The 124,362-nt window shown below is 37.6% G+C and overlaps 16 protein-coding genes and 4 non-coding genes across 25 annotated transcripts; 14 read left to right on the top strand and 6 right to left on the bottom strand.

Annotated features, from left to right (window-relative positions):
* Positions 1-9,431: 9,431 nt before the first annotated feature.
* On the top strand, positions 9,432-10,024 carry LOC120012581. Its single transcript, XM_038864024.1, has 2 exons — positions 9,432-9,816; positions 9,984-10,024. Exons 1-2 carry the CDS (start codon positions 9,432-9,434, stop codon positions 10,022-10,024), a joined length of 426 nt encoding a protein of 141 aa, XP_038719952.1.
* A 580-nt stretch (positions 10,025-10,604) lies between these two features.
* Positions 10,605-21,341, bottom strand: LOC120012843 (LMBR1 domain-containing protein 2 homolog A-like). Its single transcript, XM_038864379.1, has 15 exons — positions 21,195-21,341; positions 19,195-19,437; positions 18,559-18,635; positions 16,494-16,652; positions 15,919-16,132; positions 15,530-15,616; positions 15,300-15,439; positions 14,687-14,767; positions 14,525-14,589; positions 13,615-13,790; positions 13,352-13,482; positions 13,170-13,263; positions 12,055-12,268; positions 11,774-11,874; positions 10,605-11,617 (listed from the first exon to the last, which is right to left on the bottom strand). Exons 2-15 carry the CDS (start codon positions 19,360-19,362, stop codon positions 11,111-11,113), a joined length of 2,214 nt encoding a protein of 737 aa, XP_038720307.1. The 5' UTR covers positions 19,363-19,437; positions 21,195-21,341; the 3' UTR covers positions 10,605-11,110.
* A 4,616-nt stretch (positions 21,342-25,957) lies between these two features.
* LOC120013061 (protein SCAI-like) lies at positions 25,958-32,743 on the top strand. 2 transcript variants are annotated; one of them, XM_038864693.1, is made up of 9 exons: positions 25,961-26,659; positions 29,169-29,375; positions 29,498-29,740; positions 30,200-30,266; positions 30,350-30,538; positions 30,691-30,782; positions 31,664-31,846; positions 31,929-32,065; positions 32,322-32,743. In XM_038864693.1, exons 1-9 carry the CDS (start codon positions 26,171-26,173, stop codon positions 32,506-32,508), a joined length of 1,794 nt encoding a protein of 597 aa, XP_038720621.1. In that variant the 5' UTR covers positions 25,961-26,170; the 3' UTR covers positions 32,509-32,743. The 2 variants fall into 2 exon arrangements, 1 of the variants encoding a protein (XP_038720621.1); XR_005471350.1 differs by lacking the exon at positions 32,322-32,743 and having other exon boundaries at positions 25,958-26,659; positions 30,691-30,786.
* Positions 32,744-33,563: 820 nt separating this feature from the next.
* On the top strand, positions 33,564-33,758 carry LOC120013963. The gene has a single exon (XR_005471505.1). It is a non-coding gene; the product is annotated as a U2 spliceosomal RNA (small nuclear RNA).
* A 782-nt stretch (positions 33,759-34,540) lies between these two features.
* Positions 34,541-36,266, top strand: LOC120013200 (histone H3.3). Its single transcript, XM_038864936.1, has 5 exons — positions 34,541-34,662; positions 35,264-35,335; positions 35,468-35,544; positions 35,643-35,733; positions 35,834-36,266. Exons 2-5 carry the CDS (start codon positions 35,264-35,266, stop codon positions 36,002-36,004), a joined length of 411 nt encoding a protein of 136 aa, XP_038720864.1. The 5' UTR covers positions 34,541-34,662; the 3' UTR covers positions 36,005-36,266.
* A 505-nt stretch (positions 36,267-36,771) lies between these two features.
* On the bottom strand, positions 36,772-41,321 carry LOC120013196 (YTH domain-containing protein ECT2-like). Of its 2 annotated transcripts, XM_038864932.1 has the most exons (10): positions 41,095-41,321; positions 40,336-40,412; positions 40,054-40,180; positions 39,757-39,815; positions 39,122-39,649; positions 38,130-38,711; positions 37,829-38,041; positions 37,591-37,737; positions 37,281-37,373; positions 36,772-37,210 (listed from the first exon to the last, which is right to left on the bottom strand). In XM_038864932.1, the coding sequence occupies exons 1-10, from the start codon at positions 41,120-41,122 to the stop codon at positions 37,175-37,177; spliced, it is 1,890 nt and encodes a 629-aa protein (XP_038720860.1). In that variant the 5' UTR covers positions 41,123-41,321; the 3' UTR covers positions 36,772-37,174. The 2 variants fall into 2 exon arrangements, with proteins under 2 accessions (XP_038720860.1, XP_038720859.1); XM_038864931.1 differs by having other exon boundaries at positions 36,772-37,373; positions 41,095-41,320.
* A 937-nt stretch (positions 41,322-42,258) lies between these two features.
* Positions 42,259-45,361, top strand: LOC120013197 (WEB family protein At5g16730, chloroplastic-like). 2 transcript variants are annotated; one of them, XM_038864934.1, is made up of 3 exons: positions 42,259-42,981; positions 43,177-43,309; positions 43,461-45,361. In XM_038864934.1, the coding sequence occupies exon 3, from the start codon at positions 43,496-43,498 to the stop codon at positions 45,287-45,289; it is 1,794 nt and encodes a 597-aa protein (XP_038720862.1). In that variant the 5' UTR covers positions 42,259-42,981; positions 43,177-43,309; positions 43,461-43,495; the 3' UTR covers positions 45,290-45,361. The 2 variants fall into 2 exon arrangements, with proteins under 2 accessions (XP_038720862.1, XP_038720861.1); XM_038864933.1 differs by having other exon boundaries at positions 42,259-43,037.
* Positions 45,362-50,206: 4,845 nt separating this feature from the next.
* On the top strand, positions 50,207-52,704 carry LOC120013199 (serine/threonine-protein kinase SAPK1-like). Its single transcript, XM_038864935.1, has 9 exons — positions 50,207-50,487; positions 50,718-50,792; positions 51,143-51,244; positions 51,318-51,371; positions 51,459-51,551; positions 51,644-51,736; positions 51,824-51,928; positions 52,020-52,118; positions 52,211-52,704. Exons 1-9 carry the CDS (start codon positions 50,368-50,370, stop codon positions 52,496-52,498), a joined length of 1,029 nt encoding a protein of 342 aa, XP_038720863.1. The 5' UTR covers positions 50,207-50,367; the 3' UTR covers positions 52,499-52,704.
* A 2,129-nt stretch (positions 52,705-54,833) lies between these two features.
* On the top strand, positions 54,834-57,152 carry LOC120011751 (40S ribosomal protein S6-like). The gene is made up of 6 exons (XM_038862861.1): positions 54,834-54,926; positions 55,017-55,081; positions 55,811-55,868; positions 55,981-56,089; positions 56,257-56,529; positions 56,651-57,152. Exons 1-6 carry the CDS (start codon positions 54,921-54,923, stop codon positions 56,887-56,889), a joined length of 750 nt encoding a protein of 249 aa, XP_038718789.1. The 5' UTR covers positions 54,834-54,920; the 3' UTR covers positions 56,890-57,152.
* A 1,882-nt stretch (positions 57,153-59,034) lies between these two features.
* LOC120012328 (peroxidase 17-like) lies at positions 59,035-61,234 on the bottom strand. The gene is made up of 3 exons (XM_038863692.1): positions 60,975-61,234; positions 60,687-60,878; positions 59,035-59,859 (listed from the first exon to the last, which is right to left on the bottom strand). The coding sequence occupies exons 1-3, from the start codon at positions 61,170-61,172 to the stop codon at positions 59,230-59,232; spliced, it is 1,020 nt and encodes a 339-aa protein (XP_038719620.1). The 5' UTR covers positions 61,173-61,234; the 3' UTR covers positions 59,035-59,229.
* A 5,634-nt stretch (positions 61,235-66,868) lies between these two features.
* On the bottom strand, positions 66,869-66,941 carry TRNAI-AAU. The gene has a single exon. It is a non-coding gene; the product is annotated as a tRNA-Ile (tRNA).
* A 5,764-nt stretch (positions 66,942-72,705) lies between these two features.
* On the top strand, positions 72,706-76,319 carry LOC120012223 (ABC transporter G family member 1-like). The gene is made up of 7 exons (XM_038863547.1): positions 72,706-73,303; positions 73,548-74,012; positions 74,094-74,180; positions 74,456-74,581; positions 74,657-74,848; positions 74,939-75,025; positions 75,416-76,319. Exons 1-7 carry the CDS (start codon positions 72,803-72,805, stop codon positions 76,025-76,027), a joined length of 2,070 nt encoding a protein of 689 aa, XP_038719475.1. The 5' UTR covers positions 72,706-72,802; the 3' UTR covers positions 76,028-76,319.
* A 2,841-nt stretch (positions 76,320-79,160) lies between these two features.
* Positions 79,161-79,234, bottom strand: TRNAI-AAU. The gene has a single exon. It is a non-coding gene; the product is annotated as a tRNA-Ile (tRNA).
* Positions 79,235-81,752: 2,518 nt separating this feature from the next.
* LOC120012580 lies at positions 81,753-82,775 on the top strand. The gene is made up of 2 exons (XM_038864023.1): positions 81,753-82,398; positions 82,486-82,775. Exons 1-2 carry the CDS (start codon positions 81,753-81,755, stop codon positions 82,773-82,775), a joined length of 936 nt encoding a protein of 311 aa, XP_038719951.1.
* A 6,011-nt stretch (positions 82,776-88,786) lies between these two features.
* On the top strand, positions 88,787-88,893 carry LOC120013984. The gene has a single exon (XR_005471520.1). It is a non-coding gene; the product is annotated as a small nucleolar RNA R71 (small nucleolar RNA).
* A 10,998-nt stretch (positions 88,894-99,891) lies between these two features.
* LOC120012186 (ABC transporter G family member 1-like) lies at positions 99,892-103,487 on the top strand. The gene is made up of 7 exons (XM_038863492.1): positions 99,892-100,458; positions 100,692-101,156; positions 101,245-101,331; positions 101,626-101,751; positions 101,827-102,018; positions 102,109-102,195; positions 102,587-103,487. The coding sequence occupies exons 1-7, from the start codon at positions 99,943-99,945 to the stop codon at positions 103,196-103,198; spliced, it is 2,085 nt and encodes a 694-aa protein (XP_038719420.1). The 5' UTR covers positions 99,892-99,942; the 3' UTR covers positions 103,199-103,487.
* A 1,773-nt stretch (positions 103,488-105,260) lies between these two features.
* LOC120011988 lies at positions 105,261-108,681 on the top strand. The gene is made up of 3 exons (XM_038863201.1): positions 105,261-106,122; positions 107,562-107,672; positions 108,147-108,681. The coding sequence occupies exons 1-3, from the start codon at positions 105,478-105,480 to the stop codon at positions 108,339-108,341; spliced, it is 951 nt and encodes a 316-aa protein (XP_038719129.1). The 5' UTR covers positions 105,261-105,477; the 3' UTR covers positions 108,342-108,681.
* A 491-nt stretch (positions 108,682-109,172) lies between these two features.
* Positions 109,173-114,687, top strand: LOC120011927. Of its 3 annotated transcripts, none has more exons than XM_038863104.1 (15): positions 109,173-109,372; positions 109,480-109,545; positions 109,648-109,708; positions 109,801-109,949; positions 110,251-110,352; positions 110,893-110,967; positions 111,185-111,288; positions 111,386-111,467; positions 111,748-111,840; positions 112,196-112,260; positions 112,898-112,910; positions 113,000-113,080; positions 113,411-113,519; positions 113,608-113,784; positions 114,641-114,687. In XM_038863104.1, exons 1-15 carry the CDS (start codon positions 109,250-109,252, stop codon positions 114,670-114,672), a joined length of 1,332 nt encoding a protein of 443 aa, XP_038719032.1. In that variant the 5' UTR covers positions 109,173-109,249; the 3' UTR covers positions 114,673-114,687. The 3 variants fall into 3 exon arrangements, with proteins under 3 accessions (XP_038719032.1, XP_038719030.1, XP_038719029.1); XM_038863102.1 differs by lacking the exon at positions 114,641-114,687 and adding an exon at positions 113,877-114,076; XM_038863101.1 differs by lacking the exon at positions 114,641-114,687 and having other exon boundaries at positions 109,174-109,372; positions 113,608-114,076.
* A 1,488-nt stretch (positions 114,688-116,175) lies between these two features.
* LOC120013253 (EPIDERMAL PATTERNING FACTOR-like protein 1) lies at positions 116,176-117,317 on the top strand. Its single transcript, XM_038865005.1, has 2 exons — positions 116,176-116,599; positions 116,725-117,317. The coding sequence occupies exons 1-2, from the start codon at positions 116,453-116,455 to the stop codon at positions 116,965-116,967; spliced, it is 390 nt and encodes a 129-aa protein (XP_038720933.1). The 5' UTR covers positions 116,176-116,452; the 3' UTR covers positions 116,968-117,317.
* A 148-nt stretch (positions 117,318-117,465) lies between these two features.
* LOC120013254 (chaperone protein dnaJ A6, chloroplastic-like) lies at positions 117,466-123,568 on the bottom strand. The gene is made up of 7 exons (XM_038865006.1): positions 123,438-123,568; positions 122,005-122,146; positions 121,786-121,843; positions 120,138-120,180; positions 118,956-119,004; positions 118,765-118,845; positions 117,466-118,681 (listed from the first exon to the last, which is right to left on the bottom strand). The coding sequence occupies exons 1-7, from the start codon at positions 123,542-123,544 to the stop codon at positions 117,833-117,835; spliced, it is 1,329 nt and encodes a 442-aa protein (XP_038720934.1). The 5' UTR covers positions 123,545-123,568; the 3' UTR covers positions 117,466-117,832.
* Positions 123,569-124,362: the final 794 nt, after the last annotated feature.

The raw sequence follows: 124,362 nt of genomic DNA, 5'->3' as shown, positions 1-124,362 counted from the left end.
CTTGACCTCGAGAGTGATTGTCTACGCACCCAACAACCAGCCTACATATGAAAGAAAACTCAGAATTGAAGAAGTTTAAAAAATGATCAAATCAATTTGTGGGGAAACTTCATGTGGCTTCAAATAGCTTTTCAGTGCATGATCAGTGCTAGTATATATTTTGATTTTTTTTTAACATTAATAGAATTGAAGGGTGCAAGCTTCCATAAAAAAAAGTTACAAACTAGAGGTCACATACATGTTGGATTTCTAGAAACAACATCTTCATATATTATGTGGGATAAGTTTTGCGTATATTTTGTTTGTTCTCGACCCACCCAGAGTAAAAACTTTGTACACAACAATTATTTAGATATACACCTAGGAATATATTCACATACTCACAACTACCTTAGAGTCTCATAGTGCTTTTTTTTAAATAGATGTACACCTAGGAATATATTCACATACTCACAACTACCTTAGAGTCTCATAGTGCTTTATAGCTATACATATTTTTTCAGTCTTTTTTTTTTTGGATCTTTTTGAAGGACTTCCAAGAGCTGTAGTCTTGAATTTTAATGACTATATATCACAAATCATGAGTACTTTTCATGCAAATTTAGTGTGCTTTATGTAAAATGTTCCCATGTGTGATTGCGGCCTTTTATTGATTGATTTGCACCCGCAAACATGAAGTACTATTCTAAGTAAATTTGGTTGGTACTTTTGCTTAAATCGCCAGCTTTTCCAAAATTTATGTATTCGATCGAAAGCTTTGTCTCAGGTTGGAGTCTCTTTCTTTTTGCATGTTTGCTTTAGCTTCCAACTGTAACAAATATCTTGCAAAAGCTTTATGTCTTGAGAATCACAGCAGGTCATTCTTTTTTTTTATACATCGGTGGAGCCGAACCAGTGGGTAACACATCAAAATTATTTGTCAGCTTTTTGCCTTAAGCAAAAACGTGGACGCCCGTAAATTAAAATTTTGCAAGCGTCCGTATGTGAGCAAAATTACATACATACATATGTATGTATGTATGTATGTATGTATATGTTCATCAACATTTTTTATAAGTAGTACCCCTTATGCTATATATATGAACGTATGTTCATCAACATCTTTTTCTATGTATTGTCTGTTGAGAATTCACAAATAATTGAAGTCACACATCGGATAAATAAAATAAATTAAACGGTTAATACACCTGGATGGACCCATAATCTAATAGCTTAAGCTCTAGGGTTCATATGAGCTGCAAATATGTATGTTATTCTGTGCGGCTGTGCCCATACATGGGTGTTCTAAGAAGCTGTGAGCCAGTTAAATTAGCATGCCTAAGTCATCAATCCTATTTATTTTGTATTTTTACACTAATATTACACATTAACTCTTATGATCTTACCAGTAAGAAAAAAAAATCTAGAAATTAATTTTCTATGATGCAAGAAAACGTACGCAATGAACACGATCTTGAATATATATATGATATCTAATTATAATATTAATTTTATAAGCCATAAATTTAATTAATTAATCATGGAGCCTTGTCCACATCAATTGTATAGAGAATTGCTTCTTTATATTATTATATATAATATAATATTTTTTAGTGTTGGAAAGCTACATACACAATTAAACAATATAAAAAGAAAAAGAAAAAAAGTAAAGGAACCTTTGAAAAAAATAGGATTCATAAAATAATAACAAAGAAAGGAACACTTAGGTCACCATCCTAGTGCTTTCACATTCTCATCGGCTTTACGAGGCTTCTTAATTGCGGAGTTAAAGTTTTGTTTATATATTTGGTTACCGTGAGAAGGATCGTTGCCGGTTGTTAGATTCACAGTTTGGGGGCTCATATTGGTTGTCCATATTATATAACACTAATATGTGTGTGTGTGTGTTTTAACTAATAGAGATTCCCAAGAAAAGAAATTTCACAACATTTTGGTTTAAATTTTGTGGATGGAATTTAATTAACAAATTATTAGAGTTTTTCATGGGCTATCATTATCAATCGCACTTCATGAGCCCGCGGTCTACTAACAAGGTGACTCATGCTATTGCTAAGTTTGCTCTTACAAGTTCGTCTTCATGTGTATGGAGATCCCCTCGGAACCTATTTGGCTTACGGAAGCTGTACGTAATGTCAGATTTTTTGACCTTTCATTCTTAATAAAATACAGACTACCCCTTTCAAAAAAAATACATTTAAACAAAAACTATATTAAAAAAAAGTATTGACAGAGTCATATATATATATATTGATTTATATGTATATATATATATATATTTTTTGGCCACGGAATCGGTTCAGGGAAGCATAAAATCTTATGTTTAAAAAAAATACATTTAAACAAAAACTATATTAAAAAAAAAGTATTGACAGAGTCATATATATATATATATATATATATATACTGATTTATATGTATATATATATTTTTTGGCCACGGAATCGGCTCGGGGAAGCATAAAATCTTATGTTTCAAAAAAATACATTTAAACAAAAACTATATTAAAAAAAAAAAGTATTGACAGAGTCATATATATATATTGATTTATATGAATATATATATTTTTTGGCCACGGAATCGGCTCGGGGAAGCATAAAATCTTATGTTTTGTCTTAAACGAGATATACACTATCTTGTTTAATCCATTTGTTTAATCTCTGATTCTTGCTTGGAGGCCTTATTATATGTCCCTAATTCTCTGAGTAATACCTCTTCTAGTGTCTCAGCGGCCGATCCAAGGTTTATTCTTTACCAAATCTTTTTTTTTTTTGGGTAAGTTATTCTTTACAAATCCTTAACATGTACACACCATGTGTTTATCTGACACACCTAACCTGAGTTTCTAAGGTTACGTATGCAAATCAAAACTCATAAATCTCAAAATTTAGTTTTTTCTTTTCACAGAGGAACCCTAACATGCCCTTGGGACAATTGATTAGGGGTAAATCTTGAGCCGTCAGAACAATCCGCACTACGTTAACGACACGTAAGATTGGGCTAAAACACATGTGAAATAAGGATCCAAAAGTGGGATAAACCCATGAAATTAGGATTCCATAAGGAAATAACCAAACTGATTGGTTTGAACTCCCGATCTCACGCGCCGTACACCCTTAATCTGGAGAAATAACTAATTAGGCTATCACCATGTGGTTCTCTAGTCATAAACTAGCTTACAGAGAATGCATCCTTTCATTAATTAGTTGGATTGTTGGACTACCAAGATTGGATTCATCACATTGAGTCGTTGACTATATATATATAGAGAGAGTTTAGAAAATAATTAGTACTTGTTTAAAAGAATTAACTCAAGTCTTTGTCACATTATTATCGTGACGACTCATTGGTTGAGGGCGCGCAATAGGATTATTTAGATAAGTTTGATGTTTTTGCTTATAGGCCACTTTCTTGCCTTATTGACAGAGATAATTATAACCAAATGTGGAATATTATGCACTTGAAAGCAACATGTTTTTGAGTCTTGGACACTTGATAGGTACATTGAAAGGTCATTTATATATAATTATATATCAATATCAAATGCTAAATTAAAGTTAGTGAAAAACCAAGCCTCAAATGCTTGAAGGTGTCTAACTCAACTTTAATGTCTTAACTTATACCACATTCTTATCTTATATCATCGTCAACAGAACTTATAGATTGTTAACTTCAACAGTCATATCGGGCAGCCCACGGGTGAAGTGGAGACCCCGGGATTTTTCTAGATCAGTACTCGGGTAGGGGTTTTTTTTTAAAAATCCGTATAAGAGAATTCATGTATATATTTTGATAAGGTAAAGCTAATTAGTAACAGGGAGATACTGTTCAATACTGTTGGATTTATGTGCATGAAAAAAGGGTGGTGGACTGGTGGGTGGGTTTGGACTTTGGAGGATGAGGTGGACGCAAGGATTTCTCAGGCTGGGCCAGGTTTGGGCTCATCTTAAATAAGTACCTTTTGGTGGGGCCTTCATTGAAAGAGCACTCTCCGTGGGCCCAGAACTCCCTAGAATCTCGGACACAAAGGCCCCAGTGACAGTAAGTAATGACAGGCCCACTACTGATTCAGAGAACCTCCACGCGGTTGTCGTGCGCGTGAAACACAATTTAAAATTTGGGAAGAAAAAACACGATAGAAAAAAAAAGAAAAGGAAATCACTAAAAGTCGTATTAATGATTGGATTTTTTTTTCCATTTAAATCAAGCATAACGAAAACTAGATAAGCCATTTTCATTATAAATATAAATTATCATAAGCCATCCTTCCTTTGACTACATATCAAATAGTGAATCAAAAATAAGTTAGAGTAACGATTAATCAGTTCAATTATGGTTTAACTTGTTGAGTAATGTTAAAAAAACTCAAATTATTTTGTGCACCTTGTGTATCCTACCCTTAAGATACCTAACATTTGTACCCTTATTTTATAAAAAGTTATAAATTTGTCCTTGAATAAGTTTTTCTTTTTAGTTTCCTGTCATAGTTGTGATATTCCATGAATATTTTTTTGTAATTATCTATAAAAATATATATTCTCCTTCATTAGTATTTGAGCTTTTATCCTCTCTCTTTTTAGTTTCAATGAACACTTTCTCGATTGTATATAAAAAAAATGGTGATTTCGTTCTACATACCCTTTTGTATAAGGACGTGCACATATTAGAAAGTAGTGATTGATATTTGATAAGGTCCATTAGGAAAATATGAGCAAGGCGAGTTAACTTTAAGCATGGTTGTGCGCGTGTGATAAGTGAAATACAGAGAGGTAGAGAGAGCTCACAAAGTCACACATGGTTGGTGGGGAGTGGAACCCATCACCACACCCCACGTATCAGGTCACATCATAACATTTTCTAATCAAACAGGATTGGCCTTTGGATGCACCCACCAACCAATCAAGACAAACGATTTCATTTTAATAAAGATTCAAAAAAAAAAAAAAAACTATTTCCTAGCCAATTGAATTTCCAAATTTTAACCACTTTGTTGCTAATTTACTGGTGAATTTATCTGGATCAATCCGTAAGACCTTAAAATATCTTGAGTTCGATTCTCATTGAATATAATTTTCGGGTTTTGACATGATTTATTATGTCATTGTGTGAGAAATTTTTGTGTTTGCGAGCTTGAAATCTCGAGTTTCATACCATATTGAATGTTTAGAAAAGAATTTTGTATAGCGTTATTTTTGGTTTAAACAACCCGAAGTTTAAATCACTAGATGTCTAGATCCGGAATTTTACATTAGAATAGTAAAATGAGAACCGGAGAGGAGATAAAACAGGAAAATTGAAAAGGAAAGTGGGACCCATAGTTACGTATAGTCTTTCTATCTGTCAGGGAGTGGGACCCTGATAGTATACGTGCTATCTCCTTTTCTCCATATTGTTTGACTCTTTACTCCAAAACACACAAACAGACAAACAAAGGATCGGACCCCCACATTTAAAAAAAAAAAATTGAAAGAAAACGATTTTATAATTTTTAAAATGTTTTTTGGGCGAGGCGCAGATCCCTAGAAGCATCTAATGGGAGCCCCTAGATTTCTGTGAAATTGTTTGGGGTTATGGGGTTCAGCAACTTGTAGCAGCTCCATTGGGACTTGAGTCTGACTGACTTGTGGAGTTTACAAGCTGAGCCAAATAAGCCATGCCCAAAGCCTTTCTGGCTTTTCAAATTTTCTTTTCATTTCTTTCTATGTTTTGAAAATAAGTAGTATTAGGTGACAAAACCACTACTATTCCTTGATTGGCTTTCGAATAAGGAATACAAATATTTAGCGGAAATTAAAAAAAAAAAGAAAAAGAAAAAAGAAGATGGTTGATGATGTTCAAAATTTGAACGGTTGTTCCTCAATGCTCTGCACTAGAGAAGAGCAAACTACGGAATCGTTGAGATGATCTTCGGATTTTCTAATACTTTAACCATTCCATTTTTTATTTGAAAATCGAAAGGTTTGTATGCTCAAAACTTTCCCTTTTACTAGTAGTCAACAATTAAAAGGTCAAAATTTCAGAATTACTTGGTATGGGGGTTGCTTTTTATATTGATCTAGGTAATTCAATTTTCTTCCTCCTAATTCTTAGAAAAATTTTCAGGGGTTGGTCACTTTTTTTGTTTCCCTAGTAGGAGACTCGATATTTTCAAGTAATGTTTCTTTCCTTAAAACTTCCAGCTTTCTTAGAATTTGGTTACGTGAGGGTGTCCGAGATGATGCTCCTCAGGTACCGTTTGTTTGTACCGCAACACCTTCTTCGACCATGGCTGTCGTGCCGACCTAGTAAGATATGTTTTGTCGATCGTTCGTTAATTTTGTGCAACCCTGACTAGTTAAAAGGCGAAGGTCCTACACTTTCTGAAATGGACTGATATGTCACTTTCTTTTTTGCATGGACCAACCCTGGCTAGTTTTTAGTTCCATGAACTTGAATTGATTCCAAACCAAGAGTAGACAACTTGCTGACTTACACATAAGCCCATGAAAGCAATATCTATTGGATATGCTCTACTTGGAGCTGGCCCACTTTGAAATAAGCATGGGCCCACCACTTTCATTTCAGGTAGGCCCAATTGTGTTTTCTTGATCGAGTAACTTGGACGGGATGCCTACTATGTGTGTGTCAAAGCAAGAACCTCCCTCGCCACATATACATACATGCATATAAGTATATATATATATATATATATATATTTTTTTTTTTTATTAATTGAAGTCATGACAAGATTCTGGAAAAGACAAAAGAAATGGGCCAATAGAGAAGTGACATTGATAGCATCCGTACAAACAAAGAAGGAAAACTTTAGTCACACCCCACTTTTTACTAAAGACACCCCGTCAACTCAGTTTTACAAGGGATGGTCAACTCAAATTGGGATGTCTTTAGTAAAAGGTGGGGTGTGACTAAAGTTTTCCAACAAAGAAATGAGATAGCGTGGGCTGGCCCAAAAGAAAAGGTTGTATACCTGTTAAATATAAACTTACGAAGCCCAACAAGCATGATTTTCTTCAAAAATAAGCCCAATTAGTAAGTCATTATCGCGATATCGTCAAATCAAATTACAAATTTGTTCTTTAGTAGGCCATAAGAATACAAGGCCCAAATAAGCAATTGGATCCAATTTACCGTGGAATGTTGGTACATTCCCTCACTGCTCAGATGTGGGAGTGAAGTGTTAGATATAAGGGAGGTTGAACTCTCTAACTAACAACACCAACTTTCTTAAGGTTTGGGCCTCAAGGGAATCGGTTGTTGGACCAAGCCTCTTAGGCTCAGATGGGCTAGACTTCAGGGAAAATCCATGCGGGCCTTGGGCCCTAGGCGGAAAAATTGTTGTTAGTGAAGGAGGACAGTCTTTCTTATACCAAATGTCTGTAATGAAATAAACCATTTGGGTGAATGGTGATAACTTACATAACCATACTATACAAGCTTACGATTTGTGACTCCTATAAACTAGATCTAACGGCTCCAGTTTAGGCACATATCAGATATCCAAATCGAAGGGGTTTCCTGGGGTCCATGAGCCGAGGCCGATGGCACGGGCCCACTTCCTTGGAGGGGGAACTTCTATAAACTAGGTCTAACGACCAAATCGAAGGGGTTTCCTGGGGTCCATGAGCCGAGGCCGATGGCACGAGCAATAAACCATTTGGGTGAATGGTGATAACTTACATAACCATACTATTCAAGCTTACGATTTGTGACTCCTATAAACTAGATCTAACGGCTCCAGTTTAGGCACTTATCAGATATCCAAATCGAAGGGGTTTCCTGGGGTCCATGAGCCGAGGCCGATGGCACGGGCCTACTTCCTTGGAGGGGGAACTTCTATAAACTAGGTCTAACGGCCAAATCGAAGGGGTTTCCTGGGGTCCATGAGCCGAGGCCGATGGCACTGGCCTACTTTCTTGGAGGGGGAACTTCTATAAACTAGGTCTAACGGCTCCAGTCCAGTCTTACTTGCGCATTGGGATTCGACTTAAGACTAAATTGGTGGCCAACTGTGCCCATAGGGTGGCCATTCTGGCCTAGGAGTCACAAATCGTAAGTTTGTATAGTATGATTATCGGTAAAAAAAAGAGTAATGAAATAAATAAAAAAATCAATTAATAAGTAGGCATGATCAAGGAAGTTTATTAGGTTAATAAAAACAAATTTCTGGTTACATAAACTGAACCTTGATTGTGTATATTTAAAATAATTATAAAAAAAAGAAAAAAGGATTGGTTTGTTGAGATACATCTCCCATGGCGAGGAAGAAAAACCAAGGTTCATCCTCCAAAGTCCATGTCTTCGCTCATCAGACTCATCCTGGTCGTCCATTATGGCGACATTCCCACTTGCCTACTTTATTATTCTATTAATTTCATTACCCCGATACAAACTGTTTATTTAGAATACGTTCTGTTTGTTTATAGTACGACAACGTTTCCTTCCGTGCACACGTGCGCCACGTTCAACGTAAAGAAAAAATTAGCAAGACCCAAAAACCCTCGTGCGCCTACTTGTCCTTATTTTTATCAATTTTCCTTCCCCACGTGCGTTGCCGCCCTAAATGCCTAAATGTCGCTATTACTCCCTACACACGGCCACGTCCTCCACCTAATTTTTTAAATCCCGACATGGGGTGGGGGGCCCATGATTTTAATCACCACCGTCCGATTCAGTTGGCTGTTTGCATGACTAATCCCTCATAAATTTCATGAATTTGACCTTGATGGTTGTTACTTACTCCACGGCTGTGCTTCTTGTTTTAGACACGGTACGTCTTCAACACTCATATCCTCTCACATGTCGGATTGATATAATCTAATTAAATGGTATATAAATGAATTTCTTGTATTTTCTCACATTAGCATGCGTTTTATGGGTTTAATAATCATAGATGATGATTCAAGATGAATAAATTTTTGCAAATCCGTAGCTCAGAGAGACAATATCTTTGATATGTTTAGGTTTGGATTTCTAACATGATATCATAGTAAAAATTCGATCCATTTGAACGTGTTCTCGACCTATCCATTTATTGGCCTGACATAACGAGCCCACAAGTCAGATGTTCACTTTGACGACGATTCAAAAAGAATAAATCCGTGCAAATATGTAATTTAGAACGGACAATGTGATTGATGTGTTTAAATTTGGATTTCTAAGGGAAGGCACATTCGCAGAAACAAGAAGATGGGTCCCATGCTTTCACCACCACCGTGTGATATAGTTGACTGACTTGGAGAATTCGACATGAATTGCCATGATTCCCACGTGTACCTGGCTGTGATATAAGTCCCCAACCAGGCTGTCTATTTAAAACTGCTTCAAGGTCTCCTGTAGTCCTGTCTATATATATGAACACGACCAGAGAACGTAAAAGTGAAAAACAACAGGGGAAGCTCAAGAGTTCCACAAGATAACAGAAGGAAAAACCAAAAATGGGTTGGTCCGAACCAGAGGTGACATGCAAGAACCACCCAGATCTCAATCAATCACAAGGTGTATGTGCATCTTGTCTGAGAGAGAGACTGACCGATCTCTATATGCCATCACAGATCAACAACAGGGCACCATCTCCTTCTCCATCTTCACCGGGTCGTCGTCATCATCATCATCATCATCATCACAAGCGGGTCGGGTCGGATATAATAGGTTCAATACCCTATATTGTAAGTGTTGGTAATGGATTGAAGAAGAGCAAATCCATCACTTTTGTGCCGAGAAACACAGTTGGTGGTGAGGGTAAGAAGAAGGGGTTCTGGTCAAAATTGCTTCTTCATTCAAAAGGGAACAAGAAGGAGGTTCTCATGCATTCCAGGACTAGTACAAGAACAAGGATGTATTGATTGATGATCTGATCTCTTACAAGATCAATGATCCATCATTCCATTGTGGTTGTAGAAAATTTGATAGAATCCAATTTGGAAAGCTGAGATTCCAGTGTTTATGAGGGTACAATTGAATGATTGATCTGTTTTGACTTTGTGCAGCCATCTTGTTTGAACGAATCAGTGATGACAAATCTGCTTAAATTACTTCTGTACCAAAGAAATAGATACAAATTTCTTGTTCTTTTATTTTTTTAAAACCTACTAGTATCTCATGTTAATTTGTCATAAATTTCCGTCTTTTTTTAACCGACAACAACGTTGCATACGTACATTTAGATAGTCCGTTAAACTCAAATTCTCGTCGGGGCAAGGCGTGCACAAACTTTTCCGATAGGTTAGTTGTCCAAGGCTCAGCATAAACCTCTTAAAAATAGCCACGCCAGTTTAAATCGAACAAGATTCTTTACGTTCTAAGAGTAGACAAATAACTAGATTATCCCCAGTGGTTCTAAATTCTGGTCCCTTCCATTCATTTTCCATGATCCTTCTTTGTTAGTCAACTAAAATTTTGTTTTTAACTCCTCACATGCACACTACTATATTAAAATGTTCAGACCAGAATAATCAGTCCTACTTAACTAGTTGAGGGCACTGTCATGTAATGTGAAACCCTCTTGTTTGGTCAAGTTTTATTATCAATATATTCCACTATTGTCTCATGTACATGTATGTATACATTGACAAGGGACGGAAATTGAATAACAAATGTTTAGAATTATATAGTAACAAGTACAAATCCTAAATGATTGCAAACTGAACACAAGACAACAACTAATGGCAAAACAATAACACTTGAGCAGATGAGGGGCCCTGAAACATCAAAGGCCCATTAAGTTTTGAAGTACAAGAGATACTCTCCTATTGAAGTCCAATGATAACAAGTGGTAGAACAGCAAGACTTTCATTTCCTACAACAAAAAAAGTATTTGAATACAAATGTCCAGTATCCAGCCTCCGATATGGTTGATGTATAATTTTTTATTGTAAAACTGACATTATCAGATCCCCTTATACATGATTACTTTCACAGGATGCTCTGTTTTCCAATTTCTGAAGGGAGACTTCTGATAATGTAAGCAATCTCAGTATGGCAATCTTCAGGTACATTTGGCGATCCAACAGCAAGGAAAAAATTGGTATAACCTGTGTGATCTTTGTCCAAAATCTGTACATTCGGGTCCCAGTTTCTACGGCTGTAGCTAAGCAAATTCCTTGACCAAACAGCATTATCTGGCAGGGCCAGATATCCTAGTGTGTGTTGTATTCCCGTCTTCATCCCCATCACTATCGCTGCCCTGATCAGCAGATGGCCGTTTCAGTTTTTGAAATATCTCATCTAGGGACTCGGATGACGAAACACGAGAGATCAATTGACTTTCCTGAACTTTCCGCAAAGGAAGAAACTTTTTGGCCTCTACATTTGCTTTGAAATTCTGGAAACCGTTCTTCATTGATTCCCATGTTGAGGACAAACCAGAAGGTGGCCTTCCACTTGTTTTATCTGAGTTGCCTAAGTCAAGCAAGGAGACTTCAGCAGTTGCAATGTTCTTCTCCGGGGCCTTCACATCAGACGCTAGTTTACCCTGTTCTTTAAAGATAGCATACTTGTTACTGACGGCTTCTTTGCTAGTACCATATTTACGAGCCTCTTCCTTCACAGGTCTTGATGAACTTCCACTTCCTCCATTAGTGATGGAACTGGTCGCTCTCTTCATCTCTACAGCAGTTCCATCCTGACAAGTTAAAGATGAACAGATAAAATCATGCAAGACAGCACTGATACAATATTAGGTCAAGACTACATTGTTTGGTCGCAATACAGAGTTTGAAGCAAAAAATAAATCAGACATTGACAAAATCTAATTAGAACTTTTATCAGATTTACGTACTGTGAAACTGCTTCCAGACTCGACATCCATGTTGTTAAAATTTCTTGCCAGTGGAACAACATGCTCACCAACTTTCTGCCCTTGTTCAAGCCAAGATCTTTCTGGAAAAACAACGACGGTTAATAAATTACAAAGATATGCATGCAAAGATGTAAGGGTGCAACCACTTATTTCTATTGTTACATTTGTGGGTGAGCATGCCTATTATAGAAACAACACCATCTTTATCCTACTAAAGATATCACTATCTTTGCAATACAATGAGTAAAGCCAACTCTCACCTCTTTGTAGGATTATTAATCCAGATGGATCGAATCCGTCCATGTCGTCTGCCTCATTTTCGATTCTAAATCTCTTCCAAGTCCCAAATAAACCAAATATGCGGTCAAAGAAATTGCTTGCAACCAACAAGGTGTATATAACCATGATAAGTGGATAAATTTGGTTAAATCCAGCTCCAAAGAACGGGACCACTGAATCAATGTTTCCCATTCGCTGCAATAAACGTTGGATACCAGAAAGGTCAACTCAATGCTAGGAGTGAAGGAAGAAATTCATTCATAGAATAAAGGTGATCTCAACTCTAGGAACAGAATTATGTTTTTTTACAAGCAAGCTTGGGGGAGGGGGAGCTTGAACTCTTGACATTAGGGTCAAGAAGATGAGATGCCAACCACTAGAACCATGGTGGCTCTCACCAACAAGAAATACGTTAAGACCAAACATGCAAACTTCTTTAGATACATGGGAGGCCAAAGCAGAGAAATCAGTCTTATCTTTTGATAATAAGTCTATGAGTTTCACAGCAATAATTCCCTAAACTGCTCCAAAAACAATTTTCGAAAATCGCCAAGTCACTGAGCAATAAAATTTCTGTTTTAAAGAGGTGCCAAACACTTAAATGTAAAACTTCCCAGTGAAAGTACAGCTTTCATGGAGCATAAATATCATAAGAGGGAGGATCATGTAAAAAGTAAATCATTACCAAAGCAAAAACAATTTAAGTTAGAAAGCCAAATCTCAATAAGCAAGTCATGTTTCTGCACAATTAAAAGCAATTTAAAGTATCAAAGAGAATATACACTGAATAAATGGAAAGTTTAAGATCAGCTAGGATGAGCCATCAATTTTTTACTGTACTGCATTCTAGTTTCTGTTGGTGTTGACTTTACACCTTTAACAGCAGCAAATTTCTCTCGGATCTATTGTTGATAGGTGTTTTAGTTGGTTATAGTTATGGCTTTCCGTCTCCTGTGACAACTTTTCTTTGAGGGTCCCAGTTTAGCCTAGTCGTGTTCCTTGCTTGACCTTCTTGGTTCTTCAATTGCAATTTTACCATTCAAAAAAAAGTCTAAAAGAACAGAGAGCCCATTCATAAGATGAATGGAAGGAGTACCTTTTCAAATATAGTCTGCTTCTTATCATCGGCACTGAGACTAATAAGATTGAGAAAATTGTATGAAATCGGCGGAGCATATCGTGCAACCATCCTAGGAGAGAGATTGCAGTTGGATACATAGATCGATACACAGTAGATAATATTGATAAGAATGAAGACTTTGATGATGAAAGACTTACGAGCATATCATAAGCAAGCTGACAGAGTTCGTTTGTCTAGGCGTGAATGAGTAAAACATCAACATTCCAACTTTGAACAAGGAATAGTATGTGCAGACACACATATACATCAGAGGTACAAAAGCAGAGACCTGGACAGCAAAGAATCAACACGGAACTGTAGTAAGAGAAAGTAACGAGGAGCTTTCAACAACATAACTATTAGCACGATGCAATAAATAAAATAAAAATACTAAATCTTAGCACAGAAAATAAATATCTACCTGCACAAGCACCTCTTGCTTTCCTACCGCACTTATGAGGATTGAGAAGAGAGACAAGTCAACTCCAGTGAAAAGTAAAGTTGCCTCAGCTAAAAGAATTGCGGCTGACATAATACCTAGGATGATAGCCAATAACTTCTCAAGCTGCTTTCTTAGGATGCATCGCCCAATGAATTCTGTAAAGAACCACCATTTTTAATATATTAAGTAGAATAATTCAAAGCCATATGCAAATTATTTATTTACAGAACTGGACGAATCAGGCAGTCAGAAAGATCCAATGAGAGCACAGCTGAAAGAGATGAGCAGGTTTACAAGTTCAAAAAGAAGTATGCTAGTGATTCTTATAGCGTCAATACATACAAGGAGAAATGACTTAGCATTTATTTCCTACTTCTCTCAATCCCGGAATATTATACAGTATAAAATCCTGTCAAAGTTGGAACAAAATGTTAAATTGAAGAGGTTCATTTTAAAGAAATAGTTGCCCAGTCTCTCCCATCTCCCTTACATTATTCTCTAAGTCTCTACAGATAATAGCCTGTTCTGCTTTTCTAAACAACAGCATCATATGAAACCATCCATACTGCCGTATAAATCCATGATTCAATTTAAAAGAACCAAACCAATATCACAAAACCTTCTTTGCAAGAAGCCACTAAATGTATGATATATCGATATCCAAGAGTAAATTATGCATCTCTACCTAAATACAATATAAAAAAAGGTGAGCATGCATTTGCGACATATATAATTTTGGTATAGGAAAGAAAAAAGGAAGTGCAAATAGCTATCCTCCACAAAACTAAACCCATAAATGGTAGTCATTCAAACCAAACGAAATCCCAGCACTTCCTGAGCCATAGAAAATAAAGATTTCATTCAGAGGGAGTTACGATCTGATTATTACCAATTGTATCTAAGAGGGCCCCCAATTTCCCTTTTCGGCCTGGTCTGAAGCTTGAAATGTACTTCCTGATACAATATACGAAAATTGAGAGACAAAAAATGTGTTTGGTAACATAAACCAAACAAGACCATAAGAAAGAGGTGAGCATAAATAGAAGCAAACCATCCAGTTGAGCTGCGGCGTTCATAATTTTTTATTGTATCTTCCAGTTCAAGAGCCGCAATGACATAAGTCATGTACTCACTGCAAAAATAAAAAGATGCAACGGAAGAAAATACTAAAAGTCCACAGTTGATCAAACTGAGGATTCTTATGCATTCTTACAGAATAAAAGAACGTGGAAAAGCATAAAATGGTGATTCATAATGCAGGAGAAGATTAAAGAATAAGCTCCCTACGTCAACCAAGGTAATCATACGATCAGAAATTTCGTCAATTGAGAACAGAGACATGAATTTTCCAACCCAATGGAAACAATCGAGAGAATATGAAGTAACAAACATTAAAAAGAGTATTTGATGGCTTTCAAATATAAGAATATAAGTAATTAGAGAACGTAGAAACATCTATGTGAAGAGTGAGCCCCTGGCTCAATGGCAATTGGCAAAGACAGGGATGTCTATAACTACAGAATTTGCAGGGTTCAAGTCTCACCTTTCTGTAAATAAAATTAATACTTCACCATCAAATATATATATATGAGAAAAACGCATATAGGACTTCACCATAAACTAAAGGCACCTTTCAAACGTCAAATTTCTAGCAATAAGAATACCTTTTGTATCGATAATACTCCTCTCTAGCTCCCCGAAGAAGACGCCTGAGAGTTGCCATTGATTTCTCATCTGTATCGTAGTCCATATCATTCTCACCCAACCGACCGCCTTGCGGTTTGAAGGATGGATCTTCCTTAAACTGGGAAATAAAACATTTTATTCAAAATATTTAAATGATAAAAGAAATTAAACAAAACAAGAATTAAAAAAAAAAGAAGAGAAAAAGTACCATTTGAGTTAACATATTATCAATAACATTCATGTACGATCTCAAAGGATCACGCTTGGACATTTGATTGGATGTTGCTTGAGCAACCTAAAACAAAACATCAATGAAATTTGCCAAAATGAGGAAGAGTTACACCAAGGATGGGGATATATGCAAGTAATCATGCCTACAGATATCAACTAAAAACGATATGAAATGATGATAGCAAAAACATGTCAGGCTAAACAAGAACAACGTTTCATTTTAACCATGCCAGTAAATATTTAACTTACAGAAAGAATACCAATAAAAAACACTAATACCTGTAAATTTAACATAATTTTGCATGCAAATTTGTAAAAGAAGGAAAAGAATATGAACTTCTAAGCTTCCATTGAGAAAAAGCTTACAACAATAGTATTTGATAGCTCTTGATGAGCCTCGTCAAGTTTCAGAGCCATTTTAGCAATCTTGTGAGAAAGAACCTTCTGGCGGATAGTCCAATGTGAATTTCTCCACATGCTCTTGGGAATTTCACTCAAACCAAAACCAAGAAGAAATGCACCAGTCACCAGTCCAAAGGTATTCGAGCAACCCATGGCAAAGCCTAGAATATTTTCACCCCTGGCAAAAAGGGAAGAAAAAAAACAGATATACCACTTAGCAAGCAACAAAATATGAGAAGTTCTGCAAATTACAATGTACTCAAGCAATGAGAAATCCACTTATTAATACCCCATACAGTCCACTCATTTCTATTATGCAAACATAATTAGTGAGAGAAAAACGAAAGGTAAATTACCTCCGCATTCAAAAAATATATATATAAAATAGCACAGTATATTACTTGTAATTCGTTTATAGTAAATCAGAAAAGATTTGACAATGACTAACCTCTGAGATCAAATGGAAAATCTAAATAAAAGCAGAATAATTAACGATGCACAAAAAATGAATAAAAAGTAAAGGCGGCCAGGAAACAAACCAATTTTTGCTCATCATGATAAGGAGAACAAGTCCAAAAAGGCCAATTGATCCAACAATTAAATAAAAGACTAAGTTCACATGTACACTAGTCTTCAATCTTTCTTTCACAGTGAAGTCGCCAGCATCTTCAAAACCCTGAATAAGGGGCACCACAGCCCTGCTTAGAGACAACATAATTGAAAAAATGAGGATACATTCATCCATGATCCGTAATTGTAAAATCCGTGAGAACTACCTTTAAGTATAATGATATGATTACTGATTAAAAAGAAATCATAACGAACTTTTTAGAAGATTTGTTTATAAGGAAAAAGTAAAAAAGAATCATAGTGATATTATTGCATCACGCAGCAAAGATTAGAAGGTTCCAAGTTGACAAAAAAAAAACATGACAACAAAATACAAGAATAAAATCAAATACAAGAATAAAATCAGATACAGGAAGAACTTGAAAACATTGCAAAAAATTAATTTGGATTCCGTTGGACGGTGTTATAAAATGCTATTATCTTTAGCTAACCCATCTTTGCACTTTATTACGGCAATGAGTATCTCTGTAATTTCCAGTTTAAGAGTCCTTTAATAATCGAGAGTTTAATTGCTGCTCTAGTCGACGTTTTCCTTTATTTCTTAGAAAGTATTTTGCTACTAGAAAATCTTTTTCTTCTCAATATTAGTAGTGTCTTTTTCTTTTCCAATTAGAATCAGCAGTTTTTTTTTCCTTCAACCCGACAAAGAGAATAAGAATCTCAAAGAGATAAGTCTTTATAAGCCATTAGGACAATTTGGGGGTTCTCAAAACTTTGGAGTGTTCACAGGAGAAAACTCATTAAAGAATGACTCAAAGTGATACCAACTCAGTATTTTGGTACCTTCAACTCCATTAACAACTACTTATGAATCTTTTTTTGGGTTACACCCATTATCTCAAGTTTTAGATCGAACTAATCCATTGAGAGAATCAATAGATTCCTTTTCGGGAGCGATTCATCCTTCCCGAACGCAGCATACAACTCTCCGTTGTACTGCGCTCTCCAAGTGTGTTTGTTCCCCCCCTTCTTCCTTACCATGTCAAGTCTTTGTGAAATAACTCCAATGAATTTTTTTTTCCTTACATAAACAACACACTGACAATAAGTGTTCAAATGAACTTCTTTTTTGGATAAGAGTGCTCAAATTTCTGTGTCCATGTCCCACAGTTCTCTCACTTCAAACCGTAGCTAACCCTTTCATCAAACCCTGAGCGCTTCAACAAAACACCCTAGAAATCTAGCTGTTACTGCTTGCATACTCTGTTGGTAGACACATAATGGGCATATTTTAAACCCGACTTGAGGTATATTTCTCTAACTTTTGTCTAATTCTTACACGAACCAAACCCTTTTCTACCTTTCTATGAAAAATAACTAGTTTATTAGCTTCGAAACTCCTCTCTAGTGGTGGGAGTTGTTGAGCAACTCTAATCTCTAGCTAAGAGTTTTCATACATCAAAAAAAAAATTTCAAAAGTACAAGTAGATATAATTTACAAGATGATTGAAATAGATTTTGTTACACTTAATAATATAATATTCCCCTATAACTCCAAAATATGAGACTAAAGAGCTCAAAATTGCATCCAAGGGAAGACACGAACTTGTTCCATCGCAAGCATTTGCGAAGCACAAAGTCTTGAAGAGCCGAGAGCTTACATAAACTAATGGAATTGGCGAATTGCCGAATTCTATTCATCTAAATCCTGTCGAGTATATGAATGCCTACACATGTGGGAAGACTTTTTCATCTTGAAGCTGGAGGAATAGTGAGTGACTTAGTAAGTAATCCATAGAGTATGTATGAGAGGGAATGGGGCGACTCGAGTTGATTGCTAGAATAACCAGAGGTCCACTAAAAAATGATCATGTGTCAATGATTTTTATGCTATACCCTACAAAAATTCAAACGGTAACACACAGTGCAACAGAGTGACACCAATGCCACCCATCCACGATGGCATGGTGAGATACAAACTGAGAGAAGAAAAAGGTGTCAAAAAGAAAATTAATAAGTTCGTAGCAGACATACCAAGTAAGTAGAAATGTACTCCAATATGACCAGCTCCAAAAGAAAGATATTCCTGCATTTGGAAGTTGAAATTTTGTCTGTACATGTAACAGAAGAAGCAGTTGGATTAAGACAGACCAAATCATGATGCCAGAGAAGTGCTTCTATCAATCACATTCAACCAATCCATAAAAATATCCAAGCAGAGAAGATGGTTTTGCAAGCATGATAGTGTTGGATATAAATCAAGCAAAAAAGGAAATCACTTTGTTTATTTAAACTAAAATGAACCTGAAGGTAACGTTGATAAAATATCTTAAATATCTTTGTATTTACCATTTAAATGGAACCCGTAACCTTCTGAACCAAAAACCTTTATACTGTATAACTGAAAACAAGTGCAATTTTCACGATTTCAACTCTGAGAATCTGATTTGATTCTTGATTTCAAAATGTAACCCCAATAAACTATGAAACCCATGAATCTATAGGCAGAACACAACAAAACCAATCAAATGACAGATAAATCAAATCCCAAACATGGCACCAGCTGCATTACATTTAATCAAAAGCTCTAAAACTAATTGGAGCCCAAAAACACTTGTGAGGTCAAGCAAAAAAGCAACAATCGATCAACAGCAAAATTAAGGGAAGTACCGTCCAGATATCGGCAGGTACAAGGATAATGATGGAGAGAGAACAAAACCAGGTGTATCCCACGGTGAATAGAACATAGCGAGGCACTTCCCGTCCAGCGAAGTACCTCAAAGTCCATAACACCATGCCTAGGGTTAGAGGCAACGAGATCAGATAGAACACCCACATCTTTGTCTAGAATTATCTGCGAATTTCGGTTCTTCCTCTGTAAATAGACAGGGACCGATCCACGGCCAGTCCGGTGTTACGCAACCAAGTGTAAGTCGACCAAACACCACCTTGCCGGATTCGAGATCGGCGGTCTCCAAGCTGCAACAAACAACACAGTCTGAACAATTCTATTTCGATCCCCGGTGGTGTAGTTTCTACACTACTTTAGTACTTCTCTTCATGGGCCTAATAAGGCATGGCCCAAACAACCAGCCCATCTCCCAAGACCAGGCCCAAGTAAATACAATGTCATAAGGTTTGTAACAATGCCTCCCCCTCAAAAACACCTTGTCCGTAAGGTGTGGAATCCCACAAAGTGAGACTGTTGGAGCCGCCAGGATCAAATAGAAAATCATTGGCATCAATAGCAATAGACACTAGTGCAACTCCTAGTGTTTGCAAAATGCCTGAACACTCTCCTTCAGCCTCCAATTCAGTATCTTCTTTCAAACTGTCAACACTTCCCACATAATCTTTCTCCTCTTGTACTATAGTTACACCATTATAAAGTATAAATATTTTCAACATGCAGTTGTGGGACATCCAACATTTATCATCCACGTCTTTAATCACCTTGAGCGCAACTTCTAGGTCATTTGCCAATATATTCTTGTAAATACAAACATAGGTTGTCATGCCAAGCTCATTTAATTCCTTGAGTTTGTGGGTGGTCTTTTGCAGATGTAGAAGTTGGAAAAACTTGTTCTGCCAACCATCTTTCATGTCAAGAAATAAGACTATCAAGGCTTTGACTACGCAACTCCAACGTAGGTGTTTATTCAAGTGGCAAACACCCTTTAACAGAGCAGCCATTCCTCCACCACTTTGATTTCCAGCCTCCAACCATGCAACTAACCACTCCATATTCGCTACCCATCCCAGCATTTCATAGTTGGAGAACTCAAAATGAAGATCACTTCCTTGCAATTTTGCCAAGCCTAACATCTGTGCAGTTGATGGATAAAGCAATCCTAAACAAATTCCCCCATTCAACTCCACAAAAACATAGCTTACTTGGTCTTCATATAATAGCACTTGTGTATGACCGAATAACACCTTCTTTAAGGGACCAATTGTAGAGATCAGATATTGAATTTGTGGCTTCCCATGCTCACTAATTGCACTCTTTCCTACATCCTCTTTTACTGCATTGTGTTCTTGAAATTTCCCTAAATTTCCATCAATTTCTTGCAGCAAAACACATTTGCGACCTAGACTTTTCTTTTCAAGTGGAGTATATCCAGTAAAACTCTTACCCCCATTCTTGCAATCTTCATGCACATTTTGTCGAACACCTACTGGACAGTGGATACTAACCATGAGTTCTTGCGAATATTGACTACTAACCTCAAGAGCCTGGATCACCTTCAGAGGAGCTGGAGGTAGAGCTCGATTCTGTTCAAGACAATCAAGACGATCGTTCATGGATTGAAACGCAGCCTCGACACGGGCAGTGAAAGCAGCGATAGCATCCAGGAGTGGGGATTGTGAATCGTTGTCTGCCATGACTCTCGTTTTCCCCATGAGAATCGTAATCCTCTGATACCAATTGTTACGCAACCAAGTGTAAGTCGACCAAACACCACCTTGCCGGATTCGAGATCGGCGGTCTCCAAGCTGCAACAAACAACACAGTCTGAACAATTCTATTTCGATCCCCGGTGGTGTAGTTTCTACACTACTTTAGTACTTCTCTTCATGGGCCTAATAAGGCATGGCCCAAACAACCAGCCCATCTCCCAAGACCAGGCCCAAGTAAATACAATGTCATAAGGTTTGTAACATCCGGTCGCTGTGAAACTTTTTCTTTCAGCTAACGTGCGCTTCTTCTTCCGTTTCTACCTTGACCATCTATATTTCGCGCATTGCGTAGAAGCCAAGGGGCCATTTTCGTAGTGAATGCATCCGTCACTGTTTTGAAAAATGTTTCTGAAATCAATTGCCAAATAAGGCCTTAATTAGCTATTTCCGTTATATGTTAAAGGCGCAAATGAACTGAAACTTTATTGGGCTAATCCAGTTCCGGCCCATCTCTCTCTCAGGCCCAAGAAACTGGGCTCCGTGGTACGACTTAGTGGTCCAAAGATAGCACCATATATGAAAATTGGTAAGAACACATCACTCAACAGCACACATACTGTCAAACTTCAAAATCTGATAATAGGAAAAAAAAAAAAAAAAACTTTTTTTTTTTTTTTTGATACCAAGAGGGATACCCACAAGAACAAACAAACTAACTATTCAGCATTCCTGACTACACCTCTAGGCCAAGATACTCCAATAACATCTTCTCTTAACATCTCTATAATATCCACAGGAGGTTGATGAAGGAGTAAAACTCCACGATCATGCTTAAGAGCCAAATTTGCTAACAGATCTGCATATATGTTTCCCTCCCGAAGCACATGACAAATATTGACCTCCCAATCTTTCTTCAAAAGATCACAACATTTGTAAATCAAATTAGAAATAGGAATATTTGGAACACAACCATCCTATAGCCAGGAGGTCACAACAAGCGAATCTGTCTCAAGAAAAACTTTTCGAAACCCATTTTGCCATGCCAAAGAAAGACCCTAAAAACAACCTTTTATATGGGCCAAAATCAGTCTCGAGATCGCCCCCGGCCTCCTAGAAAACCCAACAGACCCACCACCTGGGCAACCGCCGACTAAACACCGCATACTAAAGACCAATCCATCACCCAAAGATACAGGATATATAGTCAAAGCAGCAGACATATTTGAAAGTCATGCCAAACATTCTCGATCACTACTACCACCTCTTATGGTAGCGATATGGACGATGGAAAGTGGGACTTTGTTCCACATTATGACAGTTCAGCCCTTAAAACCCAACAAAACCAAATTCTATGTCAGTGACTCAGGGTCCTATATGTCCCTGTGGAGTAGTCTAGTGGCCTGAGTGGCACGGCGAATCTTGGTATGTGTGGGCAAGATACATATACCCAGGTTCGATTCCGTACTCATGATTACATTCACGATTAATCCGGAACATGTATTAAAATATACCATTGTTTTCAAAGTTACAAGGATGAGCGACTCTTGGATAGGTTCTTTGGCAATATATATATATATAGAATAATTATCTTATGTGAACAAAAAATGTGCACCAACTTTGTGAACCTACTTTTCAATCACAAATGTGATGGGTCCCACAGAAAATTGATTGTCCCCACTTTTGTTTTATTTTATTACAACCATTGGATTTAAAGTTCACAAAATTAATTCACACTTTTAGTTCACTTAGGATAATTCATATATATATATATATATATATACACACGCACACACACGAATGAAGCAAAGATTAGGCCACAAAAGAAACTTCCAAGACCACATCTTGCACAAAAAGATTTCAATTCATTCACTTAATCCTTTACTTTCATCATGAGCTAATAGCCCTGGTGATGTACACTTTTCCATATTTTCTTCAGTCTTTTGATGATGCATTTCCTCTCCTGTGTCTTTTGAACTTCAAATGGGTTTTTTTTTTTGCTTTAGAAGATTCTCGCAGAACATTCTTTGCATAAATACTAAGCAACAAAGCTTTGCACACTTTGGTGGACATTGCTTTGGTCCTTTTATTCTTTCTTCTTCTTGTTTTTTTTTTTTTTCACTTTATCTCATTTTAGCTTTGGCTTCTTTTCCAAAGCTACCATAATCAAAGGCCAAACTTCGTATTGGTTGCTTTCACATCACACGTGGCTGTTGCTTTGCTACTGATTACCAAGTTGAATCATTGCATATAATGAAATAACCCACAATTAAAAAAGCAAGAGATTGAGTTTGTTGACTTTACATTATAATTAGGTTGATACCCGCCTTATGCGCGGCATTAATGAATTTAAAAAATATGTAAACGATCATTTTCATTAGGAAGACTTCTCTCGACTTGAACCTCCAATCGAATTTGGAGAATATGCAAACACCTAGTTTGGACCAAAGTCTGAAGTTTTGGTTGTCCATATATTCTTATGCGAGTGTGATTACTATTCAATCCATAATATTTCATTGTTTCGAGTTCAAAAAAGAAGAAGAAATGTCTCATTGACACCTGCCACTTTCAATATATATATAATTTGTTTGTAAGAATTTCTTCATTGGATTCGCATAACTTCATCCATAATGCATAATTTGCATAGTTGTTCTCGAGTCTTGACCAAAATTTGTGAAAATAAGGACGTGTCCAGATATGGGATGACAAAAATAAGATTGATCAAATTCGACCCATAAGTGCTTCGACTTTTTTGGGACTCAAACCAATCAGCAATTAACACAAAGCTTGGTCCAAACAAGTGTTTGTTTTACAGAAAGATTAATTCATTTATTTATATTGTAGACAGTGTGTTAATGGGGTAATTGGCAAACTGTGGAGACTAGAGAGGAAATGACCGTTGTCGTGAAAGTCCTTGACACCGATGTGTAGCCAATTAATAAACCTCTGACAATCAAATTAGTGATTTTAGATGAATCTAGAGTGAGAGTATAAATTGTAGATATCTTAGTGAAAATACTTCACAATGAATGAATCCAAAGTCGAAGGCCCCCTTCTATTCATATGATGATGCGAGATACATAAGAGGCACGTTGAACGTTGCATGTCATGTCAGGGGCAAGTTCGATGATGCGGCTTAATATCAAGAAAAAGATGGGTGAGCGGCTCAAGGGTGATTGTTGTTCTTTCAACCGGTGCATGATATGACAGCTTGAGGGGGCTGAGGCGGCATTGGGATAGGACTTTTGGGCTCGTGAGGTCCAATGAGGCCTGTAAGCATGTTTGTACTTGAGCTTGGGGAGCCAATAGGCTATTCCCGAGCCATGGTAGCTTATGTTTGTGTAGACCGTGGGCTTGTTTAAACTCTTAGATCGTGAGTCCGTTTATGCTTAGGCCGTGGGGCCCGCAAATCTTGTGTTTGACCGCTTGGATTAGTGAGTTGTGCTTGAGCCATGGGCCATCTAGGGTGGTTATCTCTGTCTAGGCCATGGGTCCTCTGAGCTGGTGATTTTGGACCTGGTACCAATTTCTTCCCCTGCATATATTCTCTAATATATCAAGGGGTTGCACTATTCATTTAAGATAGGGGGGTTTGTTTATCAATTTCCTATATCGAGACATACAGTGGGTTAAGAAAATGCGACTCAAACAGTCAAGCTTCTTGAAGAATTTGCTGCCACAATCTTTTTGTGCATTTTTTTGTATTGAACAACCTCAAGATACTCAATTATTCACCTATTATTATTTTGTACTCATAATTGCAATTATCACATATATCATTGAACTTTTAATACTAAAACACTTTACAGGCTAATCAGTACAAACTGGTTTATCATTATTCGAATAGAATATTAAAGATTGAAGGGAAGATCAAAGATGTACATGCCGGTACATCAGTACATGTCCTATATATATATCATATAGTTATGTTGTACATTAAAGGTTTTTTTTTTCTTCATTTCTTTCACGAAGTTAAATATTTTTTTTTGTGAACATGATAACATTTTTTTTAATACATGAAAAGGGGATGAGCAGACTCAAACTCGAGAACTCTATAAGATACCAGAGTCTAGACACATAAGTATCATCTGAGTTATTCGTGCTTGTCGTCAATGTGATTGTGATTATCTTGCCAATTGAGATATACTGAAAATTAATTAATTTTCCCTGACAATAACATATTATACTCCTTTCAGACAAGATTTATCTTCAATATGACAAATATGAAATATTGGACCACAAACTCAATTTTCAGCATTCATGGCCATTAATCAAGTTCTTTATAACGTAATTAGTACACCTTTAAATTCCATGATAGTAATATAAATAATATTTTTCTAGCTAATCGGGTCAAGATTGTTCCACAATAAACAGCAAGTGCCATGATTGTACCTTTTTGGACAAGACTATTCAATGTATGTTGAAATTGGTTTCAGACAAAACTTTCATAAGTGGCCCAGGTTGCACGATATTATTGACCCCATTCCATCTGATTTTCAGCACTAGAGTCATCAAATTGTTGTTGTGGACTTTTTTTTTTTTTTGGAAAAAGATATCTAATGTGTTTACTTATCAGTATGAGGGAGGAGCAAAAACTGTTTGTTCAATGTCACGTACTTGTTTATTTTTTCTACGGACTAACAAACTACGCATGTTCCCAGAGAAGATCGAACCATAGTGAGAGAGTATGAACATTTTACCACCAGACTAATATCATCATTAGTCATATGTTGATTAATTCACAACCTTTTGTTACAGCATAGGTATTATATGTTGGCGTGAAATGTAATCGAGGTATGAATCGGATCGACACCCAACATTAAGATGTTGTGTATTTATTATGGATAATCTCTTGGGAAGTCTCTCGTGAGAGAAGCATGAATAGTGTATGCAACCCTTCTTTATTGGAATTTTTTTTTTTAAAAAAATAAATAAATTATGTGAGTAGTGTATGTGAAGCATTCCGATATTATCAAGGCGTTGGATGTCAGTATGTCACGAAATTTCACATGTTCAAAGATGCATCCAACTAAACCATGGGAAGCAAACAAACGCGTACACCACCAACCACCAGCTCCCATAAAATCTCTCTCTCTGCCGCCAATGTATTTCAGTGAGGGAGACTCAACTCTTTGAAAATAACAGGAAAGGCTACTTCTTATTTTTCTCTCTCTTCCGCTCATTTCCCGATGAGCGTCAACTGCCGGTGACAACGGTACTAATATCCGACTCTTTAGCTCCGGTTTCCATGGCTAATAACGATGTCGTTTCACAGACGTTCCGGGCCTTGGTGGAGAGCGCGGACCGCAAGTTCGCTCGCGTGCGTGACCTCCCGCAGTACGGACGGGTCCAAACTCACTACTTCCAGAAGGTATTCAAGGCTTACATGAGGCTCTGGAAGTACCAGCAAGAGAACCGGTCCAAGCTGGTTGAGGCAGGCCTGAACCGTTGGGAAATTGGCGAGATCGCTAGCCGGATCGGCCAGCTCTACTTCAATCAGTACATGAGGACCAGCGAGTCTAGGTTTTTGGTCGAGGCCTATGTGTTCTACGAGGCGATTCTGAGCAGAAGGTATTTCGAGGGATCGAAAGTGAAGGATCCGGGGGTGGGGTTCAAGGAGTTGAGGTTTTATGCGAGGTTCTTACTCGTTTCGTTGATTTTGAACCGCTCGGAAATGGTGAAATTGCTTGTTGAGAAGCTTGGGGCTCTTGTTGACGACAGCAAAACAACTTTCCGGGTAATTAAACTCATGATCTTTCTCCATATTCTGCAATTTATTAAAGGCAAGCATCAGTTGTTTGTAAGACTTGTGGAGTTCAAGTTGAAATGTACCTTATTTGGCGTTCTTTATGTGGAATTCTGCCTTTTTTACTCTTTATAATACTTTATCTGGTCACACAGAAATGTAGGAAATGAATTTTGATCGAGTTACTTTCTCGTTTGATATCACGGAAAATCGAAGTTTAGTCTTAATTGGCCAAGTTGTCAAGCACTCGAGCTGGCTTTTTAAAGTTTCCAGAGCATTAGAAATTGGAAGACGGGACAATTTTTTAATCTGTTAAACAGTTGGAGTACTAAGCAATAATATTTGGGAATCAGAAAGGAAATTTCTAAGAAGAATTCGTTTTTGGCTTTTCTGAAAGCATTTGAATACCTTCTGAATCACATGGTTTAATAATGAAAGTGAATTTATATTATGTGAGTGTCCTTGATTAGATTGTTTAAATTGGTCTCACTGGATTTTTAAATTGGTCTCACAGGGCTTGCCAGTTAGACAACCCAGATTCCAGTTTTGCTTTTCACCATTCTGCATCTGAATTTAGATCATAAGTATCTCTCTTTCAATTATCATATAAAAATAGGCATTAATATTTTGAGATCTGTATAATTTTACTGAGACCTGTAATTGTCCTTTTGGAATTATCTGATCCTCAAGGAAGTAGCTATAGGTGGTTTTTGGCTGAGGTTAGAGATCACTGAAATTATTAATGCCTTCAAAATAAGTTAAAGGGAAAAGAAAGAAAGTTTGAAGCTGGCATTTGTTTAAGCAAAATACATTGTGGGCTGTTTCTTTGAATCCAGATGAGTTGCCTGGTTGGCCAAGGGACTTTTAGGATTGATTGGGGGTCGTAGATAAAGATACCGAGGGGAAGAGAAACTCCCATTACCGATGACCGATAGAGCCACAAAGGACACCAATCTATCAATCATTCCCCCACCCACCCCGCCCCCCCCCCCCCCCCCCCCCCCCCCCCCCCCCCCCCCCCCCCCCCCCCCCCCGCTTCTAAGCACATGATCTAATTTCATTCCATGGAAAAACTAACTCTTTGATGATCAATCCTTAAATTTTATGAATTTATCAAGTAAAAAGGCCGGTGTAATCTTGGCCTTGGGTACAAGATCATACCTAGCCGGGAGAGCTTGGTTGTGGGCATAAAGGCTAGTTATAATCTTGTCCCTCGGGGTGTGAATAAATTGGCCAGGAATGCATCTATCTGGAAGTCTTTTTTTCGAGTCTTGTAGCAAAATCTATTGTGATTAATCTGATGCTTTGGGTGAGGGGTTGCTTTAATAGTCCGGGTTGTACCCATGCATTAGAGTGGTACCACAATGTTGGGCTCTGCCTGCAAGGTTTGCCTCGCTACCAAAGAAAAGGCTATAGGCCGAAATTGTTGAAGAAAAAATAGCGGATAACCTATGTAGCACGGACATTCTATTTGGGCAGAGTATCTGTATCCGACACGTTTCGGACATGGATATGCTCGGACACATGCCCGATACATGTATTTGACTATTTGAGTATATCCAATTTTTTTTATTATCCGACACGCGCGGATACGTGTATTGGACACTCTCTTCGATTTCTGACTTCCGATGAAGACCAATAGAGATCGTCTCTTCATGATTTTTGACCTCCGAATCTCTGACTATCGACGAAGACCAACAGAGATCGTCAACTTTTTGAGAGTAAACTTGAAGGGGGTGTCAATCCCTGCTCGAATCGAACTTAGTACCATCAAGTAAGGTCCCAGTATAATGAACTACAATTGAAATTCAACAGTCAGGTAAGGTCCCAGTATGTGGAATCTTGTATGATACTAATATTTTGCGGCAAGTGTACTTTAAATGATACCTTCCCCATAAGTGTCAAATCTACTAACCAGGGTTCACTATTATTCATACATGTTAGTATGTGACGTCTTTTCTTTTCCTATTTAAATTTGTTAAAGACTTAAAACTGATTTTTTATTCTTTTTAACTGAATACTTGAATTCAATTCATCTTCCCAAATTTCATGAATCTTGGTGCTCTCTAAATGATTTATCAATTCTCTATAGCTCAATACCAGACTTACAACATCTCAATGATGTATGTGGCTCAAGTGTTTTTCATTGGATGCAGGACTTGTTCTGTGCATGTTATTTCTCATTTGTCAATCTCTTTGTTGTGTTCAGTATTATAATTTAAACCCTTTACATTGATTATTCATATGTAGATACCTAGATACTGTTGCAGCATAAAAACCAAAACTCTTTCTCTTGTTGTTTTGCTCTGTTATTTTTTTTAATCTCTGTCTGGTGTTGTGCTGTTGCCCTGGCTCTTTGGGGGGCTGAACTCTCTCTGTGCGTTTTAATAATATTAATATAGCTTTTGCATATAAATGAAGAGATGTCTTCAAGCAAATTGATAAATGGATTTAGAACTCCAGAAGAATGTTTTTTTTTTTACATATTGTATCTACTCAGGAAGCAAATTTCAAAGAATGGAAGCTGGTGGTGCAAGAAATTGTTCGCTTTATGAATGTTGACGCATCCTTCACTAGTTCCAGACCCTTGCGATATTGTGCTATCCTTGATTCTCATCCAGCTTCACGTCCATACGTAGCGCGTTTCCATGCAAAGAAGGTTCTCAAATTTCAAGATGCTCTCCTAACAAGCTATCATCATAACGAGGTGAATAATACATTGAGTTTGTGTCAGTGATCATATATTTAGGAGATTTTTTAATTTAGTAATCCAAAATCATCATGCAAAATGAAATTTCTATGACATGTTCAATGTGCGGTCCTTTTCAGGTAAAATTTGCTGAACTTACTCTGGACACTTTCAGAATGGTGCAATGTTTGGAATGGGAGCCAAGCGGATCTTTCTACCAAAAGCATCCGATTGAAGCAAAGGAGAATGGTGCCATGATTGATCATTCTGGAACTTCTGGAGTTATAGATATGAACTTGGCCGCTGATTTGACTGATCCCTCTTTACCCCCAAATCCTAGGAAAGCTATTCTCTATCGTCCATCTGCGACGCATTTTCTAGCAGTGAGTTCCATGTTGTCGTATTCCTATAGTGACATTGCTCCATTTGTAAAAACCAAATAGGTTGCTGCTTTGATAGAAATAATTATGGTTTAAGTTCGTGTGGCGTATCTTTATCCATATTTTCTTTTTCATTAAGTAGGCCTCATTTTTGAAATTCTTTCTGGAAGGGTTGTAATATGTTACTTTTGAGTTCAAGTGGCCTATCTTTTTGCATTTTCCCATTTTCATTGACTAGGCCCCACTTTGTGTGTAATTATTTAAGAGTTGCATGACTGCTTCCTCAACGATTATTTCCTCAACGTGTCGTATTTTCCCCATTTACATTCATGGTTGACGATTGATATTATTAGTTAATAGTTAGCTTAATATGACATATGGTCTCTTACCTTTCATGTTTTATTCTCTTTTGGGATGGACTATAAGCAAAAGTTTATTCATATCTGGATGGCCATTGGACAGGTCATGGCTACTATGTGTGAGGAGCTCCGTCCGGAGAGTGTTATGCTAATATATCTGTCAGCCCCAGGTATGTTTTATTTTTTCGCTAGGTAGACATTTACTTGTCTAGTATTTTTTCTAGATGTTGACTTCTGTACTCATCATATGCAGGGAAGGCTAGTTGTAATAATGTTTCTCGACTGGAAAACTCTGGTGTATCAGGTAGAACTTCAAAAGGCAAGGTTGTTTCTCATATCTCCCATGATAAATGCAGCATGCCTGAAGCCCACACTAATGGGAAGGGTGATACAAATGGATATTATGATAGCTATCTGTGGTTTGGACCCAAAGGAAATGGCGGTAAGTTCCTAGATGACTTGTGCTCCACTCTTGAGGTTTTATGGCAATAGTCAGTTCTCTTTTATGTTCACTATATTTTTCTTTTTATGTTCACTTATAAGTTATCTTGTATTAAGATTCTGCTCTTATTTGAGCTATTTTCAAATTTTCAGGGTCAAATAATCTCTATCCTGGTGATATAATTCCATTTACTCGGAAACCTATTTTCTTAATTATTGACAGTGACAACAGCCATGCATTCAAGGCAGGTTTGTCATAACTTGTATATATCTTATCAAGCAAAATTAGCAAGTTGGACATCTAAGAATAATAAAAAGAGCACAACAGTTCCTTTGATGGTTCGAAATTGCTCCTCTCTCTCCATAGACGAACTTTTCTCTTTTTTTTTCTAATTTTGAACAAAACTTAGTCTTTTGGCATTATTATGGTACGAAACGATCTACGGAGCCTAAACTAACAAGTTCAAATGACCTCTATCCTGGTGATATAATTCCATATTCTCGGAAACCTATTTTCTTAATTATTGACAGTGACAACAGTCATGCATTCAAGGCAGGTTTGTCATAACTTGTATATATCTTATCGGGCAAATTCATTTTGTGCAACAAAAAATGCTGTATTGTTTCAAACAGAATTTCTTTTTGTGCGACCAACATGATTTTCATTATTATTTTCAAGTACTTTTTTCTACGAACTGAGGATTTACCAGTTTCCCCTCTCCTTGGTGCCCCCCACTACCATGCTTCTTCCTTTTCTCCCTTTTTGGTGCTTAAATCATGTGATAGAGTTTCTTTCCTTCTAAATCTACTTATCTAATTTTATAAGGGTTTTAGCTTTCTTTTTAAAGCCTTCTGCATGAAATGTTGTTTTTGGAGCTTCTTGATATACTTTACTGTACAGATGCTCTTTTTTGGGTGAGCGAGAGTCTTCTCCCCGGATCTTTCGTCTGAATGATGAAATTTGCTGTTCAGAATGTGTAAATTAGAAGTGTTGAAGCCATTATGCTTTACTCCAATGTTTTTTGCTTGTCTAAATGGCATGTTGTTGCATCATTCATGTTATTGGGCTTAGGGGGGTGACCTTGCTTATGTGCCATGTTTACATGTGAAATGTGATGATTGCCAGGTCCTACATGGAGCAGAAATGGGGGAAACAGCTGCTATAATCCTTTCACCCTTGAAGCCAGCATTCAAGAACCAACACAGTTCTGGTGTAGTGCATAATGGAAGTCAGTTTACCTTCTTCTTGACTGCTCCTCTACGAGCGTTTTGCCAAATGGTTGGCCTCTCCCCTTCATATACTGATGCGGTAAGTTGAAAGCATAAGCTTTTGAAATTCTAAGGTTTTCTTTTCTCGTAGTTGTTTTATTTTAATGAGGTTTTGCTCTTAGGATGTTTACAACAATGCCCAAAGCATACTCTCGACTGCCTTCTCTGCGTGGGAAGTAATCCTTTGTACATTAACTAACCTGGATTTGGTCTGGGCACAAGTTCTGTGTGATCCATTTTTAAGGCGGCTTATTCTCAGGTACTAATCTTTCATATTAAGTTGTTTTGTCAAGTAACCTGTTTTGTTGGGACATTCTAGACATCTTTTGTGGGGCTGAGGAAGTATATGTGAATATGCATGCTAAAACATATTTTTTCTTTCCTTTTGCGAATTTAATGATAAATATATATAACAAAAATAAAAGACTTTTTTTGCTTGCATAGGTATAAAAATATGAAATCTGGATTTGGGTCTTTTGCTTTAGCTGATTCAGCAAAAATAAACTTATCTGCAGATTCATATTTTGCCGGTCTGTGCTTTATCTCTTCTGCCCTCCGGAAGAGAGGGAACAATATCTGCCGGTTTGCTTGCCCCATCTTCCCTCGTCCGTCTCTCCGTCATCAGACATTGTGCGGTCTGCTGTCATCAGTCTCTCAAATCACTTCAACGTTGCTGGCTCTTTTCGCTTTGATGACACATGATTAGGGCAGTAAATTTTGGAAGATATTTGTAATTAAGCATTGCAGCATTCTGGCAATCAGGTTCTATAGATTGAATTGGGTTTACATCAAGCCCTCTTGGTGCAAATAAGGGAAACATAACTGGTGAAAGGGTTCAAGCTGGTGATGTAAAGAGTACTGATTCAGTGCGGACGTTGCTTCTGCTTGTTTTATTGCAAATATGCAACCTCGCTGTGGTTTCAGAGTCTGCATGCTGTATCTTCTGGAGGTTTGCTCTCTGTAGATGAGTTGTTAGGGTGCTGTGTTTTGAGCATTACAGGTTAATTTTTGTAGGAGGTGCTTGTGTATAAAGGTGATTGCTCGTATGATGGTGGAACTATTTCAAAGTAGTGCCACATTTTTATCTTGTGATGAGAGAGTGGTAGGAGGTGATTGAGTAACATATTAAGGAAGCTGCGTCAGAGGCAGGAAGTTTATGATTGCTGAAAGTTTAGCTCAACACCTTCAGGAAATGGAGTTGCTTTAGTTTCATAGTTTGGCTATCTGCCTTGGCTATCTGCCTGGTTATTCTCTTCTTTCTTCTTTTTGTAATAGAGAAATCAGAACTTCATTGTGATAAAGTTAAAAGCAATTATAAGATTGTAGTTCCAAATTGTGACATTCCAAAAACATCCAACCATTTGGGGTTCTATTTTTGCTTGATGTGTTTTGAAGGGTGAACAGCAGGTGGTCTCAGGGTTGTCGTTTTAACTGGTTCTGGCTGTTACCGATGGAAATGCTACCATGAACTACTTGGCTTTCTTGGAGATGAATCCCGGCCGCTCTTCCCAATATTGCTCTTTATTTTTATCCACGGTCTTAGATTAATTGAAAGTTTAGGGGACAGGAAATCTGTGTCTGATGTAGTTTGGTATTGTTTTGCTTGGTATGGTAGACACTATAAACAGATCTTGTAAATATGTGAACCGAAGCACAACCTTACTAGACGTCCTTTGTGCATAAGTACCACATCGGTTAATAATGAAAAAGCATAAGGGAAGCATGTTACAAAAGGATGAAAAAACAGTTAATAACTCATACCTTTCTCGGCCTTTTGGCTAAGATCAAGTGTAGTATCTGTTCTTATCAGTTTAATATCTGATACGTGGGCCATTGGTCCACATGATATTAAATTAATTTTTTAAGGGGAGGGCTCAACACAGTAGCTTGCTACTGGAGCCCTCGAGTGTCGCCCATGTGTTGCACTATTACATGGGCCTGGCGCACCTCTCCAAATTTAGTCTAAATTCTTTTCTACTAATTCTTGTCGCCCTTGTGTTGTACTATTACATGGGCCTGGCGCAGCCCTCCCATATTAGTCTAAATTCTTCTCTACTAATTCATAACTGTCTGGATGAAGCCCATGCATTTTTGTCAACACATAACCTACGTCTTAGCGGTCGTAGGTTAGAGTGAACGATGACCCAGGGCTTAACCGGGTCATGGATTTGTAGATATTGCAAATGGCCTGGTGGAGTCGTTTGTAGATATTGCAAGCGGCACGTGAATTTACTATTAGGGTGAAACGAACAATAGGAAGAACCGAAGGTTCCAAACCAAAGAAAATGGAACAAGCAAAGCTCACAAGTCACAAGTAGGAGCAATGATACGGAAATAAGCGCACACACCATTTGGGTCTCAAATGGACCGTTTAGTTTGGGCCCACAATTTTATTGGACATGGATTTTCCGTTCTAATTTAGTAATTTGTCGTTACATTATTGGGAATTTGGGATATTGGCTTTCGGTTTTCCCGTGCCATTTGGGTCTCACATGGACCCTTTCTGGCCCATTACTTAATTGGAGATCTGGAGTGGGCTTTCAAGTTCTTGTAATTTTTGTTCCTTTGGCATCTTTTTTTCTCCGACCAATAAGAATCGATTATCGAAGTCTAACGATCCGTGTCATCACTGCAACTTCACATCGCACCCGTCCGTTCCAGCCAGAAAACACAACTTATCCCCGTTTAAGACGTCCGATTCGGACAGAAAAAGCACATGGATTGCCAATTTCAACCGTCCGAGATCATCCGATCTGGCCAAACACTTTTTCTATAAATATGCATTAACCGCTCTTCGATTCAAACATTTTTGCAGTTGGCTTTGAGCGAGAGACGAGAGATTCGTGAAGAAGGAAGGTATGTTCTCTCCTTTTTCTCCATCGATTAGGGTTCTAGATTCAATTTTGAATGGCTATTTAGGACTCGATTGGCGATTTTGTTTGGTTATAAGCTCGTACTTCAATTGATATTAGGTATAAGTCTTGTTGTTTTTGATTCAGCATGTATCATTTCCTAAAGTGATGATGTTTGATTATTTCTTGGGTTTAATTTACTGAATCTCTTCCTGGAATGATGCTTTTGTGCTGTATTGACTGTGGTGAATTTGTGACTTGGCATCCATGGATCTTTACCTATTATTTCTTGTGCTTCTTAGGGTATAGTAAGGGGAACGGTATACCACTACGTTCAATTCTTGGATAGAATGTATTTTCTCAGTTTTTCCATATATCAAAACAGTTTAGTCTGGAGAAATATGATGTGCATGGTGTATGTCAAACAAGAAATTGTGATTTGAAAATTGGGCAGATTCCTCGAGGAGAAGGCCGAACAATTGGGCCTTGAAAGATTGAATTGTGAACTAGGCTTTGAAAGATTGTATTGTGAACCTTTCCTTCTACCTCCCTCTTTCTTTTTCTTTTTCTTTTGTTTTGTTTTCTAAGTTGTGGTATTTGTGCAGATGGCCCGTACTAAGCAAACTGCCCGTAAGTCAACTGGTGGAAAGGCTCCTAGGAAGCAACTCGCTACCAAGGTCTGTGCTTCACTTTTCTTTTCTTTTTTTCTTTTTTCTTTTTTCTTTTCCTTTTTTGGCTTGCTTTGTAGGATTGATTACAATTGTGCTTTCTCTGAATTCTAATTTCATTTTTAATTTTACATTGATCAGGCTGCCCGTAAGTCTGCTCCAACTACTGGAGGAGTGAAGAAGCCTCATCGTTACCGCCCTGGTACCGTTGCTCTTCGGTGAGTGAGATGATCCTTCCTGTCAATTTGCTAGTACTATGGATCATTAGTGTCAAAGCTTCTCATATGATGTGTTTGCTTGCTTTGTTATTGTGCAGTGAAATTCGCAAGTACCAGAAGAGTACTGAGCTCTTGATAAGGAAACTCCCGTTCCAGAGACTTGTCCGTGAAATTGCCCAGGACTTTAAGGTAAAGATATAATTAAAGGGTGATTGTTCTTCTGCAAGTTGAGATTTATTGGCACTGTGACTGTGATCATGATGTGTGTTGTTTTCCTACCTTGATGCAGACTGATCTGCGGTTCCAGAGCCATGCAGTGCTTGCCCTGCAGGAGGCTGCTGAAGCATACCTTGTTGGTCTATTTGAGGACACCAACCTGTGCGCCATCCATGCCAAGCGTGTTACCATTATGCCCAAGGACATCCAGCTTGCTAGGAGGATCAGGGGTGAACGTGCTTAAGTATGGAAATGGGGAAAGCATAGTTGTGGTTTTTTAGTTTTGATGTGTTGGTTTGCTCAGTCAAAGTTGTTTAGGTGGTAGACGTTAGTTGTTGGGTCTGGTAGTTTTATGGCTGTGTAATGCAGGGTTACATAACTGGGTGGTGTTTCTCTGATGAGAGAGATGATTTGATGCTTTTGCTACACCTTCTACCATATTTTGTGGTACTGATACTTACCTATTGTTGCTAATCTAGTTCAATGTTTCAGTTCTCAGTTTAGTTCGTGGTTGCTGTTATAAAGGAAGTGTGGGTGAGTGGGAATGTTTGTTCGTGGAAGTGCGAACATAGCTGTGTTTTAAAGAACGTGTGTGATTGGGGATGTGTTTGTTTATGGAGGTGAGAACGTGGATGTGATTATGTCGGGTCGCCAAGAAGATCCTGATAGTTTTAGAGAATGAATAATAGCTAAACAGAGAGAGACTAGATTATGTTGGGTCGCCAAGAAGATCCTGATAGTTTTAGAGAATGAATAATAGCTAAACAGAGATAGACTAGATTCCTTTCTCAACTTCCTCTGAGAGTCCAAGACCATACCCATATGAGCATGCAAGTTTGGTTCTATTTTTCTCATGTTTAATATTAAGCTCGAGTTATGCCAAATCAACACATCAATGAAGGTAAAGGTCACATGTCGGATTTCCCATACGCTTCATGACTTAGATCAGCATTATCATATGTTCGTCCTTGTAACATATGAGAAAATTGAGTACAACGATAAACACAGAAATGGACACAAAAGCAAAAGCTAATCTCATTCCAACTTATATTATGAGCCCTCTTACTAATACAAGTAAAGCCCCCTCGCTACCAAGTATATCCAAAAAAAAATACACCAACCATGTCAGATAAACCTAAACCTAAACTCCCTGAGGAATGAATCTCACAAGGAGCCAATTGGCATGAAAAGTAAAAATTGAGTACATGGGTTCAATACTTGGATCTAGACTTCCTAGAAAAGCCATATCCGAGTCTTCAAAGCACCAAGACGGATCTTCTCTGTGGCAGCCTCGTTGAAGATAATAAAAACACCATGCAACTTCTGTATGGGAAAACTTTTGAGATCAACTCCAACCATACCATAGATGCCACTGTGTCAGCAGATGCTTAGCATCCATTTGCCATCCCATTAGCTATTTTCTCAGACACAACTGATTTGCCACCTTTGGGAGCCTCACCATCTATTGCAGCCGATCCATTATGAAGATGTTCACTATTAGGGAGCTTTGTTGAAGTGGGTTCCTCACTCAAATCTGATGCAACCTCTAATGAAACCTGCTCCGATCCATTCGCAGTTTCTTTCTTCTCTTCCATGGGCTTTCTATCCCACACCTACATCAGCAAACCGTAAATTAGAAAAAATTGATTTAATTTTCACGGTAAGCCTCTAAGAAAAACAGAAAATTGACTCCAAACAGAACAGATATGGATGAAAGCACTGACGATGAGAAAAATCTTAACAAGTGCAACACTACCAATCATCAATAGGAAAAGCAAAGGGACAAAAATAAAGGAATAATATGTATCTAGGAAGTAAACTGCGTCTTACCAGTTTCTGGAGCTGCTGCTGCTTTGCCTTCTTTTCCTGAATTATCTTTTGCCGGGCCTCATAAAACCCAAGATCATCCAAAATTGATGTTTTACTAGAATGATCCTTGAATATCTTGATCATCTTAAGACCATGCGCCAACTTGACCTGTAAGTGGATTTGCCATTTAGGATGGAAAAAACAAGCATAAAATTAAAAACAAACTTGTTGGAGAGAGACTACCAATTTCGGTACTAACCTCTTGAGTGTCCCTGCTGTTGGTGACTGGTTTATTCTCATTGTTCTCAAGGATAATATGTTTAAGTAAATTGTTTGGCACATCCTTAACAATGTGCCACTTAACCGGGAAACAACCAGTCCACTTATCTTGTTGCCAATATTCCACAGTTTTGTCAAAATCAACTGGACCAACCATTTCTGCAAGGCCGACAAACTGTCCACTAGTATTGACCTAAGCGGTTAAAAAAACAATGTTAAAAGACCATCCCTAACCTGTCAAATTGAACCACCACATTAATTAATGGCATATTCATGCTCACCGAGAAAAAAAGGAATACAGGGCAGCCGTCAGATAACTGCTGAGCCTCTTGATATGATGCATCAAGCTTCTTATTTCCATTCGGTGTGCTCGCCCAGACATTGTACTTGATACTCTTATGGACATCATCCTCACTGTATGACTTAATAATGAAGAACTTTGCATTGGCATAATCCACAGCGAAATCTGCTTTATTTAACTCTTTCGAGCCTGGGAACACACTGGTCTTGGCTTTCTCTTCTCCACTTCTTTCATCTGATGATCCATTCTGAACATTATCTGCATAAGTGTTGGGCACAAAACCCCTCTGGTTTTTAGGTCCATTTGACCGAGGTCCCCTATTCAGCTCGTTCAGACCATCAACATTCTCATTGCCATAACCACCATAGCCATAACCCCGGTCCCTAGGTCTGCACTTGCCATCAGCGGCAAGCCACCCACGTCCATTTGTTCTTGAACCATAACCAGTGGATCCATAGCCAATACCAGATCTATAGGCACCTCCATAGTGACCATAAAATTCATTTGGATACATCCCATGTGTTGAACCCATGCCAGCCAGAGGACTAGGGTTGTGAAAGCCCTGGGGAGGAAAAAAAGGGACAAACATCTAAGATAATAAACAAGAATATGCATCATGATTATATGACCTCCCTGAATGAAAAACTGTTCACAAAGGTTTCCAGAAAAAGCCATCTAAACACAGGCTAGCTCAACCTGAAGGATAAACTAAGTGTTCATTTAACATAAAATTTAATGGTTGCAGGACATTACAAGTCAGACACACTAGATGTAACCAATCACGTTACATTCAGATTATCGAAGAGACACGCAACAGCGCAATTGAAGAATTTAGTAATTTATCAATTACCTAGAAAATATCAGAATTTTGCACAGGAAAATACTAATTCATATATCTCAAAGGAACCGACCATATCTCCACTTCACAAGAAGAAAAGTTACAGATAATAGGGGATTCTGGACTTCGCATACCATGTAGTGAGAATTTGGATTGTAATTCTGTATACTCTGGAACGAACTGTTCTTTGATTTTGAGAATGAGGACGTAACTCCGGCACCAGTAAGAGGCCCATCAAATCTTGGACCGGGAAAGCCAGAAGAGGGAATACCCCCTGTCGAAGCACCCCCATTGATGTTACTTGGAGTGAACGAGTTATTGTGAGTTGGTTTAAACAGAACAGGACCATTGTTTGCCTTTGCAACCCCATTATTTGCAGTGCCATTAGAATTGCTTTTGGATGTTTCCACAGACAAAGCCTTCCGATCACCAGCAGTGGAGGTGGAGAAAGCATCCTGTGGAGGGGCCACTGAATTCGAAGTCATTTGCCCAGAGGTCGTAGTTGGATGGAAATAAGTAGGATATTGATAGTGCTGAGGTCCATATAGCTGACCATCATTCCCCATGGTAGGAATTGGGGTAGCTGCAGGAGAGTATGGGCCATACGTGGGATATGCATAGCCATTGTTATACATAACAGGCGCACTGTCACCATAAATTGCCTGTAAAAATGACAGCCGTCAGGCCATGCAAGAATGTCCAGACAAAAATGAAAAAATATCATGCAGTGAGTAGAGTGGAATTGTCGAATGGAACCACGAAAACTTACAGAGGACATATCCATCCCCTCTGAATTCGCATATCTAGAATAGTTGTCCCATTCATTACCTGTCCCAATAATTGACATATGGGTCAAAGAGCGATACAATACAAACAACCTTGTTGTGAAATTAAAATATAGATCAAAAGATATAAACCAGTGCCCTAAAAAATTTCAGCTTCAAAAGTCAAGAAAAATATAACCACCAGGCATTATGTTTGATACAAGCTTTTAAGTTTTTTGGATATAAATAGAACAAAACACAGCTATTGACCTCAATAGGGAATAGTCAAATTCACAACTTACTTCCATAGTAATAGGGAGTAGGGGCAAAGCCATTAGGAGTGTAGCACATAGTTGGATCCACACCTTGCTGGAGCTGACCATTTAGAACATTCCCCAGATTGGCTGAGCCATACCGGTAAACAGAGGTCTGAATGCAAGAAAATATTAACCTTTAAATCCAGTTCATTTGTTCAATGGAAACACAACTTACAACAATTTATCATTAATGCCAGTGCATCAAGGTGTCATCTTGAAGGTCCATTCTTCAATCAACACTCAAGGAGTAGTAGAAGTGTAAAGTACCTTCTTAGTGGCATCAGAAACTTCTAAAGTCTTTGTTTGAGAATCCAAGTTCAAATTCTGCAGCAAATCTGCAGTTTCTAGAGAAAGCAGGAGTAAAGGAAGAAAATCTCTTTATATCTTAATAAGGCATGAAAAACTTTAGTACACAAGTAGCATCTATCATATTCCAATCCGTAAGAAAACTATAAAACCTAATCTCCTGTGAATATAAGACAATCGAACTCGTTGTTTAATTGAAATTTCTTAAACTCCGGTAGCAGAAAAATGATTTAAAAAGAACAGCAGCAAGTAACATAACTCGCAATACAAAAACCAGTACTCAATTCCCAATCTGACCAATCAGTCAATGGTTTTTGCTTAGCCATATCAATCAGCCTTTAAGAAGAAAAAAATCATTATAAACAACAAAGTCAAAGATTCAAAACCAGACCCCTGCAAGAGTGATTGAATCTATAGCTTGTGAATCTCAAAACAGACAAATCCATTCAGGTTCAGCAAGTAATCCCCGTATACCAATCACAAGAATATCCAATACACCACATACAACGAAAGAAAACCCTGACTAAAAGACACAAGAACACCCACACATACAAATCTCACCCTCTCAGGTACTTTCGTAAAAAAAAAAAGAGAAAGACAACCAAATACAAAATCAACTACCACCAGCTCAATACGAGCGGGAAATGAACAACAGATCAGAAAAACGACACCAAGTAATCAAAACATAAAAAAAATACCACGAAGTTTAGTAAAGGATACGATCTGCAGAAGGAGTAACAGCAGCCATGATCAAAATAATATGGGTTGAAACAAAAACTGATCTTTCTTCAGAGTGTACGATAAAACCCTAAAATATCCCCAGAACAATTTGGGGGTTTTGAGAGAGGGAGGGGGGAAGGACCGCTCTTCGCCGCACAGCCGCCAAGGGTTTTGGAAGGTTTTGTTGGTAGACGAGCGGTGTTTCAAATACCACGTAATCTCTCCTTTTATTTTAGCCCCCCTTTAAACTAATTTAAGTCGATTATATTTCTTTCCAAAATGAGTAAGAAATGCTAAATTCAGTAATACTAAATATTAAGACTTTAATCCAGCCATTACTGGAAACTCAATTAAATATAACAAGTATCCAAAATTATTTTTTTTCTTTTTTTTCATGGGATTTTCTTTTAAGATCAGGAATCATGGGCTTTGGCACATGTAAACCTCGAATGCTTAGATTGTCTCACTCTCCGTCTCTCCCCAAGTACTAGATAAATCATAGGATGTTGATGCAAAGAGTTAAACTTTGATTTGTTTCGAGATAAACTAACTTTATTGCCTTCATACATAAACATGTGCCCCATGGTGGAGTTGTAAGGGTATAACTTGGAGGTTACAAGTTCAATTTTTAGAAACAGACTTTTCACATATTATGTAGAGTTAAGATATGCGTATATTTTGATTGTCTTTAATTCATCCACTACGCCAACCTTGTACACACTGTTGCTTATCTGTACACTTTATTGCCTTCGAGAAAATGGTCGAGAATACAAAACTAAAAGCACGCTTTGCACGTTCTGGATTGCAAAGGTTGAAATTCAACATTCCGAGAGCAAAAGTTGAAATTCCAGATTACAGTGGAATGAATCTTAATTAGAAGCGATGACGTTCAAAACTTATTCGGTCTTAATAACGTATCAGGCGGTAGGACTGACGTCAGATGGTGTCCTCAATTCCGTTGATAATGGTCTGCACAATAGAACACGTGAGTAAAAAAGGATCCAAGGATGTGCTAAGGGGAACCTTTACGACTCTCAAATCAGTAAACTATCAACTGGGAAGTCTTCGGTGCTCCAAGTTCTCTCTATAATAGCAAATGAAGTGCAGGGTCCGGATTCCTTTACCTGTAACATGAGTGGGTCTCCTTTTATATGGAGAGTTCTAACTTTAAAACTATATCTTCTTTCTTGATTCTCTTACAGATTTTGCTCCTTCAAAAAATTATATTTAACTAATAACTTATCGCCCAAAAAACTAAGCTCTAGTTAAGTTTTTATTTTTCTCCTCAAATTCTAGCCGAGTTCTTAAAACTTGTCAAAGACTCAAAGTACATAATTCTAATATTATTAACAAGAACAATTACTATTTTCCAGTAATTGTTAGAATAGAACTTCACATAAATCTTCAAAGAAAATTTCTCATACGCCACAGGTCCTGTGCTCTCTGTCTCGCTGCAAGATTTCTTTCTACACAGGAAGTATATGTTTATAGTGTCAAAATTGGAGTCATAGCTGGAGCCGGTAAGATTGAAGCTGCCTACCAACTGTTCGATAAAATGCCAACAAAGGACGTTATCGGGTGGAATGCTATCGGAACTACCTGCTGGCAAAATGGGTGTCTCCAAGAATCAAAGAGACTTTTTGAATTGATGCCTCTGAGGAATTTAGTGTCATGGAATTGACGATTGCCGGATGCGTCGAGAATGGGATGGTCGATGAGGCATTCGGCTTGTTCCGGGAGATATGCCTTAAGAGAATGGGATGGTCAATTACGTTTTGGAACGCGACGATATCTGGTTTTGTCAGATATGAGCGTGTAGAGGAGGCTAGTCGACTTTTGAAGAGATGCAAGGGGGATTGTGATAGCTTATACGGCCATGATACATGGGTACGGTATACGAAGATAGGGGAGGTTGAGAGGGCGAGGCAGTTGTTTGTTTGATTGTATGCCACTTAATTTTTCTTGTGTTTTTCTTCCATACAAGTCCATGCACTATTACCCGCTATTTTTGGTCATCTATTTTTTTTCATTTGCTCATTTTAGACATTCAACTTTGATGGGTTCTTCTCGTTTCATTGGTAGGCGAAGAAGAATCAGCCATTGTTTGTAGCTAAGGCAATCCTTGCATCAATCTATTGCAAAAAGGAGGAACAATCTTATATCTGAAATCCATCAGATTTCACGCAACTCTCCTTAAACGACAAATTTATCTGAGGTATCATAAGATCTTTGTCTCTCTGTGTGTGTGTTCTTATGGTGTTGTGGGCTGTATTGAAAATTTGAAACCATTAAATGGAGAGCTTTTAGAAACCTTTTTAATTCAAACTCTATGTGCTTATGGTTTTCTTCTGCTTGATTTGTTTTAGAATCGATTGCAAGAGTTTCGGAGATCCAACGTCATATGACGCAGATTGACGAGGAGCTGATGAAAATGAAGGAGAGACTGGGTGTGGCGGAGGAAGAAAGAGATCGAGCACTTGGCCAACTTGGAGAAATAAAGGAGGTTACAGAGGCCAATTCCCTTAAGGAATTGTTATCAAATATGGCTCAACAATTGAAGGAGAAAGATGCACTATTGGAGAAGTTGAAAGAGGAATTGAGTAATTTCAAAGCCACTGATGCTTGCCAATCTGATTTATCGTTAAGAAGCGATAACCGAATTCAAGAACTTGAGGCAGATGTAGACAAATGGAAGAATTCTGAAACAAAATTGTTGGTTTCATTTGCTGCTCAGACAAAACAGCTGGAGCAGACTAAGATTTCCCTAGAAGAATCAAAGCTTGAAATTTCTTCGCTTCAAGAGAAGGTGAAGAAATCATCAGGGCAGAAGTCCAATGATCTTCATCCTTCAATGAAGGATCTTCGACCTTCAATGAAGGAAGCATTAGAGAGTTTCAAGTCTGAGCTTCAAACGGCAAAACAGATTTTGGTTCAAGCCAAAGAGGGCGAGAAACTCGCTTTGTCGAAAGCTGCGAGCTTACTGAAGGAGATGGACTTGCTTAAACAAGAACTGAAGATAGCGACTGAAGCCGAGGAAATCAGCAAAAAGGCCATGGATGACTTAGCTATGGCATTGAAGGAAGTCGCGACCAAAGCCAAACAGGTAAATGAGAAACGTACCTCGACCCAAGAAGAGGTAGAGAATCTAAAATCAAAATTAAAGAGCACTGAAGATGAATACAAAACCCGCTTAGATGAAGTAAGGAAAGACGCTGATCGATTCAGAAACACGTCGGAGAGGCTAAGACTTGAAGCCGAGGAGACTCTTTTGGCATGGAATGAGAAAGAGACTGGCTTTGTTAATTGCATAAAGAGGGTTGAAGAGGAAAAAGCATCTTTAATAGAGGAGAACAACACGCTTCTTCAAGCACTAACTGGGGCAGAAAATCTGACCCGGAAAGCGAAGGACGAGAATCACAAGCTGCGAGACATACTTAAGCAGGCCTTGAATGAATCCAATGTTGCAAAAGAAGCTGCAGCGATTGCAAGAGCAGAAAACTCTCAACTTAAAGACGTCTTAGCTGAAAAAGATGATGCCTTGGATTTTATTATTAGAGAGAATGAAAACCTTAGAGTCAATGAAGCTTCTGCGCTAGAGAACATCAAAGATTTGAAGCGATTGCTTGCGGAATCATCACCAAAGGACTCAAAACCCGGTGAGAAAGATAAAGAGCAAGGAAGTAAAGCCAATCAACAGCAACAGAAGTCCCAGGGTAAGGGGAAAAAAGACAATAAGGAACACAAGGAACAGAAGGACAGTGAGGAACACAAAGACGATAAGGAACACAAAGATATCAAGAATACGATTTGGAAAACAATTAGTTTCAATCTGAAGGATCTAAAAATACAAACTCACAAAGAGGCCGTAGATGATGAACACCAAAAAACTCAGACCAAACACAAGGCGGAAGAACCACAAGATGAAGGTGACGATGAGGCGACACCAGAAACTGATGACATGATGAAGGGTTCGATATTTGACATGGCAGAGACTCCGGTTTCAAATACTGAGCATCATCGTAAGAAGTCTTCTTCGACGTTCACATTCACTGTAGATGGAGAGACATTATCTTCAGAGGATTTGGAGCATCTTGAGGGCACTCATTGTGATGATGAGAATGACAGAAACTCAAGAAAAAAGAGGGCATTGCTACGAAGATTTGGAGATATCCTAAGGAGAAGAAGTTTTCATTGAGAAAAAATCTTCATCCATTATCACTTTTTTTTGGGGGGCTAGTTTTTTTCAAACATAATTTTGATTTTATAATTAGCTCATCTTTTAAGCCTGACCTTTGTGTACTTGACAGATGAAATCCATTACATCCCATTTGTTAGTTTAATGGTTCGTGGCCCATTAGTTTGTAATGAATTTGATTATTCAACTATTCCATGAGTTTTCTTAAACTCATTTTGAATTGCTAAGTGATGCAGATCCAAAGAAGGAAGAAATGCCATATCTAGTCAGAAACACCTCTGTGTTTACATTGCTTGCTGCAATTTCATTTAGTAATGTTGAGTTTTTCTAGGGAAATAAGTCAATAACTCACGGGTTAGGATACATTTTTGAGGCTGGGGATGCCTGTAGCATGATTGTGGTAAGTGAAAACTCATATTTTGTTCTCTTCTTGGCAGAAGAATTTCTTCCCAACTTTCTTTGAATAAGACGTCGACAAGTTGTTTGATGAAATGCGAGTATGACAAACTACCGCATTCAAGTTGTTTGATCAACTATCTTATTCAGGTGATTGTTGTTGTCCCACTAAGTTTCTGCTACAAAACAAATTAGAGTTGGGTTCAAGGAACCAAAGACATCTGGCTGGCTAGGTGTAGTCTCTACTCTCTACAAGCCAATGCAAGTACGTCATTCAATCAATGTAACTAAATCCAAATGGTCAATCACCAAAGCATGATCTGATCGTCTAGACCCTTCTTAGATACATAATGATAGGGTGGATGGGTGTCATGGCATAGTTGTCAAATGTTGGGTCAGGTATTGAATAGGAACAGGCAAGACCTCTCTACAGCTTTTGGTTTTCCTTGCAATTACAGGCACTAGTGTACAAACACTAGTCACAAGTAATTACAAAGAAAACCGACTATTTCATTAGAATTGAAATGTCACGTTCTTAGAATTTCACGGAATTTAGTTGAGAGACTTGTTTCAATGTAGTGAATAAGACTAATCGTAATGCTATTAACTGCACATTATTTTTGACAAATGCCACTATTTAGGGTCTCAAATTGTCATTTTAATGTTTTAGAGACATTTTCGTAAGTTTGTGTTTTTCACCATTTTAGATTTGTGGCCGGCTGATCCTAGGGCTCATTATCTTTTATCTCTTAAGGAATATACTAAAAACTTGAGAGTTTATCTAAATATGGTAGATTTCGATGTTTATTTTCCTTGACTAAACGTTGGTTTAGTCTTGCTTGTAGTTTCCTCCTACGTCAACAACTAGTTAATATTCAAGTTCACCTGATCCAACAAAAACTTGTCAATTTCTGTTAAATTTGAAAAAATTGAGAATGGTGAGAAAAATCTGAAGAATCAATTAGGAAGAAGTAGAAGATGAGGAAGAGAGAGATTGGACCCAATTCACTTAAGATTTTGTCCACGCTCTGAGTATAAGACCCGTGTGATTGCCTTAAAAAAAAACGCATCAAGTGTTGAAATATGTGCTCACACTTATAATAAACTACATTGTTATTTACATCAAATTGTACTTTTCAGTCTTAACAATTCCTTATATATATATTTTAATCAAAGTTGAAACACAACCAATACATATAAAATATAGGTATTATGCACCAATTCACTAGTGTTTGTTTTTTAAAGGTTGACATACCATTGAATTGTGGCTATTTTTTTTGTGAAATTGATTAAGAAGTGCAAAACACACAAAGAGGATGCTTCTACGTAAATCAGCTGCTTTATTTCCCATTTTATTGATTACGTGGTGTCCAAAATAACTCCTCTTATTTCGGTTTTTGGAGTTCCCCCTCGTGTACAACTACAAGTACAATAATTCTATATATATTAAAAACTAATAAAGTAATAACATTTATATATTCTGCAAAATAAGCATTCGATCAATTTCATTTTTTTTCCTTTCCAAATAAAAAAGGGAATGTCTGTTGGATTTTATACAGTTTTGGTGTTTCCAAATCCACATGGTTTACGGTCATAATATAGCAAAACAGTGCACATATCGCGAAAAGTTTGTTCTCTCCATATTTATGGTGTACGGCACTCGAGTTCGGGAGTTCAAATTGATCAATTGTGATATTTCATTATGTGATCTTGGTTTCGCATGCTTGTTCCATTTTTGGGTCCCTACTCGCACCGGTTTCCTCACAGCCTTACCTATCACCAGTGTGTATGATATGAGATATTCTGACTGTCCGAAATTTACGCCTACTCAACTGTCCTAATGATATGCTGAATTAGGTGGTTCTTCAGTTAAAAAAAATAGTACACATCTTTTGGTTTTTCAAGTTCAAAACCATATCCTTCTATATATTTGTTAAAAGTAATGGCACGATTAAAGGTGATGACATTGTTAGTGCCTCGCAATATCTTTAGTCACTTATTGGTAGGAATACTTAGTTGGAATTACATAATTAAATCAAATAAAATAATTAATAAAACTAAGTAAACAATCACAATTGATTGATCAACTTAGCTCGATTGAAGGTGAAGCAAATATAATTACATTATTGATTTACTCACAAGCGATGATTTTCACCACAATATGTTAAAAAGGTCTTCTTATCCTGGTTATTGATCAATTTTTATTGTACTTTTAATATAGTGATATTATTAGTTGAATTAGATGAAACTAAAAGTCAAATCCTATTTACATGAACATAAATTGTTGAGAATTTACAAGTGATTGGAGTGACATGCACATCGGATAAGTATAAGAAAGTTATGTGGTTAATATATATGGATGAGTCCATAAACTATTGTCTTGAGATTTTAGGTTAGGTGGGTTCCAAAAGTGTATGTTAGTCATGTACGCTCACTATGCATGTATGTACGTGGACACTCTTCGGTCTTATGTCCACAACAAGTGGTATCAGAGCCGATGATGTGCCAAAACCTATGATATATTTAGAAAACCCACATATTCGTTTGGATGGATTGAAAAGGGAGCAAGTATATGCACCTCTTGGTGAAAAATGCGGCATAAGCGATATGGTAAAGATAGTAACACATGCATGTGGCTTGAGATCGGGTTATACCTTGCAAGCAAGCAGACACATGGTGTTCATGTGACTCTAGGAGTACAAGGAGAAAGTGAACATACGGGACAGTATGACTCAAATCGTAAGGGCGTTGATGAGGTTGAGCAAGAACATACAAAGATTGTGTGGCTTGAAGGACGGCGCCTAGACATGAGACTTGTGACCTAATATCGCGAGCACATGAAGAGTGTAAGACATGACTCTCAGGAGTCGGTAAGAAGTGGGAGGTTCATGCGCGAGGGGAAGTGCATTTGATGTGGAAGAGAATTACATGTGAGGGAAGATTATTGGGAATTCACAACATATTGGTGTCCCAGAACAGATAATATAAGAAAATTAAGTAGTTAATGTACATAGATGGACCCATAACCTATTGCTTTAAGATGTTAGCCATGTACCCTCATGGGTACGTGCATTAGTGTATATATGCACATGACACTCCCGGTCTTATCTCCCCGATCCTATTGCTTTAAGATTTTAGATAGGTTTAGATGAGTTTTAAAAGTGTATGTTACCCACGCACTTTCATGGATGTGCATGTATGCACACAGACACTTCCCGGTCTTATCTCGCCAACATATATTTTTATATAATATATTATTAATATCATTCACTTATCACTAAACCAATCCTTGATTCTTTTATTTTAATTGAAGCAATTACAACAAAAACATGAAATTCCGATCTATCCAATAATCCCACGATAATAAAAAAAGGAAAAAGTGCGATAAATAAATTGAGAAAAGCAACCACTTGTGATGTTGGTAATTTTATTTTTTTTGGAATTACTACAACTTTGTTTGGTTTCCTTACGAGGAAGAAAGATCAAAGATTAGATAGCGGTCCCAACCCAATAATGCTGGGGACCAATCAACTTTGCTCTGTCATGCATCCTCGGTCCTCCACCGTCCACGTCATTTTCTTCTGTACTACCACTGTCACTAATCATCTTCTCCTCGTAATTTGAAAATCATAGAGATCGTATCTGTACCCAGCGAAAGTTTTGAGGATTTGCTACTCGCCGTCAATTGACGCACACGTGTCCACCATCGATTCTGATTATTGTCAAATATGACTTAAATATTTAAAATATTTTATTTCTATATATTGCTTTCACTTTAGTTGATAGAATTATTTAGTTTATAAAAAAATTGATTCTTATTTGCATACTTTGATAGTTTGATGAGATCAAATAATTATTTAAAGCAAAATCAACATCGATACAAATAGTAAAAATTGTATGATGGATATTGGATAAGTAATAATAATAATAATGTAAAAAAAAAAGGAAAAGATTTTTTTGTATTTTTGTACATTTGGTATCAATAATTAAGCATTACCCTAATAACATAAATAGTTAAAGACGAGGAATGCTAGATATTCTCGATTTATGCCTAATTTATCACTTCATTTTATCTTCAATCCTATGTGACATGTGATAATCATTGATTATAAATACAAATGTAACGTCAACTTAACATTCAACACTCCATATGAATTGGGAGTAAAATGTGAATCATAAATTAAAGGCCTCAATCATTTTTTATTACAATATTTTACAAAGTTGATTGACGTTTTCATTTACAATTAATTATAATACTTATTTTTTTTCCTGTTAAGGTGTCCTATCTCTCAATTATTGAAAAATTGAAAATATTTTTTAATTAGTAAAATTGAAAATATTTACTAATTAAATTAGTCAACAAATAAGACGCAAACACTCCTGTGGAAAGCGAGTATTCATTGTTGTGGCTGCATGTGGTTTGCTACTCTGGTTTTCTTTGCTGGAGATTCTAACCACTGGAAACGTGCCACGTGGATTGCCTCCTCTGCTTTGTATCTCACCGTTGACACGCTTCTCAAAGACTGTTGGACAGTCGGTTTAAAACCCATCACCCACAAAAGAAAAAGCTTGACAGCTTTTACATTCGATGACCATGAAAGCAAACAAACAATTAGAGGAATTGGTCTTTATATACAGACTTTGATTTCTTATTATTGAAGTCGATTCAGAATTCAGATACAATGGAGCGTTATGAGATTCTGAAAGACATAGGGTCTGGGAATTTTGGAGTTGCGAAGCTTGTGAGAGACAAACAAAGTGGTGATTTATATGCTGTCAAGTATATTGAGAGAGGTCCAAAGGTAATTTCATATGTCTTTTGCTTTTCTGGGTTTTGCTGATATGTGTCTGTTCTATTTTCTATATTGAAGTTCAGGTTCTTATTAGATGTTATATGTGTTTATGTTTTCAAATTCTTAATGGGTTGTGATTATCTGTTCGTGTTTTTAAAATTCTTAAATGGGTTGGCTTGTGTTCATCTGCTCATGTCTTGTACATGGACTGATATTTGAGATTTTTCTGGGTTTTACAGATTGATGAGCATGTGCAAAGGGAGATCATGAATCACAGGTCGTTGAAGCATCCAAATATCATTAGATTTAAGGAGGTATTTTAAGTTCCTTAATTTCCTTTCATGTTTGGTGACTTAAAACTTCAAGAAATTGTACTGAGCTCGCCTTTTCAACCTTTTTATGCTGGAACCATGAGAATCTATTCATGTTAATCTCTGTTAATAGTGGATACGGTTTGCTGTGAGATGTGTATTAATGGAATATTTGAATTAGTCAATCAGCCATTTCAAGTCCGAGGGCAATGGAACATGGAATCAAATATTTCTTCATGATGGACAAATAGAAGAGCATAACTGTACACTTTTTAGGTTCAGAGAAAGAATAAACGCTAAGTTAAGTATATTATTATTGGTTCAAATTGGCACAAAAGCTCTGCATTTTGCAGGTTCTGTTAACATCAACCCATTTAGCCATAGTCATGGAATATGCTTCTGGTGGAGAACTCTTTGAGAGAATTTGCACTGCCGGAAGATTTAGCGAAGACGAGGTATATTTCTTTCACTTGTTGGGTTAATGAGTTGGTGTTCTTCATTTGTTGTTTCTGTGAACTTGTATATCAGGCTAGGTACTTCTTTCAGCAACTCATATCAGGAGTCAGTTACTGCCATTCAATGGTATTAGCATATTCTTCTCAAATGAACTGGTTTTGAGTCTTCTGCATCTCTTGCTTAAATGGGAGACATTTGTTTATGTTATTGCAGCAAATTTGTCATAGAGATCTTAAGCTGGAGAACACACTCTTAGATGGAAGTACAGCGCCCCGTCTCAAAATATGCGACTTTGGCTATTCCAAGGCGGTTTACTAATAAATCTGAATTCATAATTCTGCATCAAATGGAAATTACATATGTACAAATAGTTACTGATTTTGTTCTTCGTTTTACAGTCATCTGTGTTGCATTCACAACCCAAATCAACTGTAGGAACACCAGCCTACATCGCGCCGGAGGTCTTATCCAAGAAAGAATATGATGGGAAGGTGATTCTTAATCTTATTGATATTGATGTTGGTTAAGGACAAGCTTGGTCACCTAATAATTCACAACCACTACTTTTTATATTGTAGATTGCTGATGTTTGGTCTTGTGGGGTTACCTTATATGTGACGCTGGTTGGTGCTTATCCATTTGAAGATCCTGAAGATCCGAGGAACTTCAGAAAAACAATTCAGGTACTACTTCATAGTTGCAAAATTCTTCATACCTTTCATAAAAATTACGTCTTTTCCGTCGCCTTAAAATGATGTTAATCAACAATGGCAGAGGATTCTAAGTGTCCAGTACTCGATTCCAGACTACGTTAGAGTCTCCAAGGAATGTAAGAATCTCCTATCTCGGATTTTTGTCGCTGACCCTGAAAAGGTAATCATAATCTACATAAATTTTCTTAGTCCAATTGTTAGTTGCATGGTGTTTTGAAATCAAATTTTGACTGCATTGCATTTCCTCTGCAGCGAATAACAATCCCAGAAATTAAGAAGCATCCATGGTTCTTGAAGAACTTGCCAGTTGAGTTTGCAGCAGCAGCAGAAGAAAAAGAAGAAGAAGAAAACAGCATGGAAAGTGACAATAAAAGTATGGAAGAAGTAGTGTCTATAATTCAAGAGGCAAGAAAACCTGGAGAGGGGATGAAATTAGTTGGTGACAGTTTTCTTGATGAACTCATGGAGCTTGATGACATTGATGCTGATACTGATACAGATGATATAGACATAAGTGGTGAATTTGTCTGTGCACTATAATTAATTTAGTGTTTCTACTTTAAATCATGTAGTTTCTGCTTTTTTCCATGGCCAATCTTTGCTTTGAAGTTCCCTATATGGATCTTGGTGCATATCCATGCCAACCTCCCTCTTTCGACTTAGTTGATTGGCCAAATCTAGAGCTAATTATTATATTATATGAACATGCAATCCCTATCAGCATAAAAGAACGAGGTTTCACCTTAGTTCCTGTCTGTTTTGCAATATAATTATACTTTTCACTACATGATGGGTAGTCTGCTGATAGATGATGACATTGATGCACTATATATGATTAAAAAAGATATCAAATTTGATGCTTTTTTCACATATTGTACACGTCTTTTCTCAACAAACCAGTTTTTTTTCTCTTTTTTTCTTTTCTCAATTTCTTTGCAATCTGATGGCATATGTGGGTCATATTTTTGTCCACTTCTATCATTATTTGTTTCACCAGTACAATATATTGTCTCAAAATTATAGTTGGAATATATTATCTTTCAAAATTGTGTGCCAAACTGACACTATATAAATTAAAATTGGCTATTTTCATCGGTTTCTTAACAAATATGATCTCCATACGATGAGGTTCAAAATTTGTTCGGTTTTTGCGGATGAATCAGTACGTCTCTGTTCTTTGATGACTTACAATAGAGAAGAGCAAGCTATGGTGTCACCGAGATGATTCTTGGTAGGCAAGAGCGGAGCCAAGAATTTATGTTAAGGGGACTGTTAAAAGTTGGCGGGGGTCCGGGGGTCAGAAATTTTTTTAGGTTATTTACATTACACCTATTTAATGCATAGGTTATTGGGATTAATTGATTGGACATTTAGGCTTATCGTTAGTTGAGAGTCTTGAGCAGAACTTACGAAGCAACACGGTTATACACTTGCACCAGCGAAGGAGAGTAGGTACGAAGTGTGTTTTTATTTAAATTGCTAAGTGTATATTTAGGTATGTACCTGTATATAATTGTATATAATTGTATTTTTATTTATTTATGTATAATTATATAAGTATGAATATCTATATGTGTATGTATGTATGCATGCATGCATGTATATATATGTGTGTGCGCGTGTATATATACATAATTACCAAACATTTGGGGGAGTCGTTGTGGCTTAAGGAAGCTGTATTGACAGATTTTATGTCGATTGATACTTAATAAAATACAGTTTTTCCCCCTCAAAAAAAAAAATAGTTGGGGACTACAATCTATTGTAGTCCCCCTAAATCCGCCCGTATCGGTAGATCTTTTCTATACTTAAGTCAATTGAAGTGTTATTCGAAAATTGAGAGCACTCTTATACATGAAACTCTTCCTTTTGCTTGTAGTAAAAAGTTAAAAAGTCCTCCATTACGTAGTACGGATCCCTCTTTTTATTTTGACTTAGGTAGTTCAGTTTCAATTGAGAAAATTTTCTTCCTCTCTAATTTTTAAGGAAGTTTTTTGGGAACGGGTCCCCTCCTCTTTTGTTTTCCTTAGTAGGAGATTGATATCTTAATTTTAAGGATTATTTCTTTAAAGCTTCCTGTTCCCTTAGGTGTTGGTCACCAAAGGTGTTCGAGATGTACTTCTCAGGCGTTGTTCGTATTGCTCTGTGGTTGCATGTTTGGCATCTCGATGACACGTGATGACATATCATTGGGCGGTCTATTTTTGACAGTATCACCATAATAATAAACAACAGGTTGTTGATTGAGATAGTGAACTTGATCGTAATAACTTTTAACACAAGCGAGAGGTCGTGAGTTTAAGTTTCTTGGGTGTTTGCATCTCAATCTACGTTATTTCCCGCACTAGGTATCGACTCATGTCTCAACTGGTCTATAAGGGTTATAAGATCTTTTATGTGGCCCAAAGTTTATCAATTAGTTATTGATGAACATCTGGATGGGTTTAACGTTACCCAAAAAAAACATAATAACAATTTTTTTTTTTTGTAGAATGTCAATGTCAACAATACACCTTTTTTATTTGGGATCATAACAGTTATTTGGGTTTACATTATTGTGATAGCATAAGAAAGTGTTGTTCCTACAAATTCCTCACTTTATAGTCTTCTAGACATGTTACTGGTCTCGATAACATTCTATTATTGGGCCTTACTAACAGAAAGTAGTCTCTTTGTAGTCCAGACATATTTGGACATACCCAAAAGGCTATAGCAAAGTCTAGGCCCAAAGAAGCCCCCTACAGTAGAAGATATAAAGCCCAGGAGGCCTGGAAAAAGAAAAACACGGAGAGCGTAGATTTAGTAATCCACGTGTACGGTTGTGATGAGAAATTACTTCGTTTCTGGCAGATGCATATAAACAATAAGCGCAGCCCGAAACCCTAATCGCTACACAGGAGCCCGAGCGCAGTAGAGCAGTCGCATTTTCCTTGCTGGGCTGTAGCGTAGCACTCCATCGAAGATGAAGGTTCGTATTTTTCTATTAAGTCTTGGAGAGTCTTCTCCTTCCTCACTAAACCCTAGAGTTTTCTGATGTTGACTTTTATTTGATTTACAGTTCAACATCGCGAATCCAACTACTGGATGCCAGAAGAAGCTTGAAATTGATGATGACCAGAAACTGTTAGTGTTATTTTCGTTAATTTTGCATGTTATTTTCTTTGATATGTTGTGGCGCCGGTAGGATTGTATTTTTTCCATATGCAATTAAATTTTTACATTTAAGTTGCTGTACATAGTTTTGATTTCCGATCACTGTTCTAGCATTAGATGTTTCCCAGACAGATTACATTGACTGCATTAATGGATTTTCAAAATTGTATTCTCAGGGTCCATTTGATTCCTGAAAGTTTAGTTTACATAATTTGAATGTTGGTTTTGATATAAGAGATTTAGCTAGTTATGTTGTCAAATAGGTTCCTAATTTATTTGAATATACGTTTCATTGTTAAAGATCCTTACTGTATGATTTTGAACATTTTTAAAGTCGTTTGAACTAGTTCTGCTTCTTCTTCTTAATATTATGCTGATAAGGATATGCAGGATACAAAAGAAAACTTAAGTTAAAGTCCCTTATTATGCAGTTAGAGTTGTATGCTTTGGTACTAATTGGACGTCTTTTTCATATATATTATATATGAACCTGCTTCAGTTAACTGGACTATAAATGGATTTCATCCTTAAACCAAAAAATGAGTTCTTTCTTTGTATATAAGCAATTATGCATTCCATAGAATATATGCATTTGATTGGTTAAAACTATTGGCCTTTGACAATTATATTGGTTCCTCAAATGCATTTTTTGTTTTTCGAGAACAATGAACTCCTAATGAGATTATTCGGATGATGCAGACGAGCATTCTTTGACAAGAGAATTTCGCAGGAAGTTAATGGAGATGCCCTTGGTGATGTATGTTGGCTTTTCTTGTTTATTGTTCTTCTGGTCCTTCCTCCTCGTTTTGTTATAGGTTGTGGCCATTTTTTCCCCATTGTACGTTGACACATTTCAACTTAATTTACAGGAGTTCAGGGGCTATGTGTTCAAGATCATGGGAGGCTGTGACAAGCAAGGTTTTCCAATGAAGCAAGGAGTGCTGACCCCTGGTCGTGTTCGTCTGTTACTTACCAGAGGTTTGTGGACTACATATAACTCCGCATTTGTAGGAGGGCTTGCAATTTTGGCCCCAGTTTAGTTGTCTTACTGTTATAGAGCCATTTCTGTATTCAATACTTTGTAAGATTGAAGAATTATGAAAGATTGAAGGATTATGAATTTGGCGCAATGTTTGTTGAAACAGGTACCCCTTGCTTTCGGGGACATGGTAGGAGGAATGGAGAGCGCAGAAGGAAGTCTGTTCGGGGTTGCATTGTCAGCCAAGACCTCTCTGTCTTGAACTTGGTTATTGTGAAGAAGGGGGAAAATGAGCTTCCTGGACTGACTGATGTTGAGAAGCCAAGAATGAGGGGGCCAAAGAGAGCTTCAAAAATTAGGAAGCTGTTTAACCTGTCAAAGGAGGATGATGTGCGGAAGTATGTGAATACTTATCGTCGTACCTTTACCACCAAAACTGGTGAGTTGTTGATTTCTTCGTTTGAGGAAAGTGAGTTAGCATTATCTTACGTAGGGTGGAAACTTCACAGCAGTTACCAGAATAATGTAGTAAAATTGATTTATACTTTTCTTGTTTGCAGGTAAGAAGGTCAGCAAAGCTCCCAAAATTCAGAGGCTTGTGACTCCTTTGACTTTGCAGCGGAAGCGTGCAAGAATTTCTGAGAAGAAAAAGAGAATTGCAAAGGCCAAGGCAGAGGCAGCAGAGTACCAGAAACTGCTTGCCTCCAGGTTGAAGGAGCAGCGTGAACGACGCAGTGAGAGTTTGGCAAAGAAGAGATCCAGGCTTTCTGCTGCCTCTAAGCCATCTATTGCGGCTTAGGTGATTTAAAGTGGTTGGTAAGGTTTGTGGTCTGATGCCAAGGATATGGGTTTGGGGTAATTTTGTTTGTTAATTTGGAGAGTTCATTAGATTACTCCGTTTCTTTTTCCTCCTAGCAATCATCTTCTAGACAAATGAGATTTTGTTTTACTATGTTACCTTGCTGAGTGTAACTTTTATCATTTGCTATAACCTCACATTCATGTTGGATTTATGCAAATGTCATGGTTGTTTGTTATGAATCTGTTTGAAAGGTTTCTTGACATGTTTTCTTTGCGGTATGGGGGGTGAATAAATTTTTTTTTGTTGAGTCCAGTCCTCCTAGAAGTTGCTGTTATCGTTTATAGTCATTTGATAACGTTGGTCTGTTGAGGATTACTAATTGCCTGCTGTGCGAAGTGATTGGTATCATCTGGCTTTGGGTAGTTTTAGGCAAAAGGACTGGAAAATAGTTTGTTCCAAGTCTAAGTCAGGGGACACTTTTTCGAACCTACCAAATGCTGTATGAGGATTTTGATGTGGTATGAAAAAAGGAAGTATACTAAGCTGTTCCAGTAATATAACGAATTTAAGTATTGAAATTTAGCTACTCTTAAGTCTAATTCTCTTTAAAAAAATTGCGAGACAATGATTAAACGTAAAGAAGAAAATAATAAAAGTAGAAAAAGATAAAATAATGGAATGGAACACTAGAACCTCCAATTTCATTGCAACTCGCAGCGCATGAAATAAATAAAAATAGCGTGATGAATGAAACATATCAAAATTAAGCACAATAGGGCTTGCTTTAGCCATTCTCTTATGTGAAGGTTTTAATTTTGCCAACAGGTTTAGGGTCATGATTAGGAGCTTTGAGCTAGTGAGGATGCTGCTGAAGAAGAGCGCTTTGGTCTTCGGATAAATTGGGTTAGAATTTGGATAGACTTGCAGTGTCCATAAACTCAAACACATTAAGATATTGTCCGTTCTAGGTCGAAATCCTCACGGATTTGTTCCTCTAGGCCCACCATCCTAGCTTAGTCCTAAAAATTCGGTATTAATGTGTTAAGTTGTGGGTTCTCTATATCTATTGTCGTTCGTGCCTTAATTGTTCTAATGTAGGATCTTATCACGCCCAAAGAACTTTTCTGGGCAAATTTAATTGAACAATTAAGTGAGCAATTGTTGAAAAGGAACAATGAAAGTATCTGATTATTGTAATCGTCACTTGCCAAGGCTCCCTTGATCAGATTAGTACCAGTTCTACATCAACTATGGATCAAATCAACAGATCTCTTGTCAGAACTCCATCGTGAACCTAAAATAAAGAAGAAAAACAAAAGTTAAAACATGTTATACCCATCCATTATTCTGTATTATTGCCATCAATGGTAGTTGTACTTGTACACCACTTTTTGTAAAAATTTCACAGCGTGATTTGTGTTTCTCTTTTCTAACTAGTCCATTACCATGGGCCACTGACCTTTTTGTACTCTGTTTCAGAATGTAAGAAAATAAAAGATCAGATTTCTCATCTGAAAAGGTGGGTTGTTATTTGTTAATGGACCAAGTTGCTGCAAATGGTCCTTCCTCTTTGTTGGTTTGGCAAGCACATGGACAAAACAGAAAAGCAGACTGGAATGAATGTCATCTTCTGCACTCTGCCTTCCACTCTTAGTTTGTTTGTAAACAACTTGGGCTCCACTTCATTTTGTCCAAAAAAGATGGTGAATTTAAGTGTCAAGAGACAAATTGTGGTGGTCACACACTCACATCATCTCCAACATTGTTTTTTGGGTCACACAAATTCCAACTGTTAACCATCAAACAAACCTTAAATTCATTACTAGCTACTAATGAAGTTGCCATTTTTTTTTGTTTTGTTTTGACTTCAAAGTATGTCACTCTGGATGGATGGAGAAACTCTGCAATTCGACGTACTTTCAAATTCACATCTAACGGTGCATAAATAATATGACTGAGTGATGTGGTGTAGACAAAATCTGACAAAGTGATGTGACACTCCTCCCAAGTTGTTGAATGCGAATTTCATACTCTAGAGAATTGCAGACCCTTGGATCCATGTCATTATTGTAAAGTTCAACACTTTTCTCTATGAAAGTTACATTTCCCTTTGATCAATGTTTCATTTCATGTAACTAGTTGTTATAGAAACCGGTGAAAAGGCTACGAATCAAAGCATACATAATCCATGTACAACATAATTAAACAAGCAAACTAATACATTCAAGTTATCATAACCTGTAAGAAATTTAACCTCATCGTTCTGTGATTCTCAATAATTCACTAATCTTATCATGTCTCTCTCTCTATCTCTACAGACACTCATATTGAATATAATCATACTGCTTCAGTCAACATTATATGCCTCTGTCCATCAACATTGGAGCATAAGTCCATAGCCTGGCTATTGGTGATCCTGCAATTGCGCCTGATCTCTCCGGGCCGTCCAGACTGCAAGTCACCCAACTTGATCATTCCTTCAACAACTGCCTCAAAAAATGCTAACTGGTTTTGGCTAAACAGGTTCACATAATTTCTAGTTTTTGGAAATGTAAAGAGTGTTTGATCAGAATTCAGAAACCCTCTTCCAGAAACCAAGTCCTTGAAGTATTGGTTATCGAATATCCGAGGTGTTGCGTCTAGATCACCTGTTACATTCTCATCAACACCAACTGGACAAAGCTGGTTTAGTTTTTCTCTGTATACTGGTTCAATTGCTGGATCAGGCTTGCCTGAACCTGACTGATTGTAGAGCCTGAACATGATAGAGAAGCACCTGCCTTGACCTATTGAATGCGTCCCAGAAAGTGCTACAAGGTCTTTGATGGAAAGGTTGAATCTTTCAAATAGGTTTATCAGGAGACTTGCGTTGGCTCTTGGACTAGGCATTATGTTGTTTGAATCCTCTTGACTTGCTGTTAAGCTGTCCTTTCTTCCTAGCTTCACTTCCCAATTGGGTCCTCCAGTCTGGTTAAAGACAAACCAAGAGATATACATAAAAATCACATCTTTCAAGATCAAATAATGATAAGGAGCATTGATAAAATCTAGCTCAACATGCCCTTCGGACAGTTGAGTAAACATAAACGCATCACGCTGACGTCAAGTAAGACTGGACCGAAACCCATGTGGATAGGGGCCCATAAGTGGAACAAATCCACGAAACTAAGATTTCACAAGGAAATATCGAACTCCCAACCCCGAGCACCGTACACCTTAAATTAGAGATAACCAACTAAGTTGTCCCCAAGTGATTGGGTATGGGGTACCTGCTGCGGGCACAATATGTATTTGCCAGTCTATGCACATATTCTCCGATACACAAAACATGAATTGGGCACATACCTTATGTGTGGACACTCTCCCCAGCGATTCAAAAATGTTAGGGATCTCAGTTATTCCAGTAATCAATCTTGGCCATTGATTGATGTAAGTGTAGGGGTTCATAAAACTTGATACACATCAATCAAGGAATATGATTGTTTACTGGGATGACTGAAATCCCTATCATTTCTGTCAGCCATTTGCAAGTTGAAACAATAAAATAAGATAAATGACTATTTGTTAGTTTAGCAGTAGACTAAAAAAAGAGAACAAACCCATAATTGTGCCCTATCAACCAGTGGCCTGCTAGAATTTCTATAGAAGACCTGGTCTCACAAAAGTCCAGACAAAGAGGACCCATTTAGCAGAATATACGGCAACCATACATGTTTGTATCCAAGACCCAATAATCTTGTCCTAACTGGGTTTTGTCCTAAAATGATAGAAGGAGAATTGAAAGATGGAATTACCAACACAACAGCATCTCTGGAAGCCATGATTATGATATCTGCACAAGAGACAACACCTGGACAGACCTTCTCCAACGCATCCTTGACTTCATCGACAACTTCGAAAGATCTTAGAGAATTAATGTTTGACAGAGCAAGTTTTTCACCAAGCATGGTGGGTGTATCATCCAGCAACAGAGAAGCATCACAACCCTTCATCAAAGAAATCGAAAATTATCAAAAAAAACAATGAAAATCTAAGTGGGTTTTTCCCAAAGTCTTGGGCTTGTAAGAAACATTTAACTTTACATTGACAAAACAATCATGAAATTGGAAGCGCATGACAGAGGCAACGCTTCTGGGTTCTCTAATCATTGACTTCCTCATCACATCCCTCACTATTAGTTCTGCTTCAGGGCATGTCTCGGCGTAAAACCCCGGCCGGAGTGGCTCTGCTATGGCCAAGGGAAGGAGGAGGATGAGGAGGAGGAGGAGGAGAGAGGACATTTTTTGTGTTGGAAACAGAGAATGTATTGTGTATGCTATGTAATCTACAATAGGATGTGAGAAGGGGAGGTGGGTTTTTATAAAGCGAGAGTGGTTTTTACTTTTTGGAATTTGGGGTTTAGCTATAAATATGTTAATTGTCCGTAATAACAATAATTTAACTCACAAAAATTTCTTCCAAGATAATTAATGGTTGCTTTTCAAAGTAAATGATAGAAGGATTGATTTTATTGCAGATTAATGTGGTCAATTCAAATAGATGGTGATTATAAGGATGAATCATATTTTGATTATCTTCACGTGATTAATCTTTTTTTTTTTCTGTCAATAATAAAATTACTTTATTTGAAAAAATTATTATTATTACACTATTTTTTTATAATAATTTTTAAAAAATCATTAATGATTTGATTTCATCTTTTTTACACAAAATTCTTGATTAACTATGATTCAATTTTTCATCATTTCATGTGTCAATGGTTGATTTGGGCCAATAATATAAGGAAGAGTCAAAACAAGATAAGAGAGATGAATGTGGAGCAAAATTTATTTTTGAATGTCGAAAACCCAAATACGGTCATTGTTAGTCATGGGTACATAATTGTTAGTCAAGACTCACGAGGCAAAAACGTGTTTTATATGCTACTAACTTTGAGTAAAGTTTTTAGAGAAAATCTTAGGGAGATTTTTTTTTTTTAAATTTTAAAAAGGGAAACTTTGGTCATTGTCCGTCCATAAATATTCTTATTGTGAAAATCTTATAGTGCATGAGAAAACAAATATTTGTATTCATAAAGAATTCGTAAGAGATTGTTTATAAAACCTTTAGTAAAATTTTGTCCCTAAACATAGTTAAGATTGCCGAACCACGTTAAATTGTTGATCTCTTATATATGATTGATTTGGATTTTTAATTTCTCTATTTTTTTCGTATAACATATTTGTTAATCGTATTGATCGTGAGTGTCTTTTTTGATTGTTTCGCAATGATTATTCACAAATTTATGTTAATCAGTTAATAAAAAAATATGGAAAGATGGTTTAAAATGGTTTATTGAGTGGTATGTTAAATTTTTGTTTATTTTTAATTGTTTACATATATCCAAAAAAAATGAGATTTTTTGAATTGTCTTTCGGCACTACAAGTTAAAGAGGATTTTACTATTTTAGTGACGAGGAATGGAGGCCACACAATGTGTAATTGGTTGAGAGGGATGTCTAACTGAACCCAATAATGCATCAAGCCATCAACACTTGCGACATAAATTTCATTTGTAATATTAATTTCCCCTTCATTTTACATAAATACTTGTTTTGATATTAAGTGCTGTTAAGACTTGTCCCACGTCGGTTGGCCTTGTGCCAACCAAGTGGTTTATATGGGCAAAGCTCATCCCCTACATGTAATAAGATCCTTTCCTTGACTCATGTGAGTTGAGCTTAGCCCACTTGTTTGGATCTAAGGAGAAACAAAGCTGTGCGGGCCTGATGTATCCACAAGAATTGAACAACTCAAAGCGAATAATATTATTGACATGTATAGGGGTGTGGATTTCTGATATGATATCGGAGCAATTTGGTCCGATCCAATTGGACGTAGCTTCTACTCCAATTGTTGGGTCTGACATAACCCAGCCCACAAGTGCGGGGGAGTGTTAAGACTTGTCCCACATCAGTTGGCCATGTGCCAACCAAGTGGTTTATGTGGGCAAAGCCCATCCCTTACATGAAACAAGGTTTTTTCTAAGGTCATGTGAGTTGGGTTTAGCCGACTTGCTTGGGTCTAAGGAGGAACAAAGTCGTGCCAGTCCGATGTATGCACGGGAACCGAACAACGCAAAACGGACAATATTGTTGACATGTATGACATAACTCAGCCCACAAGTGCGGGAGAGTGTTAAGACTTGTCCCACATCGGTTGGCCTTGTGCCAACCAAGTGGTTTAGCAAAGCTCATCCTCTACATGAAACAAGACATTTTCCTAGGCTCATGGGAGTTGGGCTTAGCCCACTTGCTTGAGTCTAAGAAGGAACAAAGTCGTGCGGGCCCGATGTATCCACGGGAATCCGATAACTCAAAGCGGATAGTATTGTTGACATGTATGGGGGTGTGGATTTCTAATAAGTGCACCTATTTCATTCAACAATGTTAGGGATTCTCAATTTATGATTTTTATTTTATCCATAATTTATGTGGCGTGTGTGGTAGTCATTGATTATAAATACACATGTAGGATCAACTTAACATAAATTGAGTGTATCAAGCATTTTTATTTTTTATTTGTAGTATTTTTTTTTATACATTTACATAACCTTTTTTTTTTTCCATATTGAATCAAACTTCGTAGAACCTATACATTAAATACCAGTTGTTGAGCAACATAAACTCTTAAATTTATTTAATTGTAAATTGGTCTATGGATTAACCCAGTATAGAGTCTATAGACCCCAAGGATAGCAATTTCGGAACATCCAAATCATTAGTTGGATTGATAAATATGATATGTATCACTCTAATGATCAAAGTTCGAATTATTTCTCCTCGTTTCAAAAAAAAAAAGAAAAATGATTTCATATATCCATGTTTAAAAAAAAAAACTCTCAAACGATTTATTTAGAGCCAAATTGGAAATTGAATAGGATGTGCAAAATGGTATCTGGTTCATTGACATTTGTAATCAGAGCCGAATAAGAATCAATGAAAACTTCACCTAACAATTTTAAAAAAAAGCAGTGGAATAATTATTTTTTTTAAATCGAGAACGACACCATACATTTTTATCGTTTGAATATTATATATGTGTCTAAACTCGAGCCATCATGCCCGCGAGCACATAAATTTCTCGCTTGACGATAGAATAAATTGAGTCAAAACCCAATATGTGTTCACAAAGATTTTGTTCTAAAAATAATCTAATTTAGAATCTTTAGATTCCGACAACCCCAACCGTTAATGCTCTGTTTGCTTGTAGTGTTCATAAACAATATTTATTTTTTTATAAGAAAAAAAATACTGTAGTTTTATTAACTACTTTCCGTCAATTCCAGAAAAAAAAAAAAAAAAAAACCTACTTTCCGTCAATTTAGACTGAAGACACCAAAAAAAAAAAGAAAAAAAATGAGACCCGCTCCACCATTTCTATCCTTGTTTGGTGTCCAAGTTGGGGGAACAAAGATAATGCTGGCGTAATTTAATTGCAATGAAATGGATGATACTACCCACCGTCATATCACTCATTTGAAACACAAAGTGGGTCGGCCTTAAAATAATATATATTTAATATTTAATTTGTCAAAATGTATCGGACCACATCCTCAAAAAACAATGGATGGGCATGACAATCTAGTCAATGGTTTATAAATATAAGAGATATTCGTGAAAGAACGCATAAATTCCACCCATGTTGAATACAAGTGATGAATATCCATCACACGGGATAAAGGTCTATATGAGATTCTCATCAATTTATGAGAACACTACATAAATCCAACTCAAATAACTTAATTGTCAAAATTAAAAATCTCACGTCAGTTTAACATAATCCAACAGAGTGTGATTTATAAATATGAGAGCTTTTGACCTTTTGCTCTATAAAAAGACTCTTATCTCTAAGGAAAAGAAAGGAGAGAAGTCGAGTAGGATAGAATTAACGTATACGGCTTGTCATTGTCATTAAAGTGGTCGAATTATATTATCTACTTATAGCTCTTCATCGTGTGGTGTCCAAATTGGGGGAACAAAGCTTGATTTTGACATATTGGCCTCACAAATTGAAACAAATATCGGATTCGATTCAAAACAAAATGTCAAACATCCAGTGGCTCCATCGGAATTATATTACTATTAGTGGATCTTTGGGTTGCTTTTAAATTATCTCAATCACATCCGAACAAGTTATTATAGTGGGGGTGGGGGTGGAAGATAAAGATAAGCCACCATAATCCTTTGGGCTATCCCTTTGCCTTTGGGACGAGAATGTAGTTGCATGGGCTTATATCTCAAACCGAAAAAGAAGCCCACTGAGAAAACCTTTGAAGCCCAAGGGCCTAGCCCATTAACCAATCTTAAATAGAGGGCTTCTTTGGAGGATAGGTGATGTGAAACAGGTCCGGATTGGTTTAGATCAATGGGCTCCCCAGACCAAGCACCTTCAAGATAGCAGCCTCCTCAAGCTTTGATGCCAGATCAAAAGAGGAATTCTGTAGGCTGATTATTCCTCTATTCTCAGTGTCATGTCTAGATCAACTAGTTTGATACTGTGATAGCAAACGTCATGAATTTCTTTAAATTGATTTCATTGTTTAATTGTATGGAGAAGAACTAATCCTCCTTACTAGAGATTTAATGTATGCTAACCGTGAACATTCGATGATTTTGATTTATGTTAGATTACACTTCTTAGAATTAGTCATAATCGATAGTTCATAATTTTAGACAATTTTCGTGGGATCGATACTTCGCTCATTGATATATTAAATTATTAGTTGTTTGATTTGTACACTTATAAATTTTGCATAACATCTCCCAACCATCGAGTCCCCTATCAATACCATCTTGAACACAGTCTATTATCATCTTCTACGACGTGTCTCTATATCCTCCTCCGGTTGCCATTTTTGTTCGTGATGAAACTCTTATTGAACTTGATAATTTGCTCTTATCTTCTTTCTCTCTCAACTAAATTTGAGATCAATGAACAGTGATTATGCTGCAGAGAAGCAGGACTTTGTGTGAGAGCTAAGTCTTATGTTTTCTAGGCTTGCTGTTTTGTTTAGGCTTGAAATATTCTACCTAGTTCTTTATTGTTGTTTGCGTTTTGGGGGAGTGTCCCCTTTTCTAATATTCTCTTAGGCCATCTCCTGAGATGTCATTCTTTGTTGTTTTGCTTCTTGTTTGAATATATTGTGGCTTATAAAAAAACATATATGAAGAATGAGGTGCAATCCAGTGTGTCGGGTTGCACAGATTTTAAGGTGAACGCAATAGGGGGATTCGCAACGAATGATGCCATCATGAACTTTGGTACGTAGCGTGAATAGATTTGTTGGAGGGGAATGCGTGGGTGCATGTGAGCGTGTTAGATAATAATAATGAACAACTTAAATAAGTTGAGGTCACAACAATCGCGCGTCTCGGATCTTTTTTTAAAACGGCGTTGCTTTGAGTGATATTAAACAGTGTCGTTTCATAAGAAATTAGTAAATAAAATAAAATAAAACAAAATAAAATTATGGCCCATGCAGGTTTCTAATATTCTCTTAGGCCATCTCCTGAGATGTCATTCTTTGTTGTTTTGCTTCTTGTTTGAATATATTGTGGCTTATAAAAAAAAAATATGAAGAATGAGGTGCAATCCAGTGTGTCGGGTTGCACAGTTTTTAAGGTGAACGCAATAGTGGGATTCGCAGCGAATGATGCCATCATGAACTTTGGTACGTAGCGCAAATAGATTTGTTGGAGGGGAATGCGTGGGTGCATGTGAGCGTGTTAGATAATAATAATGAACAACTTAAATAAGTTGAGGTCACAACAATCGCGCATCTCGGATCTTTCTTCAAAATGGCGCATGTGAGCGTGTTAGATAATAATAATGAACAATCGCGCATCTCGGATCTTTCTTCAAAACGGCGTCGCTTTGAGTGATATTAAACAGTGTCGTTTCATAAGAAATTAGTAAATAAAATAAAATAAAACAATGGCCCATGCAGGTTTCGAACTGCGACCTTCGCGTTATTAGCACGACGCTCTAACCAACTGAGCTACTAGGCCAATTTGTTTTGAACTTCGAATTTTAGATATATGTTACTATATAACATAGAGAGTTGTTCAACTAAACAATAATAACTTTGGAAAGGAGGATGGATCTAATGAAGTAACGCTGAAATTTGTCTATCATTTGAATGATATGGTTCAATTTTTATGGCATTTTACGCTACATTCTTCACCCAAGTAATTACATAAAGATGTACAAAATACCAGGGACATACCTCAAGAAAAGTCATAAGACATTAGGAATGTAAGAGTCGGCCAAAAGAAAAGGCAAAAATCCACATAACGCATGAACAACACAAGGCAACTTCAAAAGAGAAAAGGCAAAATGAAAACCTCTGAAAAAACTAGGCCGATGCTGCAGCAGCTCCAACTATACAGGAAACATATAAAGGACCTGCTATGCGGGAAAAAAAAAAAAAACTTACCTGGACACAATCAGATCCTCTCCCCAAAAGCAATTAAGAAGCAAGAAGAGCGCAATCAGCAGCCCCAAAAATTCTTCTAGTCCAGCAATCCCCATGCTTGTAATAACTGTGGACACCTATGACTGTCCCGAAGAGGCATCAAGGCTTTTAGTTTGCGTTTCACCACTTCAATGACAAAATAAACTACGAAGCTAACAGGCCGAGATATCATGGTATCTAGAATTTCTCTCATACCACAATCCGTAAGCTGTGCATGAGAAATTAACATAGCTTAGCAACAGTTAGCTGTCGCTAACCCTTTACCTTTCAGACGAGCACTAGCCCAAGACACCAAATCCATCCAAGGGGGGGAATATCTCGAATAGAAAGAATAACACCCGGACCAACAACCTGCCAAGCCTTTTAAGAAAAATTATATTTATCAAATTAAACTTAATATTAAATATAGTCACAAATTTAATATAAAAATCATAAAATCTAATATTATAATATTTTTACTTAACAATTTTTCCGCTAACGTCAGTTTTTAGTATGTCAAACACTTTTCCTATAATTCAATTTAAATTCAGTTTCTTTCCTATAATTTTTCCGTTAATTTTGAAAATCAATTTTTTTACTCTACCAAACGGACCTAGCATATTACACAGATTTAAGCTTAGCTTTTTCTCCATAACTTTTCGTTAGCATTAAAATTAATTTAACCGCTCTACCAAATGCACCCTTAGTAAAACTAGTGTACGTGCTGAGATCGGCAGGGCCGTCTCTAGCATTTTGGAAGCCCTAGACAAGTTAAGAAAATGAGGCCCTTATTCCCTAAAATAAATTTTTTTATAAATTTGAAATCCAACATATCTAATAAATCCAAAATACAATATAATTAGTTCTTGAATACACATAAATTATCTCCAATATCCAATAAATTAAGCAACTCAAACTTATAAATTTATTACATCAAATGAACCAAATAACGCTAAACCAAGTAACTCATGGGGGAGGGGCATCACTTGTACGGTTCGGATTTGATTTGTTACACGACAAACAAAGTTCTATTTCAATGAATTACACTTTTCAATTTTTATATATGTGATGGCATGCCATTTTGTGTTTGGGCTAATGAGCTTGTTTTTTTAAATAGCAATATATTAAGATATTTTTTTCTTATATCAATTTGTAAGTACACTGTACTGTTTGTAAACACCTAAAAAACTATACAACTTACTAAAAAGTGAGGCCCCTCCCCCATGAGAGGTCCTAAGCAACTGCCTGTCTGGCCTCCCCAAGGAGCCGGCTCTAGAGACCGGTGACGGCAAATCAAGAAAGTCGCAAAAGTGCATGGCTAACAAACAAGAATTGTTCATGAATTAAAATCTCATTTAATTTTCTTAATAAATTTAAGTTTACCAAGCGGGTGATGGTGATAGTGGTTGCCTTGTAATGTATTGTTAAATAATGCATGTAAGTTAAATTAAGCTGTTAATTAATAAAAAATCTACCGATTAAGATAACAATGATTAAACTGGTAAGTCTTTATTCACTACTCAAAGTTTGGTATAGGTTATCCAATATAAGTTATTTTTGGGTAATTGAGAACGACATATACAAGTTTGTCCGATCCGCTATGGGTTAATAAAAAGTGAGACCCCTTCCCCATGAGAGGCCCTAAACAACTGCCTGTCTGGCCTCCCCAAGAAACCGGCTCTGGAGACCGGTGACGGCAAATCAAGAAAGTCGCAAAAAGTGCATGACTAACAAACAAGAGTTGTTCATGAATTAAAATCTCATTTAATTTTCCTAATAAATTTAAGTTTACCAAGTGGATGATAGTGGTTGCCTTGTAATGTATTGTTAAATAATGCATGTAAGTTAAATTAATCTGTTAATTAATAAAAAATCTACCGATTAAGATAACAATGATTAAACTAGTAGGTCTTTATTGACTACTCAAAGTTTGGTATAGGTTATCCAATATAAGTTATTTTTGGGTAATTGAGAACGACATATACAAGTTTGTCCGAACCGTTACGGGTTAATAAAAAGTGAGACCCTTCCCTCATGAGAGGCCCTAGGCAACTGCCTGTCTGGCCTCCCCAAGGAGTCGGCTCTGGAGACCAGTGACGTCAAATCAAGAAAGTCGCAAAAGTGCATGACTAACAAACAAGAGTTGTTCATGAATTAAAATCTCATTTAATTTTCTTAATAAATTTAAGTTTACCAAGTGGATGATAGTGGTTGCCTTGTAATGTATTGTTAAATAATGCATGTAAGTTAAATTAATCTGTTAATTAATAAAAAATCTACCGATTAAGATAACAATGATTGAACTAGTAGGTCTTTATTGACTATTCAAAGTTTGGTATAGGTTATCCAATATAAGCTATTTTTGGGTAATTGAGAACGATATATATAAGTTTGTCCGATCCGTTATGGATCTAATACATTCCATCAAGGGGTGACTATAGACAAAAATGTTTGCCCAAGCAAGTTACTGTATCACCTCACCACGATGAGTTCAAAAATGAAGTTACAGGGAGCTGCTTTCACCCGTACGCAATGCGCATTTTTATTTCAAAAACAATATATATATTTTTTAAAATTTTACCCTAGTCAATTTTATTATTCATTTATATTTTAACAAAAAATTAATTGATATCAATGAAAAATATCTAATTTTACTATCATCTCGTCACAATATTTTTAGTGATGCATCACACTTTTTGTCACTGCAACTCACATAATATCATTATAATTTTAGAACTCACTTCATCTCACCGTAGGAAGTCAAAACACAACACTCACAAACAAATCTTATATAAGTAGTGTTTGGTGGAGTGGATCTATATAGGGTGCGTATATAGGTAGTGTTTGGTGCACCAAAATGGAGCTTCTGAAGTCGTTTTGGCCTTGTATTTTTTTAAGAAAAAAAATAAACGTGGGGCACATACACAATATTAATGTTATGACATTATAATATTGTTGTGGCCTATTATTTGTATACTTAGGAGTAGAATAAACATATTAATAAAATAAGTAAAATAAAAATAATTTCAATAAAAAATTATATTTATTAGATTAAATTTGATAACAAAATTTATTAGAAAATTTATAATATAAAATTATATTTTTTTATTAATATAATATAATATAATATAAACACTTTAGTTTATACTTAAAATTAATTTTGTTAATAAAATTAATTATAAAAATCATAAAATATAATATTATAAATTTAAAATAATACTTCAATTCAATAGTTTTTTGCTAATATAAGCTTTTAGTTCGCCAAACACCTAATATCATATTACACAATATTAGTTTAGTTTTTTTTTTTTCCACAACTTTTTCGTTGACATTGAAAATCAATCCAACTGTTCTATCAAACGCACCCATTAGCAAATGACATTGCGATCAGTATGAACGCTGTGGCCCTGTTGTGCTCAGTGCTCACAACTTGCATTAATTCTCTAGCCAGACAAAAAAAAAAAGACATATTAACATTAATTTTTTTTCTACCTAAGACATGGACGTGCAATTCTAATTCATCATTTTTGGCACATAATAGTATACAATAATCTCCATTGTATTTGCCTAGATGGACACGCAAGCGCACAGCCATCAACAAGAAGAAGAATTTTTTTTTTTTTGAAAGACCCACATGCCACACACACGCTAAGCCATACCGGAGGGGCATGAAGGCCACCACAGCGGATGGAAAACTACCCAAATCCCAAATCCCTTGGTGAGAATAGAACCTTGGACCTCAAGGTCCTGGGCAGATAACTTGACCAACCAAGCTATCTCCCATTCTCAACAACAAGAAGAATTGATCAACAGCCATAGCTCTTAATTATGAGCTTATCTTTTTGATAGGCTAAACATAACAGCCAGGGGAGGAAATAAGCTGCAGTCCCCCAAATTTTTAGTAAAAAAAGACACTTACACAAATATGCATAAAAAAAAACTTATATACAATTATATACACACCCATACCTAAATATACACTTAGTCACCTAACAAACACACTTTATATACATCGTCCTATCTAAATATCTAAGGCCCTAAGCGGCTAAGGGCTAACTATACCGCCTAAGGCCCTAATTGATTGAGTCGTTGTCTAAGTCTTAACTGTCTTCTTGTGTGGACACAACCTCTGCTTGCCACTTTGGGTATCGCCTGAAATCGTGACTCCCTTCGAAATTGTGGCGATATACATTTGGGGAGGCGTTGTTGTCCTCATCATCGTCATCTTCATAATCAATGTCTTATTCATCTGGGTCGTTCTATTCTTGCGAAGCCATTGAAGGAGGCGCAGATATAAAGGTGAGGTTGTGTTTGGAGGTGGAGAGGCTTGAATTGAGTGCAGTGATCATGGGGAGCAACGGTGTGCAAATTAAAATACTGACTATCTTTCAATGTGTAAAAGTGGTATTAACCCTTTACCTTACCTACTCAAATACTAATTTTTCAGCATTTAACATCATAACTTTTATTATAATTTCTATGGCACTAAAATATCATGTTTTGCACTTTTGTAATTATTTTTTTATATTATTTGATTTCAAGTAAAAATAAATTTATTTACGAATTATATTATAATCTATATAAAAAAATTAAATATAAAAAATACAATGTACTAAGATGATCCCCTAGAAGTCGTAACCGTATCTGGAAGCAAGTGGGAGTTAAGGCTGCGCTTTGACCAAAGAACAAGGCTTGGCAACAAATGAGGCTGCGGTCAAATATGAACCATGTGGCCCTGCCGTGTTCAGAACTTGCATTTAATTCTCTAGTTAGTTAGGAAAAAATAAACTAACATACAAGGTTTTAAAAATTGGATCTATTATCGAACCAAAAAATTCTTCGGTTTATGGTTCAATCGAGATTCAAATCGGATTCAACATAATACATTATTATAAGTATTTATTTAATATAAATAATAATTAAAAATATTTTATATATTACCCTTCAAATTTTTTTTTTATATATTAAAATACTTACAATAATTGAATGATATAGAAATACATCATTAATATGTCTCTATTACAAATTCACAATTATTCATAGGTTCTTAAGTTATCACATAAAAAAAATGATAAAATAAATAAACAAGTAGTTATAAAAAAATACAAAGAAGCATATAGTGAAAAAATACAATGCATGTACGTAAAAAAAAATTCAAATTATTAAATATATATTTATAATAATGTATATAATAAATAAATGTGAAATTTTTTTTTATCTCATTATAATGTATAGGGACACTTTTGAAATAATATAATATATTCAAATAACATCTCCATCTTAGACATGAAACTTAGTTTGTTAGACATTTGTTTTTATAAGGGGAGACGGCCAGGTCGGTCCGGTTTTTAAAACACTGCTATGTCTATATAAAGCATAGACGTACAATTCTAATTCGTCATGCAGTAATCTCCAATGGATTTGCCTAGAAGGACACCAAGCGCACAATCATCAACAACAAGAGGAGTTGATCAGCAGCCGGAGCTTCAAAGCATAGCTTCTGAGGAAGATGACAAGTCCTCTATCACAGAATCAATCTTTCCATTTTCTGCTACTGACCACAATCCTCCTTCTTTGAGGATAGAGATGGAACCTGTGAAGCAATCAAGGCGTGACTACCAGACAGATAACGATGATAGTTTTTCATCATTGAGGAGAAATAGTAGTGATGCTGTGGTTTTGACATGGAAGGATCTGTGGGTTATGGTGTCGGATAGCAAGAATGGGCGCAAACCGATCTTGGAAGGGCTAACTGGGTATGCTGAACCAGGGAAGATGTTAGCAATCATGGGTCCTTCCGGTTGTGGCAAGTCAACGCTTTTAGATGCATTGGCTGGAAGACTAAGCTCCAACACACAGCAGAATGGAGAGATCCATCTTAATGGTCACAGAGAGACTCTTGCTTTCGGAACATCGGTAAGTAAAACTACTATATAGATTCTATTCTTTTAGGCCTATGTGATTTTCCTTAGCCAACTTGTCTACTGGACAGGTGAGTCAGTTCTAAAATCAGGCAATGAAATAACACCAAAACTATTTGACGTGGGAGTTTCCCGCATTTGCAATGAATTATTATAGTCAACTTCACCAACCCTATCAAAACTTATTTGTTTAGGCCCATGTGATTCAGAATGACACGTCGTTTTGTTTAATGTTTTAGGCCTATGTAACTCAAGATGATACTCTAATGACAACGTTAACAGTAAGGGAAGCAGTGTACTACTCAGCACAACTGCAACTGCCAGACTCAATGTCAAGATCAGAGAAGAAAGAGCGAGCCGAGATGACGATAAGAGAGATGGGATTACAAGACTCCATGGACACAAGAATTGGAGGATGGAGCACAAAAGGAATTAGTGGTGGACAAAAGAGGAGAGTTAGCATTTGCATTGAAATCTTGACGCGTCCTAAGCTCTTGTTTCTTGATGAACCCACCAGTGGACTAGACAGTGCAGCATCATACCATGTCATGAATAGGATATACAAGCTAGCTTATCAGGATGGAAGGACTGTTGTTGCTTCAATTCATCAACCCAGTGGTGAAGTCTTTCAACTCTTCCATAGTCTCTTCCTTCTCTCTAGTGGCAGGACAGTCTACTTTGGTCCTGTTTCCATGGCAGAACAGGTACTAATTCTACTCTAATCATTGTCACATATTATCATTGTCATTGTTTATGTTTTGTGGGTAAACTCTGTTTTGATGCAGTTTTTTGATTCCAATGGCTTCCCTTGCCCGAAATTGAGAAACCCATCAGATCACTACCTTAGAACTATCAACAAAGATTTTGATGTGGTATGTAGCCTCTCCTGGCATTCATGTTTCTTCTAATTGCGATTGCACTTGTTGAGAATTCCACTCTAAACAATAGAAACCAATATTGTCCGCTTTGGGCCTTGGTTCGCACAGCTTTGTTCTTCTAAGTCATTGGCTATGATACTTAAGCCCAAAAAAGGCATTCGTTGTGTGAGAGGGAGTAGAGCATTACTTATAAACTACTCGGCTGGATAAGCCAGACCGACAACGGTAGAAAGTGCTTATTGTGATGAAGTATTGGTTATTGAAATTAGGACATTGAGCAAGGAGCCAGAGACAGAACAACAACAGAGGAAGCTATTAACATTCTTGTTCAGTCATACAAGTCATCTAAGATTTGCCACGATGTGCAAGAGAGGGTATCTATGATCTGTCAACAGGTAATTAAAATCGCGATTATGGATTATTCACTTCTAACTCTATAAATCCCATAAACATACTTATTTGTTTTGTAGAAAGGAAGAGTTTTGGATAAAGGAAGCCATGCTAGCTTCATTACACAATGTCTTGTTCTTACCAGACGATCGTTTGTGAACATGTATCGCGACTTAGGTTATTACTGGCTTCGCCTGGCAGTCTACATTGCCTTGTGCTTGTGTGTTGGGACTATCTTTTATGATGTTGGCATCACGTACGGTTCGATTCAGGTAATTCAGAGAATGAGAGAACTGATTCTATGCAGCTCAAGCCTTTAAACAATCATGATAAAAGGTTTACCATGTAATCTGGGTTTTCAGGCTAGAGGTGCAATGCTCATGTTTGTTGCAGCATTCTTGACTTTCATGGCAATTGGTGGATTCCCTTCATTCGTAGAGGACATGAAGGTTAGTATTGTTAATTAGGTATATGTGCCTAGTCTGAATTTAATTAAATGACATTGTTGATGCGTTTTTGCATCCAAGATTATTGTCTGTTTTGGGTACCTCTACGTGGATTTCATCCTCCCCTAATGGTTTTATTTTAGGAAGTTATTCTACCTTCCCACTCGAACACATAACATGTTTGGTTTTGGAGAGTAAGTACCCAAGTGACCATCTCCAAAACTAAAGAGGTTATGAGTCCGAGTGGAAGAGGCCGAATAATTTTCTAAAATAAAACCGTGAGGGTAGGATAGAGTGCCCATAGAGGTATCCCAAAGCAGACAAGACTATTGGATGCAAACACTCATCCTCTGACAGTACTAACCTATTGTATTGATGCGCTGCCAAACTCAGATTTTTGGAAGGGAAAGACTAAATGGGCACTATGGTGTTGCTGCATTTGTGGTTGGAAATACATTTTCGTCCATTCCATACTTGCTTATGATCTCATTGCTTCCTGGCGCAATAGCATACTACCTAGTTGGTCTTCAGAAGAGTTTTGAACACTTTGTCTTCTTTTGTTTGATACTCTTTGTGACCATGATGCTGGTTGAGAGCCTAATGATGATAGTCGCGAGCATCGTCCCTGATTTTCTGTTGGGAATCATAACCGGAGCAGGAATTCAAGGCGTGATGATGCTGAATGGAGGGTTTTTCCGATTGCCAAACGATCTTCCGACGCCATTCTGGAGGTATCCGATGTACTACATTTCCTTCCATAAGTATGCAAACCAAGGATTCTACAAGAATGAGTTTGAAGGTTTGACATTCCCTACAAATGATGAAGCTGGAGGTTCTTCAAGCATTACAGGTGAAGAAATATTGAGGAATACTTGGCAAGTTGAGATGGGGTACTCCAAATGGATTGATGTTGGTATTTTGTTTGGGATGGTGGTTGTGTATCGTCTTATGTTCTTGGGAATCATTAAAGCCATTGAGAAATTTAAGCCCACTGTCAAAGCTTAGATGGTTTCTAGAGCTGGACTGGACAGTCGAATCAGATATCAGAAAATCCATCTGCCAGTCCTTCACATTGAAAAGAAATATGTGTAATGGTTTTAAACTTTTAATAATTAGTATATAGGGTGTGCTTTTTTAAATGATCTAAATTGTTGTTTGGATCTTAACTATGTTGTACAATTTCAATTTCAATTTCATGTCTTAGCTCGTGTGAACAGAAGCTTTCATGTCTTAGGCTCTTAGTGCAAATGCAATGGTAAAGTGTTATTGGGTCAACAAAGATGTTGTCTTTTGCTGATGTGGCTGTATTATAAAATGTGTTTTGTTTATGTAGATGTATTGGGATAAGTGTTTTGCTGATGTGGATGTATTGATATTTGATATTTTGGTGTAGTTTTGTTGTGGATAATATGGAGGAATGAAATATTGTTGGCCTCCATGTTGGGTGGGAAGAAAAATTGTATAGAAATTTGTGTTTTGTTGATGTGGTTGTATTGGAATATGTGTTTTGTTGATGTGGCTGTATTAGAATACGTGTTTGACTTGACTTTTTGTGTAATAGAGGTGGGACCGGACCAACATTTTAGGAAATAAACAACCATTGCATTTGCCCTTAGAGCATCCACAGTGGTGTTTGTAATATCTAGCACTCCAAAAAATTCTCTCTCTTCTCCTCTCTCCTGCGTGACACAATTTAGTTGGATAAGTAAATCTCACACTATACACTATTCATCAATATTTCATACATTTCAACACTCCATACTAATTTTCTCTATTTTTCTCTCTTACTTTTCATCACCTCTCTCTTCACTATTCATCGACTATATATATACTCCAACTCTCAAGTATCATTTTTCCACAATTAAATTTTCAAGTGTCATTTTTTACCCATTGTGTGCATGTAGCGCTATACTTATCAAAAAAATAACATTTCAAGTATTTGAAATACACTCCATTCTATCCATTGTTATGGTATAACACTATACTGTGATTAGGGAACTACTATTTATAAATGTGCAATAATGGGAAGTTCATGTATATAGATGATTAGGTGTGACTTGTAGATTAAGTTTTTTCAAGTTAATTAAGAGATTCAACGTATATGACTGCATTCGCTTTAATGTAAGCACCTTCTGAGAAGTTTACAGCTCTGCTGTTAAAAGATAATGTCCTCTCAACTGCAAACATTTAATTATTTGATACAAATGATGGGAGGAGAAAACATGCACAATATTAATGGCTGCAAACATTTTATTCTTTGAGACAAATGATAGGAGGAGAAAAGTGGTTCATGTATCATGTACAATATTATTGGGCCAAAGTTTTTTTTTATTGGGTAAGAACACAACTTTTAATTAAATTCATTAAATGCGCACGCTATTCATCTTCTCTGGTTAATTGAACTTTGTTGTTCTTTTGTCCAGCCCAATGAGCCAAATTGCATCTATACATCCCTTAAGGTATATTCAATGGTTCAGGGCACATCGTATTAAATACCAAACAATTTTCAATCATACATGCTAGCCTAAGCCTAAGTGAACAATCAACAAATGACTTTGAGTCAACACATTGAATAGAGTTTTTAAAGATTTTTTTTAAAAGAAATATTTTTCACGTGATAGATAAACATTAAACATACTACCTACATGGTTGATGTAAATTGTGGACATATTTTCTCTCAGTTTCAGGTATATAATATTGTATAGATAGATATGGATGTAACTGGTGGGCTGGACTAGAAATAAATAATGATAAGATTGAAACACGTAATATTAATCCATTATTCAAACATATGGCTTAATTAGTGGGCTGACGTGCGGCCACGATCAGCCTTTTAACATTTTGGGCTTCACCCCATTACTGTAGCAGCTTTTGACGTTTTGTCACATTTCCCGTGACATTGTGGGTGTTTGACAATGCATTCGCACCGTATTCAGTTGAACCGCACCTCACAACATTATAGTTTTTTATGATACGTCATACGTTTTTACAGCATAACTCACCTCACAACACCATAGTTTTTTACTTCACAACACCTCATCACACCTCACAACATTCTCAAACGTTTATAATATATGTTGAATTGTCTCACGTAATTAAATTAAGTCAATTATTTTATTTTAGATTAATGTGGAATGTAAACGTTAAGAGATTTATATTAATATTATTAGTCATCTAATATAACCGTAATTTAGATACGCAAACGCACCTCACAGCATCGCACTACAGTTTTAAAAGTGATGCGTCAAACAACTTTAGCTTTCCAACTCACCTGACAGCATCACAGTTTTATAACTCACAACACCGTACAACACTTCACAGTAGTTGACAGCACTTCCAAACATTCTCATTATATCCTCTTCCAGTTCTAGCGCATTTTATCCTATCGCAGCAGTCTAGAACTAAAGTGCACAGAAAGCCCTCGATCGACGGCCATTGAATCCATCGCCAAAACCTGTCCTCCTCTCAATCTCTCTCTCATAGACACACGCACTCTCTTCTCTGTCTCAAAAGCCTAACAAACTTGAAGGGCGGAAGCAAGTGGTGGTGGATTGAGGTCAGCTGGGGGAACTGACATAGGGAAAGATCCGGCAGTGAAAGATTCGACACCGATCGACTTAGATGATTCCATGAAAAATGAAGAAAAGAATCCCAAGCTCCGATACCATAAAGATTTTATGTTTGGCTTACTCAAGTGAGTGCATGTCATTGTATATATATATATATAAGTGTGTATATCATATAAGATTACATAAAGACCCTTTGTACACATTGACGCTAATATTCACAATTTACAATACGACTCTTATCTTCTCTCCCAACTAAATTTGAGATCAGTGATTCTGCCGCAGAGAAGTAGTACTACCAAGGTATACGATGAATGAGGTGCAATCCAGTCTGTCCGGTTCCACAGCTTTTAAGTTGAAACCGTGAAAGCAAGAGTGGAATTTGCAGTATATGGTGCCATGACACTGCATCATGAACATTTGTCACGTGGTGTGAATAGATTTGTTGGAGGGGGACCGGGGTGCGTATGTCTCGGGTGGGTTGTCTCTTTCTTTTAAACGGCATTGCCTGTATTAGTTAATATAACCGGTGTCGTTTAAATAAATTAGAAAATCAAAAACAAAAAAAATAATGGCCCATGCAGGTCTCGAACCTGCGACCTTCGCGTTATTAGCACGACGCTCTAACCAGCTGAGCTAATAGGCCAATTTTATTATATTTTCCACTTTTACTTATATCAATAGACAAAGTAAAGATTTGTTACCTTAGAATTGCGATCCCTATCAAATTAAATGCATTGCTGATTTGTTGTCTTGCAATAAATGTAGTTTAATATATATAGGTGGATAGTACTGTTCGGGATGACATATGAGTGATATTCATGAAATGGATTCTCTGATTGTGATGTTTTCTTTTTTGTTTGTTTTTTAAAATAATGAGAGGTAGTCCGATTGAAAATCGATTGAATTAGGTTTATGTGTGTCAATCTAGGAAGCACGGACACGGACACCGAACACCGGACACGACACGACACGGACACGGACACCGAACACCGGACACGACACGACACGGACACGACACGACACGGACACTCCGACACGAGAATTTCAAAATTTTTAGGACTAGGACACGGCAAGGGCACTCTACATGAATAATATAATTTATAAATTAGTTATATAGAAAAATATTTTTGAATATGGTAATGTTTGATTTTAATAAATACACTTTTGAATACAATTTTACTATATTTAAAACAAAGTAACATAAACAAATATTTTTGAATAGGGTAATGTTTGATTTTGATAAATATACTTTTGAATCCTACTTGACTATATAGTTACTAGTTTTATTTGTTTTTTCAAATTATAAAAGAATAAACAAATAAAAAAAATAAATGTGGGGACACATGGGCCCCTCAATTATATAAACAGGAGCTTTCTTCCTTTTTTGAAATGTATAAATAGAAACTTCTTTATAGGGAGGCGCATACAGTTATTAGAAAAGGTGTCTATCTGTGTCTCAAAAGATGTTTATGTTTGTCTCAATGTGGGGACACATGGGCCATCCATCTCTGACAGGAGGATAAAGCAAGATGTAAGAGCAATTGTAATGGTCCCATTTTGTTGGGCCAGTAAAAACTAATATTGGGTCTCACCTCTATTACATAAAAAGTCAAGCCAAACACGTCTTTCAATACAACCATATCAACAAAACACATCTTCCAATATAATCACATCAACAAAACATAAATTCCTATACATTTTTCCTTCCCACCCAACATGGAGGCCAATAAATTCTCATTCCCTCCATATTGTCCAGAATAAAACTACAGCAAAACACATCTCCCAATACAGCCACATCAGCAAAACACATCTTCTAATACAACCACATCAACAAAACACAAAAGCCCATACATATTTATTGGCCCCGACAAAATAATACCATTGCAAGTGCTCTAAGGAAACAAGGGACACGGCGTGTCCATGCGGTGTCCTTTAATTAAAAGTAAGATAAAAATTGGACACGGTCTGAACACGTGTTCAGGCCGTGTCCGTGTCCGACAAGTGTCCGACATTGGTACGCCTTCATTTGGGAAGTGTTCGTGCTTCCTAGGTGTCAATGAAAAACATATTGTGGAGTAAATAAATACATCCCGTATGTATGGTTCTCCCAGATGGAAGGACCTTATCCAGAAGCAGTTTCATCTGACGGTCAGTCACTCCGTATATACGGTTCTTCCAGACAAAAGAACCGAAGCAGTTTCATCCTACAGTCAGTTACCGACGATTACCAGGAGCAGTTACAAGAGACGTTACCAGAGGCAAATAACCACACCAACTGATATATCCCAAGCCTATAAATAAATTTCATTTGACATTTGTAAGCATTCATCGACAATCGACTCTAATAAAAGATCAGACTCCGTGGAAGTAGGCAAATTGTCGAACCACGTAAATTCTGTGTTGTTATTCTCTTGAATCTTTCTACTTAATACACATTCTATACTTCGGTGCAAATTTAGCATCGACAATTGGCGCCGTCTATGGGAAATCGTTCATTAATAAGCCATGTCTCAAGAAGCGGAAGTATCACGACAAAAGGAACTGCCTCGTCCAGAAGAGGAGAGGCCTCGGCATAATCATGATGAAATAAAGAGAAAATTCCAAATGAATTGGAATTGGAAGAAGCCCTTCTTAGGGCAGAAGAAGATTTGCAAAAGAGACAAGAGCATGCTCAAGCTCTAAGGGAAAGACTCCATAGCATGAGGAGAAAGGGGAAATGTTTGGCTAGTGAAATCCAGAGTGTTGTCCGAGGTGATAGGGATACGGATCCAAAGCGTGTTCTGGAGCAAGACAGTGGGAGCACTGGGAGGTCTCGTCGGAGGAGGGGACCAGTTACGGAAAGGAGAAGGCATACTCCTTCTCCAAGGGGTGCAAGGATCAAATCCCCGCAACCGTCTAGGAGGATAAGGTATCGAAGCTTTTCCCCAAAAATTCGAATGAAGAAAGATACTGGGGAGGTTTTATGGAGTGCTCAGAAGAAGGCCGAGCAAAGCCTCAGAAAGATGACTTCCACACCCTTTGTGTGGGCTCTGTGACTGAAAGATCCACCAAACAAATTTTCACCACCAACCTTTGCAATTTATGATGGAAAAACAGATCCTGTAGCACATATTTCAGCCTACACTCATAAGATAGCTCTTTGGGCAGGTCGAGACGGGCTCATGTGCAAAATGTTTCTGTCAAGTCTTGGGACAACAGCCATGAAATGGTTTCACCAACTTCCAGAGAATTCAGTTTCATCTTGGAGGGAATTGACTCGGATCTTCGTAGCAAGATTCATAGCAAATAGTCGAGATCCAGCAACATTGGATACACTATTTGCTTTACATATGAGGAGAGGAGAATCACTCCGGACTTACGCTGTCAAGTATTCAGATACCTATGCGGATATAGAAGATTGTGATGAAAGAATCGCAGTGGCTACTTTTCGCCTCGGGCTCCCTCGTGATTATAAATTGCGAGAAAGTTTGACGATGGCTCCACCCAAGAATATGGCCGCACTTCAAGACAGGATTAAGCAATACGTCAAACTGGAAGAAGACAAACAGGGGGATCGACAGTTTGCTTCTCAAGAAGGAACAAAAAAGGAAAATAAGAAGTTTGAAAAGAAGAACGGGAAAGAAAAAGACTCGAAGAATGACCCAAAGCCCACTTCTTACGAGGCGGTAAAAACAATATTTAAGGACCCAATTTTTCGAATTCTGCCTCTGATCGCAGACACACCGTATTTTCGGCGGCCAAATAAGATGTCAGGAGATCCGTCCACTCGAAACCAGTCCAAATGGTGTTCTTATCATAGAGACAAAGGTCACAGGACAGAAGATTGCAGAGAGTTCAAATGACATTTGGAAGAATTGGTTCAGCAGGGTCATCTTAAGAAATTTATTGACAAAGAAAAAGCTGCTGCCGAAAAGAAGGCAAAACCTCAGTCAAAGGAGCGGGGAGAACCTTCACACTACGTGGTAAATTTTATTGATGCAATGATACCGGATGCACAACTTGGTGATGCGACAAGGCGAACGGAGTATAGGAGGGTCCGACACCCACAAGAGGTAATGCGAATGGATCTTAATCCCCGTTTGGGAACTAAGAGACCAAGGGAGGCAACTGCAATCACTTGTACCAAGGAAGATGCAACAGGAGTCATCTTTCTGCATAATGATGCTCTCGTGATCTCCCTGTAAATCGGAGCAGCAACAGTGAAGCTAATGATGGTAGACCAAGGAAGTTCTGCAGAGATCATGTATTATTCACTCTTCCATAAGTTAGGGAAAACTCATGCAAATTTGATTCCTGTTCCAACACATCTGGTGGGCCTTAATGCGACCCCAGTTTGGCCTCTCGGAAGGATACGAATGCCAGTCACGGCAGGTCCAAGAACAGTTGAGGTGGATTTCCTTGTTATAGATCTACCCTCAACATATAATGCAATCATGGGCAGGACTTGGCTTCACTTAATAGAAGTTGTTCCCTCATCTTATCATCAGATGCTCAAATTCCCTTTCGGGGATAAAGTGGTGGAAATAAGAGGAGACCAAGCTGCCTCAAAAGAATGTTTTATGGCAAAAGCAAAGCAAGCAGGAAAAATAATGTTGATGGAAGAAGAGGCTCCAGTCCTAGAGGAAGTTGGAAAGGAGCCAGCAGCCAAGTCAATGGAAGAGCTTGAGAAGGTTCAAGTTACACCAAAAAGTCCTGACAGATACTTTCTAGTTGGGACTAGCTTGTCCATATCAGAGAAGGAATCCTTAATTGGGATGTTAAGGAGAAATGTGGGCGTGTTTGCATGGACTCCCTATGAGATGCCAGGGGTGGATCCGAAATTGGCAATCCATAGGTTCAATGTCAAACCAAGTTTTAAACCTGTGATTCAGAAGGGAAGAAGGTCAGCCGTTGTTGGGTCTAAATTAACCTTACTAGCAAGTGTACTAGTCGGCGACTACAGCACAATGATAAGCAAGGGTCGAATCCACAGGGACGGTGTTATGTTTAATCCAAATGTATATTTGTATGTATATATGGACAATGCAATCAAAAGTAAAATTCAACTCAAGATTATTTGGTTTGGTAATTAAACTAAAACAAGCAAAGAGCAAAGTGTTTTTGGTATTTTTTTAGAATTAGGATGCAACTAATGCAAATGAGATGATTTAACAAATATGAGATGAACACCAAGGATTCGGAATCCCCCTTGGGAAATGACTTGGAATGACATAAATTCACACACATATTTGCTAATTCGGGCATAACGAATCCGTACCTAAGTCGGTTTTAGCGCACTTAAGTCGAATCTCCCTAAAATCGATTACTAGCGATCTTATTGGTCTAGGTCGGATATTCCTAAATACATTCTAGCCATCCTATTGGTCTAAACATGCATAGGAATTCATGAAGTTCTATGGAGATTAGGATTCATACAAATTGTCACCTAATTAAAGGGAGACACATTCATAATCAAGTGTTTCAAGAAGCATAATCTACTTGACATATTATTGTCTAAGCAAATTCTCCAAACAATTTCATCCAAAAAACCTAGGTGTTGGCCAAACACCACAAGCATGAAGAAATTGCAATCAAACATAGAAACACAAGATTTATACCCAAATCAACTCATATATATGTAAATCAAGTCATAAACAAAGTCATCAAACCCAAGGCTTCAACCTAGCCTTGGCACAAGAGATTTAGTTACACATAATGAGAGAAAAACACAAAAGGAGAGATGAGAAAATCATGAATAAACCCAATTAGTTGAGTAGATCCAAGTTGAGCTGAAGAATCTCTCCTCCTAGCTCCAAGAGTCGCCTTCCCCCTCTGGTTTCGCTCTCCAGAAAATCAGTTCTAGGTCTAAAAGTGTCATCCGGCTCGGCAAGTTCGCGAATTAAAACATCTCAAAAACTGTCTTGTGCGCCTAGGCGCGTTGTATTCACGCCTAGGCGCACCACGCCTAGGCGCACGCCTAGGCGCAATCCTAGGCGTGCACAACTTCAAATTCATGCCCCAACTCGCTGGACTGGGCGTGCAGGAGTGATACTGGGCGTGCACAAATATTGTGCCTAGGCGTGGAACGATTCCAAAATCTCCATACGACGTCCGATTTGCACGATTTTAGCGTCTACGGAAAGCTTGAGATGTCTAGTTTCCAATGCCTTTTATTTCGCTTGATTCCGATAACGTGACAAAAAGTTATAAGTATTTGAACACACGAAGGTCGGTGGACATTTTCTTCAGTTCAGCCCTTTTTTCATCACTTTTCATCCAAACCGCAATCAACCTATCAAAAATACAAATCAAAACATAAATACACTCATTATTTATTTAAAGGAAGCTTAAGAGGGGAATATTTCTACCAAAACACTAGGTATTATCATACCTATCAAACACCCCACACTTAAACCTTACTTGTCCTCAAGTAAAACTAAACAAAGTACATCTACCAACTAACATCCTAACTCACTAACGCAGGAATTGCGATTGCGTTTAGCATATGCAACAAGCCTTTAAACCCCTAGGTGTCCCTAGTGAAGGAGTTTTGTCTCCTGAGGGCTTACAAGAACGACACCCACAAACGTTTCAAGATAACTCAAATCAAACATATGGGAGGGAAATCTCTAGAATCGAAACAACATACATCAATGCCATCCAATCAAAAAGATGTGGAGACCCCACACTTCATCCAAACCATATACTCAGTGAAGATTATCCTTCTACTCTATTACTTCAACTACATTAAGTGCGTGCAAAGAAGAAATGTATAAATATTTGGCTTCCAAGAGTTCATAGGCACCAAACATAGTCACATTCCAAGAATTCCAAGAACAGTCAATTAGTAATACCAATGCACTTTTATTTATATACATACTTCTCTTCTTCTTCTTCTTCTTTTTTTTTTATATATATATATTTTTTTTTGTTTTCATCTTACTAGGACTGTGCAATGCTCACTCCTTTAAGCTTTCTAGTCAACCCATGTAACGAGTTCTCAACCAATGACTCCCAACCAGTTGGTTTAGGGCATTATGTGATAAAGCACACCTCGGATCAATCACTCGAGTTGAAAAGGCTTCGAAGTTAAGCTAGCCTAGTATGTTCATCATGATTGCCTCACCTTTTTACACGAAACTCAAGTTGGTTAGACAAGAGTCCCGGTTACTCAGCAAGATCACAAGAACGGAACATGCTTTTAATCATCATCATTTTATTATTTATTTTTTCTTTTTTTTTAACATGCATGTAATTAACTAATGCCAAGAATATCACTAACATGGTGTTCTAGATCATCTTAGAGAAAGTCCACATTTAACATCTATTCACCCAAGTCATACCCCACAAGCACACATTCTCGTGCAAGTGAATTCAAGTGATTATCCAATAGAGTAGACGACAAGCATATAGAAGGATAAGATGGGTTCCACAAACCAAGATCAGCTGCATTTCAGTATAGCACTCAATTCAATAGAAAACTCCCATCAATATGCAAAATTCAAGCACTGAAAATTTTCAAATTTTTCATTTTTTTTCAAAATTCAGCTACTACAAAAATCATGTGAAATTTCGCACAAGATAATCCATATGCAGTCCACCACCCCACACTTTAAAGAATGCATTGTCCTCAATGCAAAACATAACAATGTAATAATGCACTAAAAAGAGGACAAGCTGAAACAATACAACCTGGGGGTTAGAGTCATGCATCGAGTGGATTGGGGTACTGGCCTGGCCACAATTCTTCAACATCTTCATGCACCCTCTTTTGCATATGAACCCTTTTTTTTTTTTTTTTTTTTTTAAACACACACGCCTAGGCGTGTATAAGGTGCGCCTAGGCGTGCACAATACGCGCCTAGGCGTGCACAATACGCGCCTAGGCGTGGTCTGGCTATAAACATAATGCCCAGAAATTTAAACTTTCTTCATTGGGTTGCCTCCCAAGTAGCGCTAAGTTTAATGTCTTCAGCCAGACGTAGTTGTACCTACAAAATCAATCAAGTATGCATCAACACTTAACAATTTAAGCAAACTCTCACCCCAAACTTTAAGAACATGCATGGTCGTCAATGCAAATAAATAAAGGGAGGGAGAAAGCTTAAACACAACACTTGTTTTTGATAAGGAGAGAGACAACCTGATTTGGAGAAATCACCACAAGCCTCAACACCTTCACAACAATTCTTGGAAAACAAATCAAGGAGGATGGTGCATAGGATACTTTCCATTCAGAATCCGCGAAACATTTGGCCCACAGAATTCAAGTTGGCGAGCCACAAATTTCCACCCTTTCTCTATCTTAGAATTCGTTATCGTGAAAGTACCATGGATAGATAATTTCAATGTCTCAAAAGGAGCACTTGCTTTACCTCTCAACATTGTTTTGGACCGTGCCTTTTTCAACTTCCTTGCTCTTGTCCGCACGCCTTTGAAAGTTGGAGATAGCTTGCTAGTAACAAGGGAAATAGCCACTAGCTCGTTGGATATTGGCGATGATGGGGTCCTTTTGCTTTCAATGCTATCACCAACCACATATTCCACAACCTCATCACTTGAAGCCGTTTTTGTCAATAAATTCACTCTCTCATGGCCTACCATATCAACATGAAGGCATTCTCTAATGACATCCGGACTCTTCATAGCCTTAAAGATTTTGAACTCAATGGTCTTGTCAAAGACTGTCATTGTGAGCATGCCCTTTTCCACATCTATAATGGTCTTTGTGGTAGCCATAAAACCGCGGCCTAGAATGAGTGGTACATCTCTTGTCGGATTAGGTTCACCCTCCATATCAAGCACCAGAAAATCCACCGGAATAACAAAATCACCCACCTTTACTAAAACATCTTCAACTAACCCAAAAGGATGCACTAAAGAGCGATCAGCTAGTTGGAGAGTGACTGAAGTTGGTTTCAACTCACCTATCTTCAAAGTAGTGTAAACAGAATAAGGCATGATATTTACACTTGCACCAAGATCCATCAAGGCCTTTTCAATTTCTTTCTCTCCAATAATACAAGGAATGGTAAAGCTACCCGGATCTTTTAATTTGGGCGGGAGCTTCTTTTGTAAAATAGCACTCGTTTCTTCGGAGAGAAATACTTCTTCATGATCACCTATCTTCCTTTTGTTAGTGCACAACTCCTTCAAAAATTTTGCATATGCGGGAATAGACTTAATTGCCTCAATGAGTGGAATATTAATCTCCACTTTCTTCAAAACTTCAAAAATATCCCGATTATACTTGCTTTTCTTAGCTGGGGCAAGACGAGATGGAAAAGGCACTTTTGGAACATACTCTTCTACTTCCGGCTTTTCCTTCTCAACATGAGGTATTTTGGAAGCACTTGGCTCCACCACTATAGGCTCATCATGATTCTCACCTTCAAGCTTTTTATACTCAATCTTGTTATCCACATTTTTCCCACTTCGCAAAACAGTAATAGCATTAGCATCCTCATACTGCTTAGGATTTACCTCAGGTTGACTCGGCAGCTTTCCTGGCTGTCTTTCACTCAAGGCATGAGCAAGTTGTCCTACTTGCATTTCAAGCTTTGCGATAGATTGAGTATTATTGGAAACAGTTTGTTGCAACTGAGTCATTGACTTGCTCATCTCTGCTTGGGAATGTTGCATTGTGACTTGTGATTGAGCAAGCTGGGAAATAAGGTCCTCCATAGTAAACTTCCTTACATCTTGAGAAGGTGGTTCTTGTCGTGGAGCTTGCCAAGGTCTGGGCCCTTGATTGAAATTCTGGGGTGAAGCATAGGAGAAATTGGGATGATTCTTCCATCCTGGGTTATATGTGTGAGAAAAGGGATCATTCTGCTGCCTATGAAAAGGTTGAACTGCATTAACTTCCGCTTCAGGAAATGTCCCACTTCTAGAACATACATGAGTAGGATGATCGGTGCCTCCACAAATGCCACAAGGCTCCAGATTTCTGCTCAGCAAAGTCACTACCGCATCCAATTTCCTAGCCACAGATGTCATCTCTGAATTTGAAGCACTAGCCTCATAAACCATGTGTCTAGGAGCATCAAGATCACGATTATCCCATTGTGAGGAATTTGCCACCACAGTCTCAATAATTTCATTGGCCTCAGTCGGTTCCTTAGCCATAATATTTCCTCCAGCAGCTGCATCTAACCTATGGCGGCATTCATCAGCCAGATGTTGGTAAAAGTACGATATAATCTGCCATGGCAAGAATTGATGATGTGGGCAACCAATCAATAGAGTTTTATATCGCTCCCAAGCCTGAAAGAGTGGTTCTCCCTTGTTCTGCCTGAAATGGAAAATCTGATCTCTAAGCCTCTGTGTCCTTGACTGAGTATAGAACTTCTGAATAAACTTAGCAGAAAGTTGATCCCAAGAAGTGATAGAATTTGGTGGCAAAGTCTTGAACCAGATCTTAGCACTTTCCTTAAGAGAAAAAGGAAATAGCTTCAACCGTATAAACTCTTCAGATATGCCCTGAATTTTTTGAGTGCCACAAATCTCTAGAAAATTATCAATGTGATCACTAGCATCTTGATTTTCCGCTCCTGAGAATGATGGGAGCATGTTAATCACATGGCATTTAAGCTCATAAGAGAGATTTGGCGGAATGGTTGGTAATACGATGCAAGATTGTCTAGTAGAGAATTGTGGCATAGAGTAGTCCATTATGGTGACAGGAGCATTTGCATTGTTGGCATTATTGCCAACTTCTTCACGATTTTCAGCCATGCTCGCTTGTTCAGAATGTTCTTCCAAAATTTTGTCACTAGACGAACTAGAGCTGGATGTAGGAGAAATAGAACGAGTGGAAGATTTCTCCTCAAGAAGATCCTTGTCTCTCTTGTTCCTTCGTGCACGTTCCAAGTCTAGATCAACAGGAAGAATTTCTGTATCTTGAGAACGCCTTCCTTGCATGAACTACAAACAAGAAAGAAAAGTATAAAGATCACTAATTATCAAGAAAGAAAGAGCTAAACTAAGTATGTAAGTATCTATGTATATAAACAAGAATGGATCAAATATAAGCAACCATCCCCGGCAACGGCGCCATAAACTTGTTGGGTCTAAATTAACCTTACTAGCAAGTGTACTAGTCGGCGACTACAGCACAATGATAAGCAAGGGTCGAATCCACAGGGACGGTGTTATGTTTAATCCAAATGTATATTTGTATGTATATATGGACAATGCAATCAAAAGTAAAATTCAACTCAAGATTATTTGGTTTGGTAATTAAACTAAAACAAGCAAAGAGCAAAGTGTTTTTGGTATTTTCTTAGAATTAGGATGCAACTAATGCAAATGAGATGATTTAACAAATATGAGATGAACACCAAGGCTTCGGAATCCCCCTTGGGAAATGACTTGGAATGACATAAATTCACACACATATTTGCTAATTCGGGCATAACGAATCCGTACCTAAGTCGGTTTTAGCGCACTTAAGTCGAATCTCCCTAAAATCGATTACTAGCGATCTTATTGGTCTAGGTCGGATATTCCTAAATACATTCTAGCCATCCTATTGGTCTAAACATGCATAGGAATTCATGAAGTTCTATGGAGATTAGGATTCATACAAATTGTCACCTAATTAAAGGGAGACACATTCATAATCAAGTGTTTCAAGAAGCATAATCTACTTGACATATTATTGTCTAAGCAAATTCTCCAAACAATTTCATCCAAAAAACCTAGGTGTTGGCCAAACACCACAAGCATGAAGAAATTGCAATCAAACATAGAAACACAAGATTTATACCCAAATCAACTCATATATATGTAAATCAAGTCATAAACAAAGTCATCAAACCCAAGGCTTCAACCTAGCCTTGGCACAAGAGATTTAGTTACACATAATGAGAGAAAAACACAAAAGGAGATATGAGAAAATCATGAATAAACCCAATTAGTTGAGTAGATCCAAGTTGAGCTGAAGAATCTCTCCTCCTAGCTCCAAGAGTCGCCTTCCCCCTCTGGTTTCGCTCTCCAGAAAATCAGTTCTAGGTCTAAAAGTGTCGTCCGGCTCGGCAAGTTCGCGAATTAAAACATCTCAAAAACTGTCTTGTGCGCCTAGGCGCGTTGTATTCACGCCTAGGCGCACCACGCCTAGGCGCACGCCTAGGCGCAATCCTAGGCGTGCACAACTTCAAATTCATGCCCCAACTCGCTGGACTGGGCGTGCAGGAGTGATACTGGGCGTGCACAAATATTGCGCCTAGGCGTGGAACGATTCCAAAATCTCCATACGACGTCCGATTTGCACAATTTTAGCGTCTACGGAAAGCTTGAGATGTCTAGTTTCCAATGCCTTTTATTTCGCTTGATTCCGATAACGTGACAAAAAGTTATAAGTATTTGAACACACGAAGGTCGGTGGACATTTTCTTCAGTTCAGCCCTTTTTTCATCACTTTTCATCCAAACCGCAATCAACCTATCAAAAATACAAATCAAAACATAAATACACTCATTATTTATTTAAAGGAAGCTTAAGAGGGGAATATTTCTACCAAAACACTAGGTATTATCATACCTATCAGCCGTACAGCATACGGAGGCCGTGGTTAAGGAGGTAGAAAACTTGTTGGAAGCTAAGGCCATCAGGGAAGTACAATATCCTGAATGGCTCTCAAACACAGTGGTGGTCCGAAAGAAGGATGGAAAATGGAGGGTTTGTGTTGATTTCACTGATTTGAACAAAGCATGTCCAAAGGATTTGTTCCCGCTTCCTAAAATCGATCAATTGGTCGATATGACATCAGGAATGGCAAGAATGAGCTTCCTGGATGCATACCGAGGGTACCATCAAATCCCAATGCATCCATCTGATCAGGAGAAGACTCCGTTCATTACCCCAAAAGGAATATTCTGTTACCAAATAATGCCTTTTGGCTAAAAGAATGCAGGCGCCACATTTCAGAGAATGGTGACGAAACTCTTTGGACCTCTGATTGGCAAGACTATAGAAGTTTACATAGATGACATGGTGGTCAAAAGCAAATTTCAAGAGAACCATTTGATGCACCTTCAGGAGGTGTTTGATGTCTTAAAGAAAAATAACCTAAAGCTCAATGCTAGCAAATGCGCTTTTGGAGTTAGTACGGGCAAATTCCTAGGCCATCTTGTTACACAAAGGGGAATCGAGGCAGACCCAACGCAAATCAAGGCCATTCAATGCTTGCAGCGACCCACTAAGGTGAAGGAGATACAAAAATTAACCGGAATGGCGGCGGTACTTAATAGGTTCATCAGTAGATCCTCAGACAGATTCAGGCCTTTCTTTCGACTGCTTAAGTCGGGGAGAGCTTTCCAATGGGATGATGAATCCGAGGCGGCTTTTCTTGGGTTTAAGAGTTATTTGCAAAAGCCCCAACTGTTATCCACTCCCAAGGAAGGAGACACGCTTCAACTATACATGGCAGTGTCAGATCATGCCGTCAGTGCCGTTATCCTGAGAGAAGAAAAGAAGGTCCAATACCCAATCTACTATGTAAGCAAGACAATGCTAGATGCTGAAACAAGGTACTCACCTCTGGAAAAGCTTCTCTTGGCATTGGTAATGGCTTCAAGGAAGTTGAACCGTTATTTCCAGGCATATCCAGTGGAAATGGTGACAGAATATCCATTGAAGACCTTGTTAGGAAAAGCGGACATGTCTAGAAGGGTTGCCAAATGGTCAGTCGAATTGGCTCAATATGATTTGAAGTTCGTCCCAAGGCCTGCCATTAAAGCGTAAGTTTAGCTGATTTTGTTACCGAGTTCACCACAGAGCAACGGCCTGAAGAAGCCAACCAGATATGGAAGGTACAGGTAACCCCTTCGCATCTTTGGGAATTACAAGTTGATGGTTCTTCAACAACACGAGGATCCGAAGTAGGAATTGTGCTAGTAGCACAGGAAGGAGAAGTATTGGAGATGGCTATACGGCTAGGGTTCCCAGCAACAAATAATGAAGCAGAGTACGAGGCCCTGTTTCAAGGAGTCCAGAATGCTCTAAGACTTGGGGCAAAGGAGTTGGTGATTTATTCCGATTCTCAATTGGTAGTCAATCAACTCACTGGACTCTACAGTGCCAGGACGACAACTATAGCAGCTTACATGGAAAAAACTAAACAGTTGCTCTACCAACTTCGCGACTATAAAGTAATACAAATTCCAAGGGAGCAGAACGATCATGCAGATGCTTTGGCTACCCTTGCGTCGGCTGACCAACTAGGGGTGAAGAGGGTTATCCAAGTGCAAGTGCTCGAATGACCACGCATAGATGAGATGCCAGAAGAGATACAATGAGTAGAAGAAGCGCAGGCGCCAAGTTGGATGGATCCCATCGTTGCTTACTTAAAGGATGACATTCTTCCCGAAGATAAGAAAGAAGCCAAAAAATTGGCAATCAAAGCAGCGCGCTTCTGGTTGTCTCCTGATCAGAAGCTCTATAAAAAGTCTTTCTCAGGTCCATATTTATTATGTGTTCACCCAACAAAAGTGGAGCACTTGTTGTTTGAAATTCATGAAGGCTCTTGTGGAGCACATGCTGCGGGAAGGACACTTGCATTTCGAGCAATTTCCCAAGGCTTTTGGTGGCCATACGTGCAGAAGGATGCTTTGCAGTACGTAAAAAAGTGTGAAAAGTGTCAGAAGTTCGCACCAATCCCCTACCAACCGGCTGGGGATCTTTGTCCTCTTACAAGTCCGTGGCCTTTTGCCCAATGGGGGTTGGATATTGTTGGAACACTTCCGCGAGCTACTGGCAATAGAAGATTCTTAATTACCGCCACTGACTATTTTACAAAATGGATTGAGGCAAAGCCTCTGGCAGCAATCCGAGATATAGAAACGAGGAAGTTCGTTTGGGAAAATATCATAACAAGGTTTGGAATCCCTCATGCCTTGATTAGTGATAACGGAACTCAATTTTCAAGTGCCAAGTTTAAAGAATTTTGTGGCGAATACGGGATAAAGAATTTCCATTCCACCCCCGCCTACCCACAATGCAATGGTCAAACAGAAGCGTCCAACAAGATCATCTTAGACGGAATTAAGAAAAGATTGGAGTCTTCCAAAGGAAGGTGGATAGAAGAACTCTCGTCAGTATTATGGGCGTACCGAACCACTCCTCGCAGGTCTACGGGAGAATCCCCATTTGTGCTTGCTTATGGAGCGGAGGCTATCATTCCCTTAGAAATGGGGCTTCCAACTCTCCGAACGCAAGTATTTGAAGAAGGCAACAATGATCTGGCAATGGAAAGAAATTTGGATTTGCTGCAGGAAAGAAGGGATCAGGCTATGGTACGGCTGGCTGCTTACCAACAAGTGTTGTCCCGATCCTATAATAAAAATGTTAGGGCAAGAAGCTTTGAAATTGGGGACTTCGTTTTACGAAAATTCTTATCTCAGACTAAGGATCCAACTGATGGAAAGTTAGGTCCAAATTGGGAAGGACCTTTCCAAGTCATAGCACGGGTTGGCCAATGAGCCTACAAGCTAGTTAGGCAAGATGGCAGAAGTGTCCACGGAACTGGGAATATCTCCAACCTAAGGAGATTTTATGTGTAATGCCGATTATGGCTGATTTAAGCCTTCGGCAACGTATCATCAATAAAAGAATAAGTTTCATCTTCATCTAAATTTGCATTTAGTTACTTCTTGCTACTTCTTTAACTAAGTTTACGAAAGTTTTAAGATTCAGCCGTGGACTCTGATTCTTACTCAGGCTTCAATTTAAGAATATTGATTTTTGATTCCAAGACAAGTTGGAAATCTTAGTCGAAAAATCAATCAGGTGTTTTCACTAAGAGGCAGTTGGAAAGGAGGCAAGAAGTTACTTGCGGTTGGCAAAGAGGCTAGAGAGGTTACTTGAGGTTGAAAAGAGGCCCAGAAGTTACTTCAAAACTGTCATTCAACCGTCTCAGCAGTTACTCCACACCTCTCGGCTGTTATTCATCATAGTTCAACCGTCTTATCAGTTCCACCTATAAATGGACAAGAGAAAAATATAGAGATACGGAGAAAAAGAAAGAAACAACAATTGATAATGAGTTCTTCTTCACATTCCGCCAATGTTCCACCAAAGAAGAGGTCTATGATAGAGAACGAGGAGGATGACGATTTGATCAATCTTAAACATCCAATAGGTGCCTCCCTCCAAAAGAAGGCTAAGTTGGAATATCAAGAGGATGAGGACATGATCATCCTTGAGCAACCGATAAACAATCCACTGACGCAGGTGATTGAAATTGAAGATGATGAGGATGACAAAGAACTGAAGGTTCTCGATTCATTCCTAACCAGCAATACAGAAGACCAAGTCGAGTATCTTAAGGAACAATTACAGTATATGAAGAAGGAGTTCCAGACTGCTGACAATTGCAACAAGGAGCTCCTAGGCACTCTGCAAATTGTTCAGCACTCACTCATCCAGATATGTGACATGGCCTGAGTGGCGGCAATGGCTCAAGGCCCACAAAGGCTCCGGATGTCTCTCCTGGACCTCTCAGCCCGTGTTAAATCTATTTTAGATAGGGCGATGGTAGTTCTAGCAAGTTGGTCCATTTAAAGATTGTAATCTTTTCCCCTTTATGCAATGAATAAGGTACTTTACTTTCTGAATAAATGCCTACGGAAAAAAGCTATACAAAAACAAAGCTAAAGAGGCTTTATTCCAAGAAAAAGACAAATGAGTCTTAGCCAAAGAGGCTCTATTCCAAGAAAAAGACAAATGAGTCTTAGCCAAAGAGGCTTTATTCAAAGAAATAGACTAAGAAAAGTCTAAGCCAAGAGGTTTTATTCAAAGAAACAGACTAAGAAAAGTCTAAGCCGAAAGACTTTATTCATACAATTAATTAAATATGCAAGTCGAAGAGGCAGAATCTAAAATATTAGCAAGAAGAAACATATTCCTATTCCTATTGTCCAGGATCAGTGGCCGAAGTAGTCCTAGGAGCATTGGTGCCCAGGCCAGTGCTATTTTCACGAAATTTCTTTAGGCTTGGGCGAGGATGGTTGGGGGCAGGCCATTGGAAGAACTTCTCAGACCAGGCTTCATGTTCTGGAGGAATCTTGAGTGCGAGAAGTGTACAACCACGCCCAAGTCCAAAATTTTCGTTGGATTCCACAGCAAGAGTTTCCGTATATTTCTTGCAACACTGGGCTATGCTTTCTTCAACCGCTTTCGTCTTTTCTGCCTCAGCTCTGGACAATTGGCTTTTGGCTTTGGAAAGTTCGCTCCGGGTCTTCTCTATCTCTTCTTTGGCTTCGGCAAGTTTCGTTTCAAGAATGGATTTTTCTTGAACGACATTCTCAAATTCAATTTGCATCGTCTTTGATTTTGCTAGCTCTGCCTTTGCGTCAAAAAGTTGATGCTTCAAATCAACTATGTAATGAAGGCACATTTGAGATCCCTGATTCAAACAAAAGAAAAGGTTTGTATGACTTAATCCACGTACACATGTATTTACTATTTAATGGATAAGCATAAGTTAGAGGAAAACCCCGAAGAGCATCTGCAAGCCAAGGTTTTCGCCTTTGGGAAGTTTGTTAAAGAATTCTTTATCCTCATTGGAGATGGTAGAACAAAGCTTCTCAAGGCAGAAAGGTGAATATCCGACTTGCAAAGACAAGGGATTATCCATAAAACCTTTGAACATGCTATCGGCAGTATTCCAAGATGAAGGACTCAAGGCGGTTCTGCTAAGAGAAAAGGGAGCAAATGTAGTGCCACCTTGAGAAGAAGAGCTATCAGCACTTCTGGACACTCCGAAGGAAGGCAGACTATGAGTTCCTGAAGACGAAAAAGACAACGTCGACTTAACTAAAGAAGAGCTCGTGAATGAGGTTGAGGATCCTCCAATAGGTTTAGGAGCTCCAAAGATGTTTGCCCAGGGACTAAATTTGGTCTTAGGAAGATCAGGAATGGAGATACTTTTCAGAGATCCGGAAGATCCGCCTGGAAGAACTTCTGCAATCATACGTAAAAGGTATGTATATAAAAGTACCTATGTAGAAACATACATATATAATAACAACTAAATTAAGCAAAGGAAACACACCTAAAGAGACGGAATGCTCACTGGAAGTGTCCTGAAGTTCATCATCATCCTGGTCCTCCTCACTTTCACCTTCAGAATCTGATCCAACCACGGTAGGAGAAGAAATGACAGGAAGAGTAATTGTAGCTGAAGAACGCTTCCTCTTACGTCGCTGCCGCACTGGGGGTAACTTGAAGTATTCACACGCTTATTCAATGGATACCCCATGAGGGAGAGGAGCGAAACCACGATAAGAGGGTTTACAACCAAATAACACTGGGGTAGATCTCCAAAATTTATCACCAGATCTAGACTTAGCATAAGAATCATCAAGGACCTCTTGCACAGCTTCACTAAGCACATCCGGGAGTGCAGGCATGCGCCCTGTAGTAAACAGAAAAATTAGCAACATATATATATGCATATCACAAGAAAATCATCAAAGATCAGAACAAAGGCATACCTAAGGGTTCCCCTTTACGAGATGTAAAGCCGCTCCAATGCCCGGAGACGAGCATATAATCCACGTCTTTATTGGAATTTGGAAGACAATGGATTAATGTCGAATCACACTTCGGAGACAAGTAATACTTGCCATCTGAACTCTCATTCTTGAGGATGGAGTAGCAGCAGAGAAGGTCGATAATAGCAAGTTTTTTCTTCAAGAAAGAATTCATTTGTATCACACCACCGATGATTCGATAAGCATTCGAAGCTAACTCTGAGGGATGAAGATCAGTATACATGAAAAATTCCTGAAGGAGCGGCGAGAATGGAATGTGGATTTTGCAATCCGATAATAGAAAAATGGGAACCTTGATGAACTCGGGATCAGAATCCCTATTATCATTAAAAGGAACCCGAATGTCAAATGGGGGTACAATCTAGTGTTTTGCTTTGAATGCAGCTAAGCTCTCTGGAGAAGAAATCAAATCTTTGAGCTTACCCATGGCGAAACCTGTAAGATCCAAGATTAAAATATATATATATATATATATATAGAATAATAATAATTTTTTGCCTTTGTCCGAACCCCCAACCTATGGTCATGGGCCGATCCCACACATGGATTTGCCGAACCCCCAATAAGGGAATCAGAGTCGAAATAGGGGTCGGGGCCGAACCCCCCACATGGGTTCGACCTAACCCCCATTAGGGGGTTAGGGCCGAAGCCCCCTCATAGGGTTCGGCCGAACCCCCATGAAGGGGTTGGGGGCCGAACCCCCCCTCCTGGGGTTCGGCCGAACCCAACCTCCAATGAGGGGGTTGGGCATTGGGGGTTGGGGCCGAACCCCCATGGGTTCGGCAAGGGGATCTGGCAAGGGAGCCAGACCCCCAAATCTCAATCCAAGTAGTTTTCATCTGATATTTCGAGAGGGCTTATTCCAAGTAAACAGATTTCAAAAAGAAAAGTTGTAAATTCAACAAAAAGATTTAAGCCGAGAAAAAGAATTACCTCTTGAAGAGCAGAAAAGAGATGACCTTTGAAGCATATGAAGTTTAGAAACGAAGGAAAATCTTCACATAATGCAGCTATTTATAGAGGATGTCAAGACTCCTAATTCAACTAGAAGAAGGAGATTATAGAGGATGTCAAGACTCCTAATTCAACTAGGAGAAGGAGATTATTTGCTAAGAGCATTTTAATCCAGCTAGGAAACTACTTCCTGATAAACATGAAAAAAGCCTTTAAATTTATGCTAAATTTATTTAGGTAAATTAAAAGGCTGGGGGTATTTGTGGAGTAAATAAGTACACCCCGTATGTATGGTTCTCCCAGACGGAAGGACCTTATCCAGAAGCAGTTTCATCTGACAGTCAATCACTCCGTATATACAGTTCTTCCAGACAAAAGGACCGAAGCAGTTTCATCATACAGTCAGTTACCGATGGTTACCAGGAGCAGTTACAAGAGAAGTTACCAGAGGCAATTAACCACACCAACTGATATATCCCAAGCCTATAAATACATTTCATTTGACATTTGTAAGCATTCATTGACAATCAACTCTAATAAAAGATCAGACTCCGTGGACCTAGGCAAGTTGCAGAACCACGTAAATTCTGTGTTGTTATTCTCTTGAATCTTTCTACTTAATACACATTCTATATTTCGGTGCAAATTTAGCATCAACACATATGTCTCAATAGTATTTAAAAGAAAAAACAAAAACAAAAACAAATATTCAACATTTCTCATAGCTCCAATTTACAATATTAGTGTATTTACATTAGTGTCTCTTAACCGATTATTTGTTTTACCCACTTAAATACCATTTTTCATTATTTACAATATCTCTATTCAACAACAATACCATAATTTCTATTCTAATATCTAGAGCATCAAAATACTAATTTTCTCTTCTTTTATTATTTTCATCAAAATATTAATTTTATCTTCTTTTATTAGTCTTTGTTTATATTATTTGATTTGGAGTAAAAAAATGAAATTATTTACGATGATTTGGTTTTTCATAGTACTCATAAAGTGCATAAAGCGTTTTAGACAGATTCTAACAAGAATTAGTTATTCATGAATTAAAATATCATACAATTTTCTTAATAAATTAAATTTACCCAATAGGTGATAGTAGTTGCCTTAATGTATTGTTAAATAATGCGTATAAGACTTCATTTGACAGACAATTTGGTTAGTAGTATATATTGTAACATATATTACAGATAATAAATGGTTATAATAAATGATAGCAAAAATGATTTTTGAAATGCTGGTGGGGGTTTGATGCAACTTTTGCTGGTAGTATATATGGTGTTATAATTGCTATGCAAATTACGTGTAAGGGTATTATGCATTTAAGTTGTAACATATTTAAATAAATAACTAAATAAATTGTAAAACTAATTATAACATTATTAAATAAATAAAAAAAAAGCTTTAAAATATAGTTGATTCCAATTTAAAATTTTATGCATTAATACGGGAGTTACGATGGACTGTGGTAGTGGGAGCCCAAAACGTTCCATCAAAGTCTTTGGTAGCATATATAACTGTTAAATATTGGACATGGGTTTGGTAAGTTTAAGGATGGATTATCTCCATAACATTTCAGGCGTACTTTAATAAAATGATAAAATTGTGTAGGTCTTGAGTCAGAGCAGTCAATACCTCAAATGGAATGGATTTAATTGGATTAGGCCAAATTGTAACAGACTGCTGTCCACATGAATGTTGTGGCCCTGCTGTGATCCCTACTGGGATTAATTCTCTAGCCAGACAAAAAAAAAAAAGAAAACTGACATTGGCATTGACATTAATTCTTTGTCTACATAAGGCAAAGACGTGCAATTTTAATTCACCATTTTTTGCAAATAATAATATGCAGTCATCTGCAATGGATTTGCCTAGATGGACACCAAGCGCACAATCATCAACAACAAGAGGAGTTGATCAGCAGCCGGAGCTTCAAAGCATAGCTTCTGAGGAAGATGACAAGTCCTCTATCACAGAATCAATCTTCCCATTTTCTGCTACTGACCACAATCCTCTTTCTTCGAGGATAGAGATGGAACCTGTGAAGCTAACAAGGCCTGACTGCCAAACAGATAACGATGAGAGTTCTTCATCATTGAAGATAAATAGTAGTGATGGTGTGGTTTTGACATGGAAGGATCTGTGGGTTATGGTGTCGGATCGCAAGAATGGGCGCAAATCGATCTTGGAAGGGCTGACTGGGTATGCTGAACCAGGGAAGATGTTAGCAATCATGGGTCCTTCCGGTTGTGGCAAGTCAACGCTTTTAGATGCATTGGCTGGAAGACTAAGCTCCAACACACAGCAGAATGGAGAGATCCTTATTAATGGTCACAAAGAGACTCTTGCTTTCGGAACATCGGTAAGTAGAACTACTATATAGATTCTATTCTTTTACGCCTATGTGATTTTCCCCAGCTCAACTTATCCACCGGATATCCGAGCCACCTCTAAACTCGAGAAAGTAAATAACTTGGCGTGGGAGTTTTCTGCATTTACAGGGAGTAACATAGTCAACTTCACCATTTCAATCAAAACTTCTATGTTTAGGCCTATGTGATTCAGAATGACACGTTGTTTTGTCTAATGTTTTAGGCCTATGTGACTCAAGATGATACTCTAATGACAACGTTAACAGTAAGGGAAGCTGTGTACTACTCAGCACAACTGCAACTGCTAGACTCAATGTCAAGATCAGAGAAGAAAGAGCGAGCCGAGCTGACAATAAGAGAGATGGGATTACAAGACTCCATGGACACAAGAATTGGAGGATGGAGCACAAAAGGAATTAGTGGTGGACAAAAGAGGAGGGTTAGCATTTGCATTGAAATCTTGACTCGTCCTAAGCTCTTGTTTCTTGATGAACCCACCAGTGGTCTAGACAGTGCAGCATCATACCATGTCATGAATAGAATATACAAGCTTGCTTATCAGGATGGAAGGACTGTTGTTGCTTCAATTCATCAACCCAGTAGTGAAGTCTTTCAGCTCTTCCACAATCTCTGCCTTCTCTCTGGTGGCAAGACAGTCTACTTCGGTCCTGTTTCAATGGCAGAACAAGTACTAATTCTACTCTAATCATTGTCACACAGTATCATTGTCGTTGTGTATGCTTTGTGGGTTTTTTCAACTGTCTATTTTGATGCAGTTCTTTGCTTCCAATGGCTTCCCTTGCCCGAAATTGAGAAACCCATCAGATCACTACCTTAGAACAATCAACAAAGATTTTGATGTGGTATGTAGCCTCTTCTAGCATTCATGTTTCTTCTAATTACCGTTGCAGTTGTTGAGAATTCCACACCGAACGCTACAAAACAATATTATCCTGTTTGGGCCCTGGCCTGCCTGGTTTTGTAGTTCTGGGCTGTCTCCTATTATTCTAAGCCCATAAATGACCTTAGTTGTGTGAGAGGGAGTAGAATTTACTTATAAACTAATCGGACGAGTGATGCCAGACTGATGAAAACCATCACAGACCCACAACACTACAAAGTGCTTTTTGTCATGAAGTATTGGTTATTGAAATTAGGACATGGAACAAGGAGCCATAGACAGATCAACAACAGAGGAAGCTATTAACATTCTTGTTCAGTCATACAAGTCATCTAAGATTTGCCACGATGTTCAAGAGAGGGTATCTATGATCTGTCAACAGGTAATTAAAATCGCGATTATGGATTATTCACTTCAAACTCTATAAATCCCATAAACATACTTATTTGTTTTGTAGAAAGGAAGAGTTTTGGATAAAGGAAGCCATGCTAGCTTCATTACACAATGTCTTGTTCTTACCAGACGATCGTTTGTGAACATGTATCGCGACTTAGGTTATTACTGGCTTCGCCTGGCAATCTACATTGCCTTGTGCTTGTGTGTTGGGACTATCTTTTATGATGTTGGCATCACTTTCGGTTCGATTCAGGTAATTCAGAGAATGAGAGAACTGATTCTATGCAGCTCAAGCATCTAAACAATCATGATAAAAGGTTTACCATGTAATCTGGGTTTTCAGGCTAGAGGTGCAATGCTCATGTTTGTTGCAGCATTCTTGACTTTCATGGCAATTGGTGGATTCCCTTCATTCGTAGAGGACATGAAGGTTAGTATTGTTAATTAGGTATATGTGCCTAGTCTGAAGTTAATTAAATGACATTGTTGATGCGTTTTTGCATCCAAGATTATTGTCTGTTTTGGGGTACCTCTACGTGGATTTCATCCTCCCCTAATGGTTTTATTTTAAGAAGTTATTCTGCCTCCCCACTCGAACACATAACATGTTTGGTTTTGGAGAGTGAGTACCCAAGTGACCATCTCCAAAACTAAAGAGGTTATGAGTCCGAGTGGAAGAGGCCGAATAATTTTCTAAAATAAAACCGTGAGGGTAGGATAGAGTGCCCATAGAGGTATCCCAAAGCAGACAAGACTATTGGATGCAAACACTCATCCTCTGACAGTACTAACCTATTGTTTTGATGCCCTGCCAAACTCAGATTTTTGGAAGGGAAAGACTAAATGGGCACTATGGTGTTGCTGCATTTGTGGTTGGAAATACATTTTCGTCCATTCCATACTTGCTTATGATCTCATTGCTTCCTGGCGCAATAGCATACTACCTAGTTGGTCTTCAGAAGAGTTTTGAACACTTTGTCTTCTTTTGTTTGATACTCTTTGTGACCATGATGCTGGTTGAGAGCCTAATGATGATAGTCGCGAGCATCGTCCCTGATTTTCTGTTGGGAATCATAACCGGAGCAGGAATTCAAGGCGTGATGATGCTGAATGGAGGGTTTTTCCGATTGCCAAACGATCTTCCGACGCCATTCTGGAGGTATCCGATGTACTACATTTCCTTCCATAAGTATGCAAACCAAGGATTCTACAAGAATGAGTTTGAAGGTTTGACATTCCCTACAAATGATGAAGCTGGAGATTCTTCAAGCATTACAGGTGAAGAAATATTGAGGAATACTTGGCAAGTTGAGATGGGGTACTCCAAATGGATTGATCTGGGTATTTTGTTTGGGATGGTGGTTGTGTATCGTCTTATGTTCTTGGGAATCATTAAAGCCATTGAGAAATTTAAGCCCATTGTCAAAGCTTAGATGGTTTCTTGAGCTGGACAGTCGAATCAGATATCAGAAAATCCATCTGCCACTCCTTCACATTGAAAAGAAATACGTGTAATGGTTTTAAACTTTTAATTAGTATATAGGGTGTGCTTTTTTAAGTGGTCTAAATTGTTGTTTGGATCTGAACTATGTTGTACAATTTCAATTTCATATGTCTTGGCTCTTAGCTCGTGTGAACAGAAGCTTTTGTTGTCTTATCAGTCATGTCATGGGCCTACTATAAAGTATAAATAAATGCAGTTTGAGCTTTAGATTGGTTGTGTCTGAGTTCCAATTTGATCAAATTATCTTTTTTAGTTTTTCAATATTATAAATATATTTATTTTCACTGAGTTTAAGTTCAAATATAGTCAGGTTAAAATGAGTCTTTAAAACGGTAAAAAGTATTTTTCATCCTTCAATTATTGGTTGGGTTTCATTTTCGTCCCTTAACTCTTTTTTTTTCCCTTTTTCGTCCCCCAACTATGGAAAAGTACCATGTTTATCCCTCGAATAAATTCGGCCATTTAAAAATCTTACGTGACATCATATTGTTCGTTAGATCAGGTTTTTCTCAACCTCAATCTCACTTAAAAGGACGAAAATGATATTTTTCAATAGTTGAGGGACGCAAATGGGAGGAAAAAAAGCTTAGGGACAAAAATTAAACTCACCCCATAGTTGAGGGACGAAAAATATCTTTTTGCCTCTATAAAACAAGGAAGAACAATAAAAATTTAGTTTTAATTGTGGAGAATAGCTCAATGTTGTAGCTGTTGGATTCTGGACAGAGGAAGTGTCGCTCGAGCAGCTTGTTTAGCCCTCGAGCGAAACTTGTTGCGCATCAAGCAAATACATTTGCGCTCGTACGAACATATATGAATATTGGTGAGCCATTTCTAGAGAGTTTGTTGCTCGAGCAACTGATTTGGTGCTCAAGCAAAGCGTGATGCAGCAAACTTCAAGGAGTCTTCCCCTTGATCAACCTTGCGACCTGTTGCATTTAAGTAGTTCGCAAAAATATAATTTTATGAGGGTTTTGAGTGATTAATTGAGAGTTGCAAAAGCGAGTGAAATAGTGGTTTGAGAGAGCAAAAATTTTCTTGTCATCTTGTAAGCGTCTTTTAAGATCATAGTGCACTATCGTTGGATGTAGAATCTCAAATTGAGTCTGAACCAAGGTAAATTAAAGCAAACGTAAATTACAAAATACAATGCTCGCAAAAATAGGTTTGCGTTTGGGTTTTACGGAACGACATCTTTTAGTTCTAATTTATCGGTCTATTTCGTGTCTCTTTTGTACGGCTAAGAATTTTTTTTTTAAAATTTCTAATCATTTTAGGGTGAACATTATGCCACCAAAATGAAAGAAAGAGAGAGATAAATTTACATAATGTTTAATATCGAATATAATTAGGGCTGTTCAATTATTTTTAAAAAGGTTGATAATCATTCGATAACTAAAATAACTGCTGATAACCGACCGTTAGTTCAGTTAAATTCATGTCAAAAATCGAAAAAAACGAACCGTAACCGACCATTTATACTTCTAAACATAATCTTATTTGAGTCAATATAAAAAATTAATAGAATTAAAAATAATAGAAAATTATCTTTACAATTAGTTTTAAATATCTTAATTCAAGAAAACTTGATAACCAAAGTATTCAATATCATCCCGTCCATTCATCCCACGGAGTAACATCTAGTTTGTCATTAACAATGTAGAACTAAATCAACGAATGACTCGGATAGCAATCGATTGGGTTAGACATATCCACATATGTGTGTCCAATGTTCGATTCCAATGAGAAACATATTTGATAACAATATTTAAAAAAAAAAAAAAAAACAATGTAGAACTGAACCTATGGATGTAACTGGGCTGGATTAGAAATAAATATGATCACATTAAAACACATTTCTAGTGGGCTGGAGTGCGGCCACGATCTGCCTTTTAACAATTTGGGCTTCAGCCCGTTACCTTGGCAGCTTTGACGTTTCCATCACCTATATCCTCCTCTGGCTCCCAGCGCATTTTATTCTATCCCAACAGTCTAAAACTAAAGTGCACGGAAAGCCCTCGCTCGTCCGCCATTGAGCCATAACCTGTCCTCTCAATCTCTCTCTCTCACACACATACACACACGCATTCTTCTCTGTCTCTGAGCAAAACCCCTAACTATGCCGATCCTGGATTCAGATAACTCAGACACCTAACAAACTTGAATTCGCAATACCCAATACGCCCAGACACAGCAATTAAGTGGACAATGTCTCTGCCTTCTCAACACCTCTTCACAAACTCACCTTCTTTTCGCGTCGTGCTGCACTGTAAAACCCCAATTACTCTCTTTGCTCCAATTCTCTCCCGTCATCTCACTACCACTTCGCATTTTCAAAATTTACCCCTGAAGCAACAAAATTCTTTCACTTACACCCTCGTCTCACTCAAGACCCGCCACTCTCGTCTCCATGTGCATGAGTCCGACACCATCCTGGAACCAAATCCCAACTCCAGAGATTTCAATTTGGATTCTTTTCTCTCAATTGCCGAGTTTTTGTGCCTCGCGTCATCAGTGATTGTTTCAATCGGTTTTGCCCTGAATTGTGCATTCCAGGGATCAAAAACGACGTTTCTTGGGGCGATAGGAAATGGGGCTTTTGCTTGGGGAGTGGCGGCCTTGGCGGGTGGGGTGGCGATTGGGGCATGGATACGGACGCGGCAATGGCGGAGGGTTTGCAAGGAGACGGTTAAAGGAAGAGGACCGCAGGTGAATTTGTTGGAGAGGATTGAGAAGTTGGAAGAGCACCTGAGGAGCTCTGCAACAATTATTCGGGTTTTGTCTAGGCATCTTGAGAAACTAGGGATTCGATTTCGTGTCACTAGGAAGTCTATAAAGGAGCCGATAGCTCAGGTACTCTCATTTTATCTAATTTCATGATTGAACTTCTATGTTTAATAAAACACCATGAACAAATGGTTGAAATTCGGAGCTGGTTGATGCTTCATACTTCATACTATAGCAACATTAAGTTTTTCGAGTAGATGTTAGGCAGAATTTGTACTATGGAGTTGTGTCAATGCAAATTAAGTGAGGTTCTTCTTCTTTTCGGAGAAATTGTTATCTTCAAATACCATTGAACATCTAAATCTATTCAAATACATATGGCTTCGTTAAAATGACGAACCATTGTTTGATTTAAGCATATGGACTTCTATTTTTGCTGTCAGTTTAATTGATAACCCAGTCTTGCTGTAGTCTTATTGTTTCATGACATGGGTGCAAGATTTTGAACGATATTACAATGAGATTGCATAGCATTTTCTTTAGTTCCAGTGGCCTTGGAGCCTACTGCTATCTTCTCATTCCATAAGACGAATTTGAGGGTGACGCCATGGGTTTGTTTCACTTAGATTCATGAGTATACTTTGATTCTACTTTGAAACTCTGGTCCACTTAGATTGAGGACTTTAAAATTGTGGCGGCGTGGCTGGTTAGCTGGAGTTGTATAACTGCATGACCTCAGAGATTATAACATTTTTTTAAAATGTGGAATATAACATTTTTTTTTTGGAATATGACATATTTATTTGCAAGTGTGATGGAGTTTAGGATGCGAGAATCTGTTATGGGGAAGTTCAAACTTAAAAGTAATAATACTTTCATAAAAGCCACTGAGCCATACTAATTGTATGATCAGCGATTTTCAAAGTTTAATCTATTTAAATGAGTTATTTAGTTGTGTTTCTAGTCCAAGGAATTTGTAAGTGCTATCTAAATTCTCAATGGTAAATTCTACGTGTGTACTCTAATGATATTTCCTTCGTATCTAGAATTGCAAAAATTACTTAGATTATGGGAAAACCCATTTGATATTCTTAAAGGTGTATTGTGGCTCTTCTTCATTTTTTATGACCCATAACCACTACCATTCGGGTGTGCACTGGGTAAACCCATGGCGCAATAGCCTGCAAACCACACGTGCCAGGAAAATCTATGCTTTACAACCCCTGAAGAAGTTATAATTTGTAGTTCAGGTTTAAGTTGCTCTAGGAATATATGTTCCTCTGCTATTGTGGGGAAAGCAAATATGGCGTTTTTGGTCATGTGATTTGGTATATCAGCTCTTTACATTTGAATTAAAAGCACCTGCAAGCTTAAGGATTTTTATAGAAGGCATAGTCCCTTTATAGGTTGGAGTTATCACCGGGATTGTGATGCTGACTTCAGCTAATTGGGGCAAGGCACTTTTAAGGGTCATAGTAATATAGTTCCTGTTGTCTTATATTACTCTTACATTTTGCAAAATTCTTATTCATTATAGCTTCTGACTATCAGTGTCTCCCCTGAAGACTGCAGCTTTGGCACAAAAGAACTCAGAGGCTACTCGAACATTAGCAGCGCAAGAAGACATACTGGAAAAGGAGCTTGGTGAAATTCAAAAAGTGTTGCTTGCAATGCAGGTAAATCCAACAATGTGGATTGTCATTCGATCGTATTATTTTATAATTGAAGAAACTCTTGATTTCCATTTATGGGAGCAAAAGAGAACTTATTAAGAGGGGCGCCGAGAAGGTGAGACCCCATAAGTAACTGATGCAACTAGAGGAAGTGGCACCCCTAACCCAAAAAAAAACAGGCTCTTGATGCCAGTGTTTCTTGGCTAATCACTAAATAAGAGGGACTTTTTATTTCGACAAGCAAAATCATGAGTGGTGATATGAAAACCTGCCTAGAGCAAGGTCATATCTTATTTCAGTTTGTTTTCTCCCCCATGCCCCTTCCTCTCTTCCCCATTCCCCTTGAACTGTCGATAAAAAATGGCATTATTATGGTCACATAAATTTCATTGCTGTTTTAATTGTTGAAGCGTGACTTTATGGTGCTAACTTTCTGTTTTTTTGACTTGTTTATCTTGCTCTGAATGTTGTCCTTAGGATCAGCAGCGTAAACAACTTGAATTGATTCTTGCAATTGCAAAGACTAGTAAGCTATGGGACAATAGGAAAGAAGCCACTCGGGAGCAGGATCCGATTAAGTCGTCTAAATTGAAGGAGGACGAGAAACAAATGGGTTTTGACAATACTCATGTCTCCGGTGCAAGCATGGGAGCTGCCAATGACAGAGCCTAGGGCTTTGCAGCAGCAATGCCTGATCGGAGTTTTATGTCTCAATAACCACTTAACATCAGATTACCTTATCGTTTTGTCCCCCTAAAGCGGGTCTTTGTCAAGGACATCTGCATTTGTGGCCGCCACCATAACTTTTCCCATCAGAGATTGCAGCAATAAACAGAAAAGTTATGAATACGTTTTCAGACTAGTTTTGTCAATTGTGTGAAAACATTATAGAATTGCTTATTGGCTGGTGTAGCATTGCTTTTGTACGAGTCACGAATGTATATCTGTTTGGTTTATGCCTGTAACTTGTACGGTTTTCCTGGAGCCTAAACATTTCATTCTTGGAATCCCACGCGGATGTACTGAAATCCTCTAAGCATGATAGTGACAGTGAACAAGTCAAAGCCTCGGATAAATTGTATGGTTTATTTATGCGGCGTGGTACAAAGTTCATTGTATTACGACAGGAGCAAGAGTTTGTCACCTGCTGGACTGGCTCAATTTATCAGGTGGAGAAATTTTATGCCCGCGGTATTCAGGAGGGGAAATTTTGTGTGCATAGGAGGACAAGTTTTATGCGTGCGGTATGACGATTTGAGTTTAGACTTAGTGAGAAATTTTAGTCCCGCTCAAGTGAGAAATTCATGTTGTTTAAGGATAAAGTTTTTACGGTGTGGATCTAGGGTTAAAAAAAGTATTTTATTTTTGAAAGTATAAAATTTTTTTTTTTTTTGAAAAGAAAAAAAATATTATTTATTATAGGTTTGTAGAAAAATTGTATAATAAGACTGTACTGTCTGTACATGCATATAGTTGTGTTGTTCCCTAAAACTATTCGAAAACGCCGCCGTTGTGCTCTATACTTTTTCGTCAAAATCCTGTTGATATTCGGGAGTACTTGTATTCGCTTTCAGTCGGCAATGGAAGAACTGAGTCAGCTAGAAGGTCTACAGAGAGCACTCTCATTCATGCAATCTCAAGGCATAATAATATCTTCCAACAACGAATCTGATCGCTTCCTTGCCAATCTCGTCCTACTATTGGTATCAGTCTCTCTACGCCATCCCCTTCTTCATTTCTCTTCAATTCTTATTTTGATTGTGAAGGGTTTTTTTTTTTTTTCCCTACTTACGAAATCGAAATGTTGAAGATTAAACCTTGCGGAGAGCTCGATACGAACGATAAGTGCAATTTGATTCTTGAATATATGCCAAAAGTAAGCACAAGTACCTGCTCTTCAATTTTATCTCTCTGTTATGATTCAGGAATGCGTAAATTATTCGTTGTGTTTGTTTGTCTTTTTATTGTGGTTTTGCAGTTTTCGCCTTCCTTTCTAGCGGAAGCCTCTCTCTGGCTCGGTGGAGAAGATAAAGACACAGGTGATGTTATGTTAATTGGTGATTTTGTATTTCTCATTGAAGTTCTTTTTCTCTCTGTTTGGTCTTTATGTAACATGAATTTAAATTTCCAGTTGAATTCCATCATGAAAGTAATGTTGGAGGTAGTTTCCTGAGCAAATTTGATGGCAAAGATTGTGGTCCACTGGAGATGGATCATGAGCATATGGCTATGGTTGGGCTTGATGCAATGCAGCGAGCAAATTCTACTCTTGAGGATTTTGTAAGCATTATTTTTCTCTTCTTGTTCTCCCAATTTTTTTTCGTTAATGGAAAATTCACTTATAAAAACTTCGACATTCAAAGTTTAAAATCAATATAAGATAACTTTTTGATGAGGTTATGTCCATTTTTTCACACTCATTGATGAGGCAAAAGGCGAGGATTTTGATTTAGGAAATATGAGGAATAATGTGTATTTTTTTTGATAAGTCGTGGTTATATTACTTAGCAGGATGTTATTTTTAAAAAAAATTCTGTTGTTTCAACCAGGTCTGTAACTTTTTTTTTTATTGAGTTTGCAGTGCAGATCTTATTTTATGTTTCATGGGATGGACGTAAACTTGCCACAGTCAATATTTAAATATTTACCCATGTTTTCATTCGTGGAAAGTTACATTTATCAGGTAAACTGTCTTACAAATGTATGATATTTGCTTACTATTTTCGGTAATCTGGATATGCTTCACATATTGTAATGGATTTTGTTGAACTCTTGTTACGGCTTTATATATGTGTGCTTGCTTGATTCTGCGAGGAAGAGGATATCACTATTTCGCTAAGCAATTGAGCCTTCCCAAATCTCTCTCTCTCTCTCCCTCCCTCCCTCCCTCCCTCCCTCTCTTTCTCTCCCTCTCTCTTTCTCTCACAAGCATTTTATCAATACATACACTATAGACATAGACCAAGTATTTAGGTAATATTTATGTCACAGAAAAAAAAAAAAACAGGTAACAAGTATGTAATGCCCCTTGGGCACAGGGAACGACTTCCATTCCTTTTCTTCATATAGTCTTTTAGAGGGATCCTAGAGACAAAAGGTATTTAGAAATTATAAACATAACTAAAATGAAAGCAAGGATGTGATATGCAGTTTTGCAAGTTTTGATATGATACCATGCCTGTTTTAGTTCCAATCTTTTAGAAATATGGTTTCGTTGGTGCAGCTTGATAGATTGAACGAAAAGACCTTGCACATACCAGCAAGTGGAATGATAGCTTTAGAAAGACGAGTGGAAGAGGTAATAGTAAAATCTTTGAAGGAAGAATTTTTCTTTGCTTGGTAAAGCTGCAAGGCCAGTACTTGCACTTCCAGTGGTCGATTTGTCCTTCTGAACTTAACTCTGCCATGGATGTGGGGAGAACACCATCATGCCACATTGCTTGATGGTGAGATTTTGAATTAATATTCTATGAGACAAGTTTGAACTGGTCAATATAATTTCGTTTGAGATGCAGGAAGTAAATGAAAGATGGGCAGCAAAGTTTATGGATGCATTTAATATTGGTCCATTCAAAGCTCTTGTATGTGTACTTGAACGTCATGGACTTTTGACGGAGAGGTAAAATTTCTTGCTTCCTTTGTACATCGGATAAAAGGAACTGAAATGTAAAGTCTAATACACATTTGCATTTGTTTTTTGTGTTTGATGAATTAAGGATTGGAAAAGAATTAAGATGCGGAGAGGAATATTGGGCTCTAGAAAGAAAGCTCTGCTCTGCACTCATGAACAAAACAGAGGTATGCACGTCATTATAACTTCCTTGAAATTATAACTATGTCTGAGTACGCACTTAGAATTTCACCTGTGGTTATCCCCAGTGAATTTTAAATGTGCATTTGCCTATTTTTCTTGCCCTTCGGATTGAGTGGAAGGAAATGGGAGCGAAATTGCTCCATATTTGGCATAATTGTTGAAGTGTTTTAGTTAAACCATGTTATTTCAGGGATTACATTAGCAGAGATCTAGAATATCTGAAGAAGTTTCTTTTCTTATCTTGATCAAACATTTGTTTCTCAGATTTCTGTCGAAGATGTGATTAGGGCGATTCATCTGAAATCGTTTGATTATCGAGTGCTGAATCTTCTTCTGTATCAATTGAGAGGGGAAAAGGTGATACCCACCTTCTGTTCTGTATTCTTCAGGTTTTCTGTTCCTCCTTAATAATGTACTGTTTTTCTCAAGCCTAGACAAATCAACATGAACATGTTTTTTGGCATCAGGATTTCTAGTTAACTAGAAACTTTAAACTCATTGTTGGTCAATATGGTTTTTCTCATACCACAAAAGAAGGACCAACTGACCAAGATTTCTTTTCAAGCAGATAGAATATCCTGAAAATGAAATTAAGCCTGCCCATCCTGGTCATTTAAGTATCATGTGTTTGGTACATTCTTGTTGTACCAAGTCTGTTGGAGCAGTTGTATTTCATGAGCCTAAATGTGTTCTTTTTGAAGCTATTATGAAGGTGAATGACTTGCATATGGAATTTCTATCAATCTCTGAATTTCTGGTGGAGGTATCTGATGATTTGTAAGTGCTTCTCCTATCAAACTTTTGGATCAATTCAATTGAATTCAAGTGGATTTTTTTTAATCAAATTTGAGTTGATTCCTTGAGGAAAATTTTGTATCATAAGCAGAAGTCTCACCTTTGGACGTCTTCCATAAATGATCTTTAACAGAGAGCATTATAAGTGGAGGAAATTTTAGTTTAAATTGTCTTGATATTGTTATATTTAGAAGAAAGCAGAAAAGGTGGAGTGTTCCGAAAAAAAAAAAAATTTGTGTGAATACATGGAATGCTTGGCACCTGCCGTCAGCTTTGGGGGGGGGGGGGGGGGGGTTGTTTGTAACATACAAGGAGTGGAAGCAAAAATGTATGAAATGTGTCCTGTATGAGGGAAAATAAACTGCTTGCATATGCTTCTGGAGAAGTATCAGCTTTTGTGTTGTGAGCTTTAGGTGGCTGCTTGACTTGACGTGCATCTCTTATTCTGCCGAATTTTCTGAATTGGTATATAATAACATGTGCTTGACTGCTTTTGCTCTATAGTTTACTTGTTTATTGTCGTTATTGAGATAACTAATGCCACAATATGTCAATTTTGTTGTTCTGTAACAAGCAAGACCAATTTATTCACTACAGCAATGAGCCAATAATGCTGCAGGTTTGACTATGAGGTAAATTCATTTTTCAGATAGGCTTTGACTACTTTTTGGTTTATTTAACCCATCCTTTCCTTATTTCAAAACTCCTGGTTTCAATGTAGGATGATGTCTTGGAGAATAATTTCAATATCTTGCGCATGTTTGCCAGAATCTATGGACCTTCAGAAGCCCCAGCTATACTGGTCTGTGTGCAAGCAGTTCATGTATTTATTCAATATGATAATATTGCTTGTTGGAATGTAACATCATTTTCATTGAAATGCATGCATGAGTAATGTAAATTCTTGGACTGGCCTCCATTTTTTCATTGAAATACTTGTCTCACAGATGACATTAAAAAAGCAATTCCCAATTTCTCTAAAGCAGTGATACATCAGCATTAGTGACAATGACTATGAGGCTATAATCATGGATTGATAGTTGGATGGATTTTGTTCCTTTATTCGTGGAAGACCATTTATCCGGTTCATTTAGTTTTGAAAATTCTAAATGGTAAATGCATTTTTTTCTAGGCAAAGCACATTACTGAGGCTGAAGAGAAGTACGACTGTCTACTGAGAAGTTTGGATTCCCAACTCTCTCTAAGTTACCAAAGGAGATGTGAAGAAGCCACTAAAGAAGGTATTGTTCTTTATTCAGATTCATACCACACAGATTAATCTGTACGTTACCTGTAATATGATATAAGTTCAACTATATACGTGAATAGGTGGGAAGACATCAGGAAATCCTCTTGGAACATGGAGTATACCTACAGTAATTGTGGATGAGAATTCTTATCGTTCCAACTTATTACATTCAAATACTCAGCGTAGCCTTGGGTTGATACAGAATTTAACCGATGCAACTGATTGCCGTTGGAAGCCTTTAGTTCGCCACGTCAACTGTGAGTCCACAAACTCTAGTGTTTCCAGTGAAGTGAAGTTAAATATTAGTACAAAGTATCCCAAAGGGAATAATTGAAGAATTTTATGCAAGGTAAAAGTGGTGCTAGGGACAGCTTGTTCTCTTCAGATTCATAGGAGGCAAATGTGAAGGGGCACTTTCCTTTCTCTTTATAAGTAATAATAATTCAATAATAACATGATGATTAAAAAGACTATATGAGAACTCTGATTATGTGCAATACCCATTCCGCTTTATCATTGCATGAAGAGGTAACTGTTAATGTCATGAGACCCAAAAGGAGTCACTTTTATTGTGAGTACTGCATGTATATGGAAGAATATTTTATGCTTATTAGAATGCACCTCATAGGACATGAAGTCTTGTCCTTTGTATGGCACATTGAAAGCCCAGAAAATAAGGAGAATCAATGACTTCTGATTGCTGCCTAACGAAGCATTGTGTTACCGAGTTCATGACCTATCAGTCTATTGAAATGTCAGGACCAAAACCCTGTTTAGTCCCTGACTTCCTGCTTACGGCTGCCATGAAAGCAATAACCACAAATGGGACTGAATTAATCATTTGCAACACAAGATATGGAACAAGAAGTATAATCATAGTCCTACAAAATTTCAACTTTTCTTTCACATCGGTTATAGTTTCTATCAATTCTTTTGAGGGTTTAAGTGCTCTGTAGTAAAAGTCATCAGTTTCTCTTAAGTTTTAATCACAAACATTCAATCTATTTATTGGGGTTTACACAATTTTTTTTTAAATTTTGTATATAAATTGGATGTCTGTGATTGCCATGATTTGTCTTTGGCCGACCCTGGGTGAGTTTTGTTGGGTTGCAGTGTCAGTCTTGTTCTGGTGCTGCTTTGACTAATTTCAGGATAGATAACGTAGAAATGGCGAAGAGAAGCAATGACAGTCATCGAATAACCGTAAGACTTATTGAAGACACGCATGGATATGACACGTACACATTACATATTTTGGTACATACATACTACGCTTCTTTTCTTCAGTCATAATTCATAAAGCATATTCCATAGCAATGAATAAATTATCACAGGACAGCTGGCTTTACTGGGTACTCAAGTCTCTTCTTTATACTATCAAGCTTTTTTTTTTTTTTTTTTTTATATATAGCACAGCTAGACAAATTAATTAGACATATAACATTCACTTTTAATTTTTTAGGGGTATAGCACCATGTCGTTGTTGAGAACAACGGCATGCATGGTTTTGTCTTTAACGAAGAAACAGCAGCACGTACTCGTCATGTTAATGTCGCTACTTATATTTGCGGCACTACAATAAATAGCTCACACGTATGGAGGCATTCAGATATGGTGATGACATCTCTAAAAGTTTATTGCAGAGAGGACAAGTCATGCATGCCGCAATCGTGTCCCTCTTCACCTTTGCCATCAGATTCGACATTTCTCCTTCCCAAACGGTCTACCTCGCTCACGTGTCCCCACACAGTACTGCATGTCAAAAACACATCATGAACACACAAAGAAATTCACGTCCATTCTTGCGTCTTTGACTGCATTCAACACCTTAACAGACGAATACCACAAAGAAGAACAACACTAAGACAACTCTCATGTATGTAAGCAATAATCTAATAGTAGATGGTGTGTGTATGTATGGAATCAAAATCACTACCTCCTTCTCGTTGGCATATGTTGAAGCACAATCAATGTGACAGTATCCCAACTGAATGCTTAAGTAGAATAGTCAATTAAGATCCGATATTATGAATCAAAGCAAAGAAGAAAAGAAATCAGAAGTTGCAGTCTATCAAAATTCAACAATCCACCAATTGAGGAAATTACCCGCATCTTTGAAGGTGGATTCACAAGCTTGCCATGTACTGTACAATGTGTGGCGCACCACTGGTGTAATCCCGCTATTACAAGCAATGGCATTAACATTTTTGTCAATACCGCTGTTTACAACAGCGGCAATTAGAAAGACAAGGCGGTGCCGCTGTTTCAACAACGACAAGGTGTTATTTTCCTAAAAAATTAAAATAAGGTGTTATACGTCCAATTAATTTATCCAGGGGTGTCATATACAAAAAAAGCTCATAATTTATGAGGAAATTTGGACAACTCTTGTTAATGTGTTGAACATCTTTAATAAACCTGGGGAAGCATGTCTGGTCTGATAGATTCATAATAAATACTCAAAACCAAACTATGTCAATCAATCACAGTCAAAGAGACTCAAAACCCCAAATCTGACACTGAAAGAAAAGTGAGCCTGGCTTTGTATTAAATGATGAATTGGTCACTGCCACCTTTTACAGTTAACACAACAACTAAATCTCTCCGCTTTCCTTTCCTTTCCTTTCCTGAGCTAGTAAAGCCAGCAATGTCCTTTCTTCTGACGTGGATTCTTTCAATTTGTTTCCCTCTTATGTATTGTTCCTTTCACGCTTCTCTGTCCTCATATGTCCTTCCCTCTCTCAGATCCCCCACTTTATGTATTTTCTCATCTTCATCAACAACCCATCTCTCTCAGTCTCTCTCTCTCTCTCTTGCATGCATTTTCATAAAACTGACTAGATTTGAGAATCATTAGCAAGTTCCCTTTTTCTTTTCTTTTTTTGTATCTTCAAATTTGTTAGTTGGTTTGACCTTCATGGTGTCATGAAAAATGCCCTACTATTGTACAAGTCCGTAATGGCACTACATTACTCACACCTCCTTTGCTTGATCACATTAATTTTGATACTACCCAACTCTCTTTCTCCAGTTTCTTGCCTTAATCGGCTTGGGCCACTAAATTCTCCCAAGGTAATTTAAGAAGCCTTTTCTCTGCTTCACTTGGCTCTGTTTTTGGCTCTGTGTTTTTTGAGGCCTCTGTTTTTTTGGGTCTTGTTAGTTTCTTGCCTTAAATCGGTATTGCGTTGGTTGTGCAGGTGGGTTTGTATGTTGAAGGAAAAGGAAGGCTTGGTTCAACACCACCGAGTTGTCACAACAAGTGCAACCAGTGCCACCCTTGTATGGCGGTTCAACTGCCAACTCTACCGAGTCCGACCGGGTTTAACCAAGACCCAGTTATTTCTTACGGTGGTGATGGTGATGGTGGTGGTGGGCGTTACTCCAATTACAAGCCTCTTGGTTGGAAATGTAGCTGCCGCGACCACTTCTACAACCCTTAGAAAAATTCTCCTTAATTTCATCTTTATTTTTTATTAGTTTTCTTTAATTATTGGTTAATAGGGTTTTGGGATTCTTTAGGGATGTTGTTACATGTTGATTTGTGTCAGCATTGATCAGTACACGCAGAGAAATCTTATACAGTGTGGTGGATTTGTATTTTTATAAGCATACTCTCTTCACGGTTTGTAGATTCTTATTCCTTGTTTTTCTTATCTTATCGAGATGGCAGGGACACAAATCACACGATCTCTCATATCTTGCGCTTACTTGTATCAATCTCTACTAAATTGACCAAAATCGCTCCAGGCCGGAGTGATAGGGTAATTCTGATACAGAGCAGTATTCGAGAAAGTAAAGCCCAATTCACTGCTGTTATAGCACTGTTTGTTCTTTCCAGCATAAGATAAGATGAGAGTTCACAATCTTTCCAGTCATGTGGGATTGCCATATAATTAACAAGAGATAGAAGCAAAATTATATTTCTGATCAAACAATAGTTCAATTTCAAAGAATAATTTATAAAAAAGTGAAGTGTGGGTTCCAATCCAAAGCAAAATCAAACTCCAATTTTCCTTTTTTTTTTTTTACCTTCTGTTTGACCTCCTTTCTCATAAATTTACAATCGGGACAAAATTTTAACAAAACATGAGTTTTGTTAACCTCCTGCTGCTGCTGCTGCTGCTGCTGCTGCAAGCACCGCCTACCCATCTTGCAATTCAAGCAAGCACAGATTGCTGACATTCTCCTTCAACATGAAAAAAGGCGCGCTCAAACTCAACACCCATGAAAAGGAGAAAATGGTTGATGGCGGTGCCGCGGTAGAAATAACTTACAACAGATGGACACTGAATGATGTCCAGGCAACTATCTCCTACTGCTTGCTGTCTTGCCCATGCTGAGATCCGCAAGCTCCTCAATGAGTTTTTTCTCTTCATTGCTCAATCTTTTAGGAATTTCAACCAAGACGCGAACTAACTGATCACCTCTCATGTTGCTTTTATTCAGTACCGGGACTCCTTTCTTCGCCATTACAAGTGTGGTATTCGGCTGGGTTCCAGATGGGATCTTCAAATCAACCATTCCGTCAACTGTTGGCACTTTGATTGTTGTCCCCAAGATTGCATCCACATATGATACCTTGCCGGTGTATAATATGTTTGTGTCATCACGTTTTAGGACTGGGTCTTGGATCACTTCAATAACAGCAAACAGGTCACCAGGAGCCCCTCCTCTCTTTCCAGCATTACCTTCAGACCGGACTCTTAAAAGGCTACCAGAGTCCACACCAGCTGGCACTTTCAGACTAATACGTTTTGTCCTTCTCACCCGTCCATCTCCAGAACAAGTGTTGCAAGGCGTAGAAATCTCCCCAGTCCCACCGCATGAAGAGCATGTCATTACTTGCTGGAAGACACCTAAAGGAGTTCTTGTCGATGAGACAACCTGGCCTTGCCCACCACATGTACTGCATGTAGATGGTTTTGTCCCTGGTTTTGCACCAGAACCATTGCAAGTACCACAGCTCTCAAGTCGAGTTATTTCAATCTCTTTTTCTACTCCAAAAACTGCTTCCTTGAAATTTAAAACAAGGCTGTAATATTCATCCTGGCCAACAACTGCTCTGCTCCTGGAACCTCTACCGCCCGTGCCACCCATACCTCCCATGCCCACAAATGGAGACTCGAACAAATCAAAAGGATTGCTGAAATCTTGCTCGGTAGAAAAATTGCAAGCAATAAGAGGATAGAAGATGTTGAGAATATCTGAAAAATGAAGTCAATGCAGATTCAGTTAACCCCCATGCCCATGCCAGCCCCCTTAAGTCCAGCCTCTCCATACTTATCATACAAAGATCGTTTCTCATCATCAAACACAACCTGCAGTAGCACATTTACGATTTTAAAACGAATTACTTTAGAAAATACTACAAAATGGCCAACTCAAACAGAGTTTACAAATAGAATTAACCATCAAAGAGATCATTTACCTCATAGGCATTACTAATTTCCTTAAACTTCTGTTCTGCACCAGGATCTCTACAGGAATGCGACAATTCCAACAAAGACAGTGAAAAACAAACAATATTGTATATAATGATCTAAATGACCAATGGATTGTTAAAATGAACATACAATGGATGGTTCATCTCTAGAATAAAAAAATATAAGAAATGAAACATCGGATTATGGAATGTATGATTGTTGTCCTGAGTTTCAACCCTCCATGCAAACAGACCAGAAATATTTGACTTCAAAATAAGACTAATCTCTCACCTCTTCAATGGTACCATATTCTAGTACTTGTTTTCCAATCTAACCGTCTCATAAAGAATGTAAAGATTGCCAACTTCCACATAATGCCATGGCATGTTCAAAATTGACCGATGGTTGGATTTTGAGACCGACTCCGACTGCTCAAGCAAAGAATAAACTTTTCAAACCTTTCTATTTTTCACCAAGCTTTATCCATATAGCCCCAACCAGGTCGTCTTAGGAAGAAAATGGAAGATAATATCTTTATCATTTAAGAGGAATAGAAATATTATATGATACTATCCCTAGAAAATCTAGTCATTTTTGCATTGAGCCCATCATATTGCCAACTCCCTTACCGGTAACTTCATCATACCATTGTAAGAGTAGTTTCAAGATCCCTTAGCCAAAAAAAAAAAAGAAATCAGTTCTTTCCAATGCTCAGTGAATTCTTTATAATGCTCTCCAAATCAACATTTTAATTAAAACCTCATAGTTCAGTAGTAAACCGAAGATATATATATATATATTTTTTGTGTATATGAGCATTGCAGTTCTTTGGCTGCTTAGGCTTGCTTTTGTTTTCTTGTTGTTTTGTTTCTCGTTGTATCTCCCTTAGTTTGGTTTCACCTCCTTGGCACTCTAGATAAAAATTTTGCATTTGCACTAAAAAAGAAGAAAGAATTCCTTGTAGTTAAAACCACACAGCTAACCAATCTCACACATCTTCTTTTTAAGTCTCACAAGTCAAGCTTAAAGTTTGAGTTCCTTCTCTCCCGTCTTGGGGACATAATATAATGTTAATCAACTAAGTTGTTGAACATCCCAGATGAAATTCCAGATGTTGCCACAGGATAAAGTTAACATGCTAACAAATATTCAGAGAGGAGAGTCAAGCATATCTGATAGGAACTTACTTATTCACATCTGGATCATAACTCCTTGCTAGTTTCCAATAAGCTGAAATAAAAAAAAAAAAAAAGTATACAAGGAATCCAATAAAATCATAACAGGATGAAAACAGGAAATGCAGAAGTCAAATTCAAGAGCAATGACGGGATTCAAGAAGTTCATAAGAAAAACTGTAACAGGAATATGGAATGTATGATTGTTCATTAAGAAAAACTGTAACAGAAGTCTGCCAGTTCTTATGTGTCTGTCTTCGTAGTTTGGTCGCCAACAGCGGTGAAGGTATACAGATGAATTTTTTGCGGGAAGACACAAGAAAGCATAAAATTTTATTTGCGTTAATGAGAAGTACAGAAATTTCCAAAAGATTTAGGTGGTCTCTGAATCAATTATCTTTCCAGGTTCAACAAAGCCCTTTCGGGGAAATGGTTGTGGATACCAAGTGACACCAAGGAAGTTTAGTCAAAAGACTGACAGAGGTTGGATATCTAGTCAGAGAAGGAAAAAGGCTGAGGTGATTGGAAGCAATTTACTTCCTTTGAGGTAGGAAGAGGTGATAACATCAGCTTGTGAAATGATGAATGGGCAGGCACCCACCCTCTAAGGTTCAATTCCCAACTCCGCTTAGAATTGCTAGCAACAAAGAAGCAAGCATCAGTAAATTCTTCATTCATTAAAATTCCTGTTCAACCTGGAATATTTGTTTCCATAGGGATGCTCAAGACTGGAAGTTGGACTCCTTTCTCAAATTTTGAAGGGTTGTATGTGATCAGGTCATCAATTTAAACAGAGGACAAAATACCATGGAAAGTTTCAACAAGATGTTGGTACTCTATTAAATCCTACGACACTGAGCTTATGAAAGCTAAGCACCATCTAGGAAACTCTTCGGTTGATAGAACTGCATTTGGAAAGTTAAAAAGTCCAACTAAAATAGCTGAAGAATCTGTCAGTCATATACCACTGCATTGTGATATGACCAGGAAAGCCCATGGAGTTATCTTGAGTCTAATTGGTATCAATCGGGCTTTAGGTGTAGATTTGCACTCAGAACTTAGTCTACTTAGTCTAATGTCTAGTGTGGAAGGGAAGGAATTACTGGACCTTTAACAGTCAAGAATCTTACCTCAACCACCCTAAAAAAAGAATTTTACCTCAACCAGTTTTCCACCCTAAATTAGCTCAACCAGTTAATGGATAATTGGCTCATCTCTGTTAAGTTCAGGAACATATGCGTACTAACTCTTCATGACACCATTAGCTCACTTTGTAATCCTTTCTCCGTGGGTTGCACCTACTTAGTGCTTTCCCTTCCAAAAAATCCCTTTGCATTAAAAAAAGTACCGGACACGTGTAGATACAAGTTATAACAAAGAAAAGCAATGGCAGCAAAGGGCATAGAAAACAAAGACGGGAGGAGGTCAATCAACATTAGGAAAAAAAATCTGGCCCACAATAACTATTTACGTTGCCCTAGAGCTAAAATCTGTTTTAAGCAGGATTACAGAGAACATAAAAATCAAGATAATATTAGTCTGAATCAGTCATAGCACAAAAAATGACAAGTGAAAGTGGCAAATTTGAGATGTAAATTTAAAACAACTTCAGATCACAATAAAACAATCCAAAGAAAACAATGATAGTGAGAGTGCCTACCACTTTTAATTTCAGATTTGCTAGCATTTTTTGATACACCAAGGACAGAGTAGTAATCCTGCGGATGAGAAATTATCGTTACTTTTAAGCAAAATAGAAAACAATCAACACGCAAGGCAGTTAAAAATAATAATTTAATCAAACATTTAGATAAAAGCAGTAAACACAATCTCCACTGTCATCACAAAGGCAGAAAGGGAATATAAGTTTTTAACTTACCGCATCAGTTCGAACCATAAATCGTGATCCTCTCTGCTGATGTGAAGTCTGAGACGACTCAATAAAAGATAACACTGGAAAGGAGTCACGTGAAAATAAGCTAGAACTTGATGCCCCCAAAAAGCTCATTTTGTTGGAATTACTACAGATTGGGAAATATACGCCTCTTTATTAATTATAATATTCAGAATTTGGAGTTTTTTGCTAGGATATACTGCAGCAATTGATCTTCTCCAAAAAGAAAAAAATTCAATGCACTGAGGGATGCAAAATAACAAAAAAAGTAGTAATGAACCAATAAAAAGCAAGGCCACTATTTAATAGTAAACCACATCATCTCGAGCCACCATGCACCTGTGTCTGTTATGCAGCTCCTTGTAAATTCATGCAACTTACAGTTATGCCCCCAGTCGGTTAAAATGCGCCTTCCGTGTTCACATGTGTTACGAAAATAAAAAACCTGTCACTCATTCAGGACTCCTGTCTTGCACGTTAACCCTTTCTTTTAGATCACTCTGGCTCATTTACCTAATTACCCTAAATGACTGCTCAGAACACAAAATTTTCTAAATATTTGGAGAGAAAGCATAAAATCATATTTAAAAATGTACAATATTGTTCTAAATATTTAAGGAAAGAATCTCACCTCTCCTGCAAGTAGAAAGCATACAAAGTATGTAGGCTTAACAGAAGGAGGAAGAGAACTCCGTAAAAGAGAAAAATTATTTCACTTCTGCAGCACCTTCTGGTTTTTTAAGGACTTTCATCCACAAAGTAAAATTTGGAAGGATCATTTCTGTTTCCTTTATTCATTTTCATTTACAAGCAAGTATGTGACCCAGTGGTGGAGTTGCAGGGGTGCAACCTAGAAGTCACTAGTTCAATTCCCGAAACAACCTCTCCAAAATTATGTGAGGGTATGGTTTGCATACATTCTGTATGTTCCCAACCCCGCTCACTGCGGGAGTCTTGTGCAGGAGAGTTGTTTACCCTTATTCATTTTCATTTTCATTTGGTAGACCTGGGATTTAGATTTTTCTAATCCTATTCTGTCCATATCTTTTCTCATCAATTGCCCTTCAATAATTTTGCTATTGTGAAATTTGATTGATTTGGAAATAGAATGTATATGTGCCAGCTTAAAGAAATGTAGATATTCATTGCCATGCAGATGGAACAATAAACATATAGGGTAAGTCATGGAAGGGTAACTCTCAGGTCTAGTATAAATGTGCACTCAATCTGAAACAGCTACAAATGATTGCAACTTCTAGTCTGTTTAAGGCATGCAGCAGAACATACTTCCTTCAACAGACAACTGGACAGTAGCCAAACCATAATGTCTCCAGGACAAATAATAAAATATATGAAACTAATGCCTGTAGGCCCTGTACAAAACTTTACACTCTAAAGTAGTATGAATAAATGCTTACCAGTTCATGGGCATTGCTATCCTGTTGGTAAGACGGGACCTTATCATAAATTGAGGACGAATACCCCATTGAGCAACCGATGTATTTCCACAAGGGATGATGGCCATCCAATAAATTTTTAGTATACAAATTCACAGCAGATGGCCTTCCACGGGCTGACAAGCAAATTACTCGGCGATTAGCAGAAAATATATAATTAATATGTATGGAAGTCTAGAAAGGAATGACCATACAAAAAGATGATAACAAGAAGATATCCAAAATACCCATTTACTTTCCTATGCAATACGCAGACATGCAAATGCATGTTATCGAGAAGTCTGGCCTTCTTTTCATCGTGGAGTAAATCAAAACCGTACGTTTACAACTTATGGTTTTAAGGAGTTGCATCTATGAAAATGGCCATCAACTCCAAGGACTGATATGGAACTGGTCATGACATTTTTTTTTATATATTTAGTAGACAACCATCACTAGTTCACTACCATATATCTATAATCTATTTCAAAAAATAATGGATTTTGCAGCACAGTAACTGGTCATATGATGTTCATTCGAACCAAAGAGCGTCTATTTTGAAAATCCAATATGAACTCAATCAGTACTTAAATTCGCAATGCAGATGCAAGGACAACGCTACATGCTTGATCGTTATTTGTTTTTCCTCGTTTAGAGATTCCAAACAGGCACTTTCTTGATCATTACAAAGCTTTTCCAGCGATTCAAAAGCCCTAAAATCAATATTCTTGAACCCGAGAAAGTAATTATTCGGAAAACAATTATACCAGAAAGTGGACTAAACAGATGAAGCCATAAAAGTAATGATTTTCAGGTGGCTCGTCACAGTTTCAATGGCCTAAGACCGATACCTTGCAGTCACTCAAGCGAATAAATACAAACAAAAACCGAGACGACATTACGAAAG

The sequence above is a fragment of the Tripterygium wilfordii genome, chromosome 13 (genome assembly GCF_013401445.1).
Source record: "Tripterygium wilfordii isolate XIE 37 chromosome 13, ASM1340144v1, whole genome shotgun sequence".
In the NCBI taxonomy this organism is placed as follows: domain Eukaryota; kingdom Viridiplantae; phylum Streptophyta; class Magnoliopsida; order Celastrales; family Celastraceae; genus Tripterygium; species Tripterygium wilfordii.
Note: the sequence above shows the minus strand (reverse complement) of the source record. Positions and strands in the feature narration are given on the sequence as shown.

What these genes read in the sequence shown, in the direction of transcription:
- LOC120012843 (XM_038864379.1), bottom strand. Translation starts at nt 19,362, where the DNA reads ATGTGGGTGTTCTATCTGATCTCGTTGCCTCTAACCCTAGGCATGGTG. An exon ending in ATCATGATGAGCAAAAATTG is followed by an intron (nt 16,133 to 16,493) that starts GTTTGTTTCCTG and finishes CCTTTTTGCCAG; the next exon opens with GGGTGAAAATATTCTAGGCT. An exon ending in AGTCTGGAAGCAGTTTCACA is followed by an intron (nt 11,618 to 11,773) that starts GTACGTAAATCT and finishes TTAACTTGTCAG; the next exon opens with GATGGAACTGCTGTAGAGAT.
- LOC120011988 (XM_038863201.1), top strand. Translation starts at nt 105,478, where the DNA reads ATGTCTCTGCCTTCTCAACACCTCTTCACAAACTCACCTTCTTTTCGC. An exon ending in TAAAGGAGCCGATAGCTCAG is followed by an intron (nt 106,123 to 107,561) that starts GTACTCTCATTT and finishes TCTCCCCTGAAG; the next exon opens with ACTGCAGCTTTGGCACAAAA. An exon ending in AAGTGTTGCTTGCAATGCAG is followed by an intron (nt 107,673 to 108,146) that starts GTAAATCCAACA and finishes TGTTGTCCTTAG; the next exon opens with GATCAGCAGCGTAAACAACT.
- LOC120012223 (XM_038863547.1), top strand. Translation starts at nt 72,803, where the DNA reads ATGGATTTGCCTAGAAGGACACCAAGCGCACAATCATCAACAACAAGA. An exon ending in CTCTTGCTTTCGGAACATCG is followed by an intron (nt 73,304 to 73,547) that starts GTAAGTAAAACT and finishes TTAATGTTTTAG; the next exon opens with GCCTATGTAACTCAAGATGA. An exon ending in CTGTTTCCATGGCAGAACAG is followed by an intron (nt 74,013 to 74,093) that starts GTACTAATTCTA and finishes GTTTTGATGCAG; the next exon opens with TTTTTTGATTCCAATGGCTT.
- LOC120013199 (XM_038864935.1), top strand. Translation starts at nt 50,368, where the DNA reads ATGGAGCGTTATGAGATTCTGAAAGACATAGGGTCTGGGAATTTTGGA. An exon ending in GAAGATTTAGCGAAGACGAG is followed by an intron (nt 51,245 to 51,317) that starts GTATATTTCTTT and finishes CTTGTATATCAG; the next exon opens with GCTAGGTACTTCTTTCAGCA. An exon ending in GCGACTTTGGCTATTCCAAG is followed by an intron (nt 51,552 to 51,643) that starts GCGGTTTACTAA and finishes TTCGTTTTACAG; the next exon opens with TCATCTGTGTTGCATTCACA.
- LOC120012186 (XM_038863492.1), top strand. Translation starts at nt 99,943, where the DNA reads ATGCAGTCATCTGCAATGGATTTGCCTAGATGGACACCAAGCGCACAA. An exon ending in TCAACAAAGATTTTGATGTG is followed by an intron (nt 101,332 to 101,625) that starts GTATGTAGCCTC and finishes TATTGAAATTAG; the next exon opens with GACATGGAACAAGGAGCCAT. An exon ending in TATCTATGATCTGTCAACAG is followed by an intron (nt 101,752 to 101,826) that starts GTAATTAAAATC and finishes TTTGTTTTGTAG; the next exon opens with AAAGGAAGAGTTTTGGATAA.
- LOC120011751 (XM_038862861.1), top strand. An exon ending in ATTGATGATGACCAGAAACT is followed by an intron (nt 55,082 to 55,810) that starts GTTAGTGTTATT and finishes CGGATGATGCAG; the next exon opens with ACGAGCATTCTTTGACAAGA. An exon ending in TCGTCTGTTACTTACCAGAG is followed by an intron (nt 56,090 to 56,256) that starts GTTTGTGGACTA and finishes TTGTTGAAACAG; the next exon opens with GTACCCCTTGCTTTCGGGGA.
- LOC120013254 (XM_038865006.1), bottom strand. Translation starts at nt 123,544, where the DNA reads ATGGCCATCATCCCTTGTGGAAATACATCGGTTGCTCAATGGGGTATT. An exon ending in ATAGCAATGCCCATGAACTG is followed by an intron (nt 122,147 to 123,437) that starts GTAAGCATTTAT and finishes CCCAATCTGTAG; the next exon opens with TAATTCCAACAAAATGAGCT. An exon ending in TATGATCCAGATGTGAATAA is followed by an intron (nt 119,005 to 120,137) that starts GTAAGTTCCTAT and finishes GCATTCCTGTAG; the next exon opens with AGATCCTGGTGCAGAACAGA.
- LOC120013200 (XM_038864936.1), top strand. Translation starts at nt 35,264, where the DNA reads ATGGCCCGTACTAAGCAAACTGCCCGTAAGTCAACTGGTGGAAAGGCT. An exon ending in CCTGGTACCGTTGCTCTTCG is followed by an intron (nt 35,545 to 35,642) that starts GTGAGTGAGATG and finishes GTTATTGTGCAG; the next exon opens with TGAAATTCGCAAGTACCAGA. An exon ending in AAATTGCCCAGGACTTTAAG is followed by an intron (nt 35,734 to 35,833) that starts GTAAAGATATAA and finishes ACCTTGATGCAG; the next exon opens with ACTGATCTGCGGTTCCAGAG.
- LOC120013197 (XM_038864934.1), top strand. Translation starts at nt 43,496, where the DNA reads ATGACGCAGATTGACGAGGAGCTGATGAAAATGAAGGAGAGACTGGGT.
- LOC120013253 (XM_038865005.1), top strand. Translation starts at nt 116,453, where the DNA reads ATGAAAAATGCCCTACTATTGTACAAGTCCGTAATGGCACTACATTAC. An exon ending in GGCCACTAAATTCTCCCAAG is followed by an intron (nt 116,600 to 116,724) that starts GTAATTTAAGAA and finishes TTGGTTGTGCAG; the next exon opens with GTGGGTTTGTATGTTGAAGG.
- LOC120013196 (XM_038864931.1), bottom strand. Translation starts at nt 41,122, where the DNA reads ATGGCTGCTGTTACTCCTTCTGCAGATC. An exon ending in ATCCAAATTCTCACTACATG is followed by an intron (nt 38,712 to 39,121) that starts GTATGCGAAGTC and finishes TTTCCTCCCCAG; the next exon opens with GGCTTTCACAACCCTAGTCC. An exon ending in ACAGCAGGGACACTCAAGAG is followed by an intron (nt 37,738 to 37,828) that starts GTTAGTACCGAA and finishes ATCCACTTACAG; the next exon opens with GTCAAGTTGGCGCATGGTCT.
- LOC120012580 (XM_038864023.1), top strand. Translation starts at nt 81,753, where the DNA reads ATGTGCAAAATGTTTCTGTCAAGTCTTGGGACAACAGCCATGAAATGG. An exon ending in TTCTTATCATAGAGACAAAG is followed by an intron (nt 82,399 to 82,485) that starts GTCACAGGACAG and finishes TTATTGACAAAG; the next exon opens with AAAAAGCTGCTGCCGAAAAG.
- LOC120011927 (XM_038863101.1), top strand. Translation starts at nt 109,250, where the DNA reads ATGGAAGAACTGAGTCAGCTAGAAGGTCTACAGAGAGCACTCTCATTC. An exon ending in CCAATCTCGTCCTACTATTG is followed by an intron (nt 109,373 to 109,479) that starts GTATCAGTCTCT and finishes GAAATGTTGAAG; the next exon opens with ATTAAACCTTGCGGAGAGCT. An exon ending in CATGGACTTTTGACGGAGAG is followed by an intron (nt 111,289 to 111,385) that starts GTAAAATTTCTT and finishes TGATGAATTAAG; the next exon opens with GATTGGAAAAGAATTAAGAT.
- LOC120013061 (XM_038864693.1), top strand. Translation starts at nt 26,171, where the DNA reads ATGGCTAATAACGATGTCGTTTCACAGACGTTCCGGGCCTTGGTGGAG. An exon ending in ACAGCAAAACAACTTTCCGG is followed by an intron (nt 26,660 to 29,168) that starts GTAATTAAACTC and finishes GTATCTACTCAG; the next exon opens with GAAGCAAATTTCAAAGAATG. An exon ending in CTGCGACGCATTTTCTAGCA is followed by an intron (nt 29,741 to 30,199) that starts GTGAGTTCCATG and finishes GCCATTGGACAG; the next exon opens with GTCATGGCTACTATGTGTGA.
- LOC120012581 (XM_038864024.1), top strand. Translation starts at nt 9,432, where the DNA reads ATGGGTTGGTCCGAACCAGAGGTGACATGCAAGAACCACCCAGATCTC. An exon ending in TCTCATGCATTCCAGGACTA is followed by an intron (nt 9,817 to 9,983) that starts GTACAAGAACAA and finishes GACTTTGTGCAG; the next exon opens with CCATCTTGTTTGAACGAATC.
- LOC120012328 (XM_038863692.1), bottom strand. Translation starts at nt 61,172, where the DNA reads ATGTCCTCTCTCCTCCTCCTCCTCCTCATCCTCCTCCTTCCCTTGGCC. An exon ending in TTCATGATTGTTTTGTCAAT is followed by an intron (nt 60,879 to 60,974) that starts GTAAAGTTAAAT and finishes TCTTTGATGAAG; the next exon opens with GGTTGTGATGCTTCTCTGTT. An exon ending in CCAGAGATGCTGTTGTGTTG is followed by an intron (nt 59,860 to 60,686) that starts GTAATTCCATCT and finishes GTCTTTAACCAG; the next exon opens with ACTGGAGGACCCAATTGGGA.